The sequence below is a fragment of the Phascolarctos cinereus genome, unplaced genomic scaffold, assembly GCF_003287225.1.
Source record: "Phascolarctos cinereus isolate Bilbo 61053 unplaced genomic scaffold, phaCin_HiC Scaffold_2;HRSCAF=192, whole genome shotgun sequence".
NCBI lineage: Eukaryota > Metazoa > Chordata > Mammalia > Diprotodontia > Phascolarctidae > Phascolarctos > Phascolarctos cinereus.
Window position 1 is genome coordinate 69,025,984 of NW_027555625.1, and position 144,179 is coordinate 69,170,162.

Here is a 144,179-nt window from a genome sequence, read left to right on the forward strand (position 1 = left end):
GATAGATAGATAGATAGATAGATAGATAGATAGATAGACAGACAGACACATACAAGCATACATATATAAACATATACAATAAATACATATAGACATATAGGCATAAATACATACATATGAACAAATACTGATATGTATACATATGCATTATGTGTAAGCAAATGTATATATGTGTATATGTTTATGGATATACAGTGTATAAAACAATGGTTCTGCAGTCAAGCAGACCTGAGTTCAAATCCAGCCTCAGATACATACTAGCTATTGGACTTTGCATAAGTTACTTAATTTCTGTTTGCTTCACTTTCCTCAAATGTAAAATGGTGACAATAACATCACCTACCTTACAGGGTTACTGTGAGTATCTGTCTGTCTACCCATTGATCTACTGTTTTACTACTTAAATTACATTATAAATGTCACCTATTATTATCAGCATACCCACCCACCTACCCAAGACTTCTCTTTTCCAGGCTAAATACCCTCAATTTGAATCTATGCTAGAGGTTCCCAAACTTATTTGGTATACCACCCCCTTAAAAATTGTTCAGTGCCCCCCTGGAAATCTACTTTCTTTAACCTTTAACCTTTTTTTTTCTAATTTGCATTATTTCAAAAACAAATAAAATATTTTAAATGATACATGTTAAATTTAATAATTATCATAAATTTGTGTTTTTTCATAAAATTAAATTTTAACAATATAATATCACATCATGTAACCATATAGGATCATATTATAAACAAGACATTACACGTGTGTATTCCTGCTGATGCATGCTGGACTTCTCTACAGTGTCCAATGTGCTCCCTGCTAACACTTGCTTCTTAATGCCTGTTGGTGGACTTGACCACTTATAACTTCATTTTGTGTGTTTATTTGGAAAATAATGTAACTACTATGACTTTAACTTTGTTAAAACTATTTATGAATTGCTTCTCAAAATTTTCTTATCTTCTTTTCTTTCCTTATGCTTCTACTGCTCCTTTATTTTTATTCAGCCCTCATCCCTAGTGGCACCTGAGGCTACTACCAATCCCCTAGATGATTCCAGCACCCCACAGGAGGCAGTATTACCCACTCCTCTGTTCCAGTTCTTTTACCACTCTGGTGGCCCTTCTCTGTACTTGCATCTGTTTGTTATTGTCTTTTGCAAAATAAAATGCCCAGAATTATTCAGACCTTATCTAAAAAGCTTACCTGAATGATACATTTTAAAACTAGAAAGGGCCTTAGATATCATGTGTATAAATGCTTATTTTCCAAAGGAGGAAATAGGTTCAATGGCACTGAGTTACTTTGGGTCACATGATATCTAATTAGTCAACATATTGGAACTATACTTGAGGACCATAGGATCTCTAGACTTAAAATCAGCATTCTTATCTTATAGGTTTCTCAATGAGTAGTATAGTAGAAATATCATTAGATTTGGAATAAGAAGCCCTGGGTTTGAACTCCAGCTATGCCATGCTGTCCATGTGACTCTTGAGCAAGTTACTTAACTTGTCTAGGTCTCAGTTTTCTCTCTTAAAAAGATAGTGTTGGGTAAGGTGACCTCTCTGTTTCCCACAGGATTTAAATTTATGATCATATTATATCCCAAAGCCCTGCTTTTCTTCACCCCTGCTTGGGAAGTAGTATTAAAATATTCATAGTGATATTCAGCAGAGAAAAATGAAGATTTCAAGAATTAGGAGGAAGGAATTATCAGGGACTTCAAACATTTAAGAGCTGCTCCACAGAAGTTGGAGAATTACCCTGTGAATAAAAATATTTTCTGATCATTATATTTGTCTGTCCATGACACTTGTCTTCTCTCTGATGCAGTGAGTACCCCATCAGTTGAACTATCTATAGGAACTAGAGAGGACTTTAGAGGTCATATAGTCTGAAAATTTTCACTATAAAGATGAGAGAACTAAGGAACCGAGAAGTAAAATGACAAGTCACATATGTAGTAAGGAGTAGACAGCAGATATAAATCCAAATAATACAACATTAAACTTTTTATTCTACCACATTAAATCAAACCTTTAACCCTCTTAATAAATATTACAAAGAAGTTTCATTCATTATATTGGAAAATTAGAATAGCTTAATTCAGTCATTTGCAGTATTCAAGAAATTTTTCTTAATTGCCTACTGTGCTTGGTGCTGATTGAAATAAACTAGATAAGGTGCAATGCTTTTCTGCCTACAGCTCATAGTCTAATAGGTAGTGTGTAGCTATGTGATAAATGATAATTCTAGGCTAAAGATATAGATTTGTTAGTCACAGGGAGAAGTGAATGTGGAAGTCATAGGAGCAGATGGTTATCCCTGATGCCATCCTTTAGGATCAGTTCTTGGTACAAAGATATTTATAGTTTGACTTCACCTGTATTTACCTATGTGTGCGTCTTGACTCGCTATATTCCTAGGAAGAAAATGTTCTTATTTCCTATCATCTATTCAAGACCTTGAGGTCCCTGAATAGAACACTTAAAATTCAGTGGGCAAGATATACCTTGACAGTTTTTTTTTATACTGTTAACAGTGCTCTGCTATCTGAGTTTCCTCTAGAAATTGGCTCAGCTAATGTGTTAAGTGTGATCCCTTCAAAGCCCTGGTAGATCCCAGTGCTGTTAAGACCTTTATTAGAATTTCCTTGGCAGTCATGACCTTTGTTGTAATACAGAAATTCAGCATCCTTATTCTTGTCAAGTTATGTATTTAGTAGAGAAGGAACAACATAATCAGATAATTGAGATGTTCCTGCTTAGAACATCCCTCAAATTTTAGAATGAATTAAACTTCCCAGAATTCATCACCAAAAGAGAAAGGATATTTAAAAAAAATGCTGTTTTGTACTTACATAGCCATTGGTGGGCTTACAATGTTACTTGCATAGTGAATGGGATTATATGTTTTGCCTATGGTCACAGCCAATAGATTTCACAGGAAGGACTTAAACTGAGATTTTTCTGAAGTTGAAGTTTGCTCTCTACCCATTATTCCATAGTCCCTCTGAGATCATGGGTCACATAGGGCTCACAAAATGTTTAGAAGTTGAAGTAACTTTAGAATACAGAATGTTAGCAGAACTTTCAATGGGGGAGAGTGAACTGTGTTTGTTCCAAGTGCCATGCTACTTCTTCTTTGGCCTGACAGCCACATCCATCCTTGTTATATTTGAGCATGACACACCTTTAGGATTCTGCCCCTCTTTTGAAGCCCATTAGTCAACAAGTTCCTCAGACCTACATTGTCCTCCTCTATCCCTACTATCCCCGGAACCTGTCTGAAAGTTACTATCTGAGACTGTATCTGACCAAAGTGATCTGACTTTTATGCCTCACCCTATCTTCCTCCTGGGAATTTCCTGAAGTTCCTGCAGGGGTAGGGAGGAATCTCATTGAACACATGTAAGTGGGGAAAAACAGGATTGGTCATGTATCAGAAATGAGAAATAATGAATAGTCTCCCAGAATCATGCCTAGATATCACTTAGAAATTAAAAGCATGACTCTCTTTCCAATTCAGCCATTTAGAATCCTCTGAGTCTTACATTATCTACTATTGAAGACCCAGCAAATCCCTTTTGTCTCCAAGGAGGGCTGGGGACAAATTGGATTCTCTGGCTTCACAAGGGGAACTATTTTACTGATGCTGGAACTCAATGGAAATCATGATGACATCAGTATTAAGCACCCTCTGGTCCCAGATTTCTTCCTGTTCTTTCTTCAGAATGCCTTGTTTATAAGGGGCTGAATACTAATGAACACCAAAACAAGCCTTAATTTGGTCTTTTCTTCTTGCTGAGGTCTATGTATGGAGTTAATTTTTATCTCAAAAAAAAAAAACACCTTATCACACTATGAGAGGCCAAAGGAATGTTGTTCCTACACCTCTTCATACTGTACATTTTAGTAAATTATTTTGATTATGTATATATGTATATATATATATATATGCAGCTATCTATCTCTATTTATCTATCTACTGTCAGATGTGGCTACACATATCTGTAATTGCAGTGACTGAGGATGGCTAAGGCTGGGAGAGCTCTTACGCTCCTGAATTCAGAGCTGTAGTGAGAAAGTTAAATGAGATGTCCAGAATCCCAGCATGTATATCAAGGGGTAACGGGAGAGTGGCCCCAGGCTGTCTGAAGAGGTGTGAAGCATCTCAGAAATAGATCAGGTAAATCAAATCTCCTGAGATAATCAGGAGTGGGCCTCTGTACTTTCATCCTGAAAAAGAGAGAATCAATCTGAAAATAAATAAATAAATAAATAGAAAATCTGTCATGGTATTATGAAATTATTGATGAAATCTCTAGACAGACCTAATAACTAAATTTTATCCTTTATACACATTTTTGGCATTTTCCAAAAATGAGCTTATTATTTGCCTTATTAGCAGCTAGGTAGCATGATGGATAGAGCTCTGGGCCAGGAGTCAGGAAGACCTGAGTTCAGATAATGATTCAGACACTTACTAGCTATGTGACCCTGGGCAAGTCCCTTAACCTCTATTTGCTTGTTTTCTCATCTGTAAAATGGGGATAATAATAGCACCTACCTCCCAGGGTTTTTGTGAGATCAACTGAAAAAGGATTTGTAAAGTGCTTAACAATGAATATTAAATATTATTATTAATATTTTCATTATTATCAGCTCATGTTAATATTTTCCTCCAATTCTGCTTATTTCACCTTTAATTCAAGGGTAAAATCCTTTTTTTACTTGTTTTAGATTATGTAATTTTCAAACTTCATCAATTCTCTCTTTTGCTCTTTTGTGAATATAATGCTTGTAGTGACAGCCTCCTGCTGGGCAGCAGGTATTCATTTTCTCCTTTGCTTGTTCTACATCTTCATTAGGAAAAACAACAACAACAACAACAACAACAGAAATGGGGAGATGTATAGCCAAAGGCTCAAACATCTTAAGCACAACTGTCCTGGTTGAAATAGGTCATAGGTCCAGTGGGAATTTTACAATACTTATTCAGAGATTTGTTTTTCTCTACATATATATATATATATATACATGTATATATATATACATGTATATATATATACACACACACACATACACACATATATATATGTGTATATATGTATATATATAATACACATACATATATACATATACATACATATACATATATACATATATACATACATATATACATACATATATATACACATACATATATATATGTGTATATATATATATATACATATATATATATTTATATATATGTATATATATATATATATACATATATATATGTCTTTCTTTTTGTCACTGTGTCTGTTGAACTGTCCAGCTCTTCTCAAGTTTAAGCTTATACCATTCACACAAGGTAGTCAGGGTTTGTCTTTGACTGACTGGGATGCCAGGACAAAGATTATGACAGCATTGTCACCTGAGCACCCTGGGACTAGTCTATGATTCTATCAAACATTTGATTTGTCACCTGTGACTCCAAGAACCTACACCATGTGAAGCAATTACACTGTATAAAACTATCTTAGCAAATGCTTCAACCAAGCTGAGGGTAACAAATAGATCTCAAATCTGTCAGTGTGTTAGGAGGATGTCAATGCCAAGTATGTGAAGATTTCCTCCAGTGGAATGGATGGAAGAGAACAATTTGTTCTAATGGCCATGAAGGTGACTGAGGTAGGCTCTGTGGAGTGCTTACAGGTTAGTCAAACATCAAAGATGCCAAAGTCATCCACTGCATTCTGGCCCATCATCAGTCATCTTGACTCTTACCTTAAGCTACAGGACTTTGATGACTTTGGAAGAGAACGTGAGGCTGATAACTTCGTGTAACTATGCTTCTCTTCAATTCATGGGCGAGTCAAGACATCACCATGTGATGTCATTGGTACTCTTTGAGACTACAGGATGAACAATAACAACGGAGGATGTTACATGAGAATTGCTATAGGAAATCTGAGAAATCAGAAGCACTGATAGTGACTTAGTCTCCCTTTGATTGTTTGATCCTGAAACCAATCAATGATTAGGAAAAATAAGAAAGGACAGGGGGTTGGATAAATATAACAGATTAAAAGCAGAATGGGAAATGACCATTTATATGTAAGTGTGTATGTATTTATTAATATATATGAATATTAATATGAAGGCAATGTTATTGTACCCAATAAATAAATGCAACTCTGAAAGACTACAAATTGCAAAGCAAGTGCTATTTTACATTGGTAGAGGGAGCTTTCTCCTTAGGAGTTAGCTATATCAGTGAAATCCTGTGCCCAATCCTTCTGAAGGAATAAATACGAGGTAACAAATATGGTAAGGTTTCAATGATCTGATATAGTTTAAGCAAAATCAGGAAAACAAGATGCACAATTACAGTTAAATTAAGGAAAAGTACAATAATAAGAAGCTGAATTCTATCTATATAAGTGTAATGAACTATCTTGAACCCATAGATGAAGAAAATCATGTAACTTCTTTCATTTGACAAATGGAACACGATTGGTATGGAATGATGTATACAATGTCAGAAGGAGTTAGTTGGACATTTGCTTTTTGTAAACATTTTTTCTACTTTTGTTACATGGGAAGACTAATGAAGGTAGGTAGAGAACCATGCTAATCACTTTGCAAATATCACTTTATTTGACCCTCAAAACAACCAACCATCTCAATTTTACAGATGAGGAAAGTCAAGCAAACAGAAGTTAAATGTCTTATCTAGGGTCACACAGCTAAAAAGTATCTGAGGCCAGATTTGAATTCCTAACTCCAGGCCCAATGCTCTATTCACACTGCAATACTTATCTCCCCTATGGGAAGGAATATATTTGAAATTAACAATGGAATGAAAACTGTTTATTAAGATCTTTGTCAGGCACTGTGCTAAGTGCTGGGGAATCATATTTAAAAAGAAAAAAAGAAGTCCTTGTCCTCAAGAAGTTCACAATCTAATAGCAAAGGACAATACACAAAAGGAAGATAAAAATGGCTGGGGAAAAGCTGAAGGGTACTTAGTAATGTGGTATTGGTGACATGATATTTGTGAAGTCAATGCTAAGCAGAGTAGCTGGTGGAAAATTTAGAGCTCAATGGAAAATTCTTAGTCCTTTGTAAAGAAATACTTTGGAAGGAAGTTTTTGCTCTTTCTTCCAGCTCTGCTATCATAGCTACTAAGAAGGTATTGATGGAAAAGTAAAGGATGTATGTGCTCTCAAAGAACTTATATCCTAATAGACTCTAAAGGAAGGCAGAAAAGCAATAAGTATTTATAGAAATGATTCCTTAAGAGAATAAAATATGCTTTTTAACTTCATATTGATATGGATTTATACTTTAAGAGGTCAGGTCTTACTTCAGTGAAACATTGCAGTGGAAAAATCAGGACATGAATGAACCATTGGTAGAGTTGAGAACTCGTCCAACCATTCTAGAGAACAATTTTGAACTATGCCAAGAAGACTATGAGTCTGTACATATTTATTGACCCAAAAATATCACTGCTATGTCTGTATCAAAGAACTCAAAGAAAATGGAACAGTATCTGTATTACAAAAATATTTGTGGTCACTCTTTTAGTGGTGGCAAAGAATTGAAATTAAGGGGATGTCCATCACTTAGGGAATCACTGAACACGTTGTAATATATGATTGTGACGGAATACTCTTGTGTTATAAGAAATGATGAACAGGTTGGGTTTAGAAAAACCTTGGAAGACATGTAAATTGATGCAAAGTGAAGTGAGCAGAATCAGGAAAACATTGCATACAATAATGGCAATATTATAATGATGATCCGCTGTGAAACAGTTAGCTCCTTGGCTCAATACAATGATCCCAGCTAATTCCAAGTACTTATGAACTCTAGTTGCAGATTGAAGCATACATTTTTCACTTTATATTTCTTGGGGGGGGTTGCAATGTGGTTAATATGGAAATATGTTTTACATGACTCCAAATGTATAATTGATATACTTCTTGCCTTCTCAATGGGTGAGGAAGAATTTGGAACTCAAAATGTTGGGGGTATTTTAAATGAATGTTAAAAATAAAAAAAAAGAAAACAAAAATAAATAGGCAACTATGGACAATGTTAAAGTAGTTACTGATTTCTTTTTACTCTCCCATATAACAACTGAGAAAATAATACCAGAGAGGTTAAGCACATGATCTACGGTAACAGAGTAAATATGTAGTGATAGTAAAATCTGGATCCATGCTTTCTCTCTCTGGTATAGAACTTTTATCCATCATCTCTGCTTCCATGTGGAAATGCAGCAAAGCATATACATAGACAGATAGCGAGATAAACACATACATAGGTAGAAATTGATACGTATAAAGCAGGTCAAGTTCTGGAAATATCTCTTGTGTTCCTCTTTCCTGAGGAGGAAACAATCTTAATTTCATAGATTTTAGAGGTGGGTAGAACTTCAGAGGTCATAATATCCAAATCTCTCAATTAAGAAACAAAGTGACCTTTATTCCTCTCCTGGCTCTGCTTCTGATTTTCTGGATTTGGCTACTATGTTTTAGTTGCCATCTTAGTCCTCCGTGCCTGAGATCTCCTCTCTGTGGAAAAAAACAAAACAAAACATAAATCCTATTCACATTCAGGGATATTCTTTGGCCATTATGATTACCTTATCCTATTGGTAAATTTCTCTTGTGTCATTCATGTTGTAGAATCGTCCACCCTGGTCAACCTTTATTCTCCTTCTGGCTTCTAACAGTCTGATTTTCCAAATATTTGCATATGTCCTCTGCTGAGTAGTCCCTACCTGCATCTCACTCTCACATAAATACACACTTTTCATCTTGTGTGTGTGTGTGTGTGTGTGTGTGTGTGTGTGTTGCCTTTCCTTCCCCATTGGATTTTAATCTTGATAGCAGACTTTTTTTTTTTCATTTGTACCACCGGTGCTTAGCATAGTGCTTAACATATTATTTGTTGTTCAGTCATTTTCAGTTTTGTCTGACTCTCAGCGAGCCCCTTTGGGGCTTTCTTGGCAAAGGCATTGGAGTGGGTTTCCATTTCCTTCTCCAGATCATTTTACAGATGAGGAAACTGAGACAAACAGTATTAGATGACTTGCCCAGAGTCACACAGCTAATAAGTGTCTGAGACCAGACTTGTACTCAGGGACATGAGTCTTCTTAATTACAGGTCCAGTGCTCTATCCACTCTACCACCTAGATGTCTGGAGCATGCAGTAAAGATTAACTAAGGCTTGATTATTATTATGTTCTTCTATTAACATTTAGGTTTCTTTAGGTAATGAATCCTTTTTTTGTTTGTTTGTTTTATCTATATCCTTAGTCCTTGGAAAGTGTCTGGTATTTAGTAAGTGCTTAATAAATGCTTACTACCTTGCCAATTTGCTTTCATATGAAGTAAGTGAGGTCCATAGGCATGAACAGACTTATGAAAAGTCACATAGACTGAACATAAAAGGATCATAATTAAAATCCATTTCTTCTGACTCTAAATCTTGAGGTATTTCTATTCACAGATCACAAAATGAATAGCAACCACTTTCAATGATTCTGTTTCCTTGCAGGTAAATATATAAAGAATTGGACCACAGGACTTTTTGGACTCTTCCAAATCTATATTCTAGTATCTTATCAAAGATTATACACATGATGAAGGCACATTTCAGTGTAAGACAGCTTCCTCCCCCTCATCACATTTTTCATATCTCTCTTTTAAATTGAACTCAATTAGCGCAGGTCCCTTCTTGTCTGTCATCCAGGAAGATACCCAAGAACATCAAATTCTTAAATGTGATCTAAGAATTAATATGCATATGTTGTCACCTTCAGTTACCAATATTGATTGGAAAAAAGAGATTAATCTGGGTATCACTACTATCAATGTTGGATACCAATTGGAAGCTTTCATTTAAGACTCAGCTTCAGCTATCTATTTTCATTCTAATGGCATAGTATTCCTATGCTGCTTGCCTAAGAATTTGCTTCTATTCTTGAAATAGCCCAGTAAATTATAACATTCAGTTACCCTGTGAACTTCAGTAGAGTTAAAAGAAGAAATCAAGGGGATGGAAGTAGGGAGGAAAGGGAATAAGCGGGGCTTCAGGCAAAACCCCTGGTGAAATGTTCATAGGTGGATGGCAGGCAGAGGTTAAAAGGTGCCTTGCATGTAACCCATAAGGCGAAAGAATGATTGACAAGGTCAGGGAATATGGAGCAATGTCATTTGAACATTAGTTTGACTGAAGTTTGAAGAGGCTGGATAAGTCAAAAGATTATGGGGATAGAGAAGGAGTAAACATATCCCAAAGTAACTTTTTTATTTCCTGACAGGGATCATGTGAACAAAAATAGACTTTCACTTGGCTAAGTAGGAAGACTCACATGAATGGGAGGAAAGGAAAAAAAAACTGACTCTTATTCCAATAGACAGGCCACAGTCCCTTAGATTATTTATTTCTTTTCTTTTTTTTTTTTTGGATTTGGTGAGATACTTACTTGCTTTTACCCTTAATGTTTTTCTTCACAAAACTATTCAGATACCAGGAATCACTAATGAAGATCAATAAATAAGCAAACCATCACACCAAAAGCAATAGTGTCAGCCTAGGTGATGTTCAATTACATAATTATTGACTGTAAAATCTTCCACCAAAGATCTGAAGGTACCTTACACTGGCCTATCAAGAGCTATGTCTATGGAATGCAAGCTCTGATAAATCTTATAAAGACAAAAGGGCACAGAGATGAATTGTATGTTTCTTGTCTGAGAATCTATCTACAAAAGGCTCATCTCTGGGAGGTTAGTTTGGAGGAGAGAGGATGAATGAGACATTCTAAGAAGGACTGAAAGGCTGAAATCTTTATCAGTAAAGGCAGGGTTTACACTAATGAAATCATGGATTCATTTAATAAGCAAGCATTTTAAAAGCTATATGTATGAGGCACTCAGATGGGGGTTTGGAATGACAACAACAAACATGAAACAGTGCTTCTCCTCAATATACTTGAATTTTACTAGAGAAAAATGACATAGACACAGATAAGTAACTGTAAAACATACACAAAATAAACATAACTCCTTACATGTACTTATAAATAAACTTCTGGAGCCTGCTCTTTTAAGCAGTGGGTGCCTGATGGGAATATTTATTTCTTGTTTGTCCACAGACATATTCACTTCACTCTCAGCTCAACCCATTCTGCATTGATATACTTGCTCACCCACAGTTGCATTCTCTTCCTCTCTTTCTTCCCCCTCTGCATTTTAGGTGTCTTTTAGATATTTTTTCTTATCTTATTAGAATGGAGATCCTTGAGAGGATGGACTATTTTGTGTTGTGTATTTGTATCCTCAGGATATACATAGTGTGAGGTACATAGTAAGTACTTAATAAATATTCTATCTATCTGTATATCTGTGAGTTATTTTTCATCTACCTACCATATCTTTTAATGTATTTAGTATTCTGGGAGGAAACAGGGTTCAGACTAAGTTTCATATAGGAGATGGTACTGAGATAGGTAGAGATAAGGAGAAAATGAATTGTAGTCATGAGGACAGCACTGACAAAAATGTGTAGAGAAAGGAGAGGGGAACAACAAATGAAACAGTTTGGCTGCAGCAAAGAAGGAGTGAAGGAGAATAATCTGTAACATGAATGGAGATGTTCACTTAAATTGTGAAGTGTTTATGACAAAGAGATTTGTAATTTATCATAAAGGTAATAGAGAGCAACTGAAACTTCTTGAATAGAGAAAGTCAAATGGTCAAGAAAGTGATTTATGGGGCAGCTGGGTGGTGCAGTGGATAGAGCACAGGCCCTGGATTCAGGAGGACCTGAGTTAAAATCTGACCTCAGACACATAACACTTACTAGCAGTGTGACCCTCAGCAAGTGACTTAATCCCATCGCCTAGCCCACCCCCCAAAAAAGGAATGTACTTTATTAAAAATAATAATAATAAAAATTTAAAGCTATATAAAGAATGAAATGGAGAAGAAAGATAATCAAGGCAAGTGAGTAATTATTGCAATAGGACAGAAAAAATGATAAGGGGTCTAACTCAGTTACTGGTTGTATGAGTGGATAATAATATATAGCTTTGAAATAGGAAGTTAAATAATAAGAGAATTCTAGTATTTTGAAAGACTTCAGTCCCATCTCTCTTCCTGACTGATGTATCTCTCCCACCCCTATAGCATCAACAAATAATCAATATGACTTGGTTACATTTTTTTCTCATGAAACAACCAACTCCTCTGTGTCCCAACCCCAATGTTTAAGAAGCACATTCTCATATCAAACCTTAGATATATCACTGGAAATTTTCTGATTATTTTCCAAGTCTTCCATTCCATGAGCAAAGCAAAAAAGGTTAATCCTTCTTCCAAATAATAATCTTCCAAAAACTTGTACCAGAGAAACCATGTTCCTCTTAACAAATACTGATTTTTTTTTACCTATTCCTCATGAGATGATTGTGAATTAACTCACTTTCCTAGTTCTTCTTCTTTGAACACACTCTAATTGGTCATTGACACATAGAAAATGATGAATGCTAACCAGAATTCATGTTTACCATGACACAGTCACCAAAGATCTAATACCTGACAAAATGTAAGAGGGTGAAATAGGAATAGGTATATTAAGGATCTGAAATTCTATGCATTATTTTTTTTTTTTTGCTTAGGCAATAGGGTTAAGTGATTTGCCCAGGGTCATACAGCTAGTAAGTGTTATGTGTCTGAGGCTAGGTTTGAACTCAGGTCCTCCTGAATCCAGAGCCAGTGCTCTATCCACTGCACCACTTAGCTGCTCCTATTAAATTTCACTTACAATTAGAATACTGACTTTTTCTAGGTTCCTTTAACCTACATCATTCTATATTCTGTGATTATTTTCCAAAAACAATTAACAGCTTCACAAAGTATTCTATTTATTTCAACTCAAGGATGTAAATATAATAGCAACAGATAGTTAAATAGTATTTATGCATAGTTTTGCATAATGAGAGACACTATCATATATGGTTTTTAATATTTTTTATTTATTTGGCTAAATATTCCCCAATTATAGATAAAATTAACTATCTTTTGTGTCCAAATGCTTTCTCTCCATTCCAATTTATCACTTCTTTGGGAAGACAAACACTTTGATTTCAGTTGTACATGTGAGGTCATGCAAAACATATTTCCATGTTAGCTTTCTTGCAAAAGAAAACACAATCAAAGTAAAATAATAAAAAGTAAAAGAAAAAGAGCATGCTTCAATCTGTATTTTGAGTTCATCAGTTCTCTCTTGACTTGGATAGCATTTTTCATCATAGGTCCTTTGGAGTTGTATTGGATCATTATCTGGATTAGAGTGGCTAAGTCTTTCACAGTTGATCATACTTATAATATTTCTGTTACTGTGTATACTGTTATTCTGATTATGTTTATTTCACTTTGCATAAGTTCCCATAAGTCTTCCCAGGTTTTTCTGAGAGCATCCTGCTCATCTTTTTCTTATACTACAACAGAATTCATCAAACTATATACCACTACTTCATTAATCATTTCCCAATTTATGGACATCCCATGGATTTTTAATCCTTTGCCACCACAAAAAGCTCATTAAAAATATGTTAGGACAAAAAGATCCTTTTCCCATTTCTTCCATCCTTTTGGGATAGAAAACAAGTAGTGGGTGAAAGGGTATGCACAGTTTTGGAATTCCTTGGATGAAGTTCCAAATATGTCTCAAGAATGCCTGGGCTAGTTCAGAACTCCATCAATAGTATCTTAGCATCCCAGCATTTCCACATCCTGTATATGCCATTTTCCTTTTGTCATGTTAGCCAATCTGATAGGTTTGAGGTGGTTATTTTAATTTTCATTTCTCTAATCAGTGGAGATTTAGAGAAATTTTTTTTTAAATGAGAATATATACAGCTTTGATTTCTCCTTCTGAAAACTACCTGCTCATATCCTCATATCAACTGGTGAGTGCCTTCCTTTTTATAAATTTGGCTCAGTTCCTTATGTATTTTGAAAAATGAGGTGTTTATCAGAGAAATTTGTAAAATATTTTTCTCAGTTTTTTTGTTCTAATTTTGACTGCATAGTTTTGTTTGTGCAAAAGCTTCATAATTTTACATAATCAAATTTATCCATTTTACTTCCTGTGATCCTCTCTTTTTCTTGTTTGGAGATAAACTCGTCTTTTATGCATAAATTTAACAGGTACATTTTTTGATGCTCCGTTCACTTATGATATGACCCTGTATGTCAAAACCACTTATTTATTTTAATTTTATATTGTTATATAATGTGAGATGTTGATGCATGTCTAGTTTCTATCAAGCCGATATTGTTTCCCAGGAATTTTTGTCAAAAGATAAGTTCTTACCACATAAGTTTGGATCTTGGGTTTATCAAATGTTAGAGAAATGTGTTCATTCATTACCATGTGTTGTGTACCTAATCTATTCCACTGATATACAACTCAGTTGCTTAGCCACTACCAGATTGTTTTGATAATTACCACTTGGTTATATAGTTGGAAATCTGGAACTACTAGTCCACCTCCTTCAACTTTTTTGTTCATTTAACCCCTTCATATGCTTAATAGTTTGTTCTTCCAGGAGAATTTTGTTATTTTTTAGCTCCATAAAATAATTCATTGATAGTTTGATTGGTATGAACATGAATGAGTAAATTAATTTAAGTAGAGTTGTCATTTTTATGATATTGGCTCAATCTGCTCATCAGCATTTACTATTTCTCTAATTGTTTCTACCTCTCCTTATTTTTGTCAAAACTGTTTTGTAATTGTTTTTATATAGCCCTCTTTTTTTTGTTTTTTGATAAGTAGACTCCCAAGTATTTTATATGATCTGCATTTATTTTAAATGGAATTTTTCTTTCTAACTATTCCAGCTGGATTTTGTAGGTAGTATATAGAAATGCCAATGATTTATGTAGGTTCATTTTGTACCCTTCAACTTTGCTAAAATGTTTATTGTTTCAATTTTTTATTCGTTCTGTAATGTTTTCTAAGTATACTATCGTATCTGCACAGAGTGATAGTTTTGTTTCCTCACTGTCCATTTTTCTTCCTTCAACTTATTCTTACTGTTTTATTGCTATTGCTCATAGTTTTAGTACAATATGGAATAATAGTGATGATGATAACCATTGATGCTTCATTTCTGATATTATTGGAAAGACTTCAAGTTTATCCCCATTACAGATAATGCCTGCTCTTGGTTTTAAATAGATACTACTTCTCATTTAAAAAAAAGTCCACAAATTCTTATGCTTCACAATGTTTTAGTATGAATTGGTGTTATATTTTATCTTTTTTTCATCTACTGATAAAATTATATGATTTTTCATGCTTTTGTTATTGAGATAACCAATTATATTGATAATTTTCCAAATGTTATTCTTGCTGAAATAAATCATAGATGATGAAGTAACATCAGTATTCAACATATATGCACCAAATGGCATAAGAAATAAATTATTGAAGTAATAATTAAGTGAATTACAGAAATAGTTTGTAAAACTATTTCCACTTTCACGGTATAAATCCTACTGATCAAAATTTGCTATCTTACTGATATATTGCTGAAATCTCTTTGCTAGCATTTTATTTAAAAATTTTGAAACAATATTCTTTAAGGAAATTGATCTATAGTTTTCTTTCTCTCTTTTTGCTCTTCCTGATTTAGCTATTCAAACCATGTTTATTTCATAAAAGGAATTTTGAAGGACTTCTTTACTTTTTTTTTTTTTTAAAGATTTTATATGCTATTGGAATTAACTGTTTCTTAAATGCTTGGTAGAATTTACTTGTGAACCCAGCTATTTGGGGGTATATTTTTAAGACATCCCATGCATGGTTTTTTAAAATTTATTTTTCTAAGACAGGATGATTAAAATTTTCTATTTCTTCTTCTGGTAATCTGGGTAGTTAACAATTTGGTAGATATTGATCTATTTCACTTAGAATAACAGTTTTCTACTCATATAATAGGGAAAAATAACTCCTAATAATTGCTTTAACTTCATTTTTATTGGTGGTGCACTCATCCTTTTTAATTTTTGATGTTAGTTTGATTTTCTTCTTTCTTTTGTTAAAATTAAATAAATGAATGATTTATCAATTTTATTTTTTAAATACAAACAGCTCCTTGTTTTACTTATTAGTTCAATAGTTTCTTGTTTTGTTTTGTTTTGTTTTGTTTTACCTTTATTTTTATTTACTTTCCTTTGATTTTCAAGACTTCCATTTGGGGGACTTTTGATTTATTATTTTTAAAGTTTTTGTAGTTTCATGCCCAAATCATTGATTTGTTCTTTCTCTCTTTTATTGATGTGTGTTTTGAGGCATAAATACCTCCTTAAGTACTGCTTTGGCTGTATCCCACACATTGTGGAATGTTGTTTCATGGCTTCCATTTAGTTTAATGAAATTATTGATTGTTTCTATGATTTGTTCTTTGACCTACTCACTTTTTAGATTAGATTATTTAATTTCCAATTAGTTTTTAATATATTCTTCCATAGTGCTTTACTAAATGTAATTTATATTGTATTATTGGATGAAAGGGGTGCATTGAATATATTTCTGCATTTCTTTCTAAAAAAAATGCTTTAATACATAGCTAATTTTTGTGAAGGTGTCATGTACAGCTGAGAAAAGGTATACTGTATCCTATTCAATTCAGTCCCCATCCCCCCCAGAGGTCTATCATATTTTAAATTTTCTAAAATTCTATTAATTAATTTTCTTGACTTTTTTCCTCCTTTTTTATTCTTTTTTTTAAAGTTTTTTCTAGTTCTGGGAGGGGAAAGTTGAGGTACTCCACTACTATAGTTTTACTATCTATTTCTTCCTGTAACTCATTTAATTGTTCCTTTAAGAATTTATTTATAATGCCAGATAGTGCATGTATGTTTAATATTGAGGTTACTTTATTATCTATGATTTCTCTCAGCAATATATAGTTTCCCTGAACTATTTACATTCCTGCATGGAAAGATGATATTTATAACTCATGACACCTTTGCCAGTATTAGGGTAGCGGGAGCAGAAAAATTATATGGATAGATAGATAGATAGATAGATAGATAGATAGATAGATAGATAGATAGATAGAGGGAACAGGGTGAGTTGAAGATGAAGGGGTGATATCTGGAGAATAAAATTAAGTGGTGAGAGAGGATTATACTAGGAGAAGGAGAAAGGGAGAAGTAGAATGGGGTACATTATCTCGCACAAAACAGACAAGAAAATGTTCTTACAGTGGAGGGGAAACAGGGGAAGGTGAGAGGAAATGAGGGGATCTTATTCTCACAGGATTTGGCTTAAGGAGGGAATAACATACATACTCAATTGGATATGGAAATCTGTCTTACCCTACAGGAAAAGAGGAGAGGAAAGGGACAAGAGAGCAGGGGGGAAGATAAAGAGAAGGGCAGATTGGGAAAGGGGTAATCAGAAGGAAGTACTTCTGAGGAGGGACAGGGTCAAAAGAAAGAATAGAATAAATGGGGGGGCAGGATAGGATTAAGGGAAATAGAGTTAGTTTTTCACAACATGTCTACTATGGAAGTATTTTGCATAACTGCATGTGCGTGGCCTGTATTGACTTGCTTGCCTTTTCAATGAGGGTGGTTGGGGTGGGAGGAATGGAGAAAATTTGGAACCCAACGCTTTAAAAACACATGTTTAAAAAAATGTTTCCACATGCAACTGGGAAATAAGAAATAAAGTAAATGAGGTACAGAAATCTATCCTGCCCTCCAGGAAAATAGAAGGGGAAGGGGATAAGAGAAGGGGGGGAGAGATAGAAGGGAGGACAGACAAGGGGAAGGGTGTTCAGAATGCATGCTATCTTGGGGTAAGGGAGGGGCAAGATGGGGTGAAAATTTGGAATTCAAAATTTTGTGGAAATAAATGTTGAAAACTAAAAATAAATAAATTTATATTAAAAAAAAAGAAAACTGTATTCCAAGCCCTTTGATCCTTCAATGTGGTAACTGCTGAATCTTTTGTGAACCCAGTTGTTTCTCCAAGGTATTTGAATGATTTGTTTCCTGCTATTTTCTCTTTAACCTGAAAGCTCTGCAATTTGGCTATAATAATTTTGAGGGTTTTCATTTTGGGTCTTTTTCAGGTGGCAATAAGTGGATTATTTCAATTTCTATTTTACTCTCTGGTTCTCAAATATTTGGGCAGTTTTCCACAATTTCTTGAAAATACTGATTATGCTCTTTCTTTGATCATGGGTTGCAGATAATATATTAATTATTAAATTATCTCTTTTCAGTCTATTTTCCATGTTAGTTGTTTTTCTTATGTGATATTTTATATATTCTTTTGTTTGTCTTACAACTTTGTTTTATTGTTTCTTGATGTCTCATGAAGTCATTAGCTTCCACCTGCTTGATCTAATTTTTAAGGAATTATTAATTTCAAGTTTCTTTTATTCTTTTTTTTCAATTTGTCCAATTCTGCTTTTTAAGGAGTTCTTTTCCTCAGTGAATTTTTGTACTTATTTTTAACTAACTGTTCATTTTCTTTTCACAATTTTACTTCTTTGTTTTTATTTTTAACCCATTTTTCCTCTACTACCCTTATTTGATTTGAAAATCATTTTAGCCCTTCCAGGAATTCACATTGGTTTATGTCCAATTCATGCTGTATTTTTTTTTCTTTTTAGATTTTGCTTTTAGCTGTTTTGACTTCATTGTCTTCTCCTGAGTTTGAATCTTGATCTTTACTGTCACCATCATAGGTTGGTGTCATCCGTTTCTTTTTTTGTTATTTGTTACTATTTCCACCCTATTTCTTAATTTGAAACTTTATGTAATTGTTCTACTCTGATTTTTACATGAGGGATGAGGGTCTCTTTCTTTAGCTTCAGGCTTTTTGTCACTGCTTTTTTTAGAGCTAGTACTGGGGGTTTGCAAATTTTCAATGCTTCCAAGGGAATGTGATCTGGGCACAGGTATAGTCACTGCTCTCTTGCTCTACATTTTGACCCATACCCAGGAAGGGCCCCTGATCCCTTAGTATTGCTATCAATCCTGCTCCTCAGCCCTCCCCCCCAACTTTTGGGACTGGAAATGATTGTTTCTCATGGTCCCTGATTCCTTGGGTCCTGCAAGTTATATTGCTTCTCAGAGTTTCCATTCTGTCTATCAAATATGGTCCTCTCACTCTTGAACTGTGACCCAGTAGTGAGTACAGGCAATGGAGTTTCCAAACCATTGCCCCTCTGGGTCCTTGCTCTTTCTTAACTTAAAGTGTTCCTCTCTGTCCCAGAAATGGATATAGGCAGTGGAGTTGCCAAACAACACCCATCCTTTGGTCAGTGCTAGCAAAGAGATACTCCTCAATCTCTTTCTGACCAGATGCCAGGTCACCTGCCATCTTTGACTTGGGAGAACCAGAAGTTGCTACTGCTTCTGTCTCCATCACCAACTTCCAACACTGGCATTTCTCCTTTGGGACACCAGGCCAAATTCCTCCCCCATTTCACAGATCTCTTTTTCGGACTTCCTGTGTTATCTTGGGCCCTGACACTCCTGAATTTGATTTCAGGTGTCACTTAATAGATTTTTGAAGGGAATATTTGCAAAATATCATCTGAGTGCTTCTCTATGTTGAGATCCTGCCTTCATCTCCACTAAAAATTTTAGCATCATTTACTGTTAAGAGATCCAGGAACACTTAGGTTCAATTCTAGCCTTTTATACTTACTAGCCAAATTTTACTAGGCAAGTTAGTTAGTCTTTTAATTCTCTAGACAAATCTGTAAGAAGAGATGACAAAGCTATTTGTAGTTTAGATTAGAAACAATAAGGAACAAGTATAAAATGGAAGTCGTAAGAGTCTGAAGGTCAAAACTATGTTTTATTTAAAAAATCAAAATTGAAGCTATGTGGACAAGAGAATGAGAAAAGAAAGAATTGATGAAAGTTGGTGGTGGTCATAACAATCCAGGGAAAAAGGTGATGAAGTTATTGAGTTAATAGTTGCATTAATGGAGAATTAGGCATAGTTTTTAAGTATGAGAAGTTTAGATATTTGTGGAATTATATTATTTTGAAAGACTTCAGATCTATCTCATAGCCTGATTAATGAATCTTGCCTATCTCTGCAACATCAACAACCACTGGTCAATCTGCGTTAGTTAGAACACTTTTTCTTAAACCTCATGATTCTCAAGAAGTTTCAGAAGCAAAGCTTTGGCTTATAATAGTAGAGGGATATTCATCATCTAAGATATCCCTACACATGTGCAATTACTGGGCCAATCCCTATCATTTTATATTGTCTAATTTTACCCTCACAACATCATAGTAAGAGAGGCACTACAAATACTATTTTTTAAAATAAATAACTAAGGCACAGAGAGCTTAGTGACATTCCTATCATCACATAACTATCAATATCAAAGTTCAATTCTATTCCAATTCTCTCCTGATTCTTCATCTATCTATCTTTAAATATCAAACATATTTGTGTGATGGTCTCACCTTATAAAAACTGAAAAGGAGAGAACATTCTTTGATCACTAACATTAGCATGACAAACAGGGTAACCAAGAAGGGTTATTATATATATTTTTTCTGTGTATACTTAAAGAAACTCTTGATTGAACTTTGTCCCCTAATAGGAAATATATGACACATAATTTTATTATGAGGCACAGAGAATATTATGACTATTAATCCAAGGAAAGTATAAGAAATTAAATATAGTTTCTTTCAAATAGGAACAGAATTGGAGTTAATGCATTGTTTTCATTTTCTTCCTTGCTTTAGATAATAGTCTAATCTTGTGCTATATGTCCTCTATCTAAGCATCTTAGTAATTCTAGTTGTTGGTTAATCATTCTTTTCACTTCTGTATCACAAGGTCTGTCTAATACTGTTATACACGGTCCTGACTTTAGCACACTCTCTCAAAATTTCAAAGTGAAGTCCCATGAATCTTCATTCTAACAGATCCTCCATGCTTGGATCATTCCAGAAGTATGCACATAGAATGCTTTTAGATTCAGATATGGTAGTGTACACTGATAATCCTTGCTGCCAGGGAGGCTGAGTCTGATAGATCTTTTAATCTAAGGAATCTTTTTTCCCCCAATATATAGTTTTATTGCACACAATGCAATTAAAAAATAGTAATCAATACAGGAGAATACAAATAAACAAGACAAAACTAAATGAAGACTTAATTATATAATCCTGAATAATTTAGTAGATAAAATAATAAATCATAGAAATAATTACTATCAATAAACAAAAATGATTAGCAAACATAGCAAAATTTCAAGAATGAAATTAAAGTACTCAAAGGAAAAAAAGGTGCCTAAAAACCTGCATACATTAACAAAATTTTTTTTTAAATAGGCTTAATGAACTGAATGTACAATTTTTTTAAAATTAGCCAACAAATATATCCAATTAAAAATGAAAGAATATATTGCAATATATAAACTGCAATATAAATATAAAAGAAGAAATTGCAAGCCAGAAAAAAGTATAAAACGTATAAAATTAAAGCTGGTTCAACATTTAGCCAATTTAAGGAGAAAAATCAAATTAATACAATGAATAAATAAGGTGAAATCAAAATTACAAGAAAAAAATCCTATAATCTATTATACAGCTATATTACAACACAAATGATAATTCAAAAGAAATTGAATATCTACCACAAAATGAGCCAATTTAACAGTACACACACACACTCACACATTATGTGTGTGTGTGTCTGTGTGTGTGCATGTGTGTGTGAGTGTGTGTGTGTGTGTGTGTGTGTGTGTGTATTCCAGTTGCAGAAAAGAACATTCAACTACTCAGGAACTACTGGAGGGAGAAGAAAACAACCACCTTCTGAATGAGTTTTTAGGAGAATTTTATCAAACTTAAAGAACAGTCACTACCTATACAATGCAAATAATTATCAAAAAAAATGAGAAGGAAACATTGTATATTTTATAAGACAAATACACTCCTAACTTAAGGAAGCATAAAGCAAAGAAAGATCAATATCCTCCACTCTTGAAATTCTTGTTCTCTTGCTACATCACTACTCATCCCTTGCCAAACTTCAGCCCTGGATTACTCTCACTTACCTCCACTTTCTTATACATATAGGCTGCTAAACAGAGTTTGATGAAGTCTCATGTGCTGAATTGGGTACTTCATAAATTCATGTTATCCAACTGCAACTAGTCCATCACTACAGCAAAACCATCCTCCTCCCCTGCCCCCTTGATCCCTTACTTAACTGGTTTCTTTTTCTTTCTTTTTTTTTTTTTTTGTCAGTTGGGGTTAGGTGATTTTCCCAGGTTCACACAGCTAATAAGTGTCAAGTTTTTGGTCTGAGGCCAGATTTGAACTCAGGTTCTCCTGACTTCAGGGCCAGTGTTCTATCCATTGCACCACCTAGCTCCCCTACTTAACTGGTTTCTTACAAATGCTATTTCAAATCTCCTCTATGAGAAAATGTGAAGCATTTGACTGTAAGATCTCCTTTCTCTATCTCAAAACCCATTAACATCATTTCTCACTCTTCCTTTCCAAGACTGCCTAAAGGTGAAGAATCCTTTCTCATTGCCAAGGCCAACCACTCCTTATGTGTCCTTAGTTTGAACCCCTAACAGAAGATTTCAAGCTTAATCAACCCCCATTTCCTATAAAATTTGCAATATGTCCCTATTATTAGTTCCTTTGCTACTGTTTTTAATTTACTCAAATCTACCTCCAATATTATTAAACAATTTTTTGGTATTTCCTGCCACTATCATATCTATCTTCCATCTCTCAGTTAAACTTCTCCAGAAAGCTATATCCTCTACGATAAAGTCTAGGAGTTTAGATTTTAAAGTCCCAAGCTATCATTGCTTGTATCAATTTATTGTTCCAAACACATTGTATGTTATGCTCCCTCATTCACTCTACCCTCTAGCCAAACTGTTCTTCTCAAATATACCTCATCTTCTGTCTGTGTCTTTTTTTAATTAATTTATTTATTTTTAGCTTTCAACATTCAATTCCACAAGATTTTGAGTTCCAAATGTTCTCCCCATCTTGTCCTTCCCCCCACCACAACACAGCACGAATTCTGATTACACCTTCTCCTAATCTGCCCTGCCTTCTATCTCTCCACCCTTCTCTTATCTTCTTCCCCTTCAATTTTCCTGTACAACAGGATAGATTTCTATACCCCTTTCCTGTATATCTTATTTCCCAGTTGCATGTGAAAACAATTTTTTTTAACTTTTGTTTTTAAAATTTTGGGTTCCAAATTTTCTCCCCTCCTCTCTCCCCACCCACCCTCATTGAGAAGACAAGCAAGTCAATACTGGTTATACATGTGTAGTCATGTAAAACACTTCCATAGTAGTCATGTTGGGAAAATCTAAGTATATTTCCTTTCATCCTATCCCACCCCCCATTTATTCTATTCTCTGTTTTGGCCTTGTAACTCCTTAGAAGTGTTTCCTTCTGATTAACCCCTCTCCCAATCAGCCCACCCCTCTATCATCCTCCTGATTTCTTGTACCCTTCCCTTCCTATTTTCCTGTAGGATGAGATAGTTTCCTCACCAAATTGAGTGTGTGTGTTATTCTCTCCATAAGCCAAATCTGCTGAGAATAAGATTCACTCATTCCCTCTCAACTTCCCCCATTTCCCCTCCATTGTAAAAACTTTTCTTGTTTCTTTTATGCGAGAAAATACCCCATTCTACCTCTCCCTTTCTCCTCCTCCCAGTATAATCTTCTCTAATCCCTTAATTTTATTCTCCAGATATTAGCCCTCCATCTTCAACTCACCTTGTGTCATCTATCTAGCTATCTAGCTAGCTAGCTAGCTAGCTAGCTAGCTATCTAGCTATCTATCTAGCTATCTATCTGTCTGTCTGTCTGTCTGTCTATCTATCTATCTATCTATCTATCTATCTATCTGTCTGTCTGTCTGTCTGCCTGCCTGCCTGTCTGTCTGTCTGTCTATCTATCTATACACATGTACGTATAATTTTTCCCTCCAACTACTCTAAGACTAACAAAAGACTTGTGAGTTGCAAATACCATCTTTCCATGCAGAATATAAACAGTTCAACCTTAATAAGTCTCTTATGATTTCTCTTTCCTGTTTGCCTCTTCCATGCTTCACTTGAGTCTTGTATTTGAAAGGCAAATTTTCTATTCAGCTCTGGTCTTTTCATCAAGAATGCTTGAAAGTCCTCTATTTCACTGAATGACTATTTTTTTTCCCCTGAAGAATCGATTGTACTCAGTTTTGCTGGGTAGTTGATTCTTGCTTGTAATCCTATCTCCTTTGCCCTCCAGAATATTATGTTGCAAGTCCTGCTGTCCCTTAATGTAGAAGCTGCTAAATCTTCTGTTATCCTGATTATGTTTCCACAATACTTGAATTGTTTCTTTCTGGCTGCTTGCAATATTATCTCCTCGACCTGGGATCTCTGGAATTTGGCTATGATAGGATTCCTAAGAGTTTTCCTTTGGGGATTTCTTTCAGGATGAGATTAGTGGATTCTTTCAATTTCTATTTTGCCCTCTGGTTCTAAAATATCAGGGCAGTTTTCCTTGATAATTTCTTGAAAGATGATGTCTAGGCTCTTTTTTTTGATCATGGCTTTCAGATAGTTTCTCATAAAGTCACTAGCTTCCAATTCCTCCATTTTAATTTTTAAGGAAGTTTTTCTTCAGTAAGCTTTTGGACTTCCTCTTCCATTCGACCAATTTTGCTTTTTAAGGCATTCTTGTCCTCATTGGCTTTTTGGACCTCTTTTGCCATTTTAGGCTTTTTTTTTTATGTGAAAACAATTGTTTTTAAATTTTTGTTTTTAAAACATTGGGTTCCAAATTTTCTCCCTTCCTCCCTCCCTACCCACCCTCATTGAGAAGGCAAACAACTCGATACAGGTTATATATGTGTAGTCATGCAATACACTCCCATAGTAGTCATGTTATGAAAAACTAAGTATATTTCCCTTCATCCTTCCCTGCCCCCCATTTATTGTATTCTCTATTTTGACTCTGTCTCTCCTTAGAAGTATTTGCTTCTGATTATCCCCCTGCCCCAATCTGCCCTCCCCTTTATCATCCTCCTGCTCTCTTGACCCCTCCTCCCCCCCATTTTGCTGTAGGGTAAGGTAGATTTCCATACCCAATTGAGTGTGTATGTTATTCTCTCCTTATGCCAAATCTGATGAGAATAACATTCACTCATTTCCTCTCACCTGCCTCCATTTCCCCTCCACTGTAAAAGCCTTTTCTTGTCTGTTTTATGTGAAATAATTTACCCCATTCTACCTCTCCCTTTCTCCTCTCCATATAATCCTCTCTCATCCTTTAATTTTATTCTCTAGATATCATCCCTTCATCTTCTTCTTCAACTCACCCTGGGCCCTCTATTTATCTATCTATATTAAGCTATTTTTAAGGTGTCATTTTCTTCAGTATAATTCTTTCAGTATTGAGTATTCAGCTCAAGCAAGTCACTGCTTTCACTCCGCCATCTTGGCTCCGCCCCCCAAATTTCAGCACTTTCTCTGTTACTTATAATTTCTTTTTCTTTCCAACACCTCCCCAATTTGCCCTCCCTTCTATCAGCCTCTCCCTTACTCTTCTATCACCCTTCTCTACTACTTCCTTGTAGGATAAAAGAGTTTTCTATGCCTAATTGAGTGTGGATATTATTCCCTCTTTCAAGTAGTTCCAATGAGAGTAAGGTTCAAGCAATACCCACCACCCACCCTTATCTTTCACCCCTCCATAAAAAGTTAATTCTTACTCATTTATGTAAGACAATTTACCCATTTTATCTCTCTCTTCTTCCTTCTCCTACTACATCCGTTTCTCTCATCCCTTAATTTTGTTTTTTTTTATATCCCACCTATCTGAATAAAATTTCCTTTGAGCATTTGTAAGTTCATTTATTTGAATCAAATAATGAATTTAAATCAAATTCAGATCATATCCATTCTATATCTCAACATTTGTGGTTTTCATGAGCTTCAGTGGCCAAATAACCTCACTTTCTGATGTCCTGGTTTTAAATGATTACCTTTTCTTCCTTTATAGAGGATAGTCTTCAGGAAAAAAGTCCTTAGTACATCTTTGCATCTATACTTTCTTTCCAGCTTCATATATGCTGTCAGAATTTAGGTCCAGTTTCAAAAGACTAGTTTATATTGCCTTACAATACCTTGAAGTAGTTTTATATCAAGTACTAAATCTGGTCTCTAGTATATCATTGACTTAGGTGTTCAACAAGAATGCAGTGAGAATTTGAAGCATTTCTATTCTATAGAAATTCATGAAACTATACTTATATGACCTTCAAATGAGGGACAATTATGGGCAAGGATCTGTGATTATCATCATCATTATAATCATCATCACCACCATCATCTTCATCATTGTAATGAGAACTGCCTTCAACTCTGCACCAAGGAATTCATCTGTAAATTTATGAATTGGTCTCAATGGTCATTGTAGTCTCACATTTTGAATGATTGGGCAATGATCTCAAAGCTAGTAAGAAGGAGAGAATGAAATTGTTACTGGGTCTTTCAGACTCCAAGGAAAGCACATTATTCAGTATACCACTTTTTCTCTATACAGTTTGGAAATATTACTTACACTGTCTTGGGGACATTGATCTCTGGAATTGAAAAGTATAATATTTATGCTCAATTATCTTGGCTGTGATCTGAGTGCTATCAAGCTACACAAATCTCTAGTTTTTACAGGGTTCTGAATTATAACTGTGTCCATGAAACACCTTGTGTTTAATTCATCTATCCTTAAAATGTAGACAATCTGAATTAATATTAAAATATCTTGATTAATTTCATGTGGTTTCATTTGTTTCCAATCAAGACCAAAGTGGGAACAGTGAATAATTGTCAGGACCATTTTATGATACTATTTATTAAACATTTAAATCATTCTAACAACCTCAGTGAACTTAGGTACTTCCCTTAATTTCCAGTAAGCCAATTGGCAGAATTAGATGATCTCTAAGGGTTTATCCAGCAATATCATTCAATGTCCTAAGGCTCTCTAATATTCTGTATGTCAAAATTTCTGCTGGATTTGATATTTTCTGTTCCCTATGCTTACATTCTGTGCTCCAAATTTCCCTCAAGCCTTCAAATGCTGATTTCACAGGGATATTGAGTTGGGGTTCACATGTGATAAGTGTTCAAAATGCAAAGTTTGCCATGGGAAATTTTATTCTCCACAGCAAGGTAAAACTTAAAAGATAATGCTGGAAGGGATGTGGAAGAAGGAGTGGAGTGTGAGAGAGAATAAAAATGGTTCTATATTTTCCTTCATAAGAGGGAAGAAGGGAAAAGAAACTTCTAGGAGAGGGGTTTGCGAGGCAGAAAGTGGAATTCAGTATGTGAACTGAAAACTCATTGATTTCAAACCATGACTTGGACACTTGTTATTTCATTATCCAACAGGAAGCCGAACTATATAGAGAAATGTTTTCTAAGATAGCCCCAGGCTTGTGGCTGTGTAATAGAAAGAACTCTTCATTTATCTTTAAGACAATGTTAACAAAAAGAAATTCAGCACATTCCTTTTGTAATCAGATAAAAATATGAAGCTCTGAATTTATGTTCTAACTTTACATGATTTTTATGGTTTTTGTTTCCTTGATGTCTGATATATTCATATGCCTCTAGATGGTGCTGCTAGTCAAGAGAATGACAAAGTTTAAAACACAAAGTCCTCGAAAACATGCAGAGGGTATGTTACACTTGAATAAATGACTACTAACCATTTTGAAAATGACTTCTTTGAATACTGATTCCTTTGGACAATTGTGAGCACATTCCTTCTACCTTTTTATTTATGTGTTTATATAATCATTACATAACCACAGAATTTTGAAGACTGGTAATACCACAGAAATCACTTAGTCCAATTCCATTTTACAAATGAGGAAACAGAGGTCCAGAGAGGTTTTGATTTATGTAGATAGTGGTAAAGCCATAATTAGAATCCAGACTTCTGATCCCAAGTCTAGGTGATTACCAACAAACAACAGAGACCAATGCAATAGTCAATAGAAGAGATTGAAAATTGCCTGTTGACTTGTAGCAATAACTAAGAAAATGATAATAATAATATATATTAGTAATAATAGTAGAATTAATCATAACCATTGCATTATATGTTCCTTTCAAGTTGGCAAAATTCATTATGTACATTATTTCAGCTGTGCCTTATAACAACCATGTGATACAGGTATTATAGGTATAAGTATCCTTAATTTTTACAGAAGAGAAAATTTACACTGAGGGTGGTTCAGTGATTTGCCCATAGTCACACAGCTAAGTATTAGAAGAGAATGCAAATTAGAAGAAGATATGAAGGGCTTCCTTACCATAGACCCAGCATTCTATCCACCACCATATGCTTACTTTCTTTATTGCTGTGCTATGATTTGTTGTGCTGTTCTGTGGATGTGATTGGCACAAGTGATCAGTTCTAATAGTGGAGAGTTATGCAGTCCTAAAGTCTTGGTGATAATGGCTTAAGCCCTGTGGTTGGTAGACAGATATGTGGTCAGGCTGCTCCAGACAGTAAGGGGAAAAAAAGGCTCATGCTCTTTAATCTAATGGCAAAGTTAGTGCTTTCATAGTCCACAATGCATCAACAAAGATGGGAGCGAACTAATGCAGTCTGTAGCTGCAGCAATCATGAATGATTCATGACAATAATTGCTCCCACAACTAAAGGGTCTGGTCCCTTAGATCCCTTCAGTCTTGTCTTGCTCAGTTTTACTCTGCTTGACCATTCTTTCTGACTGTAAAGGACATGTCTCTTCTCTGATCAGCGTGTTTCATTTCCTAACATAATGCCTACATCTTAGTCCTTAATAAATCTTTCTTTGATTGAATTCTCCAGACCAATAGAGACATTCCATACGACATGTCCTGCTAGGAGAAATGTTACCTGTCCCAGTCCAACTTGATTACTCCAATTCACTTGGATTTATACATACTCTGAACTCAGAGATTAATTCAACCACAAACATTTTTAACCACTTGGCATTTACAAGGTCTTGAGCCGTGTGTCTGGCACTTTTATTTAACAAATACTTCAAATTGCTTTAATGATAATTCCCCCAACAATACTTGTGGGTAGACAAGGGATTACAAAGCATCTCCAAAGGAAAATATTTTTAATTGATAGATATCATTCACTACATTAAATCAGTCATTTGGAGAAGACACTAAATGTTTTAATTGGGAAAACTAGTTAACCTCTCAGGTTAGAACAGATAGATAATAAATAGAATCTCTTCAATTGCAGACATTCTGTGATTTTTTTCTTATTATTATGAAGTTCCTTTCAACTCAAGCACTCTTTATTCCATATGGTAACAGTTTGTGTTCTAATGTCCTTTCCAGCTCTAATGTACTACAATTATTATATACTATAATTTCCAGTTTCATTAATTCTCTGACTAAAGAAAGTGGTATGGCAAATCCCATTGTCTCTGGTAACCAATAGTGGGGGAAACTTGGCATTCATTCAGACATTTGAGAAACTCAGTGTTCAGTTATCTCATGAAATTATTATTATTATTATTATTATTATTATTATTATTATTATTATTATTACTACACTTGGTAGCAAAGGGATTGTCTCAGCTCAAAGGAAGGAATGAAATAGAGGCAGAGTCATAGCTGTGTAGGGCTAATGATGTCAGGACTGACAGTTTTCTTGGACTAACTACTTCTACAGTGTTAATGCTGTTTATGACTATTGTAATTAACATTGTCATATTATCTTTTCTTTTTTTCTTTTTTTAAGAAAGATAAAGTTACTTACAGAAATGCAAAGCAATGGTTAACTGAAAAGAGGGTAAAGTCTCTGGCCTGAGAGTGATGAGACCCCACTTTCAGTCCTTCTCTTGTCCCTAACTTAGTGTGTAATATGGAAAAACCATTTCCCCTCCCCAGCCCATTTTCCTAATGTGTAAAATGAAGGTGATGATAAGATCATCTTTAAGGGACCTTCTAGCTCTACAGTTCTGACCCTGTGATTTTGTAAAGCAAATGGGGAAGAGGAAAAATATTGTAATCTATTGTTGTTCAGTCATTTTTGGTCATGTCTGACTCTGTGTGACCCCTTTTGGGGTTTTCTTGTCAAAGATACTGGAGTGGTTTGCCATTTCCTTCTCCAGCTCATATTATAGATGAGACAGCTAAGGCAAAGCAGATGCCCAGGGTCTGACAGCTAATAAGTGTCTGAGGCTAGATTTGAACTCCAGAAGATGAGTCAGTCCAGTACCCTATACATTGGTCCACCTAATTTGTTATTAACTTGAAGACATTATATTGTTTATGGACATTAGCATTTGTATTAATAATTTATCAAGAGCTTGAAGAAACTACAGAAGCATTTAGTCCAACCTTATACAGTTTTCAATAATCATCTCTAAACTATCCTTTCTATTTGTCTATATAGCCTCTACTTCACCACTTCCAAAAATAGACACCTCACTCTAATCAGTCAATCCATTCTAAATATATACAGGAAATCTCTACTCATATTTATATTAAATATGATATCTACAACTTTTTCTTAGCATTCTTACTCTATCATTTGAGTTTAATAATTCTAATTACTTAGACATTTGTATTAAGTAAAATAAAGACCATGTTTACAATAAATCATAAATCATTTAATTTTCCTTTATGAGAGATATTTTGCTAATATTCATGGATTCAAATATGTTTCTCCCTGACTATTATCATTCTCTAGTCTTAGCTTGGGACAGCTAGGTGACACAGCAAATAGACTACCAGGTCTGGAATCAGGGAGACTCATTTCCCTGACTTCTAACTTGGCCTCAGACACTTACTAGCTATGTGAACCTGCACAAGAGTGTTTTAACCCTGCTTGTCTTAGTTTACTCATCTGTGAAAATGAGCTGGAGAAGGAAATGGGAAATCATTGTATCATTTTTTCCAAGAAATCACCAAATGGAGTCACAAAGAGTTCAACATGAACAAAAAAATGATTCAACAGCAAGTGTTAGTTTAAGCTTAAGTATCATAGAATCTTTAAAGGAACATTGAATGAATGAATGAATGAATGAATACATTAGTGAATAAAAGAATGAATGAATAAAAAAAGCTTTAAAAATGCTTAGTATATGCCAGGAACTGTTCTAAGTTCTGGAGATACAAATGGAAGCAAGCAAGGATCTCTGACTTAAAAGAGCTATTTTATTGATGGAGAAAGATGATATAAGGCAGGGCACCAAAGAATAGATGGGGCTGTGAATCATTATTGGTAATGGTGTATACATGGAGAATGGCCAGAGTGCGATATGGTATCCTCCTTCTGTGTAACATAATATAAAATTACTAAATTTATAAAATTTTTTATCATAAAACAGTAAATTTATAAAACAGTAAAATTATTTTAAAAATTTGATAGATAACAAAGTATTAAGGTAAATATACAATTTCTTCTGGAGGAAAGATGAGTTGTATAGATATAGAGGACAACCAATACAACCCCTTTCATTTTAAAGATGAGGAAACTGAGGATTAAGAAAGATTAGTGATGGTCAAGATGGAAAGGTATTTTAGTACCAACACTGGGATTGGGAATCAGTTCTTCTGAGTGTAAGCCTACAAATATTTCCACTGACCCGAGCTGCTACCAAAACAAAAATAGGTCTTCTGAAGCCATCAAACATCACTTGCAGATGTTGCCTACACTTGAGGTTGAAGTATATCTGTGCTTTGGAGATTATCTTCAGTGATATGAGGCTTTCTTTTCTATCTGACCAGATCCCAGACCCCTGGAGAATCATTATAAGATGAGAGTCAGAGGACTCAAAAGGATTTCGGCTCAAATCCTTTCTTTGAAACTCATTATCTGTGTGACCTTTGATGAATCACCTAAACTGTCTGAGCTTCAGTTTCTTTATATGTAAAAAGAGCATTTTGAGATAAATGGCCTCTTAGCTCCCTTCCTGCTCTAAATCTGTGAAAGACTGTTTGATCTAAGTTTCAAGTAGTCTAGAAGCCTAGTTCATTGAGAAGTTGTGTTCTAGAATACCAATGAGTGTCTCTGAATTTCATAAAAAATATTACAATATTCGATAAATATTTACTAAGCATCTAATATGTGCCTCGCACTGTGCTAACTTGCTAAGTGACAGAGATATAAATACAAAACTAGAAAGACTTTCTCTGCTGTCAAAAAGCTTAAAATCTAATGAGGAAGGAAAGCTCATAAAAGTAAGCTAAAAAGTAGGGCCTGGGTAATTGGGCCAGGGAGTGGGGGAGTGACAGTTGAGGAGAAGGTACCTGACACTGGAGAATGGTGGAAATCAATCAGAGAAGTCCAAAAATAATGAAGCCAGGTGGGAAATAAGGAAATATGGAGCTTAGATGTTTCCTTAAGTTGAGTTGTGTAGTTCATAGCCTCTACCCTGCAATTAGAGGGGCAGAAGATAGTGACAAAAATGGAGTACCAAAGTTGATGTGAAAAATATAAAATGACACTTACATGACAAATGTGTAAAATTCCTAAAATCAGAATCAGAAAACCAAAGTGGGAATTCCCTCCATCCTTCTCCTACTTTTGCTTGATTCTTTCAAAAATTAACTTCAATCTCACCTTTTAAAGGAGTCTTTTCTGAGCTCCTCCATCCTCCAACCAACTTTTCTTGCCTTCTCATATGAAAGTAACTTTCATTGGTTTTGTATTTACACCAAAGATATAAATAATACAGGGCGAGAGAGAGAGAGAGAGAGAGAGAGAGAGAGAGAGAGAGAGAGAGAGAGAGAGAATGGATGGATGATGGATGGATGGATGGATGGATGGATGGATGGATGAATGGTAGAGATATAAATAGATCAAGAGATAGATACATATATATATGTACATATACATGCATAACAACACACACATATATACATACATAAACATAGATATGTATGACAGTATATACTCTCAAGGAGAGGAGAATACAACAAATAAAAGGGAGGTGGATAGAAGAAGATACATTCATAGGGGCCAGGCAGCTAGTGTGGAGAGTAAACTGGGAGGCAAGTGAGAAGTATAAGACAAAGGACTCATCACTTACTTACTATTCATTAAGATAGTCATCCTGTTTGTAACTGTACTTATTCATTAGCATATTCTTTTTATTAGAATTTGATTTTCTTGAAAAAAGGAATAGTTTTTCTTTGCTTTCTTTGTATTGCTGACACTTAGCATAGTGCCTAACATATAGTAAAATGCTTTTTGAATGAGTAGGTGATAATGGGAAAATCACTTAATCACTTTTCCATACTTTCCTTATATGCAAAATGGGAATGATAATACTCAACCACCTTCACTAGACTGCTGTAACGAAAGAATTTTGTAAAACACTAAAATAAATCTGACTTACTATTTATTTAATTTTCTAAATGTCCTTTAAGTAGCATGATACTCAATTTGGGCATTTGTAGTGCAATTTTAGTGAAGGCATGTCATTTATATTATAAACCATGGGGAAAAATCTCCAATTGGGAGACTAGTGTTTGAGAAGTTGTCAGTGTATTTTCTATACATTTCTCTACTATACCTCCACAAATACCATTCTTTGGAACCTTGTAACTTAGAGGGACTTGGGGTTCTCAAAAACTATGCTAATGGCCAGTAAACTCTATCAACTCATGTCTGACAAATTAAGAACACTTCAAAAATATATTGGCAGATTATCATTTATCCAAATACTAATATAGATAAATTCAAGAGAGCTCATCATCTGAGAGAAGGTTGACAACTAGAAAATATTTTTGTTTTTGTAAGATGGATTTACAAAAATTCATAAAGGCCAACTACACAAGCTGGAAAGGCATGTAAACTCTTCTAATACAAAGATAGTCTCACCATTAAAACTATGGACTTTTGATACCTTGAAGTATTATGCATTATAAACTTGGATATGGTTCTCCTGTGAACATCCATAACTGATTATGCAAAATGCAGTCAACTGGGAACTGAAAGTAGCATTAAAGTAAACATATTCAGGCACCCCATAATTACAATACAACATTTCTTCATGGTTAGACACTATGTTAGAATCCACAAAAAAAAAAAAGGTGTAAAAAATGCCCTGCTCTACTCATCACTGATGCATCATGATCCCAGTTCTTATCACATCACAGACTGAAAATTCAAGTCTCAGAAATGGCAATATCTTTCATGCTTCTGTACTTTGGTTCAGAAAAATGTGACTTGTTTTCTTCCTAATGATATTGATAATTCACATATTAAACCCTGTCTGATTATTTTCTCTGAGGGTATTGATAGAAGCATACAGTAGGATTATAAAAATTGAGGCAGATTAGTAGATTTCAAAGAGTTCTGATGGATTTCCTCTAGCCTTGGTTTGATTTTGAGTGCTGTATTCCTCATATGACAACTTTGAAAGTTTAAGCAATACATTTAACATTTCTGAGACTGAACATATTCACTTCTCTGTCTAAAATGTTTCAGAAGTCCATATTACCTCCTCAATAAAGTATCAACTCTTTGCCTTCCATTATTCAATAGAATGGCTTCAATTTACCTTTGCTGTCTTCTCTCAAAATACTCTTCATTTTCTATATGTCAGAGAGAAATTGAACTACATACTTGCACTAACTCTGGGGTCAGAGAACCTGGCCTCCAATACTACCTCTGATATTTACTACCTATAGGATCTTGAGTAAAATATTTTTTTTCCATGCACCACATTTTCCTCATCAATGATCTATTGATCAGCCTAGGCAATTATCTTATCTCAATTTTTTAAAGTGCCTAGATGTAATGTCCTGTTAACTGAATCAATTGAGAATGCATCTCAGTTATTTAATAGGTGTGTACAAAGCCTGGGCACCTTCATTTGAATCAATTTGTCACAAAAACATGGGATTTAGATTGCGTGAAAAACCTTTGATCTATTTAGATGTCACTGAAAAGTCACTGAATTAACTACAATTATGTGATCAGGAAGTGTTTTATTATTGGTTGCGGGCCTTGATTATGATTTGTTACGCTTGCATTAAATCATCAAACTATTAGGGATTTGAATGCCTAAAGGGATGGAGAAGACATAAAAGCTTCTACAAAGGAATCCTTTGAGGATGAGGAGAGAAGTTTCCAAATAGGTCCTCTTGCTCCTAGCCCAGTTGGTCATAGAAGGACATTTTGAGATTAAGCAAATTTCCCAAAGTGACATGGACCAATTGAGTTGCAGAAATGGGGTCTGGATGAGGTTCAATGAACTTCAAACATGGTGCATTTTAGCTATTATATTTCAATTAATCCTGTAGTATCTTCAAATTTCATTTTAAGTTCTATCTCCTCTTAAAGCTTTCTCTGTTTCTCTCAAATACATATGATTCCTCCCTCATACTTCATATTTCACTTTGTTTGGATCACCTTTTTTCATGTACCCTACTGTGCCCTGTGACACAATTATTGGCATATATTTCTTAAATCCTCTATGATATGTGATATCTTAAGCTACTTATGAATCATGGGTATATTTTATTTAGCCTAGCCCCTCCATTCCCACTGAATTCAGTGCCTTGAATATTGATCTTCAATTAATAAACATTTATTTAGTTCCTAATATGTGCTAGGCACTATGTTAAGTGCTGGGGATAGAAAATGAGGTAAAAGACAGCCCTTGCTTTCAAGGAGCTTAAAATCTAATGAGGGAGACAGCAAATTTATATAAACTTTCCATATAGGATAAATATAAAATGATTTAAGGAGGGAAGGCACTAGAATTACAAGGTGTTGGGGGGGGAAACTTCCTATAGAAGATGACACTTTAGTTTGTAGTTAAAAGAAGTCAGTACATAGAAATGAGGAGGAAGAACATTCCAGGCACAGGTGACAGCCAGAGAAAATTCCCAGAACTAAAAGATAGAGTGTCTTGTTCATGGAATAGCAAGAAGGATAGTGTTAAAATATGTGTGGCAGGGAGTAAGGTATAAAAGGACTGGAAAGATAGGAAAGGGCCAGCTTACAAAGGTCTTTTAATGCCAAAGGATTTTGTACTTGATATTGGCAGCAATAGGGAGCCACTGGAGTTCACCCAGTAAGGGAGTGACCTGATTAGGTATATGCTTTAGGAAATCACTTTAAAGGCTGCCTGGAGGATGGATTTGAATGGACAGAGACTAGAAGCAGGCAGATATACTACCACAACATTGGAATAGTTTGTGTGTTAGGTGATGAGGCCCTATAACAGTGTTATAGTAATGTCAGTGAAGAGAAAGAGTTGTATTTGAGAGACATTGCAAAAGTGAAATCAAAAGGCTTTGGGAACAGATCAGATATGAGTAGGGCATGGGAACAGGGAGTAAAGGATGACTTCTAGGTTTTTATCCTGAGGGACAGGGAAAATGGTGTTGCTATCTATAGCAATAGGGAAATAAGGAAGAGTTTAGAGGAAAAGATGAGTTCCATTAAGAGCATGTTTGCTTTAAGAAGTATACTGGATATCTGCTTTAAGATCTGAAATGCAGTTAGAGATGCAAGATTGGAAGTCAACAGAGGGTTGTCAGGCTAGGTAGATTTGAGAATCATTAGCATAGAGATAGTAGTTAAATCCATGGGAGCTGATGTGATCACCAAAGGAAGTAATCTAGAAGGAGAAGAGAAGAGGACACAAGCAAACAATTCTGTAAGACACCTATAGTTAGATTGTGTAATTTGAATGAGGATTCATCAAAGGATACTGAGGAGTAGTCACATAGGTAGGAGGAGAAACAGGAGAGAGAGGTGTCCACAAAATATAAAGAGAAAAGAGTATCAAAAAGGGTCAAATGTTGCTAAAAAGCTTCAGGAGAATGAACACTGTGAAAAGGTTACTGGATTTGGCACTTAAGATCATTCATACCTTTAGAGAGTTCCAGTGGAATAAGGTTGGAAGCCAAATTGTAAAGATTTTTTAAAAAGAGTGAAAGGGGGAAAAGTGGAAACAACTATTTAATCTTTTATTTCATTTTTTTATTTTACTCTTTTCTCAATTTTCTGTAAAATTTTTGGCATTCATTTTTTTCAAATTTTGAGTTCCCAATTCTCTCCCTGCCTCTTTTCTTATTTCTATCCTTGAGGAAAAAAGCAATCTGACATAGATTATACATGTGAATTCATTTAACACATGTCCATATTTGTCAAGTTGCAAAAGAACACAGAAATAGAGTTCCAGCCTTGGATTCAGGAGGACCTGAGTTCAAATCCGGCTTCAGACACATAACACCTATTAGCTGTGTGACCCTGGGAAAGTCACTTAACCACTGCCTAGTCCAAAACAAAAACAAAACAAAACAAAACAAAAGAAAAAGTAAAAAGAAAACTATATTTCAATTTGTATTCATAGTCCATCATTTCTTTCACTGGAGGTGGATAGGATTTTTCAACATGAGTCCTTTGAAACTGTCTTAAATCATTGTATTGCTGAGAATACCTAAGTCATACAAAGTTGATCATCCTACGGTAATACTGTGCAGTGTTCTTCTGGTTCTTCTCACTTCACTTTGAATCAATTCATGTAAGTCTTCCCAGGTTTTACTGAAAACATCCTGCTTGTCATTCCTTTGATGACACAGCAGTATTCCATCACAATCATATACTACATCTTGTTCAGCTATTCCATAATTGAAGGGTATACCCTCAATTTCCAGTTCATTCCCAAGGCAAAAAGAACTGCTATAAATATTTTTGTGCATATAGACCCTTTTACTTTTTCTTTGATCTCTTGAGGTACAGAACTATGCAGTTTTGTCACTTTTTGGAAATAGTCCCTAATTGTTCTCCAGAATGTTTAGATCAGTTCACAAACCCAACAGTGCATTAGTGTCCCCATTTTTCCACATTCCCTTCAATATTTGTCATTTTCTTTTTCTGTTATGTTTATCAATTTGATAGGTGTAAAGTGATACCTCAAAGTTGTTTTAATTTCCCTTTCTCTAATAAATAGCTATTTAGAATATTTTTATATCACTCTAAATTCAACTTCTTCTGAAAATCACTGTTCATATCCTTTGATGACTTACCAATTAGGGAATGATTTATTTTAATAAATTTGAGTTAGCTTCCTATATATTTGATAAATGAGGCCTTAATCAGAGAAACTTGTAATTTTCCCCATTTTCCTGCTTTCCTTCAAATCCTGGTTGCATTAGTTTTGTTTGTGCAAAACTCTTTTTTTTTAATTAATGTAATCAAAATTATCCATTTTGCATCCTGCAATGCTTTCTATCTCTTTTTCTGATATCCATAGTTTTGACAGGTAAAAATTTTCATGGCCGCTAATTTGCTTATGATATCACTCTTTATGCCTAAATCAAGAAACCATTTTGATTGTATTTCAGTATATTTTATGAGATGTTTGTTTATATCTAGTTTCTCCCAAATTGCTTTCCAGTTTTCCCAGAAATTTTTGTCAGCTAGTGGGTTCTTGTGCCAAAAGTTTGATTCTTGGGTTTGTCAAACACTAAATTACTAAAGTGATTTACTGCTGTCTGTTGTGTAACTGATCTATTCCACTGAGATGGAAAGAAGAGGGGAAGATGGAAATCATGGTGAACAGTCTCATTTTCCTTCTATAAAATATGAAGCAAGTTTCTAAGTTAAGAATGGTGTGGAGAAAGATAGAAAGACAGAGAGAGAAAGATAGAGATAGAAATAGACAGACAGAGACAGAGAAAGAGACACAAAGAGAAAGCGAGGAAAAATCCAAGGTGGATTTGAAGAAGGATGACAGAATTTGAAAGAGCTGCTCAGAGAGTAAGATAGTAAGTTGATAAAGCAGTTATAGAAGGATTGTCTAGCAGCGTAAGTGCCCCAATTGAAGTTGTGTAACAGAAATATGTACTGGGCACAATCAGAATAGTTGTTTGATTTTCTCCACCTTTGTTAAACATGTATAAAGGATTGAATGCTATGAATGTTGGGAGTGTTCCAAGGCTTCAGACTTGGCAGGGCATAATCGGCAAAAAAAGAGGACCAGTGATTCACATAGAATGTAAATAATATATATGTGTGATACTGAATTAATAATTCAAAATAGTGATAAGACCAATCCTTCCCCAAATCACAGGGCTCTTGTGAGAATGCTACCAAATAAATACTGCATATGAAAACGGATCATTTGGTGGTACCTCTCCAGATCAGTAAAAATCCAGGGATTACCAGAACTCATAACTTTTCCAAAAGTTTCCTGAGAAGAAACCTGAGGTTTTTGTTGGCATGATTAAGAGTTTTATTTAACACAATTGAAACAAAGGAAACATTTCCCATCAAAGATGAGTTCCTACCAAAGTTTCTTTTGACAGATCACATTATGACAACTTTTTTAAGCCCCAGACCCATTCAGAAGTTGTTCAGCAAAATCTATGTATTTCAAAGAATTCAGAAAATGTAATCAACATTGGAAAAAATGAAGCACATGCAAAATGAATATTGGCTAGAGTAAGAGAATGAGGTAGATGTGTAAACTGTTGCTTTCCTCATTAGTGAATATATCTTTAATAGGATTTGAATGAGAGGAATGAGGTGGTACACAACAGAATGGAAGGCAATATACCTGAATTTCATTGCTTTCAATGATCCCATACAGTTTTCTGATTCAAAAATCCATCTCTTCAACGTGAATTTCTTGTAGTCTTTTCTTTGTTGGCAATGGTACATATTAGTCAATCATGGAGCACAAAATCTCAGAAGACTCCAAATGCAAATTAAGTAAGGGGCAATGGGAAGAGATATGGTGGTGTTGAGGCTATAGAACATAAGTGCCAGTGGCTTGTATACGAAGAGAAGCAAACAAGAAATCATTATTTAAAGGAGAATTACATCTTATCATGAAAACACCGGTTTAAGAGTCATAAGACCTCATTTTGCAACTTGACTTTACTATGATCTCTCATGTGACAGTTCTCAAGCCAACTAAACCTCGTTTGCCCTCCATTTCCTCTGTAAATATCAGTGGACTATGAAGTCTTTTCTTTCTCTAAATGCCCTAGATTTGTATTTGAGATTAAAAGAAATGAGTAAGTCACATACAGAGACAATATATGGGCTGGCCAAACATTTCTTTAGTATTCCAAAGATGTTAAAGTAGCCAAATGAAGATCTGCAACTTATTGGATGCATCCTTTGCAGAGAAATGTATGGGAATTCATGAGTAAGAGACAAATTATAGAGTTGTAAAGGATGAAGAATAATGGTGAAGTTCTAATATTGACTTGTTGAAGGTAGGCCAACACCAATAAGAATATAACTACTCATGTAATTATGCCAGGAGGATTCTATGGCCTTTTACATAGTCGTTCCTCAGTACAAATAAGAATCCCTACGTGTAGCCAGAAGCAAAACCTCAGATCTTTTCTGTCCCTCAAAAGTCTCAACACAGGAAATTAGTATGCCTTCTGGGAGGGATGAGCCAGGGTATGATGGAAAGACATTGTCAAAAATCAAGAAGCATTTACTAATGCCCTATTATGTGTCAGGAACTGTGCTAAGCACGGTGGTTACAAAGAGAGAGAAAAGTAGTCCACACCTTCAAGGAGCTCATGATATAATGGGGCAGAGGACATGCAAATAATTATATAGAAACAATAAATATACTAGATAAATTGAAAAAAATATTATAAGGAAGGCATTAGCATTAAGACAGGCTGGGAAAGTCATGTGGAAGGTACCATTTTTAAAATCTGTGTTATGATATGAAGCCAGTAAATGGAGATGAAGAGAGATTATGGTGTGACCTAACCTCATTTACTTACAACTTTTCAAGTCAAAAGCCAAATTAGTAATTAAATCAAACTGTTGCAGGTAGTCAATGCTTTTTTTTTAGGGAGTTTTGGCTTTTTTTTAATCTTTTTTTTTCATGATTAAAGATTGAAGGTGCAAGTTGTACAATACTAGTTGAAATGTGGTCCAGGGGCCTAAAATACTTCCCTTGCAATGATTTCCTGAGCTTATTGATAAGTATAAAATTTTCATTTGGACCTTCTGGGTGGATCAGGTTGCTAACTTTAATCTTTTAATTAATCCAACTTTCACATTTTCTTGTGTGTGAGCAGAATGTTAATCATATTATTTCTCAGCATCTTTGAGTGCCTTGGAAATTATACAACCTACTCTAGTATTCTTTGGTCATTAACAAGAAATACTGGGAATTGAGGAATAATAAGTAATGGTTACCTGCCTTTTCCTATTTAAGAACAATGATGATGCTTATTCATCCTGAACAAGGCCCTTAATTAATCATTGTAGTTATGTAAGGTGAAGTCCCAATATTGCCATCATCAGAGCATAACCAAAATATCAACTCCTGCTTAAGTGCTTTTGTTCAGTGAAACAAATCTTTGCATTACAACCATTTCTAATCATTTACTATTAATGTAATGTGTGGCCATTATCACACTTAATTGCAATACTTTCCAGATGTTTATTCCTTTTATCCATTTGTACCAGTTAGCAAGACCAGATTGAATTTTTAGTGTACTCATTTATGTATGGATGAGAACTCAGAAAAATAGCTACCCTGCTATGAATGTTCCTTTTCAAAAGATGTCTATATTGAGATATAGATAGATACAGATATATATATATATATATATATATATATATAGAGAGAGAGAGAGAGAGAGATGTAAATGCATACATAATCTGTATATCTATACAAATGGATGAGCATATTTATTTTTACACATGCATATGTATAATCAAATGTTAGTAAACATGTATATACACATATATACTCATACATGCATATATATACTTACATATGTGTATATATATATATATATATATATATATATAGAGAGAGAGAGAGAGAGAGAGAGAGAAAGAGAGAGAGAGAGAGTAATACATGTCAAGAGACATAACATGATAAACCCACTGAATTGTGTTTTGCAAGAGATTAGCTACATAGCATTAAACTGGATTGAATTTGATTTGGTGCCAGTAGGGAGACATGGACACCTGGCCTCAAAGCAAGTCTCCAGTAGCATGATACCGTCTTATAATTGTAAGAAAAAGAAAAACTCTGATACAGTTCCTCAATATAGAAGAATCTTACAAACTACATTTTGCACAACTTCATATGATCAGATATAAAAACGTAAGGGACCTTAATGCTTATCTAATCTATCTCCTCATTTGACAGATAAGGAAATTGATTCTCACAGAGTTTCAGTGATTTGCTCATAGTCCCACAGCTAAATAAGTGCCTGAAGTAAGAAATGAATCCTGATTTTCTGATTCCAACCTCACTGCTATGGAAATTAGGGTTACAATACTTCCTCTCTTCAAATTATCAACCAATTTTCATTGAACTCAGGGATCCTTAATGTGTGTGTGTGTGTGTGTGTGTGTGTGTGTGTGTGTGTGCGTGCATGCATGTGTTTTGCTAGACTTTGAGAGACTTGTGAAGCTGTGAATCCCTAATTGGAATAATATTTTTAAATGTATAAAATGTATAGAATTACAATAGAAATAGGTAACATCAAAACAAAAATATCTATCAATCTGTCTATATTTAAATTAATGCAGATCACTTTAAGAACTCCTATAGGCAAACAATGTCTAATGATTGAGAAACAAATATCTCTGAGTACTCCCATTCTATTTTTGGACAGGCTTCATCATCGTCATCTTCTTCAACATCATCGTTGTCATTACTAATATTATTATTTTCTTTCTCCCCTCATATCGATCCTACACTTATCTCTTTGCAGTTTTAATGCATTTTGTCCATGTTGTAACTCCCCAAAATGCATAGAACCAAATAGTACTAGTATAAGCCCTCTTCCTCATGACATCTATTGACAATGGAGAGCTGTTTGAAAAGAGCATTTGAATGCTCTATTTTAATAGAATTTGAATAAAGATTCTTTTTTAATCTCTGTGGTTTAGTTTCCTCAGATGTTTCATTACAACATTACTTGTACTACTTAACTCATAAGTTTACCATGAGAAAGATGCCTTATAAATCTTACAGCACTATGTGTAAAACAAATCTTGGAAATATGGAACAAATCTCAAAAAAATGCAAAATATCAAAACATCCTTATTATCTCAAATGAATAGAATGTTCTATTGACTGCAATTGAATCATAATTTTTAATTTGGAAGCTAGAGTAATAACCTCATTCTCCTAAATGATGACTAGTAAATAGTAATTAGTACCTTTGTAAAATCACTTCCTTTGTAAAATCATTCATTCATGTATAATGGACATATCTATCACTCACAGACATCAACTGATGTGTCATTTTCAAAGTTTTTCTTTTAACACATAAATGAAAATATAGTACTTGATGAAGAAGCCATGCTTGCATGCCCATTCTGCCAATTTCTTATGATAGGCAAGTCACTCTTCTCTTTGCGTCAGAGTTTGCTCATTTGTTGAAATAATATAATGAAACATTATCTGCTTCAAAGTGCTAATGTAAGGATCAAATAATATAAGCTGCATAATGTGCTTTACAAACATTTCAAAGGCCAGCAGAACGTAAGTTTGTTTAATAAAAAGTTAATGATAACTTGTGGGGGGTGAAGCCAAGATAGTCAAATAATGGAAACATTCCAACTTTCCCAACATTCTCCTCACAACAACTTTAAAATAACACTTCAGATGAATTTCTGAAATAGAAGAACTAGCAAAAGGTCAGGTTGAGAATTTTTTTCAGCATAAGACAACTTAGGAAGGCAGAAAAAGAAATCTGTCACATGGCAGGGGTAAAATGTACCCAGAGCTATATGGAGTGGAAAACAAGAGCAAGCATTATCTATAATGGAGACAAACTTGGGGTCTCTCCAACAAGATCAAGAGTGAAGCAAGGATGTCTGTTATCACCAATTTTTTTTCAATATTGTACTAGTAATTTTAGTTATCTCAATGAGACAAGAAAAAAGAAGTCAAAGTAACAAAACCAGGCAATGAAGAAAAAAAAACTAACTTTTTGCAAATAATACTTAGCAAAACCTGGAGAATCTATTAAAACACTGATCCAAATGCTTAACAATTATAGCAAATTTATAGGATACAAAGGAAACACACATACATCATTAACATTTCTATGTATTATCAACAAAATCCAGTAGCAAGAGATAGAAACTCTGGACAATATGAGATACTCGGGAGCCTATCTGCAAGAAAGACCCAGGAGCTAATGGACACAACTACAAAACATTTTAATACAGATAAACTCATATCTAAACAATTGAAAAAATATCAGTTACTCAATGGTAGGCCAAGCCAATATAATAAAAATGACACTCTTACCTACATTAATTTACTTATTTAGAGTCATACCAATGGATCTACCAAATAATTATTTCATAGAACTAGAAAAATATAATAAAATTCATCTAGAAGTAGAAAAAATCAAGGATATCAAGGGAATAAATGAAAAAAGAATGTGAAGGAATGTGTCATAGCTGTACCAGATTTAAAAGTATATTATACAATAATAATCCTCAAAATAATCTGGTAGTGGCTAAGAAATAGAGTGGTAGATCATTGGAATAGATTAGTTACACAATACACAGTAGTAAATTACTTTAGTAATCTAGTGTTTGATAAACCTAAAAACCCAAGTTTTAGGGGCAAGAAATCATCAATTGACAAAATTGCTGGGAAAACTGGAAAGTAGTTTGGCAAAACTAGGCTGTTAGGTGGTGCAGTGGGGCAGCTAGGTGGCTCAGTTGCTAGAGCGCTGGGCCTGAGTTCTGGACTGCTTAATTACCTAAGTTGAAATAAAGCCTCAGGTTTGTGATCCTAGGCAAGTCACTTAACCCTGTTTGCCTCCGTTTTTCATCTGTAAAATGAACTCTGGAGAAGGAAATGGCAAGCCATTCCAGTATCTTTGCCAAGAAAACCCCAAATGGGGTCATGAAGAGTCACACATGACTAAAAACTGAATAACAACAGACATATACCAACATCTCAGATTATAGATCTAGATATGGTCAAAATGGAAAAACAAATATTTCAACATAAACAATATCATAATCAACTTAGGCAAGCACTGATTTTTTTTTCCTTTCAGATCAACATACAATGGTAGAATTTATTGCCACATAAGAGATAAATAGGATCACGAGAAGCAAAATGAATAATTTTGTTTACATGATTTGTTTTCAGAAACAAAACCATTTCATACAAAATTAAAAGTCAACTAGAAAATGGGCAGGGGGGGCAGGATTGTTATAGTAAGTTTCTCTGATGGGAATTGAGTAAAATTTATTAAAAATTTATTTAAAAAGTGTTCTTAAAATGCTTTAAATCACCATTGATTAGAGAAATACAAATTTAAAAAATTTTTAAATATAACCTTACACTTATAGAATTGGCCAGCATGACAGAAAAGGAAAATAAATGCTGAAGATGATATGGGAAAATAGAGACACTAATGCACTGTTCATGGAGTTGTGAATTGGCCCAAACATCTGGGAGAATAATTTGGAACTATGCTCAAAAGGCATAACTGGATAACCTTTGACTCATCAATACTCCTACTAGTTGTATTCCAAAGAATTAAAAGAAAATGGAAAAAGGACTATCACACAAAAAAATATTTAAAGCAACTCTTTTCATGGTGGCAAAGAATTAGAAATTGTGAGGATGTACATCAGTTGGGGAATAGGTGGACAAAATGGAGTATATGATATAATGAAATACCATTTTGGTATTGAAAATTGCGATAAAGATGGCTTCAGAAAAAAAAATTAGTAAGTCTTACATGAATTGATGCAAAGGGTAATGAGCAGAACTAAGAGAACATGGTGCACAGTGAAAGCATTTTTGTTATGATGATCTTTGTGAAGGACCTAGCTACTGTGATCAACACAATGATCCAAGACAATTCCAAATTACCCATGAAAAATGCTGTTTGCCTTACAGAGCAAAAAAAAAAAAATGACTTCTCAGGGGAGCTTGAAGCTTATTTTTTTACTTTCATTTTCTGGGGGGGGTGTGCATTTTCTTTTACATCATGGCTAATATGGAAATATGTTTTTCATTACTTCATATGTATAATTGACATCATATTGTTTGCTTTCTCTTGGGTGGTGGAGAGGTGAAAGGGACGAAGATAATTTGAAACTCAAAATTTTTTAAAAATAAATTATTTTAATGTAATCAGGAATTATTTAACAAAATATTGTTCAGTCATTTCAATTGTGTCTGACTCCTTGTGATCTCATTTGGCAAATCGATCTTGGCAAAGATACTGGAATGGTTTGGCATTTCTTTCTCCAGTTCATTTTATACATGAAGAAACTGAGGCAAACAATATTAAGTGATTTGCCCAGGATCACACAGCTGGTAAGTGTTCGACACCACACACCACATTTGAACTCATATTTTCTTAACTCCAAGTCTAGCACTTCATCCACTGAGCCATCTAGTTGCCCTTTTGCACACCACACACACACACATACACACACACAAATATACACATGTATACACACATATGTAATAAAAATATACATATTTACATTTATATATCAGCAATGCTACAGTTAGAATGTACTGAGTTTGGAATTACAGAATGATGACAGAATCACAGAGTGCAAGGTATGACAGAAATCATCATGTCTAATGAAAACTTTTATAATGTTCGTCTCCACAACATACCAGACAATTGGCCACTAAATTTTTGCCAACAATCTCTCTAGCCCATTATACTATTGAATATTTCTAAACTTTATACATTTAAGAGGTTCTTAACTTTTTGGGCCATCCTAGACTCCTTTGGCAATTTCAGGAAGCCTATGAACCTTTTCTCAGAATAATTTTTAGTCATATAATATAAATTGCAGAAGATTTCACAGGAAATCACTTATACTTAAGTGAAGTCAACATTTTTTAAAGGTCATCGCCTCCAGGTAATAAAGCCCGATCTGGGATAACCGTTTAATCTTCCTGTCTATTTACCTTGTCCAAAAATAAATAAAGAAATAAAGAAATAAATGAGCTTAGGCTGTCATAGTATCTTTGGACTGAGGTTATTTTTTTCTTGTTCTTTGTGATTACAACTTCCCTGTCCTTTTCCAGATGTTCATTATGTATAACTTTGGCAACAATGCCAAGAATTTTTTCAAGGTATCAGTCAACTTCATTGGCCTATTGGTATCAGATACTACATTCTTCCATACTTGTCCTGTTTTTACTTTTGTACAAATTGCGAATTTGCTTTCCGCTGCTGTGTTATTCATCCTATTTTGAAAGGAAAGGGAACAAAATTGACTTAAGAGACCTGAATTTCCATCCCCATTATGTTGCTGATTAGTTATTGGACAAATAATTTACTTTCGGAGGCTCAGTTTTCTCAGTTGTGAAACAGAGACAGTAATAACTGAACCAATTACTGCATATGATTTTTGTACATGATGATGTCATCCCTGTGAGATATCTATCTGTCTATATCTATCTCTCTATCTATCTATCTATCTATCTATCTATTTATCTATCCATCTACCTATCTAGTAATTTATATCTATATTCATACCTCACACATATATGTATATGTATATGTATATGTATATGTATATGTATATGTATATGTATATGTATATGTATATGTATATGTATATGTATATGTATATGTATATGTATATGTATATGTATACACACACATCTAGTAGGGTTACTGCATAAGGTACTATTATCTCTCTAGATGTAACTATTAATATCTATAGAGAGATAGATAGAGAGATAAGTAAACATAAACATTTAGATTCAAATGATGTAGATATTGATTATGTAGATGTAGATAATATTTATAGCTAATAAAGATGTAGATGGTACAAATGTTATAGATCATATAACTACAGATTGTACAGATTTTGGTGATATTAATTACATAGATCCATACTTCTTAAACTGTGGTTGGGGTCATGAAATATTTGGTGACAGAAAAAGTTTTCTGAATGTGGAATGACCAAAAATTAATTTAAAATCCAACATGTAATGTATCTGAGGTGTTTATGGCAGTACTTGTGCATGTTGTGCCATGCAATTTCACTGCAGCCTTGATTTTGAACACAAAGCATGTGCATGTTGCACTGCACATGCCGTCAGGCCACACAACACCAGTAAGCACTGCTGAAACCCCAAAAGGGGTCCCCAGTGGAGAAGGTTTAAAAAGCCCTGTAGATGATGTATAAATAACACAGTTGTAGTTTTAGAGATAGAATAAATAAGTATAATTTATGGGTAGAGATAGATATACATGATACAAGCTTATTCTCTCCTCCTTTGGCACCCTATCAAGTGTCATCCCTCACGCCTGAAATTCATATCTTCCATATTGTATCCTGTCCAAATAGTTCCTTCTAGATCTAGTTTAAATGTCTCATACTCCATGAAATTTTCTTTGGTTACTATTTAGCACAGTACAAAATCTCTTTCCTTTCTCAAATTGTCCTAGAGGACTTAGTCTGACAGGTTTCTCTTTATCTAGCATATTCTGCCTTGTATCATGCTTATTTAGCTTGTTGTAAGTCCCATATTTGAATGTGGAAGTGGTCCAAGGGTCATCTAGGTCATACTACTCATTTTGCATTTGAGAAAACTCAGGATAAAAGAAGAAAAATGACTTATTCAAAGTCATACGGATAAATAGGAGAAGCTGAGTTTAAGGTGATATATATTGCCTGAATGGTGAAAGATCTGGCCATTCCATTGCTAAGACATTCATTAACTTCACTATAACTAAGTGGTTTAGTGAATAGAGCACCAGGCCTGGAATCAGGAAGGTCTCAGTTCAAATCCAACCTCAGATGTTTACTAGATACGTGATCCCGGAAAAGTCACTTAACCTCCTGTTTTCCTTAATGCATTGGAGAAGAAAATAGTAAACCACTCTAATATCTTTGCCAAGAATTCCTCATGGGTAGGATGGTCCAGGGTGTCACAAATAGTAGTACATAAATGATGAGACTAAACAACAGCAACAAATTTGTTTACATATATTACGTGATTACCTATAGATTAGATGGATCATTTCAGTGCCCAACATAATACCTTATACAGAATAGGGACATGATAAATGTTTATTATTGTGGATTAATCATTTCAGCTAATACAACATTACATTATAGATCAGACCTCACTATAAGGATGCAAGAACAATTTTCTTGGATTTCTGATAAGCTGGGTTATAAGGCTTCTCCAAACGGAACTCTCTGATAGTTTCATCACCAGTAATGGTTTAGATCTGCCCAAGAAAACTATTTTAAAAGGGACAGTACTCATTTGGTCATATGAATTCTGATTTGTTTATGAAAGAACCAGTCTTTTTACCTGTGAGTTATACTCTATAATATATGCTTATGTAGAGTTTTTCAAAAGTCCACTGAACCATAGAAAAAGAGAACTCATTTTCTCAGCATCATTAGCACCCTGTTCTGTTACTGTAGCCAGTAATAAATGTTATGCTACCCACTTGGAAAATGTCATCTTCGTGGGCTGTGAAAGAAAGTTATTCAGAACACCATAGGTAGGTCTAATGAGGCAAACATTCACAATGCTATATTATTGATGCTATAATCACTGAAGAATCACAATTAGGGATGACCCAAAGGTGAGGCAAAGATATATGGTGGGCAGAAGCAAGTTACAGAATATTATAGTGATGACTTGGTCGTAAGTAGAGAAAATGCTGTTGGCAACAAAATGTATAAATAGAAAATGAGAGGGCTGGGACTGTCTAACCCTATATCAATTTGTCTATCTTTCTATTATGTATCCATCAGGATAATGTCTACTTATCTTACTAAATCTATCATGGAATATATGTGTGTACGTATATACACATATATACACACCCATATACATACACGTGTATACACACAATACACATATTAAAACACATGCACAAATACTTGTCTATATGATTTTGGACAAGTCATTTTATTGTTCTTGTCCTGAGTTTCTTCATCCTTTAAATACAGTGGTTGGACTAGATCACGTATATATATATGCATGTGCAATTCTACATATTCTCATGAGAGACATTATATGGGCATGGATGTTGAAAGATTAAGTGACTTATTCCTGGTCATAATTAAAATGTGTCAGTGGAAATATTTGCACCCAGGTATAGCTATATATGGGTATATGTATATGTCTTCATAATGTAAATACATATTATTTAATTATATCTGCATACTAATAAGCATATCTATATGTGTACATACATACAAATATATACATATGTGTGTATAAATACATATATGTGTGTGTGTGTGTGTGTGTGTGTGGCCACATTGGATAGAAAAACAGTTACCAAGTCATGAAAATCTGTAGTAAAATCCTGCTTTTGGCCCACCCTGGCTCTCAGTTTCCACACAGCCCTATGCAATTCTCTAAGACTGCAAGTCACAGAAATTTACTGACTTATAGTAGTAGAAGTTTTCTCAGCTAAGGATTCTTTCTTCCAATGAAATAACAGGATCAGTGGCCATTTTTTTTATGTATACAAGGATACATACCTTTTTACATATGCATATACATGTATATGGTGTATTTGGATAAAATGTGGATATATATATATATATATACGAGTTTTCACACTGATAAAATAGGAGATCATTATTATATATAACACATCATCTATCTATGCAAATTTTCCATATTAATATATATGTGCATTTGTATATACGAATATTATTTCATGAAGTTAACTAAATAGCCTATATTTTAATTTTTTATTCAGTTGCTATGTCAAAATCTTCATTGACAACATATAGTCATAAAGCCATGTTACAACTGTTCTTGAGCCATTTGCAATATATCAAAAGATTTTTATAAGTAAATAATAGTCTATATATTTCCCAAAACCTCTATATGAATTGGATAGCAGCATTATTCCAGTTACAAACATAAAGGAAACTAAGGTTCAATAAAGATAAGGAAATGATTTATTTAAATAATCAAACCTCACAATTTGTGCTAGATCAGGTCTCTTATTTCTTGTCTACTGTTCTTTTCTCTATACATCATCACTTTATTGATGACCAGCTCCTTGCAATTGTGTGTGTGTGTGTGTGTGTGTGTGTATGTGTGAGTGTGTTTGTGTGTGTTTATAGAGAAGGAGTCACATGTGTATTGGACAATTCCTTTCCATAAAGGAAAAAAAAACATAATTGAAATGTATGTAGAAATATTTCTACAGTTTAGGTACTCATCTATCTGTCTGTCTGTCTGTCTGTCTGTCTCTCTGTTTTGATTTCTCTATCTCTATATCAATCTATTGATACCTATCATCCTATTGCTGTATCTGCAACTTTTATCCAACTTTCTATCTCTATATCTACTCTTATATTTATCTGTCATCTCCATCTATATTTATATGTCTGTCTGTCTAGCTACCTAGTTAACTAGCTGTTCCTTTCAGAAAGCTCTTGTACTCATTGCTATAAACACATCCAAGATGACTAGCAGTCACAATTGATGAAGGGAACTACCCACCACCAGATTAATTTTGAACAACTAAGTTTTTTTTCAATTTTTAATTATACTTTTGTCTCTGATAAGACCAGGGGCTTTCATCCATGGGATTCAGACATAACTGTCTTATGGAAAACTATAGAACTGTCTCCTTTTCAAATTCACATCCTTTCTCTTAAATCATATGAATATCAATTACATGAACAAAAGGAAAGGACTAGTAAGCACCCACTCAACTTATTAACAGTGTTTGACTTTTGCCAAAAACAAAGAAAAGTTCAAAAGCTTTAGGACAAGTACAAATGATTTCTCACCTCTCCTTCATTCTCACCAATCACGGCCATAATAATGTATACTGATACAAATTCACATCTTATAGAATGGAATGGCATACAGGTAAAGGAAAATATTTCTATTAAGAAAATTCTATATCACACAATGTCACAGAGCTAGAAGGGACTTTAGACACAGTTTATTACATGTGAAGCATGTCTGAGAATTTAGAATTATAGAAACACAAAATATTCAATATTAGACCTAGAAGGAAACTTATATAATCATTATGATAGTTATCACCGTCATCATCATCATCATCATCATCATCATCATCATCATCATCATCATCATTCACATTTCTGAAGTGTTTTAAGGTTAAACACTTCTTAAACTGAAGTAACATACAACCAAAGAATCCTCAAAACCCAGCTTGTGAAAGTAAGTTATGCAAGCATCATCCCAATTGTGAAAATAAGGAAATTGAGATGGAATCAATTAACTACAAATATTTGTGTTTATGGCTATGTAGTAGGGTCAGAATTGTAATTAGTGAAATATCCTTTGCATCACAAGGAGATTACATTTTAGTAAATATAAGTGATTTCATCTAGGGTCACAGAGTTATTTGGTGTTAGAGATAGATGTCTGACTGTTTTCTGATTTCAAGATTGATGTTTCTTCTACTAGTATCAAAAGTAGAATGTTTGGATGAGAAGGTACTTTAGATGATAAAATATACTGGAAGGGAACTTCAGAAAATATCTACTTCAACTCCTAATCATGTCTTAGAGAGGAAAAAAACTTGAGGACTGGTGATTTTCTCAAGGTCACATAGCTTTCTCTTGGCAGAGACAACCCTACAATGCCAGTCTTCTGTCTTCTTGTCCAATATTATTTTCATTACACTTCCCTGCCTCTGAGAAACAAAATAATAGCACCCACTTCACAACAATCACAACAATAATAACAATAGTCCATTGCACATGTCACTTTTCTTTCGGAGATCAGCTAAAGAACCTCAACACTGTGCCAGAACTGTGTTTAAACTTTGTACATAGGGAATACATTTCATAATGAATAATCCAGGCCAGTTGAATCCTCACCCTTTGTGCAAGATGTTTGTGGTTTCTATTACAAGATCCATTTTGCAAATAAAACTGTATTTGTCCTCCTAATTAGCATGGCTTTTCACGGTCCTTTTCTAAAGCACTCATATTACATCCCCACGGCATTACCTTTCAGAGAGAAAGACACAAAGTGAATCAGATATGCTGAACAGGTGAATATCAAAGAATGATTTCCCCCTGTTGCTATTAACCACATGAAAGCATTTGGAATGTATTCCCTTGCTCATTTTAGTGGTTTGTATAATGAGATCAGAAGTGAATGCCAGTAACTCCATTCCATTTGTAGCTGCTACGAGCAACAGGGTCTCCATAGTATAGCAATGGTTTTATTTGAAAACACAAAGATATAAAATGGTTGGCTTGCAAGTGAGGCAATGTGAAAAGGAGAGACAGAGACAAACAGACACACAGAGAGAAATAGAGAGGAGAGACAGATGAGAGTTTGAGAGAGAAGAGAAATCAGAGAGGTAAATGAGATTGAGAGAGATGGAGAGAACAGGAGAGCTGGAATTGGAAGTCAGAAATCTGTTTCTATATTTTGTTTTGATTAATATTAGGATCTCTCTTACTTTGGATAAATCTAAATCACCTCAATCCTTTGAGCCTCAGATTCCTCATTTATTGAATATGTGCAGATATTGCTGCTATGCACATTTCACAAGGTTATTGTCAATATCAAAGAAAATAATGCATTTGAAGCATTATCAACATGATCTCTTGTTATAGTTAACTGAATACTAAAATTGACATTAACATTAGTGATAAATGTGATGAGTAGATGTGTTAATTTTATTCTATTTTGACTTCATGTGCAAATTCCAACATTTACTAATTCTATGACAAAGGTCATATCATTATTTTATTTTTCTAGGATTCAGTTCCCTCATCTGAATTAAAAAATAGATAATGCCATCCAAATAAATTTAATATATATTTATAAATGCTTAACCTGTACAAGGATTAAGGCCTTGCTCATAATCTCTAAAATCCCAACTTTTTTCTAAATCTTTTTACCCTATTACCATATGAACCTGCTGGGTAGCTTTAAAGAGATTTTTATAATTGACTTTATTTTCTCAGGTTTCATTTTAGATCTATAAATATAAACCATTCTTCCCTGAAATCTCAACTGTAGTTCACAACTCATCAATATCTTTAGAGAGAAAAATACTGTATTATTTTTAAGGTTACCTTTTTTTCTAAAGCTGCAGGAAAAAGCAAGAAGTGGAGAGAGAGGATATCCACTATTCTGCCTTTTTTCATGAAACAGATGGGTCCACCTGATGTTTTGACCTTTCCAAAAGAAATGGTCAGATTTTGTTTGGGCAGTATGGGACACAAAAACCATGAGAAACAGAATTAGCAGAGATGTTTTTGTACCCCAACTTAGTTATGTACCTGCATAACTGTGTACAAATACTTTCCCTACTTCAGTTTCCTTTTTTGTCTCTGTAAAATGAAGGAATTCAAATAAAAAATCTTTAAGAGCTATTCCTAATGAAAGTTCTCACATGCTATAAAGTGGTTGCAGAAGAGGTCTTAAGGAAATTTCTCATCTTATGAACCAGCTCCCTTTGAATTCGCTTGGGCTGTGGAAAATTGGAGAATGGAAACCAAAGCCTATGACTTTCTTTCAACATAGATGCCTCTTTTTCTCTTACCTTAACTCAAAACATCATCTCTATTTCCATTATTTTCGTACCTATGTTGTCATTCTTCTCAATTCCTATGTACCTTTAACCTTTAATGTTTTATTTCTTTTTATATAATATTTTTCTTTTCCACAGTTGTATAAAAATGCTAACATTTTTAAAAAAACTTTAAGTTCTAAATTCTCCCCTTTTCTTCTCTCCCACCCCCTCATTGAGAAAACAAGCAATTCAATATAGGTTACACTTGTGTAGTCATGCAAAACATATCCATAATAGTCATATTCTGGAAGAAAATATAGACAAAAAATTCAAGAAAAAATAAAGAAAGTAAAAAAACTATGTTTCAATTTGTATTCAGACACCATCAGTTCTTTCTCTGGGGAATGATAGAATTTTTTATCATAAGTCCTTCAGAGTTATCTTGAATCATTGTATGACAGAGAATAGCTAAGTCATTCATAGCTGATCATCTTACAAATATTGCTGTTACATTGTACACAGTACATTTCATTTTGCATCAGCCCACTAAAGTCTTTCGTGGTTTTTCTGAGAGCATCCTGCTCATCATTTCTTAGAGTACAATAGTATTCCATCATAATCACATACCACAACTTGTTCAGCTATTCCACAATTGATGGGCATCTCATCAATTTCTAATTCTTTGCCCCCAGAAAAGAGAGCTATAGATATTTTTGTACATATAGATTCTTTTCCTTTTCCTTTTTTTTTCTTTCTGTTTGTTTTTTTATCTTTTTTGTAGGGATGCAGACCTAATAGTGGTATTACTTGGTCAAAGGGTATACCTGGTTTTATAGCCATCAGGGCATAGTTCCAAATTGCTCTACAGGATAGTTGAATCACAACTCCACTAAGAGTGTATTAATATCTCATTTCCCCCCACATCTCCTCCAACATTTGTCATTTATATTTTCTCTCCTATTAGACTATCCAATAGGTTTGAGGTAGCATCTCAGAATTGTTTTAATTTGTATTTCTCCATTCAGTAGTGAGTTAGAATATTTTTTTTAATATGCCTATAAATAACTTTGATTAATTTATCTGAAAACTGCTTATATTTGATCATTTATTAATTAGGGAATGGTTCTTATTTTTTATAAATTTCATTCAGTTCTCTATATTTTTTAGAAACAAGGCCTTTATCAGAGAAACTTAGTTCAGAATCTTTTTTCACAGTTGCTATTGCTAACTGTATTTCCCTCCTTCCTGTTCCCCCATTCCCATTTATTCTATTCTCTCTCTCCTTTCACCCAGCTCCTCCTCAAAAGTGTTTTGCTTTTCACTATCCACTCCCCAAATCTTCCTTTCCTTCTATCACTCCCATTCTCTTCTCCCCTTTCACTTCAACTTCCCTATGTTATGCCCAATTAGACGTATGTGTTATTCTCTCTTTGAATCAGTTCTGAGGAGAGTAAAGTTTAACCACTTCCCTTTACCTCCCCCTTCTTCCCTTCTACTGTAAAAGCTTTTTCTTGACTCTTTTATGTGAGATAATTTACATCATTCTATCTCTCCCTCTCTGTTTCTCCCAGTGCATTCCCCTTTCACCCCTTAATTTTATTTTTAGATATAATTTCTTCATATCCAACTCACACCTGTACCCTCTGTTTATATATGCTCCTTCTAACTATCCTAATGAGAAAGGTCTTATAAGTTACAAATATCATCTTCTCATGTACAAATGTAGACAGTTTAACCTTATTAAGACTGTTAAGATTTCCCTTTCCTGTTTACCTTTTTATGCTTCTCTTCGGTATTGTATCTGAGAGTCAAATTTTCTATTCAGCTTTGGTATTTTCTCAGGAACTTCTTGCAAGGTGATGTGATCTAAGGAGAGGTGTTTACTACTCTCCTGGCTTTTGCTCTGGTCTGTGAGTGACCACAAGCACTCTTTTCTGCCCTGGAACTGGAGGAAGGTTCCTCCTCCACTGCGATCTTAATCTCTGGTGCGCTAGCGCTCCTCCTCGCCTTGATATTGCCACCCTGGACCCAGATCCAAGTATGGGCAAAGCAACAGAGTCCTGCCTCAGTGATAGAAAAAAGACCCTTGCAATCTCCTTATGACCAGCCCCCTTAATATCTGTGGGCTGAAAGCACAGGAAGCAGCTGCTGCCACTGCTGATTCAGTCACTCCCAAGTTCTGCTCTTGATATGCTATGGCTGAACTTTACTGGCACGGTCTATGCTGGAGTGCATTTCACTCTCACCTAGGTGAGACCTACATTTTTTTAGCCAAACTTCTGAGTTGTTTTTGGTATCTGTCGGCTAAGAGGTCTGGAAATAACCACTGCTGCCACTGATTCAGTTGTCCCAAGTTCTGGTTTGGGTTTCCTGGGGCTGGATCTATGCCAGGGTGACCTGAGCCAGACTACACTCCTCTCTCACCCTGGTGCAACAGATCTTTCCTGCGGATCTTCCAAGTTGTCTTGGGCTGGAAATTTGGTTCGCTCCATCTTTTTGTGGGTCCTGCTGCTATGGAATTTGTTTAGAGTCATTTTTAAAGGTATTTGGAGGGTTTTGGCCAGTAGCTCAGGACAGTCCCTGCATTTACTCCAGCACCTTGTATCTGCCCATCTATTAATTTTTCTTTGTAAAATGTTTATTAGCTTTTGGACTAATTATGGTACATAGTAGTTTATAGAGGGTACTTATGATCTTCTGACTCTCTTCTTTTGAATTGATTCCCCCCTGACCCATGCCTTCAATCCTCTACTACAGCATATCTATCACTTTTATACTTTTTTACTTTCCTCAAAACTCAGGTAGGATTTTAATGACTTAAAGAGAAATTCCCAGGTTCTAAGCCCTATTCCCAAGTTGCCTTCACTCAGAGCTTACCTTCTATCTATTCGATGTATGTATATATTTATGTATTATGCATATGTAGGTGTGTGCCTAATATTGTATGCACCTAACATGTTTTCTTCCACATTACTCTACTCTGTGAACTCCTCAAGCACAGGAACTCATTTTGCCTTTCTTTGTATCTGCAGCACCTAGTACATAATTGACACTTCATAAGTACTTGTCAAATGACTTCTAGTCTTCCCTAAAATTGTACTCTGGCAGCCTATTGTGAAGAATGCAGTGCTGCAAATCTTATTTGGGATTTTAATTCAATTCAATAAACATTTAGGAAGCACCTACTATGTGCCAGGCACCATGCTAACTGATGAGGATACAAAAATAAAAGGCAAGACAGTTCTTCCCCCCCCAAGAAGTTTATCATCTACTGGGGGAGACAACATGCAAATACATATATGCAAATCAAGCTATATACAGGATATATAGGAAATAATTGATGGAGGGAAGGTACTGGAATTGGAAATGTTTGGGAACATTTCCTGCAGAAATGGTGGGATTTTAATTGGGACTTAAAGGAAGCCAGGGTAGTTAGTATTAAAAAGCAGAGGAGGAAGAGCATTCCAGGAATGAAGGACAGTCAGTGAAAATATCTCAAAACTTAACTAGATTGATAGGCAAATATGACATGAATTTCTCTGTGTCTTCAACTGCAAGATAAGGATGATAGTGCCTATTCTATCGAAGTCATAATGTATTTATGAAAAAAATGCTATTATGTGCTTTAATGTGTTATAGACATTGGAGTTATGTGTATGTATTATCTTGAGAAAAGGTAGGCTACTGGTGCAGTACATAGAGTATTGGACCAGGATTTAGAAATACTTGATTTCAAATTCAACCTTGGATACTAAATGACTCTGTGAAATTGAGGAAGTGATTAATGATTATCTACCTCAACTTCCTCAACTGTAAAGTGGGAATTATAATAGCACTAACTTCCTAGGTTTGTTCTGAAGATAAGAGGAATTAATATTTGGAACTGTAATAGTAGTAGCATTAGTAGTAGTAACAGTACTGGTGGCATTAGTGATAGTGGTAGTTGTAGTAAAGTAGGAGTAGGAGTAGGAGTAGTAATAGTAGGAGTAGGAGTAGGAGTAGGAGTAGGAGTAGAGTAGTAGTAGTAGTAGTAGTAGTAGTAGTAGTATTTTTAAAGATAGGAAATAATCTTGGTAATGACAGCCAGTACAAGACTAGATTAACTGAAATAAACTATTGAATAATGAAACTACTAAAAGTAAACAGGAAAATAATTGAAGAATCTGAGATAATCAAAAACTTTCTTTTACTGAAAACTCCAAAAATCACATCCTATAATGAAATAGAATAAAAGAGGGAAATACTTAGATAGGAAATTCAGAAAGTCCTCTTTTTGCTTGAATTAATTTGACAAGCAGATTAATAAAATTGAAATGGATTAATGTATGAAAAGTTGATGTTTACTATTACCATGAGGGAAGAAGGCAATAACAAATTTTGACAGAACATTTAAAAACATTCTAGGAGTTGAACACAGGGTAACTGCCAACATAAGAATGAAAGGGAGAAAAGTAGAGCTATTTTGGAATATTTTTTAAAAAATCTAAAGATCAAGGATCACTACGGCAGAAGTGACTTGAGAAAGTTATCAGAAACATGTGAAAATGCACACACACACACATACATATATACATATAAACAAACATATGTATGTATGTATGTATGCATTGTGATATAAGTGTATATACTACCTGCATCTGAAATAAAATACTATAAAATATACATGATAACCTAAAGTGATGAAAGAAGTCAAAGAAGAACAATTTTTAAAAATCACAATCCAACTGAAATATGAAAGTCCAATACTAAGGCTTGAGGAGTAAAGTGATCAGAGGAAACAGAGAATCCCTGAGGAATCAAGATGTATAAGTTAATAATCAATATGTGGTTAAGAATCCCAGGAAAATGTAAATTTAATTTGGATAAATTAAATAGAACCGCTGTGTCATTTATAATTATAATAAAATATGTCAAATGAAATAAATAAAAATAAATTAAAACTAATTTAGCTGGAAAATTGCAAAGTGTTTAAAATGATATGTATTATCCAACCTGTTTTTCAATGTTCTCCTCTGAGGTAAGCTTGATCCCACCTAGAACACTGAAGTGTTTGATGATCTCATAGAAAACTCTTCTCTATTTAAAACATATCAACACAATAACATCAAGGACAACTGACAGAAGCATAACTTTTTTTTCAAAAAGGATGTTTAAGATCATTGTGGTTTTGCTTATCATTCATCCATTATCAGCTCACAATGTATCTGATATTTCTGCATTACAATATTATTTCCAAATTAAAGGAGTTGGACAAAAATAGTAATTTATTGATATACAAGGGTGGTATCACATTTGATGTCTCTACTGAAAAAGACCAAAACAGATCTATCACATAATTTTTCTCTAATGTTATCAATATATTATGTGGTCTCCATAAGGATAAAATTCATATTGCATACCAAGGTAAGAGAGAAGTAGGAGTTGTTTGAAATTGAATTCAGAAGTCAAATTGAACCAAAGGAGTAGGTAACACTTTACCTTGATGTTCTCTGGGCAGGTCTCACACAGTATAAAACTATCAAAGGGAAAGCTGTGGCTGAATATGTTAAAATAATAACAACAACAAAATTTCAAAACAAACCTGAAACCAGAGGCCAAGGGGAAGAATATGCTTAAAGTTAGTAACCTCTTTGCAATTACAACCTTAATGTATGTTTTCAGAAATGCAAAATGAACCTTAACATATTTTGACATCCTAAGAAAAATTAATTGAATATGAAATAGACACAAGGCTCATCCCTTCATCAAGTCAACTATTGAAATATCAATATTTCCTCATCAAAAAAAGAAAAAAATATATTGTCTGATAGTGCATAATTATTCAACCATCAAGTAAAATATTTGGAACATGTAGACATTGCTACTTTGAACTGATTAAAAAAAAGCATACTCTTGGATTTGTCAAATATAATAAAAAGTGGTATATCTTCAGATGGTGCCAAAAAAATAGTAACAAAAAAATGTGCTTCCTATGGGTGATAGAGTGAATAGATTTATTTATTGAAATGGGGGGATTTATTATTAAATTAAAGTTCAATATCATTGAGACCAGGGACTAATGTCTGCCTTTGTATCTCTAGCACATAGTGCAGTGCCTAGTACATAGTAGGCTTCTATTAAAAAATATTTAATGACAGCTGAAATTGCTGAAATTGTAAGAAAAAAGAGAAGAATTGTAATTAAGGAACTCCCGTGTCAGATGCAAAAGGAAACAACAGAAACTATATGTAACTCATGTGATTATATTTATTTTTTTTTAATTTTTGATATTGAGTTTCTTTATGTCACCCAGCCTGAAAGTTTGGTGGCCACTCACAGCTCCAATTCCATTACTGAATAAATGAAATGGGAATCTTGACCAGCTCCATTTTTTTCTGCTCTGGATATTTTATCACCTTTAAGCATCCACTTGGCCTGCCACTCTAGGCATCTCATCATTTTTTCTATGAAACTTAGTGTGTATACTCTGTTGAATTTAACCCTAATGCAGCTTAGATTTTCAGATCTTACCTGCTCATGTCTATACTTCTGACCCTGATCATTTGAACAAACATATAAAACTTTGTCTCTCTTAAATGTGATGTTGCTATATTTAACAAAGAATTTTGAATAAATTGTGTAGATTTATTTTTGCTTCTTGTCATCTAATCTGATAGCTATCTCTCAATATATCTTGTTGTCCGAAAACTGGCTAATGATTCCAGATATGACATTTTCTAAGACATTGATAAACATGATCCTTAGCATAGAGTATGAAGACTGTTAAAAACCCCAAATCTTGTAATCCTTCATCTTTTGCCTTCCAGAATGTCATATTTTATGCCATTCTCTCCTTTAATATGGTAACTGCTAAATCTTGTGTGAGCTTGAATATGACTTTATGGTATCTGAATTTTTCTTTCATCTGGGGACTTTGGATTTTGGCTATAACATTTCTGGGAATTTTAATTGGGATATCTTTCAGAGGGTGATCAGTGGAATTTCAATTTTATCCTCTGGTTCTGGGATATCAAGACAGTTTTCTTTGATGACTTCTTGAAATATGATGCCTAAGCTCTTTCAAATATCTCAATAATTGTTAAATTATCACTTCTAATTTTCAAGGCAGTTTTTTTCAAACACATTTTTCACAGTTTCTTCTATTCATTCCTTTGATTTTATTTTATTGTTTCTTCATGTCTCATGGATTCATTAGCTTATCCTTGCCCAATTCTAATTTTTAAATAATTATTTTCTTCCTTGATCTTTTGTACCTCTTTTCTACTTTGCCAGTTTTGCTTTTTAAGGAATTCTTTTCATTAGTGATATCTCCTACTTCTTTTCTTTTTATTTCATCAATTTTGTAGCATTATTTCTCTTTAATATTTTTAAGCCCACTTTTCCAAACTGCTAATTATCTTCTCATGAATTTTTCCCTAGATCTGTTCTCGTCATCCAATTTTCCTCCACTACTCTTATCTGCTTTTATTTTTTCTTAGCTCTTCTAGGAATTCTTGTTGGGCTTCTGTTCAATTCACATTTTTTTTCTTTTGAGTCTTTGATTTTATCTGCTTTAACATCATTGTCTTCTTTGAGTTCCCATGTTCACCTTCCTGTGACTATAGTAGCTTTTTAGAGTCAAGTTTTGTTTGTTTTTTTTGGGGGGGTTGTTTCTTTTCTTCATTTTTTTTCAGTTTGTTTCTTGACTTTAAACTTATGTTCAGGCCTCTGCTCCTGGCATTGGGGTTGGAAAGGAAGACACTATCTCAAGCTTCAGGGTTATTTTTGCACTAGTTTTTCCATACCTTGTTCTGTTTGTTTGGAAGTTTGTTTTTTTTTGTTTTGTTTTGTTTTGTTTTTTGTTTTTTTGGGGTTTTCTCGCTTTTTTTATGCTCCTAAGGTAGTGTCATCTAAGGAGAGGTGTGGTCACTGCTCTCCAGGTCTAACACCTGGCCCTTAACCAGGGAGAGCCCCTGATCCATCTAACTTCAAGTGATACTGTTTCTCAGGTCCTTTGGTCTTCAGGGCCTCTGCTTCCTTATGACCAAAAGATCTCCTTTCCACCTTTGAACTTGAAAATAGGTATAGGTAATGGAGTTTTCAGAACGCATTTGGTCCACTCCCAGTGCTAGCACAATTGTGCTCTGTAATATCTTTCTGATTAGTTGTCAGTTCCCCTTATCATCTCTATCTTGAATCTGAAATTGTTGCTTCTGTTGCCACCACCAAGGCCTACCATATGTGTTGCTTCTATGTGGGTTCAAGGACAAATTGCACCCCACCATCACAGGTATTTTTATTTGGCCTATTAAGCTGTCTTGTTCTAGAAGAATGTCTCACACTAACATTTGTTGGATTTGTACCTGTTGAAATCAATTTGAGGTGTTATTCTAAAGTTGTTTGGAATGTACAGCTTGGCTATCGTACATCCTATATTCTGTCATCTTGATGCTTCACTTAAAACCTGATTTGTTGGTTTTCTTAAGGATTATTTTTAAAATAAAGTTACTTGCCTTTCTATTTTTTAAATTTCATCTCAATTTCAGCTTTATGATTTGATTTGCAATATTCAGAACCTCGAAAAAGAAAGAGTTCTAGCCTATGAATTAGAACTGGTGTCTGTATAGAATTTTGTTGTTAGTTATGTGACCTTGACTCATTCAGCAAACCACTTTCTGACTCATTTTTCCTGATATTAAAATAAAGGGGAGGTGTACTCATTCCTATCCAATAACCATTCAACTTTGAACTTGTCTGATTACATATTCTCTGCATCTAAAAATCAAAATAAATATGTTGTAGAAAAGGACCTGATGTTATTCTATGAATCTGGTTGAGTCAGAGATGTTCCTGGCTAAAATAATCATCCTGTCTTTTTGTAAACTGTGCTATCTCTTCTGCTAGATAAAAATACCTGCACTTAACAACCATTTGCATATTACATAGACATATCCCTTGATAGTTTTAATCTTTGACACCACATATCATTTATGAGACTAACAGTCTAACTCTGTCAAAAATGATACATTACATCCCTTGAGTTTATCACTCATAGAACAATTTCAATCCATCATCACATGAATTATTACAAAATTGTTGGATATGTGCACTAAAAAGGGAAACGTAGTCAATTCTCTTACTTTTAAAATACAATAGCATTAAGGTTGAACTCAAGGCTGTCAATTAAAATGTCTTATTTTCACTGTCTCCAATCACCCACCATGACTTCAATTACCCCCATAACTCCACCATCATTTTCTTTTCTACTCTTCAAAGATGACATTTCCATAACTATACATACATAATTGTTAAAGTATATTAGTTACATAGATAAAGCTTTTCTTAAGTGTTTACTATGTGTATATCTGCATTTCTTTGAATCCTGCCCATAGATACCTCACTTAACAACTATTTAATGATATTACCCTGGTCAGTTCATGAGATTATAGATTTAGAACTGGAAGGGTCATTAACAATCATCTAGTCTGAATCATTTTATAAATAAGGAAAGAGAGACTGATAAAATATCTAAGCCATTGAACTTTGCGGAGTGAAGTAAGGATGTGACTTAACATGAGGTCACACAAATATAGCTAGCATATTTGATAGCTAAGCCTCTTACTTTAAATCTGGATTTACTAATACTTTACTAATAAACACACACATACTCACTGTCGCAATTTTAGAAATATAATTCTAACCATGGTCACCTATATCTAAGCCCAAGATTCATTCCATTGAACCCATATATGTTTTTGTCCTATATAAGGCTGTTTTCCTGAACCAAACTGTAAGATTACATGTATGCTATTCTTTTTCTCTTGTGAGAAATAGTCTGGTTTTCTAGAAATATTTTAGTATGCATAGATACCACATCAGTCCACAAATTCAATAACCCCCATTGTGTATCTAAGAACATGATAAGCATGTCATTTTTGGCTTCATTTTAAACTTTCATAAACTTTTGATGAACACAGTAATGTAATGCAATGCTTAATAAGAGATGCTATTCAGCTTGGATACCATAAAAACTGTCAATTCCATATCTCATTCGGATAGACAAAATGGAGTAAATAATTCCTTTATTGGTTCTTCACAAAGGCCCTATTAGAGAGATATAAAATATATTGTTATGCCCATGCTACAGATGAAGAAAATGAAGCTCCAAAAAGAAAAACAATAGGTCGCTTGCCTGAGGTCATATGCTGACTCTATTTGTTAATTGAAGTGCTTTCAAACACAAGTCTCCTGACTTTCAGTCCACAACTCTTTACATTACACTACCCTACCTCTCCCATTCTGTGTGATACAATTAGCTTCTTGAACTCAAGTGAGGACTTAATTTTATGTCACATAAATTTTATCTTACTAAATGTTGTCCATTTTCCCAGTATGATGAAATCTTTTTAGAAAGTATGTTGATTGACATTTTTTTATTCCCCTACATTTTGTTGTCTGAAAAAATGATAAACATAACCTCAATGTTTTTATCCCAATCAGTGAAAACATGTTGAACATAGCAGTAAAATGTGACACATCATTAAAATGCAAATATAACCTTATATCAACCCAATAATCTCTCTCTCTCTCTCTCTCTCTCTCTCTCTCTCTCTCTCTCTCTCTCTCTCTCCTCTAGATATAATTGTATAATTGTCTCACTTGAAAAGGCTATAAGCCAAGACCAAAGTGATGGGAGAGTTGGTGCAATGATTTTTTGTTTGCATATGATTATGCACTCAATGCTGCCTCTGAAGATGAGATACAATAAAGTATCAATTGATTCTCTACCAATAGTGCTAATTTTGGCCTAATAATTAACACTAAGAATCCACAGGCTCTCCACCAGCCAGAAGAATGCCATGCATACATGGAACCATCAGTTACAGTAAATGGACAAATTTTGAATATGGTGGATAAGTTCTCTCACCATGGCAGTGCAGTCTCCAGGCACATACACGTTGATAATGAGGTTGATGAATGCATTGCTGGAGTTATCTGTGCTTGGGAGGATAGAAAGGGAAGTATGGAGAGAAGAGGTATTATAACTGCCTACCAAACTGAAGGTCTACAGATCTGCTATGCTGACTTCATTGTTGTATGACTATGAAACCTGGACAATAGACTGTACCCATGTCAGGAAACAGAATCACTTCATTTGAATTGTCTTAGCATGACTTGGAAGATCACCTGGCAAGATAAAGGTACCTGACACTGAGGTCCTTTCTTGAGCCAAACTGCCAAGCATCCAAACTCTGCTGCAGAGAGCATAATTCTGATGGGTAGGCCACATTGTTCAAATGCCAAATATATGTTTGCCTAAAAGACTATTTCACTTAGAACTCATGCAAGTCTGGTAGTCACGTGGTGTTCATAATAACTGGTACAAGACACTCTCAAGGTCTCTCTGAAAAACTTCAGAATCAATTGTGTAATTGTGTAATATTGGAGTTGCTGGCAAAGGACAATTCAACGCGGTGTGCCCACATCAAAGAAGGCACTGTGCTATATGAGTGAAGCAAAATTTGGTAGCTCAAAAGAAACATGAGATGTAGAAATTTAGAGACATCTCCACTCCAAATGTCCATGTGACCTATTTATGCCAACCTGTGGTAGAACTTTTAGGGCTTCTATTGATCCGAGCCTGAGCTATTGAGTCTGAATGGCCAGTCAGACACACTGTACCTTGACTCCAACATAGTGATGTCATTTTGGTTCTCTTAAGAATGAAGGATAACAATAAACAAAGAAATATACACACACACATATACTTATAAATATGCAAATACATACATATATGTGTATATATATATATTATATACATATATATGCATATATATATATATATATGTATGTATTCATACCTAAAAGTAAATGCATGATGCATACAGAGTACATAAAGTATAACCTTACAGCAGAATTCACAAACAGGTAATAGTCATGGACTTTAAAAGTAGCTCACAATTCTAGGAAGCAGAGGTGAGGAGAAAAAGCATTATGTACATTGAGCAGCAGCATATGCAGAGACATAGAGATAGGTTATAATACACCATGTTTAAGTCAGCTTTCAGTACTAGTTTAACCTTGTCAGGCATTACAGCTGCTAGTTAATGTATGAGAACAGATTTGAGCTCAGGTCTTCCTGGATCCAGGCCCATCTCTACGTCTACTGCTCCAAATACAGCATAGAAATGTAAATTTTGATCTCTGAAACCTTGAAATATATCTTGGGGTTCACAGGCTAGATTTTTTTTCTTAAAGACCGTGCCTTAAACCCGAATCCATCTTGTTCTCATTGACTGGCCAGCAATAGGTCCCTGGCCAAGACCAGTTCGGCCCTTTTTTGGCTCAAAATGAATATAAATAACAATTTGTTTTGGGTTTTTTTTTATTTTTTGTTGTTGTTTTAGCCAGAAACCCTAAGGACCTTCTCCTCTCAGAAAATATTTTTTTGGATTAGGTAAAAGAAGCCATTCTCTGCTACATTTTTGGGCAATTTATATTTTTTGTGAATATTCATCCATTTCACTAAGATTATCAAATTTATAGGTGTACAGTTGGGCAAAATAGTTCCTAATTATTGTTTTGATTTCATCTTCATTGGTGGTGACTTCACCCTTTTCATTTTTGATGCTGAATTTTTTTTCCTTTTTTGAATCAAATTTTAATCAAATTAACCAATTTATTTTTTGTAAATATTCATCCATTTCACTAAGATTATAAAATTTATTGTTTTGATCTCCTCTTCATTGGTGGTGACTTCACCTTTTTCATTTTTGATGCTAAATATTTTTTTCCTTTTTTTAATCAAATTAACCAAAGGTTTATCTATTTCATTGTTTTTTTCAATAGTTTTCTTTGTTTCAATTTTATAATATCTCCTTTGGTTTTCAGAATTTCTAATTTGATAGTTAATAGGGGTTTTTTTATTTGTTCTTTTTCTAGCTTTTTTAGTTGCATGTCCATTTCATTGATCTCTTCTTTCTCTATTTTATTCATAAAAGCACTTAGAAATATAAAACATCCCCTAAGAACTGCTTTCACAGTATCCCATAGGTTTTGGTATACGTCTAATTATTGTCATTATCCTGCATGAAGCTATTGATTGTTTGTATGATTTAGTGCTTGACCTACTCATTCTTTAGAATTAGATTATATAGTTTCCAATTAATTTTTAGTCTATCTTTCCATGATCCTTTATTACATGTAATTATTATTGCATCATGATCTGAAAAGGAATCATTTAACATTTCTACCTTTCTGCATTGGATTGTGAGGTTTTTATTCCCTAGTACGTGGTCAATTTTTGTGTAGGTGCCATGTACCACTGAGTAAAAAGTATATTCACTTTCAGTTTTCCCCAGACATAAACCATATTTCAGTTTTCTAAAATTCTCTCCATCTCCTTAATTTCTTTCTTATTTTGTGTTTTTATCTAGTTCTGAGAGGTGGAGGTTGAGATCCCCCCCAGTAAAGTTTTGCTGTCTATTTCTTCCTGTATCTCCCTTAACTTCTCCTTTAAGAATTTGCATGTTATATATGTTTATTAATAATATTACTTCACTTTCTATGGTAACTTTTAGCAGGCTGTAGTTTCCTTCCTTATCTCTTTTAATTAGATATGTTTTTGCTTTTGATTTGTCTGACATCAGGATTGTTATCCTTGCTTTTTTTTTCTTCAACTGAATCATAATATATTCTGCTCCAGTCTTTTACCCTTACTCTGTGCATATCCCTCTGCTTCAGATGTGTTTCTTGTAAACAACATATTGTAGGATTATGGTTCTTAATCCACTCTGCTATCTGCTTCCCTTTTATTGGAGAGTTCATCCCATTCACATTCACAGTTATGATTACTATCTAAGTCTTCCTCTCCATCCTATCCTCCCCTGCCGGGTTTATGCTTTTCTCTTTCCTTTCTCCCTTTCCCTCCTCAGTAGAGTTTTGCTTTGGACCACTGCCTCCCTCACTCTTTCCTCCCTTCAATTAACTTCCTCCCTTTTCTTCCCCTTTACCCTTTGTACTTCTTCCTCCCTTCTATTCATTCCCTTCCTTTTCTTTTCCCTTTCCTCTCCTACTTCCTATAGGTAACTTAGATTTCTACACCTAACTAATTATGTCATTCCCTCTTTGAACCAAATCTGATGAGAATAAGGTTCAAACAATGCTCATCTCCCTCCCTTCTTTCTCTTTATTGTATTTTGGTTTTGTGCCTTTTCATGTGATGTAATGCATCCTTGTCTACCTTCTCCTTTCTCCTTCTCCCAGTACAATCCCTTTTCTCCACTTAATTAGACTTTTTTTACCATCCCATCAAAATCATCCTATATCCACACCCTCTAAGTATATAGCCTTTCAAATGTCATAGTAACATTACAATTCTCAAGAGTTACAAATGTCATCTTCCCTTTCAGGGATGTAAACAGTTAGCCCTTATTAATAACATGTTCTTTTTTTTATTATTACTGTTTCCCTTTTCATGCCTCTCTTGAGACTTGTATTTGAAGCTCAAATTTTCTGTTGAGCTTGGTCTGGAACTCCTCTATTTTATTAAATGTCCGTCTCCTCCCCTGAAAGATTATGCTCAGTTTCACTGGGTTGATCCTTGGTTGTAATCTCAACTCCTTTGACTTATGGAATATTATATTTCATAACTTCAAATTTTTTATTGTAGAAGCTGCAAGGTCCTGTGTAATTCTGACTGTGGTTCTATGATATTTAAATTGTTTCTTTCTGATTGCTTGCAGTATTACCTCCTTGATCTGGTAATTTTGGAATTTGGATGCAACATTCCTTGGCATTTTCAATTTGAGATCTCCTTCAGGAGATGATCAGTGGATTCTTTCAATGACTATTTTACCCTTTGCTTCTATAACCTCAGTTTTCTTTGATGATTTCCAGAAGGATGTTGTCCAGGCTCCTTTTTTTTCATCTTGGTTTTCAGATAGAACAATAATTTTTGAAATGTCTCTCTTGGATCTATTTTCCAGGTCAGTTGTTCTACCAATGAGTATTTTACATTTTCTTCTATTTTTTCATTATTTTGTCTCTGTTTGACTGATTCTTGCTCCCTTATAGAGTCATTAGTTTCTACTTGTCCCACTCTAATTTATAACAAGTTCTTTTCTTCTATTAGATTTTGTACCTCCGTTTCCATTTAGCTCATTTTACTTTTTTAAGGAGTTCTCTTCAGAGTTTTTCTGCCTTCTTTTCCATATGGCCAATTCTATTTTTAAGGACTTGTTTTCTACAGTTAATTTTTGTCCTTCCTTATCCAAGCTATTAACTCTTTCCTGCATACCTCTCATTTATTTTCCTGATTTTTCTTTACCTCTCTTATTTGACTTTTAATATTTTTCAAGAAGACTTTTTGGGCTTGAGACCAGGTCACATACCCCTTTGGGGATTTGGATATGGGTGTATTGACAAGGTTTTGAAAGTTAAATATTTTGGAAGCAGAGCCAAATGGCAGAGAAACCAGGAAGTTGTCTGAGCTCTCCCCAGTTTTCTTCAGAAACTACATTAAATCAAACCTCTAATCATATTGTATAGTGACAAAACTCAAAAAAAGACAGAGTTAAACAATTTTCCAACTTAAAATAACTTAGAAGGACTTTAGCAAAGGTCTGTCTCACTTGAGTAAAAGGGGAGCACAGCCCAGCACAGATGTTGTCTGGACAAGCCAACAAGAAACTCTTAGCCACAGCTCAGATCAGCACCTGAGGTCCTTTTGTCCTGGTCAGAAGGCTAGGGGCACAGAAGGTCAGCTGAGAGGACACTAGCCCCATAACAGAAAGGAAATTGCCAGCTTCAAAACCCCAGCATGATAGGCATGCCTAGGCCAGGCTCCCCCAATTCAGTGGGCAGGCCACAAGCATGTGAAGTCCCCAGGGCAGAAATCTAGTAAGCAGGACCCTCACTCCTAGCAGAAGAAGTTTGGGACAGTGCCCACCATTCTCCAGGAGCAGCATTCACCTTTTTAAAAAGAGCAAAAAGCAAAAAGAGTCCTTAACATAGAAAGCTACTATGGTGACACAGAAGATCAAAACACAAACTAAGAAGAGAAAAATAATCTCAGAATGCCTATATATGAAGCCTCAAAGTGGAACATAAATTGGCATCAGCTCAGAAAACCTTGGAAGAGCTCAAAAAGGATTTTTTAAAAAGCAAGAAAGAGAGGTAGAAGAAAAAATTGTAAAAGAAATGAGAGTAATGCAGGACAGTTATGAAAAATGAGTCAACAGCTTGGAAAAGGAAACACAAATATTGACTGAAGAAAACTATTATTTAAAAAATATAATTGGCCAAATTAGAAAAAAAAAAGTCCACTGAAGAAAGCAATTCCTTTAAAAGTAGAATTGGCCAAATGGAAAAGGAGGTATAAAAGCTAACTGAAGAAAATATTTCCTTAAAAATTATAATTGGCACGTGGAAGCTACTGATCTTATGAGACATCAAAAATCAGTCAAAAAGAAAAGCAAAAAAGATAAATTAGAAGAAAATGTAAAATATCTCATTGGATAAACAATGACCTGGAAAATAGATCCAGGAGAGACAACTTAAGAATTATTGGGCTACCTGAGTCCATGATCAAAAAAAGCTGGGGAGTGGTGAATGGGACCTGGACAGCATCTTTTGAATAAAACATCAAAGAAAACTGTCCCAATAGCCTAGAACTAGAGTATAAAATAGTCATTGAAATAATGCAGTAATCAACTCCTGAAAGAGATCTCAAAATAAAAACTCCAAGGATTTTGTAACCAAGTACCAAAATCATTGGGTCAAGGAGAAAATACTACAAGCAGCCAGAAAGAACAATTAAAATATCAAAGAGCTGTAGTCAGTATTGCACAGCACTTAGGAGCTTGTATATCAACATATTTGAGGGCTTGAGATATGATATTCCAGAAGGCAAAGGAGTTTGGATTAAAATTAAGAATCAGATACCTAGCAAAATTGACCATACTCTTTCAGGGGGAAAAAATGTACATTCAATGAAATAGTGGATTGTCAATCATTCCTGATGAAAAAGACTAGAGCTGAACAGAAAATTTGATCTTCAAATACAAGACTCAAGAGAAATATAGAAAGAAATGATAAGCAGGAGGATTTTCAGGAAAAGAATGAAAAAAAAATCCTGGAAAGACTTACATGAACTGACCCTGAAGGAAGTGAGCAGGACCAGGAGAACATTACACAGTAAAAGTAACATTCTGTAATGATTAACCATGTTAGACTTAGCTCTTCTTCCAAAAATCTCATAATGGAAAATTCTATCCACATCCAGAGAAAGAACTATGGAGTCTGAGTGCAGATTGAAGTACACTATTTGCTCTTTTTTAAGTTTGTTTTGTTTTTCTTTCCTATGTTTTTTCTTTTGTTCTTACTCTTCTTTCACAACATGCCTAATGTGGAAATATGTTTAACATGATCATACATATATAACTTACATGAGATTGCTTGCTGTCTTGGTGAGGGCGGAAGGAAGGAAAGGAGGGAGAAACATTTGGAACTCAAAAATTAATGTTGAAAATTATCTTTACATGTAATTGGAAAAATATAATTCTATTAAGTGTAAAAAAAAGACTCTTATAGGAATTTCAGCATGGTTTCTTTTTTTAATTACTTTTTTTTCAATTAGCAAGCATTTATTTTCTAACACTCTTTTTTTCAAAAGGACCCAAAGTCTATCACTTACCATTAAAACATTTACAATCCATTTTGCCTAAACAAGAGAGGAAAATCAAAGTGTGCTGTGTAAATGAAAGAGGGCAAATGATTAAAGCTGGATCCTAGAGATTCCAAAACACAATGTATCCTATCGCCCACACTTCAAGGAACTAGAGATTTATTGTCCTTTTTTCTTCACATTTCAGAAGAATAAATGTAGCTAATAATTTTATGATACTTTCTATTTCTTTGTAAATATATTATTATAAGACCTAGTTCTTATAACTGAATTTTTAAAGACTACATACCATTTCTTCATAATATTCAATAAATGAAGTGCAGAACATGCAATTTGAGTTTCAAGGAAGTTGAAACTTAGCTTGAAAAACTGACTGAAGAGTATTCTATCAGGGAGATATGACTTCAGATTGGGGCTTGCTTATGTCACATCAACAGACAAAATCATATTAGATGGGGAAACTTTATATTTCTGTCTTGAATGCTTGTATTCTGTATCTATGATTTTGAGTTGCTTAATTATTATCAACAGTTTGAAAAAAATGTTTTTGAACCAGAAAAAAATATAGGTTCCTTTTATATAAGAATCTCTAGCAGAGAGAAGAAAAGGAAAATTAAATTGTGTATTTTTTATTAAAAAGGCACTTACTGAAAAATAACCATGATAACATGATTAAAAAGTTTATAAAATATTATAATGTTTATATTCATTATAATTTACATCCCATATATTAAGATACAGGTAAATCAACAAGCATTTCTAAAGTGCCAACTGTGTTCTAATTACTATGTGCACCGGAGATAAAAATACAATAAATGGAATGATGCTTTCTTATGAAAAAAAAATCCAGAATTATCAGGACAAGGAGAAAATGTTGCAAACAGACAGAAAGAAACTATTCTTATATCAAGGAGCTACAGTAAGGATTACACAGGACTTAGCCACTTCTACGTTAAAGGATCAGAGGGCTTTGAATACAATATTCTTGAAGGCAAAGGAGCTTGCATTACAATCAAGAATAAACTACCCAGAAAAACTGAACACAATTTTTCAGGGGAAAAATGAACATTCAATGAAAACTCCTTAAAAATAGAATTGGACAAATTAGAAAAAAAAAAATATACTGAAGAAAACAACTCTTTTAAAAGTAGAATTGGCCAAATGGAAAGGAAGTATAAAAGCTCACTAAAGATAATAATCACTCAAATATTAGAGTTAAGCAAATAGAAGCTAAGGACTTTATGAGAAATCAAGAAACCATAAAAAAATGAAAAAAAATAGAAGAAAATGTGAAATATCTCATTGGAAAAACCACTGAGCTGGAAAATAGATGCAGGAGAGATAATTTAAAAATTATTGTACTGCCTGAAAGCCATAATAATTTACAAAAGAGAATAGATATCATCTTTCAAGACATTATCAAGGAAAACTCTCCTGACATTCTAGAGCCAGAGGGTAAAAAAGAAATTGGAAGAATTCACCAATAACATTGTGAAAGGGATCCTAAAATGAAAAATGTCAGGAATACTATAACCAAATTCCATATGTACTAGGTAAAGGGGAAAGTATTACAAGCAACCAGGAAAAATTAAAAAAAAAAAACATTTCAGGTATCATGAAGCCGCAGTCAGGCTAACACAATATTTAGCAGCTTCTACATTAAAAGCAGCTAGGATTAAAACGAAAAATCACCTACCCAGCAAAAGTGCATTTAATTATTCAAGGGAAAAACTGTATACTCCATGAAATAGACAACTTTCAAGCATTCTTGATGAAAAGACCAGAGATGAATAGAAAATTTGATTTTCAAATACAAGACCCAAGAGAAGCATAAAAAGGGAAAGCAGGAAAGAGACTTAATAAGGGACTTAATAAGATTAAACTATTTACATTCTACATGGGAAGATGATACTTGTAACTCATAAGAACTTTCTCATTATTAGGGCAAATAGAAGGAGCATACATAGATAGAGGTCTTAGGTATGAATTAAATATGAAGGGATAATATCTAATAAAAGTAAAATTAAGTGTGAGAGAGGAATGCACTGGGAGAAAGAGAAAAGGAGAGGTAGAAAGTGGTAACATACCTCAACTAAAAGAGGTAAGAAAAACCTTTTTACTGTGAAGGGGAAGAGAGATTTGAGGAGGAGTGAGTTAACTTTACTGTCATCAGAACTGACTCAAAGAGGGAATAAAACACACTCAACTGAGTAAAGAAATATATCTTACACTACAAGAAAGTAGGACGGCAAAGGGATATGTGAATGGAGGTGATAGAAAAGAAGGTAAATTGTGGGAGGGTTATTTAAAATCAAAACACTATTGAGGAGGAAAATGGTGAAAGGAGAGAGAGAATATAATAAATGAGGTGGAATAGGATGGAGGTAAATACAGTTAACAATAGTAACTGTGAAACCAATTGAAGCAAGTTTCTCTGATAAAATGCTCATATCTCAAACATATAAAGAACTGAGTCAAATTTACAAAAGTAAGAGCAATTCCACTATTAATAAATGGTTAAAATATACGAACAGTTTTCAGATGAAGTAACCAAAGCTATCTGTAGGCATATAAAATGCTCTAACTCACAAAAGCAAATTAAAACAATTCTGAAGCACTACTTCATACTTATTAGACTAGCTAACAGAACAGAAAAGGAAAATGACAAATGGTGCAAGGGATGTGGAAATAAGGGGGCATTAAATACACTGTTGGAGGAGTTTTGAACTGATTCAATCATTGTATAGAGCAATTTGGAACTATGCCCAAAGGGCTATAAAACCTTTTGGCCTAGAAATACCCATACTAGGTCTGCATCCAAAGGAGATAGAAAAAAAAAACACAGAAAAGGACCTATATGTACAAAATTATTTATAACAATTCTTTCCAGGGGGCAAAAAAATGGGAAATTGAAGGGATAACCATCAATTGGGGAATGATTGAATATGATTGTAATGGAATACTGTTATTCTATGGGAAATGATGAGTGGGATGCTCTTGGAAAAATCCAGATACTTGCATGAGCTAATGCAAAGTAAAATGTACTGTGTATAAAGTAAGAGTAATATTGTAAGATGATCAGCCATGAATGACTTTGTTATTCTCAACAATATAATGATCCAAGATTACTATGAAGGACTAATGATGAAAAATGTTATTTATCCCCAGAGAAAGAACTAAAGACAGATTGAAACATATTTTTTTGTTTCACTTTATTTTTCTGGAGGTTTTTGTTTGCTTTTCATCTGTTTTCTTTCACAATATGTCTATTACAAAAACATTTTGCTTGATAAACGTGTAGAACCTATATCAAGTTACTTGCCTTATCAATGGGGATAATTGGAGGATGGAAGTGAGAGAATTTGGAGCTCAAAGTTTTAAAAAAACAAATGTTAAAAATTGTTTTTACATGTAACTTGGGAAAATAAAATACTAAATATTTTTAAAAGAAAAAAATTAATGGAAATTTTACTTTATTGCTTAAGTAAAAGCAAAAAAAAAATAGATAACTAGGGGCAGCTAAGTGGCTCAGTGGATAAAGCAGGGGCCCTGAAGTCAGGAGGACCTGAGTTCAAATCTGGACTCAGACCAAACACTTAACACTGTGTGACCCTGGGCAAGTCACTTAACCCCAATTGCCTAAAAGCAAAATAAACAAACAAATAAATAAATAAATAAAAAAGTAAATAAATAAATAAGTGAGTAAGTAAATAAGTAAATGAATGAATGAATGAATGAATATATAAATAAATAAAAAAGTAACGATAAGTACAGGAAACCCCCCCAAAATAGGGGAAAATATGAGAAATGGGAGAGAGTAGGGAGAAGTTGAGAATGAAGAAGGGAAAAGAGCTGGTTTGTATGGCAGTGTCTTAAAGCAGATTAAGCTAAAATAACTGAAGAGACAGAAGAAGAAAAAAATATTAATTGAGAAAAAGAAAAACAATTTGAAGAGAAAATTCACAAAAATAAAAACTGCTCTCATGACTTATTTGTGAATACCTTGTGAATGAATGAAATCCAATAAATAGAAAAAGAAAAGAGTGACAGGTTGTATAAGAAAATAAAATTCTGCAATCAGTGTCTTACAAGAAACACATCTAAAAAGCAAAAACTTACACAGCATACAAATGAGGCCATGGAATAAAACATGCTTTTCATCAGGTGAATTCCCCAAAAAGCAACAGTATCATTTTATTTCAAATTTTTTTAATGAAATTTTACAGCCTAAAAACATAAATAATGAAAGTACTGTATGTTCAAAGGAACATTAGATATTAAAGCAATATCAATATTAAGCTTATATGTTCCAAATGCCTTTACATCTAAATTCATAGAAGAAAAACTTACAGATTTAGAAGAAGGGGGAAAAAAAGACTTTCAGAGAATACTGAGTAAGATGAACTACTGCAATTAGAACTGAGCAGATCTGGGGTGTAGCCAACATGGCAGAGTGAAGGCAGGGAATTGCCTGAGCTTTACCCTAAACCCCTTCAAATACCTTTAAAAAGTGACTCTGAGGGGTCGAGCCAAGACAGTGGAGTAAAAGCAGTGACTTGCTTGACCCCTCCCCCAAATCCCTCCAAATACCTGTAAAAATAACTCTAAACACATTCTAGAGCAGCAGAACCTACAAAAAGATGAATTGAAACAAATTTCCAGCCCAAGACAACCGGAATGTTTGATGGGAAAAGTCTGTTGCACCAGGCAGGGAGAGGAGCGCACCTCACCGTGGGCCAGACAGACAAAGACAGAGGCAGAGCAAACCTGGTGTAGGCATCAGGAACTGAATCACAGGCAGCTGTGGAGATTCCCAGACTTCTCAACCCACAAACCCCAAACACAACTTAGAAGGTCAGTATGAAAGGTGTATAGACCTGGGTGAGAGAAGAGAACCCTGGCACAGCCTCCAGGCCGCATCTACAGTGGCTACTTCTGGAGCGCTATGTGTAAAGATGTTAGGGGGAATTGAGCAGCTGATCAGAGGGGAATTGCAGGGATCTCTTTGCTGGTGCTGAGGTAGGATTCTCTTGCTTTGCCCATGCTTGGATATGGATTGTAAGCCTGGGTGGTAATCCTGGAGCAAGGAGGAGTGTTGACATGGTGGTGGAGGAGAGGGAATCCTTACAGTTCCATAGCAATATGTAAAAATAATTATTTTTTAAAGAAAACAAAACAATAATCATGAAAACAATCTTGCCCCAGTTAAGAAATAGAATGGTGGAACACTTTATTATATTAAGTAAACAATACACAATAGTAAATTACACACTACCCTAATGTTTCATTATCCTAAAGATACAAACTTATGGGATACGAACTCACTTTTTGACAAAAATTACTGGGAAAATCAGAAAACAGTTTGGCAGAAACTAGGCACAGTGCATAGTGCATAGTAAGATAAGGCAAAAAATGAATAAATGATCTTGACATAAAGATTGAATATATATACAAACACACACACACACACACACACACATGCACACACAATGCACACATATATTTATACCATTCTCCAATTGATGAATAGCCAAAGGATATGAACAGTTTTCAGAAAAAGGAATTAAAGCTTTTCATAGTAACATGAAAAAATGTTCTAAATTACTATCAATTATAAAGATTCAAATTAAGTCAACTCTGAGATACCAGCTCACACCTATCAGATTGGCTGTCATGACAGAAAAGGAAAAATGGCAATTGCTGGAGGGAAATGTGGAAAACAATGGGATACTAATGTTCTGTTGGTGGAGTTATGAACTGGTCCATCCATTCTGCAAAACAGTTTGGAGTTATTCCCAAAGGTCTATAAAACTGTGCATATCCTTTGACCCAGCAATATCACCACTATGTCTGTATAACAAAGAGATAAAAGAAAACACAAAATTATCTATGTGTACAAAAATTTTTAGAGTAACTTTTTGTGGTGGAATTAATTAGGAATTGGTGGGATGGCTATCAGTTGGAAAACTGATGAAAAATTTATGGCATATGATTGTTATTGAATACCATCCTATCATAAGAAATGACAAGGAGGATTGTATCAGAAAAACGTGGCAAGAATGACCTATATGAACTGATGCAAAGTGAAGTGAACAAAATCAGGACACTATCATACACAGTAACAACAATATTTTAAGGATAATCAACTGCAAAAGACCTAGATACTTTGATGAAGATAAAGATTGAAGACAATTCCAAAGGATTCATGAAAAATACTATCGATGTCCAGAGATACAACTGATATATTCTAAGTATAACTGGAAGAATTTTTTTTTATTTAAAAAAATTATTGCTTTTTATCTGTGTTTGCTTTTGCAACATGGCTAGTATGGAAATATGTTTAGTATGACTTCAAATGTAGAATAGATATATTGCTTGCCTTCTCAAGGGATAGAAGAGGTATGAAAGTGACAGAGAATTTAGAACTTAAATTATTTAAAAAATAATAATTTTTCATATAATTGGGACATATTTTATGGAATAATTAATAAATATATTTTTAAAAAATAAATGAATTTTACTATCAAATATTTATATTGTAAGCATTTATTATCTTTACTTCCCCTGATCTTCAACTGTGAATATGATTTAAAAATCCAATCATCGTAATCAATATGCATATTCTGCTAAAAACAAGTTCTTATGTTGGTTATGTCTAAAATAGACATTTCTTCATTTTAAGGTCTCTCTTTCAAGAGATAGGTTGTGTGTTTGCTCTGAACTCTTCATTTATCATTTCAATTAATTAGAATTATAAAGTCTTAAAGTTTTTTTTTTCCCTAGGCAATATTATTTTCATTGCATAAATTGGTCTCTTAATGCTGTTTAATTCGATCTGCATTATTGCAAAGCAATCTATCTAACTTCCGCTTAAACCATCCATTTTTTTCTTTACTTATAATGCTACAAGAGTATATTATATTCAAGAGACCAAATTTATCTAGCCATTACCCAACAATAGTGTACTGCCTCAATTTTGATTATTGGTTACTACAAAATCTAACTTTTATGAATATGTGTTTTATGTATAGATCCATTTCCTCTTTTTAAAGTCTCTGGAAAAGGGGTCTAGTAGTAGTATTGTGTGGTCAAGTGGTACACACAGTACAATTTGGATACATTGCAGATGAACTCACAGGTCCCTCAATATGGCAATATTATTCTTTCTTCAAACCCTTTACAGCTGCTTCTTGAGGAGGTAGAAGTGTCACTGAAGAAAAAGAAATACAATCAGCTATCCCACATGTATGAATACTGGAAATGTACATTAGAATTAACCCATTTTTAGTTGTGGAGCCAAGATGGCTGAGTACAAGCAGTGACTTGCTTGAGCATTCCCCAAACTGCTCCAAATACCTGGAAAAAATGGCTTTAAACAAAGTCTAAAGCAGCAGAACCCGCAAAAAGAAATTTCCAGCCCAAGAGAACCTGGATGGTTGATCAGACAGATATATTGCATGAGGCTGGGAGAGGAACACAGTTCAGTGTGGGAGCTCAGGTCTCAGTGAACTGGGATCAGGCCTTAGAGGATTGAATCACAGACAGCTGTGGTGGTTTCCAGACTTCTCAACCCATGAACTCCAAAGACAATTTAGAAGGTTAGTAGGAAGTGTGTCTGTGTGAGAGAGAAGCTAAGGGTCTATGAGCACAGCCCTGGGTTGGCTGCTGCTCCTGAGCTTCTGGCCCACAGACAGGGTACAATTGGGAATCAAATGGCTGATCAGAGAGGATTGCAGGGATCTCTCTGCTGGTGCAGGATTCTCTTGCTTTGCCCCTGCTTGGATCTGGGTCACAGTTCTGGGTAGTGGTCCTGGGGAAAAGAGGAGTGCTACCATGGTGGATTTTGTAGTGGATGTGAAAAGCAAACCCTCTTCACAATTCCAAGGCAGAAAAGATTTCTTGTGGTCACTCATAGACCAGAGCACAGCCTAGGAAAGGAGTAACACCTCGCCCTTGATCATAGCACCTTGGAAGAACTGAAAATTTACAGGTCCAGAAGTATCTCTGAAAACAGCTACACAAAACCCCCAAAGCTTAGGACAGTACATTCTCCACACTGGAAGCAGTCTCCTACCTTAACAAGGAGTTTATAACTCAAGTACTTGGCTAGGATCATGAGCAAACAGCACAAAAAGAGTCACACCATAGAATCTTACTTTAGAGACAAAGAAGATCAAAACATACAACCAGAAGAAGATAACAAAGTCAAAGCTACTACATCCAAAGCCTCAAAGAAAACTATGAATTGGTCCCAGGCCATGGAAGAGCTCAAAAAGGATTTTGGGAGGCAAGTGAGAGAAGTAGAGGAAACACCGGGAAGAGAAATGAGAGTGACGCAAGAAAATCATGAAAAACAAGTCAACAGCTTGCTAAAGGAGACCCCAAAAAAATACTGAAGAAAATAACACCTTTAAAAATAGCCTAACCCAAATGTCAAAAGAGGTCCAAAAAGCCAATAAAGAGAAGAATGCCTTAAAAAGCTAAATTGGCCAAATGGAAAAGGAAGTCCAAAAGCTTACTGAAGAAAATACTTCCTTAAAAATTAGAATAGAGTAATTGACAGCTAGTGACTTTATGAGAAATCAAGACACTGTAATACAAATCCAAAAGAATGAAAAAATAGAAAACAATGTGAACTATATTGTTGGAAAAACAACTGACCTAGAAAATAGATCCCAGGGAGAGAATTTAAAAATTATTGGACTATCTAGAAACCATGATCAAAAAAAGAGCTTAGACATCATCTTTCAAGAAATTATCAAGGAAAACTGCCCTGATATTTTAGAACCAGAGGGCAAAATAGAAATGGAAAGAATCCACCCGTCACCTCCTGAAAGAGATCCCCAAAGGAAAACTCCTAGGAATATTGTAGGCAAACTCCAGAGTTCCCAAGTCAAGGAGAAAATATTGCAAGCAGCCAGAAAGAAACCGTTCATGTATTGTGGAGACACAATCAGGATAACACAAGATTTAGCAGCTTCTACATTAAGGGACAACAGGGCTTGAAATATAATATTCCAGAGGGCAAAGGAAATGCAATTACAACTAAGAATCACCTACCCAGAAAACCTGAGTGTAATCCTGGGGAAAATGGGTATTCAGTGAAATAGAGGACTTTCAAGCATTCTTGATGAAAAGAACAGAGCTGAATAGAAAATTTGACTTTCAAATACAAAACTCAACAGAAGCATGAAAGGTAAACAGGAAAGAGAAATCATAAGGAACTTATTAAAGTGAAACTGTTCACATTCCTACATGGAAATAAAATATTTTTAACTTATGAGACCTTTATTAGGGTAATTGGAGGAAAGATAGATGGATAGATAGATAGATAGCTATAGTTATAGACGGAGAGCACATAGTGAGTTGAATATGAAGGGGTGATATCTAACAAATAAAATGAAGGGGTAAGAGAGGCTTGCACTCAAAGAAGAAGAAAATGAGAGGTAGAATGGGGTAAATTATCTTACATAAAAGTGGCAAGAAAATGCTTTTACACTGGAGGGGAAGAGGGAGAAGGTGAGAGGGAATGAGAGAATCTTACTATCATCAGATTTGAGTTAAGGAGGGAATAACATACACAATCAATTGGCTATGGAAACTTATCTTATCCTCTAGGAAAATAGTGGGTAAGGGAATAAGAGAGAGGGGATAATAGAAGAAGGGCAGATTGGGGGAGGGGGTAATCAGAAGCAAACACATTTGAGGAGGGACAGGGTCAAAGAAGAAAAGGGTGTAGAATAGTATGGAAGAAAATATAGTTAGTCTTTCATAATGTGACTATTATGAAGTTCTTTCCATGTTTACACACATATAACCTATATTGAATTGCTTCCCTTCTCAATGAGAGTGGGTGGGGAGGGAGGAAGGGAGAGAATTTGGAATTCAAAGTTTTAAAAATAAATGTTAAAAATTGTTTTTACATGCAACTGGGAAATAAGATAACTAGGCAATGGGGTATAGAAATCTATCCTGCCCTACAGGAAAATAGAAGGGAAGGGAAAGGGGATAAGTGAAGGGGGGCGACAGAAAGGAGGGCCAATTAGAGGAAAGGGCATTCAGAATGCATGTTGTCTTGGGGTGTGGGAGGGGGTAGATGGGGAGAAAATTTGGAATTCAAAATCTTATGAAGTGAATGTTGAAAACTAAAAGTAAATTAGTTAATTAAATAAAAATATATAGCTTTTCTTCCAAGGTGGAGGGCACCCTGTCCCAAGCTTTAGGGGTTTTATGCAGCTCTTTTCAGAGATACTTCTAGAGACCCATAAGTTTTCTCCAAGGTGGTATGAACTAAGGAAAGGTGTTTACTCCTCTCTTGGCCTGTGTTCTTGTCTGTGAGTGACCATAAAAATTCTTTTCTTCTTTTCAACTGTGAGGAAGGTCCCCACTCCACTGCGGCCAAAACCTCTGATGTCCTAATGTTCCTTCTCACCTGGTACTGGCACCCAGGACTAGGATTCTGATCCAAGTATGGGCAAAGCAACAAAGTAGTGGCTCAGTGCTAGCAAAGAATCTCCTGCAATCTACTTCTGACCTGATGTTTGACCCCCTTACTCTCTGTGGGCTAAGAGCCCCAGAATCTGCTGATGATGGTGATTCAGTGGTTCCTAAGACCTGCTTCTGGTTTGCTAGGACCTGGGACAAGCTGATATGGCTTATGCTGGTCTTCTTCTCTTACCTTGCATCAACAGATTTTTCCTGCTGATCATCTAAATTCTCTTGGGCTACAAAATTATTTCACTCCATCCTTTTGTGGGTTCTAACACTCTAGAATTTTTTTAGTGTCATCATCCAAAGGTATTTGGAAGGGCCTGGGGGAGATCTCAGGTGAGTTCCTGCCTTTACTCCACTATCTTGGTCCTTGGTAGGACTTAAAACAATATTTTATCAATGGAGTTTCTTGAGCAAATTCATGACCAGACTCAAGTCTATCACCTCTACCATCAATTTTCCACTCAGATGTCAAATTGGAATTCCTTAAGCTCAGTTATGATTATGTTAATCCCTCCCTCTTTCAATAAATTCTAGTGATCAGATATACCAACTTCTATTTGGTTTTTAAGACTCTCCATACCTTGACTCTTCCTAACTTTTCAATCTTCTTAAACCTTACTATTTCCCTACCCAGGTACTCTGTAATTCATTGACATTGACATCATTATTGGGTTTCCCAAAAGACACTCTATCTCCCAAATCGTCCACTGTAACTAACTCTCCTATAACTTGGACAACCAGTCTTATTTATGCCTTATGGTTCCCCTGATTTCCTTAAAGTCTCAGCTAAAGTTTCACACTATACATGATGCTTTTCACAGCCCTCCTTTAATCTTAATGTCTTCCTGCTGAGATTATTTGCGGTTAGTTCTGTATATGTATGTATGTATACACATATGAAAATATGCATATATGCGTGCATGTTTTTATATGTGTTTGCATATGTGTGTATGTGTATATGTGTGCGTATATATATACATATATGGTTTGTACATAGTTATTATCATTTGGATATTATTTCTCCAAGTAACTGAGCTTCTTGAAAACACAGACTGTTATTTGTTGTTGTTTGCTTCTTTTGTGTTATTATTCTCAGGGCTTACTTAGCTTCATGCCTGACAGTTTGTACATATTTAATAAATGCCTAATCACTGAACTTGCAGAAAATTTCATTTCTTTCACATTTGGGTGGCATAGACATACACTTTGGCCATTCTTGGAGAATGTGTTTCACCAATGGAAAATAAACTGGTTGTCTCAGCTAAAAATTGCACCATCAAATGATAAACAACCAATTTTTTGGTATATAAAAGAAAGCAAAAAGGCAATTTTGTTCCTTTTATATTTTCTTTTCTTTATAATTGTGCCTTTCAGTGGAACCACATTCTGATCAATAGCTTGGTTTTATTGTGTGTATATTTGTGTGTGTGTGTGTGTGTGTGTGTGTGTGTGTGTGTGTGTGTTCGGGGGGGGGAGAAAGGATATTTCCACATGAAACAGTAACAAATGGCCTTCTTGGGGCAAGGTACATGGGATCTAGACCTGCTTAATGATATAAAAGTTGGGTAGATAGGAACCATTTGTCCCCATGCCTCATTGACACCTGATTCTCATACCAAGAGATTATAGAAGGGCAATGCTTTCATCTATCCCCATAGAGGCAGTATAAAAGACACAAATTCAATCAGACACATGACAGTTATTAAGGATATTATACATTATACAAGTGACAAAAAATCCATAATACCTGGTGCAATACTGGGAGCACATCTTCAGGGGTTGCCTCTCTTTCAATAACAACTGCAGGAATACAGAAATCTGGCCTTTGGGAATATGAACTGGTCTGAAACTGCCAGAGCCCTACAGCCTCCAATTGGCAACATAAGAGGCCCCAGCACACAAAGCCAGTGACCAACACCTAGGTTCCCAACACAAGAAGCTTGGTTCAGTGTCCTCTGTTCCCCAGCAGGAGAGCTCAATCTCTTTAAAGGCCAGGAAATAAAGAAACCATGATTAAAAAGAAATGTACCATAGATTCATATTATGAGAAGAGTGAAGATCAAGGCAGAAATTCTGAAGAGGACAACATTGTCAACAAACCCACATCTGCAACATCAAAAGGGAATATGAACTGGTCTGAAGCCCAAAAAGCATTCTTAGAAGAGATCAAGAAAGATTATAAAAGTCGAGTGAGAGAGGTAGAAAAGTCCTTAAAAAATACAGTTGGTCAATTGGAAAAAAGTACACTGAAGAAAACAAATCCCTTAAAAACACAATTAGCCAATTAGAGGAGAAAATTAAAAAAACTAGCAGGAGAAAACAATGTGTTAAAAACTAGATTTGGACAAATGGAAAATAATGACTCTATGAGAGAGCCAGAATCAGTCAAACAGAAACAACAAAAAAAATTAAAATATAGATGAAAACATAAAATACCTCATCAGTAAAACAACCAACCTGGAAAATTAATCCAGGATAGACAGACAATTTAAAAATTATTGGGCCACCTGAAATAATGATGAAGAAAAACAGTCTGGACAGTATCTTTCAAGAAATCATAAAGGAAAACTGCCCTGAAGTCCTAGAACCAGAAGGTAAAATAACCATAGAAAGAATACACTGCTCACCACCTGAAAGAGATCCCAAATTGAAAATGCCAAGGAATATAATAGCAAAATTCCAGAATTACCAGATGAAAAAGAAGGTGCAGCAAGCAGCCAGGAAGAAACAATTTAAATATCATGGAACCACAGTCAGGACTGCAGAGGACCTTGCAGCTTCTACATTAAAAGCCTGCAGGGGGTGGAACATGATATTCCATAAGGCAAAGGAGCTTGGATTGCAGTCAAGGATCAACTACCCAGCAAGAATGAGCATGATTTTTCAAAGGAGGAGATGGATCTTCAATGAAATAGGGAACCTTCAGACATTCCTGATAAAAAGACCGGAGCTCAAGGAAAAATTTGATCTTCAAGTACAAGATTCAAGAAAGACATAAAAAGGTAAATGGGACGGAAAGATACAATATATTGTTAATAAGGGTGAGGTTTTTACATCCCTACAAGGGAAGATGACACTTGGAACACTTGAGAACTGTATTACACCAGGTTAAAGGAGTATACATAAAGGGGGTGGACATTAGTTGACTTTGATGTAATGATAAAAAAAAAAATCTAATCAAGTGGGTTAAATGGATCCAAGTAAGTGGATTTGTCTGATCTTAGAAAATGTAGTGGGAAAGGAGGAGGCAGACAAGGGTAAATTATATTACAGGAAAAGACACAAAATCCTATTACAGCAGAGGTAAAGAAGGGAGGGGGTGAGCATTGTTTGAACCTTACTCTCATTAGATTTGGCCCAAGTTAGGTATAGAAATCTAATTCCCTATAGGCAGTAGGAGAGAAAAGGGGAAAGAAAAGGGAGTGGGGATAGAAGGGAGGGAAGAAACAGTAAGGGTAAAGGGAAAGAAAAGGGAAAGGGATAATAGAAGGGAGGAGAGACTGAAGGAGGTGGTGGTCAAAAGCAAAACACTAGTGAGGGGGGGAAAGGAGAAAGAAGAAAGAAAAGCATAAACGGGGGGAAGGATGGAGAAAAAGACACAGATAGTAATCATAACTGTGAATGTGAATGGGATGAACTGTCCCATAAAATGGAAGAGGATAACTGAATGTATTATGGAAAATGTTATCCACATCCAAAGAAAGAACTATGGAAGTTGAATCGCTATCTTTTTTTTTCTCTTCTGTTGAGTTTTGTTTCCTCTTTCTGATGGTTCCTCATATTGGTTTTAACTTTTATTTACAACTTCAGTAATGTGAAAATATGTTTAATAGGAATGTAAATGTATAGCCTATATCAGATTGTGTGCAGTCTTGGGGAGGGTGGTGGGGAATAAGGGGAGAAAATTTTTAAACTCAAAAGCTATGGAAGTGATTGTTGATAAATCAAAATAAATTAATAAAATAAATTCTAAAAAATTTTTTTAAAAATTAAAAATTTCTAAAAAAGAATATTACCTGAGATCACAGAGCTAGGAGGAACCTAAGTTTGGATTTGAACTCAGGTCACACTGACTCTAGCTCTAGCTCTTGGTTAATTGTGCCACCTAATTGCCTCAGAGGTAGGGTGTATATACAGTGAATGTGAGGGGATCATAGTATGAGGGAGTACTGTGAAGAGCACAAGTACTCAAAAGATCATGAGTGAGGCTATTTTTATTATTCATATGCATGTAAATATGTACCTTCTTCTCCCTGCAGTCCCTTGGGTACAGAATGATTATGATAGCTCAGGAATATTGCAAGATATACAACCTGGAAGTCAGAGACAAGATGGCTGAGTAAAGTCAGGGACTCACCTGAGTTCTCTTCCAAAACCCCCTAAGTACTATCAAAATGACTCTAAACAAATTCTAGAGCAGCAGAACCCACAAAAAGAGTGAAACAAATTTCCAGCCCAAGACAACCTGAAAGGTCAATAAGAAAAGTCTATTGCACCAGTCTGGGAGAGGACTGTAGTACAGCACAAACCACACCAGCTTAGACTGTGCCACAGTGAACCTGGAGCAGGCCTCAGGGGACTGAAATAGAGATAGCTGTGGCAGTTTCCATACTTCTCAACCCACAAACATCAAAGACAATTTAGGACAGTAAAAAAGGTCTGCTGAACCTGGGTGAGAAAGAATCTATCCTGCCTCAGCCCCAGCACAGCCTTGGGGTGGTAGCAGTGATAGCAGCAGCAGTAGCTGTTTCCAGAGCTCTCAGCCCTCAGATGGTAAGGGGATCAAACAACTCATCAGAAGGAAATTGCAGGGGTCTCTTTGCTGGTACTGAGGCAGGATTCTGTTACTTTGCTCATACATGGATTTGAGTCACAATCCTGGGTGACAATCCTGGAGTGAGGAGGAGCACTGGCATATCAGAGCTTGTGACAGCAGTGGAGAGGGAACTTTCCTCAAAGTGTCAGGGCAGAAAAAGAGTGCTCATGGTCACTCATAGACCAGAGAACAGGCCAGGAAAGGACTAAAGACCCCTCCCTAGCTCAAACCACCTTGGAAGAAGAGAAAATTTACAGGTCCCTAGAAGTGTCTCTGAAAACAGTTGCACAAAACCCCTGAAACTTGGAACAGGCACCCTCCACACTAGAAGTAGATCCCTACCTTAACAAATAGTTAAAATGTCAAATGTTGGCTGGGGAAATGAACAATCAATGGGGGAAAAAACTCAGACTACAGAAACTTACTTTGACAACAAAGATGAAAACATACAAAAAGAAGACAATAAAGTCAAAGATACTATCCAAAGCCTCCAAGAAAAATATGAATTGGTCTCAGACCATGGAAGAGCTCAAAAAGGATTTTGAAAAGGAAGCAAGAGAAGGAGAGGAAAAATTGGGAAGAGAAATGAGAATGATGTAAGAAAATCATGAAAAAATGAGTCAACAGCTTGCTCAAGGAGATCTAAAAATACTGAAGAAAGTGACACTTTATAAAACAGACTAGGCCAAATATCAAAAGGGGTCTAAAAAGCCATTGATGAGTAGAATGCCTTAAAAAAGCAGAACTAGACAAATGGAAAATGAGATTCAAATGTTCACTGAAGAAAACAATTCCTTAAAAATTAGAATGAGGAACAGGGTGAAAGGAGATAAAGAATAGAAAAAAATGGGTATGGGAAATAGGACTGAGGGAAATATAGTTAATAATAGCAATTGTGAAAAAGAATTTGAAACAAATGTTTCTGAAAAAGATCTTATTTCTCAAAGATATAGAGAAATGAGTCAAATTTATAAAAATAAGATCCAATCACCAATTGATAAATGTTCAAAAGATATAATCAGTGTTCAGATGAAGTAATCAAAGCTATATATAGACACATGAAAAATATCTAACTCACTATTGGTTGGAGAGATGCAGATTGAAACAATTCTGAGGTACTAAATACCTATTAGATTGGCTAATAAGACAAAAAGTAAACGACAAATGTCGTAAGGATATGGTAAAAATGAGACATTAATGACTGGTTGGAAGAGTTGTGAATTTCTGTAGGGCAATTTGGAACTATGCCCAAAGGGATGTAAAATTATGCATACCCTTTGACCTAGCAGTACCACTACTAAATCTATATCCCAAAAAAGATTTTAAAAAAGGAAAAAGAACTGTAGGTACAAAATATTTATAGCAGCTCTCCTGGGGATAAATAATTACAAATTAGGGAGATGTCTATCAATTGGGAATAGCTGAATAAGTTTTGATATGTGATTATGATAAAATACCATTGCACTGTAAAAAATGATGCACAGGATGCTCTCAGAAAAACCTGGAAAGACTTGCATGGGCTGATGCAAAGTGAAATGTAATTGTGTACAAAGTAACAGCTATATTGTAAGATGATAAGCTGTGAATGGCTTAACTATTATTGCAATAAAATAATCTAAGGCAACTCCAAAGGACTTATGATGAAAAATGTTATTCATTTCCAGAGAAATAACTGATGGTGTCTGAATATAGATTAAAGCATATTTTATGTTACTTTATTTATCTTGTGTTTTTGTTTTGCTCTATGTTTTCCTTTCTCAACATGACTATTACATATATGTTTTGCATGACTACACATGTATAACCTATATCAAATTACTTGCCTTCTAAATGAGAGGGGGTGGGAGGGAGAAGGAAGAGAATTTGGAACTCAAAAGCTTTTAAATCAAATATTAAATATTGTTTTTACATGTAACTGGGGAAAATAAAATGTTAAATACATTTTTAAAAAGATATGTAATCTGAAAGCCCACATTTCCCGAATTTCTGCCCTTAATAATGGATTGTTGTTGTTGTTGTTGTTCAGTGGTCTCAATTGTATCCAATCTTTTATGATCCCATTTGGGGTTGTCTTGTGAGAGGAGGGGAGAGATGTATGGGAGATCTTGTGAGAGATGCTGGAGTGGCTTACCATTTCCTTTTCTGCTAATTTTAGAGATGGTGTATCTGAGGCAAATAGATTAAGTTACTCCACCAGGGTCACATAGCTAGTAAATATCTGAGACCAGATTTCAGTTTAGGAAGATGAGTCTTCCTGACTCCACGTGCAATACCCTATCTACTTTATGCCACCTACCAATGGATTGTTTCTACTGGATGAATTTATAAGGAATGAATAGGGGCACCTTAAGATTAGTCAATCAACAGATGGTCTGTACTGTGACACCCTTATCAAACACTAGGATGCTGTGATTACCTGGATTAGATGAACCATGTTAAACTCAGTTTGTTAATATTGCATTCCTAACCCTAAATGTAGTGACAAAGCCAGTTCTTGGCTCTTTTAGAGGGAGGTCAATCAGTGGTTAAATGTGGATGTTATTCTTTCAATTAGGGCCTAGCAAGAGGCCAGTCATCACCATGGCAAAAAGAATCCCCTCCAGATGAATTATAGGGCATATAGTTTGGAGTTTAGTATTGTCTATACCTAATATAACATTCCCTCTGAAGCAGATATTGTAACACATATGTCATGCCTTGGAGAGTAAAAAAGTGTTGTGAATTTGGGAAAGGTAGTTATAAGCCTGGAGTGAGAGAGGATGCCCTAATTTAATAGCTATAATAATATTTAGCATTTTTTTAATCCTCCAAGTTTGCATATTCCTATTTAATGCTCATGGCAATCCTGTGAGGTATATCATATTAAAGTCTTAATTTTGGAAATTGATAAACTGAGGCTGAGTTTAAATTACTTACCTAGACTTTATTCACATAGCTAGGAAGGATGATGCAAGAATGAAAGTCAGATCTTCCTGACTCCCAAGTTCATCACTATACTCTATCACATCATTACCTCTACATTATAGTAAGCTGGGAAGAATACTCAGATGAAGTTGAAAGCAGGAATGCACAGCATGAAGGATGTTTATAAGAGGAAGTGGCAGTAGTGACTTGATTAAAAATGTGGTCAGTCTATATGAGAGATGTTCAAGATCAAAGGAGGTATAATATGCAAACTGCATAACAAGAGAAGGATGAAGGACAAGAGACATTAATTTGCTTTTCTTAGTTATTAGTTGAAACATTTATGTGTCAATTATGTTCTGAATCGTTATCACAAGAGGGGATATATCATTACTGTTGCCTAAATGTTTTGTGGATGGAAAGTTCTTTGTGTTTTGTTTCAGTCAATACTGAGGCTAGTGGTGGGGCAGAGGGAAGGAGAGCAGGAGCCAAGACGGTAGAGAAAAGGCAGGGACTTAATTGAGCTCTCCCAAATAATGCTTCCAAACAGCTTAAAACAACACCTCAAAATAAATTCTAGAGTGTTAGAGATAGGACAGGGTGAAACAATTTTCCAAGCTAAGACAACTTAGAAGAACAGAAGGAAAGGACTGTCTCACTGAAATGAGAGTGGAAGGAAGTCCAGAAAAGGCAGCATCCTTGCAAGCCAGTAGCAGATTTTAAGGGTGACTGAATAAGTATCTGTAGCAGCAGAATCCAGAGGTCTCAGTGTACAGAGTTTAAGGGGGTCAGAAAAGAGGTCCAGAGATTACAGGGGAATCTTTACTTAGATTTATAGCAGGACTCTGCTGTCTTGCCCATACCTAGTTCCAGGTCACCATCCCAGGACAAAGAGGAGAACTTGCAGAAGTAGGGATACTGGTCACCATTCCAGGTTGCAAAAGATTGCTTATGGTCACTCAGAGACCTGAGCACAGGGCATGAGAGCAGTGACCACACCTCTTCTTAGATCACACAATCTTAGAAGAACTAAAACATATAGACACCCAGAGCTAGCTTTGAAAAGAGCAGAACCAAAAACCTGAAGCTTAGGACCACATTTCCTTAACCCTGGGAGCAGACCACAACGTTAATATCAAGTTAAAAGTCAAGAAATAGGCTGGAAAAATAAGCAATCATCAACAACAACAACAACAACAACAAAAGAACCTTACCATAGAAAGTTACTATCATGACAGGGAAGATTAAAATACAAACTCAGAAGACCAAAAAAAAAAAAAGAAATCAAAACTGCTATGTGAAAAGTCTCAAAGAAAAATGTGGTTAGTCTTAGACCCAAAAATAATTCATGGAGGCACTCAAAAAGGGTTTTAAAAATCAAATTACAGAGGTAGAGGAAAATTGTGCAAAGAAATGAGTGACGCAAGAAAATATTTTTTTTGAAATATCAATAGCTTGCTAAAAGAGGCATTAAAAAATGAAGAAAATAACCCCTTAATAAAACAGAATAGGCCAAATAGCAAAAGAGACACAAAAATCCAATGAAGAAAATAACTCCTTAAGATAAAGAATAGTTTATATATGTATATATATATATATGATAGATAGATAGATAGATAGATATAGATATAGATATAGATGTAGATGTAGATATAGATATAGATATAGATATAGATATAGATATAGATATAGATATAGATATAGATATAGATATAGATATAGATATAGATATAGATATAGATATATAGATGTACAAAAATTCACTGAAGAAAATAATTCCTTAAAAATTAGAATTGAGTAAATGGAAAAAGAGGTACAGAAGATCACTAAGGAAAACTATTCCTTAAATAATATAATTGGGCAAGTGAAAGCTAATGACATCATGAGACACTAGGAAACAATAAAACAAGATCAAAAGAATGAAAAAAGAGTCAGAAGAAAATGTGAAATATCTCATTGCGAATACAACCTCCTGGAAAATAGATCAAGGAGAGATCATTTAAGTATTGGACTATCTAAAATCCATGACCAAAAAAAGAATATGGACACCACCTTTCAAGAAATTATCAAGCAAAATTGCCCTCATATTCTAGAACCAGAAAGTAAAAGAAAAATCAAAAAATCAAAAGAATTCACCACTCACCTCCTAAAAGAGATCCCGAATAAAAACTCCTAGGAATATTGTATCCAAATTTCCACAATCCTAGGTCAAAGAGGAAAATATTGCAAGCAGCCAAAAAGACACAATTCAAATATTGTGAAACCATGGTTAGGAAAACACAAGATTAACAGTTTCTACATTAAGTAATTGGAATGTGATATTCTGGAAGGCCAGAGAGCTAGGATTACAACCAAGAATCATCTATCCAGAAAAACTGAGTATAATTCTTCAGGGAAAAATGGACATTCAAGGAAATAGGGAACTTTCAAGCATTCCTGATGGAAAAAAAATCAGAACTGAATAGAAAATCTGCCTTTCAAATATAAGACTCAAGAGAAGCCTAAAAAGGTAAAGAAGAAAGAGAAATCACAAAGGATTCAGTAAGGTCAAACTCTGTACATTTTCTACTTGTGAAAATGATACGTGTAATTCAAAATAACTTTCTTTTTATTAGTACAGTTAGAAGAAATGTACAGAGACAGAGGGCATGGACATGAGTTGAATATACTAGAATGACTATCCAAAAAATAAAATTAAGGGCTGAAAAAGAGTAATGCACTGAGAAAAGGAAAAAGGGGGAAGTAGAATTGGATAAATATTCTCATACAAAAAAGGATGAAAAGGCTTTTATATTGGAGGGGAAAATGGGGGATTTGGAAGGCAGAGAAAGTTACTTACTCTCATAAGAATTGGCTGAAAGAGGGTATAATATACACACTCAGTTGCATATAGAAATCTATCTTAACGTATAGAAAAGTAGGAAGGAAAGGGGATAAGAGAAGGAGGCAGTAACATAAGGGAGTGCAGATTGTGGGAAGTGATAGAAGCAAATACTTTTGAGGATGGAAAGGGTGAAAGGAGAGAGAGTAGGATAAATGGGGGAGAACTAGAATAAAAGGTAATACACACTAATCATAATGGTGAAAAGATCATAGCAAGTTTATCAGATAAAGGTCTCATTTCTCAAATACATGGACAACTGACTCAAATTTATAAAAGAAATAAACCAAAAGCATTTCCCCTATTGATAAATGATCAAAGGATGTGAACAGGCAGTTTTCAGAAGAAGAAATCAAGACTATCTATCATCATATCTATCATCAAACCACTATTGATCAGAGAAATGCAAATAAAAACAACTCTGAGCTACCACCTCACACCTGTCAGATTGCCAGATATGGCAGGAAAGGAAAATGACAAATGCTGGAGGAGATGTTGGAAAATTGAAACACTAGTGCACTGTTGGTGAAGTTGGGAGCTGATCCACCCATTCTGGAGACCATTCCAGAATTGTGCTCAAAGGATTATAAAACAATGTGTACCCTTTGACTCAGTAATATCACTACTAAGTCTGTGTACCAAAGAGATAAAACAAAAGATAAATAACCCAAACATATAAAAATATTTATAACAGCTCTTTTCATGGTGGCAATTGATCTGTCCATCAATTGGGCAATGGCTGAAGAAGTTTTGGTATATGATTGTGATGGAATGATATTTTGCCATAAGAAATGGTGAGCAGACTGCTCTCAGAAAAATCTGGAGAGACTCACATGAACTGATGCAAGGTGAAATGAGTAGAACCAGAAGAACATTGGATACAGTAATAGCAGTGTGGTATAATGATCAACTGTGAATGCCTCAGTTATTTTCAGTAATAAAATGATTCAAGATAATTCAGAAGTACCGATGATGAAAAAAATTTATCCACCTCCAAAGTGGGGAAATGGAGATGCAGGAAAATAATTTAGTCTGAATGCAGATTGAAGCATAATTTTTTTTACTTTTTAAATTTTTACTCTGTTTTCTTTAACAATGTGACTGATACGGAAATATGTTCTGCATGACTGAATATGTACAAGCTATAACAAGTTGTTTGCCTTCTTAATGAGGAAGGGCAGGGTGTGAGGGAGAGTGTTCATAACTCAATTTTTTTAATGTCGATTTTTTTACATATAATTGGGGTGAAATAAAATGTTAAAAGAAATAAATCTCATAAAATTGCTTCAAAATATATAATAAATATACAAACACATTCCCATATTTCTATAATCTCCCATACCCCTTTTATGCCATGCCAATCTTGGGAAAGGGGAGAGGATTGGCTCTTAACTCAATTCCTATATAGTACTGTCCCGAATTCCAAGTTTAAAGTCTCTTTGGTCTTGAGTCTCAGATACCCTGTCATCCCCAAGCTTCCCTACTTGACTAGATGGCTACAGCATCCCACAAGTAACTGCCATTGCTTGAAATCATAATTTCAGTGAGGATCACAGTAAGTACTCAAAACTGTGTGAGATAGACTATTCCAGTCTGATCAGTGTTAAAGATTTAGTTTTTCCAGCTATGCAGCCAGTTAAAGAAGGTTACACTTACCCGCATGGTAGGAGACACAGAACAATTACAAGTGGGGCAACCTGAGCATGCTCCAAAGGCTCCTCAGGATCCCTCCATTTTAGGACATCTAGTCATGCCCAGAGAAACCTGCAGATATATTGTTATTGTTGTTGTTTTATTTGATTTTAACACAGTCTTCTTCTCAAAAGTCAGTTATCTGAGGTCTCAGGAAGAATTAACATATACTTTCACATACTTCCCCAGTGCCATACAAGTAAACTCTCAAGACAGCCAATTTTACCAGTTGCAAACCTACATGGACAGGTAAAATCACAATTATCCCCCCCAAATAAAAGTTTTGCAGATTCAATGAACTAAAAAGTATTTTATAAAGCTTAACAAATATTTCTGATTGCTTAGCTTGAGTTTTTAGGACCTTTCTCAATCCATAAATGAAAGAAGAAAGACAAAGAAAATTCCATCCCTCTTGAACAGAAATGTGTTCCACACTGAGCTACCTAAACTATATGGAGCTCGCCCAACAGGGATATGGGATATGGAGTTGACTACGCATCACCCCTCTCTCAAATAAGAAAACTGTCCTGGGTGGAAATACTTTTAATCATTTCTTCAGTGCATAAGGCCAAACAACTTGGGTCTGCACAAAAAGTGTCCCTTTGTACAAAAGGAGCATCAAAATTCTCCAGGTGTCTGTTTCTAGCATAATCAAAACCCATAGAGGTCCATGCAATTTCCTCTGGGTTCCTTATATCAAAGGGGGCCTGATATTCTCCTATGGATCCTTGCTTCTGTCAAAGTAAATTAAATGAAATTGTAAATACCCATCAGGACAAGAAAAGAAGTAGGCTTAGTTAAAGAAGCAGAAAAGAAAGTCAGCTACTTATATATTTTAGGCACAGACACATCACCTGAAAAGTTGTAGGACATTTTGCTTTCACAAAAGGTAAATGGTATAGATCCACTAAAATGTAGATAAATATGAACATTTCATTTAGACACTAGTAATCTAGTGATTCTAGATTTGTCACTCTCTGTAGAATTTCAGTACTTATATAGGACTCAGTGATAACTGACATGAGCATATCATTATCAGATATCACTAATCAATCAAATAATCAACAGATGAAAAGATTACAAATCTTACCAATGGAACTGACTGTTGAGACAACATATGCTGAAAAGTGTTTTAGACATTTACAATCTAAAATAATTCCAAATTTCCTTAGGATCTTGCAGTCTACGGTATCTCAAAAGCTCCAGGAAGAGAATATTTCCAGGGGTTCCCACAAAATTGAAAAGCCCAATTTAATCTCATGCAGAGACCTACATGTAACATATCTACCCTGGTCCTCATAGCCTGAAGGCCATATAGGTTACATTTCACCCTTCCCCCAGATTTCTATAATACCCTTCAGAAGGTCTAAGATATCTAGACTCTTTGATAATTGTTCTAGCCTTCGCAAAGTATTCCCACGGATGGTAGTGATGTGGGTCCCCTACACTCCAGTTCTACTTAACCACTTTGAGTGGGAGCATGATGATGATGATGATGATTTAACAAATGGATATTGACTTCAAAAGGTATAATAACAAATATAAAAACATACTCTTACAATACATGGGAGAGGCAGCCCCTCACCACCAACCCCACCCACCTTTTAACATCTCAGTTTCTGGAGAGGGAAGGGGATTAAGTTTATTGCTTAGCTAAATTAGGATAGAGCACAGTCCTAGTTTCAAATTCAAATTCCTCCTCTGGCTCTAGTTGTCCAAGAGAACCAGAATAGAGACTAATACATCCAGGCCACTTTCTCTGAGCTAGGTTAACAGAGAATGTGAGCAGAGGATGGAATTAGTTTCCCTTTCACTGATTTTGCTCATGGCACTTGCACTGCTCCTGAACTGAGATCTTCACCCTTTAGATGCAACAGGAAAGGATGTTTATGAAAGAGAGATACTACTCCTGTTTGCCCAGTTTTAAAGGTGCAGCCTTTCTAGCTACGTAGTCAATCAAAGGAGGCTAAATTGAACCAGTGTGGTAGGGGACATAGAGTGCTTTCATTTAAAAGATCTAGACGTGCCAAGATAAGCCTGGTTACACATTAAAGATATATATATATACAGAATGTAAATATGGAACCAGTGGAAAAGCATATGCATAAATTATATAGATTAGACACTAATGAATAAAATACAAATAAGAAATAAAATGCTTCGTCCTAGCAGTAGTTTTTCCATGGATGCACTATCATTTGAGCTGAATATCATTGATGTAAAAGTAAAGCCAAATAACATCCAAGCAGCATGCTCAAGTGCAAAAGGCTATGTCTCTTGTAATCTCAGAGTAGTCTTAATGAGCCTCATCTGTCTGTAGGACTCCCTGTGATTAGAATAATCTATTCTGGGATAGAGGCAAGCCACAGTCTCAATCCCCATGGTTAGGAAGAGAAGCCTGCTAGGCCTCTCAAGGGGATCGAGTCTGTCTCTGGCAGTGTTGGGGATATTTGCTACTGCTTTTGAAAACTCTCTGTTAACGCAGCTTAATGAAATTGAGGTGGCTACACCTGTCAGATGCTGTCGAATAGGATTTTATTAATACGTGTCATGACAGGCAAATCAGTCACTTTGTTCTCTAAGTCAGACCTGGAATGGTGAAGGTGATTTGCTAGCAGGGAAACTGTCAAAATTTGATTGCCTGCATCCACTCTGCCTACTGCTGTGTTGTTCCTGAAACCAACAAAAGCCATGGTGATTACCTTTCTTGGCCAGGTACAACAATAAGACTTGAAGGAGATAGAAGCAGACATTTCCTTGATCACTAGTTTAAATTATTCAAGAAAGAGAAAAGCTTAATCCCCACCCACAACCTATTTCATAATAGCTAATACTTTATAAGTTTAAGGGTATCCAAAGCACTTTCAGTTTTACTTCCTTCTTATTTGTCTCTGTCCAGATGATTTAGCTTCCTTTAGTTCTTCTCTCAGATATTATGAAACTTCATCCCTTTCCTACCTGTCTCTTACTTTTATGCAGTTCTAAGTACTATGGAGAATATAGTATAGCCTGACATATAAAGGAAAAGATTGGATTGGGGGTCAGGAGACCTGGACTATTGCAATTTTACTCTAATTAATCTGTGTTCTTGTCTCCTTTGCAATCAACCCTCCACACAGTTGCCAAACTGTCCTTAAAGCACAAGCCTGATTATGCTCAAGAAGCCTCAGCAATTCCCCCTTTCCTCTATGATAAACTATTAACTTCTGTGCTAGATGTTTAAAAGCCTTCATAGCCTTGCTCTAATCCTTTCTTTCCCAACTGTTCTACATTACTCTCTCTTTCACACCATACCTTATAACTAAATTGATATACTAGATGCTTGTTGTATCTGACATCTTATCTTCCAGCTGATATGCTTTATGATAGGATTTCTCACATGCTAAAATACTTTCCTTCTTCATCTCTGCCTCAGATGGAGATTCCCTCTCTAGCTTCCTTCAGCTTGTCATCTCCTGAAGGAAACTTTTCCTTAAGACCTCAATTATCAGTGCTCAGTCCCAAATACACATACATGCACACACTTTTGTATGCACACACTCACACAGATGTTTGTGTAGAGGTCCAATGTACGTTTATGTGTGTAATCATATATATGTCTATGTGTATATGTGTGTGTATTGGGGACTGCTAATAAATGTTCATCTAAAAGTTTATAAACAAGATCTTTGGGAAAAACAGGATGTACAACATACTTTTAATTTAAGTAATTATACTTTTTCCAACATTTTCATAAATCTAGAAAGCAGTAAAATAATAAACCATGTCCTCACTTACAGTTTTGCTGATATCTGGAGTGTAAATTCTCACACCGAAAATTTAAAAATCAGAAGCTGGTTAGAACTTGCTGTAGAACACTCCCATAATATATATAATATATATATGCTAAATGCTAGATTAAACACTTATCTTTGTATATGTTGCCACCACCCTTCTCTCCTCTCCCCCCCCAGGGTAAGCCCTTTCATGGAAATAACTATTTCATTTTGGTCCTTTGTTAGGTCTCTCTCTCTCTCTCTCTCTCTCTCTCTCTCTCTCTCTCTCTCTCTCTCTCTCTCTTTCTCTCTTCAGTTCAGGTTAAGTGACTCACACAGGGTCACACAGCTAGTAAGTAGCAAGGAGATGAGGCTGGATTTGAACTCAGGTCCTGCTAACTCCAAGGCCAGTTCTCTATCCAGCACACCACTTAGCTGCCCTATGGAACTGTCTCTTGCATATATTTGGAAACCAATAAATGCTTAAAGAGATTTGAATCGAATTGGATATCATCACATTGAACTACAGTGTGATATCTCTTTCATTACAACCATCTTACCTGGTGCTAGTTGCTTCTTCTCTGTTCTCTACTCCCTCAGCTGTAAAATGTTGTCCTGGAGGCTCTCAAAAAGTCCTTGTAACTCTAACATTCTGAGGACATTTGCAGCACAATGGTTCTGGTTCTTAATCATCATTCTAGTTCTGACAAAACAGCTTTATGTTCTTTGTTTTCAGGTCCATTCTAGCTATAACATATGATGTTCAGTGTACTAATATTCAATTAAATGTCCTAACATTCCTTCTATCACTAACATTTTTTACAACTTTTTACAAACTTTACAACTTTTTGCAACAATGTTTTTATACATACAAGTGTGTGTGTATACACCCACATACATATGTGTGTATGTACATGTGTGTTGGTGCATATGTGTGTATGTGTACATATATACATATAACTTTATTGACTGAGGATGACACTATGCTCTATTTCCTAAACATTCATTTCTAAGTAAAAATACTGAGAAAAAATTATTCTTTTCACATTGCATAAGTATATAACCAGTATCTGTCAATCGGCCAGTCAGTCAACAATTCAATCAATCCACCAGACCACTTCCATTTCCTGAGCATTGTTTTATCCATGAGGCTCCCTACTTGGGGGTTGATTGCAGTGATTGCTTTCGTGGGTAGCAGCCCTTTAATTTTTTGCCCTACTTAATAGTATTTTATTTTTTCCAATTCTATGTAAAGATAGTTTTCAACATTCACTAAGATTTTGATTTCCAAATTTTTCTCCCTCCCTCCATCATTACCCACCTCCTCAAGACAGTGAGCAACCATAGGTTATACATGTATAATCACATTAAATATATTTCCACATTTGTTATGTTATCAAATAAGAACCAGAACAAAAGGGAAAAGTCATGAGATAAAAAATACAAAGCACATGAAAATAGTATGCTTAGATCTGCATTCAGACTCCCTAGTTCTTTCGCTGGGTATGGACACCATTTTCCATCATGAGTCTTAAGGAATTTTCTTGGATCATTGTACTGTTGAGAAGAGCTAAGTCTATCATAGTTGATCATCTCACAATATTGTTCTGTATACAAAGTTCTCCTGATTCTGCTCATTTCACTCAGCATCGGTTCATGTAAGTCTTTCCAGTTCTTTTTTTTCTGAAACCTGCCTAATCATCATTTCTTATAGCACAGCAGTACTCCATTATATTCATATACCACAAATTGTTCCACCATTCCCTAACTGATGGGCATTTCCTCAATTTCCAATTTTTTTTTGTTATCATAAAAAAAAGGTATAAATGTTTTTTCACTTGTAGGTCTTATTCCCTTTTTAATGACCTCTTTGGGATAAAGACTTAATAATGGTACTGCTGGATCAGAGGGTATGCACAGCTTTATACCCCTTTGGACATAGTTCCAAATTGTTTTGAAGCCTCCAGAATGGTTGCATCAGTTCACAATTCCACCAACAATGCATTAGTGTACCAATTTTCCCACATCTTCTCCAGCATTTATCATTTTCCTGTTTTGTCATGTTAGCCAATCAGACAGATGTGATGTAGCACCTCAAAGTTGTTTTAATTTGCATTTCTCTAATCAATAGTAATTTAGAACATTTTTTTCATATGACTATAGACAGCTTTGATTTCTTCATCTGAAAACTGCCTATTCATATCCTTTGACCATTTTGTTGATAGCCCTTTAGCTTAACTTTCATATTCTAGAACACCAAGCCATTAGGCTCATTTGCAATTTAGTTCATTAATTGCAAATTAATAGTAATACATACTGTAATACATTGATATTTTTGAAAACAGAACAATACTGAGTTGAAAATCATCCTTGAACTTAAAAAAAGCATTAGTTAAAATAACTTCAAGTGCAGAGCCTGGAAAAGAGAATGAAAGGAAGACAAAATGGCTTCTTTAAACATAAATAAAATCATAGAATTAGACTTCGAGCCATATTCAGTGGTCTTTTATTTCAACCTCTACTTGAATTGGATGTAAGTGTATTGGGAGGAGCAAATGAAATGATGGATATAGAGCACTGTGTTAACCTTTAAAGTTATAAAAACATCAGTATTATTGTTATCATCATCATCATCATCATCATCATCATCATCATTATCATCATCTCGATATCTGGCCTGAAGTCTGGTGATGACTTTATTCTCTGGACAATCTACTTAACTCCTTCCAAGTAAAAGAAATGTTTATCCAGCAAGATACAAGTATGCTGGTAAATATTTAACAATCTGGCTCTTGGTAGGAGGAGCAATTATGCACACATACTTTTAACTATAGTCTGCATTAACACTTTCTAAAGGCAAGAAAACCAGTAAAATAATAAATCAAACCCTGATTTGTAGAATTGCCCATTTCTGAGGTGTAAATACTCACAGTGAAGATTTAGCAATGGGTTCTCAACAAGTCAGTTATAATTAGTTTCAGTACACCACTGATGACATACCTTTTAAATAATGCCCTCGAACTGTTCATCTCATTTTAGCTCAATGATTTTCTATAAGGGAGAACATCTTTCTTCTTAAAAAAGCTCTTTAGGATAATTGATTGTTAGGAAATTTCTTCTTACCTGCTTCTTTGAAAGATCCAAAAAGTAAAAAAAGAAAAAAAAGAAATATCCACCCATCTCTCCTACTTCCTCACTCTATGGCCAAATACAACAAACATTTTCCCTCTCCTAGGTCCATGTTCAAAATGTTAAAAGAGACTTATTCTACTGGTTTCCACAGGTTAAACTGATGACCAAGAGATCAAAATTATAAACAGGATAATTTTAGCTGAGTCTGACAATAAAGGTTAACTAAAAATGGGGTGGACACACAAGTAATGTTCTCTATAACAAGTGTGTTTAAACAGAGACTGATAAAAATGTGTATCTACATACATACATATACATACATGTGTATGTATATATGGGCTATGTGTGCATATATATGTGTATATATGTATATACATATATATATATATATATATATATTCAGAATAAAATGATCTCTAGATTCACTTCTAATCCAATCAATTTATAAGCAATAAAAATCAATCTCTGTGCTTATTCAAATCCTACCTGTTCTTAATACCTAGTGGCTTTCTGAAGTCTTTTTTTGGGAAATTACTATTACTGTCACTCATGTGAAATAATTTGCAATTGGGAAGACTAGATGCAGTGATCCTTAATTTTTTTTTCTGACAGTTCTAACAGTCTATGATTCTGTTCCAGCCTTACTTCCCATCTGACTCAAAATCCTAAAAAAAAAAACAAAAAAACTCATGTCATAATGAACCTCTAAGGTCATTTATTCTAACTCATACATGATCAAGAAGATTCTATATCATGTACTTCATAAGTTGTCCTACAGGCTTTTCTTGAAAACCTTGAATATAGAAGTAAACAGCCTGTTTCATTTGGAACAGCTAGAGTTATTTATTGCTGTTTTGTTTCATTTTGTTTTTCTGGTACATCAAGCTAAGTACAGAAGGAAGAATCCTGGACTTGGAGTCAAGACAAGTTGAGTTCAAAACCTTCCTTCAGCACTTATTATCTATGATACTCTGGGTAAGACATTTAATCTCTCTCAGCCTATATGCAATTTCTTCTGATATATTATAAGCTTCTAGAGGGCAAAGATTATTTCCTTCATTTCCCTTTGCAACTCTAGTACCTAGAAGAGTACCTGGCATATAGTATTTATGAGAACAATATCTGGAACAGTGATTTCATTGGTATGGGGAAATCACAACATATACTAAGTTTATCTCTCATCTAGGGGAGGGGGTCCATGTCATCATCATCTCCTCCACCTCCTCTTCCTCCTCCTCCTCTTCCTCCCCCTTCTTTTTGTCTTCCTCCTCCTCCTCCTCCTTCTCCTCCTCCTTCTCCTTCTTCTTCTTCTTCTTCTTCTTCTTCTTCTTCTTCTTCTTCTTCTTCTTCTTCTTCTTCTTCTTCTTCTATAGCCCTACTACTTCTTAGTGGTGAGCCCCCAGTTATACCCTTGAAGATACCATTCATTTTCATCTACTACCTAGATGAAGATAAAGAAATGTTTTTATTTACATTCAAGTCATTAGAAATAATTTCTTATATTTCAAAAACCATGTGTTTTTGAATGAAAACATGGCTGTACCCAACAGAAATCGCATCTCATCCTAATTACATACAACTCCATTACCATACTAAATAGTAATGTTTTATTGAGAACTTCTTTTAAAAATTAATATGTATTGTCTCTATGGTCTTATATATTTATTTTTGTCATGTTTCTGTTACCCAGAAAACTTGAAGTAACTTAGGAGTAAATTATTTCTTTAAAAATAGCTTACATTTACACTAGGAGTTTATAATCATATCAATTTTTCATTGTCTAATATGTTCCTGCAACAACTCATTCACACATTCAGAATACATATTATTATGCTCATTTTGCAGTTAAGGAAATGGGATGAATGGGACTAGGAAACATGTTACACAACAATGAGGTGAAGAAACTAGTGATGTTTAGCCTGGGGGAAAGAAGACCTGATGAAAGGGCTGGGGATACTCACTTTAAAGCATTTTAAGGACTACCATGTAGAATGGGAATTGAAATGTTTTTGCTTGGAAGGAAATTATGACTAGGAACTAGGAAATTAACACTGTAAAGATACATTTCAGCTAATTATAAAGGATTAAAAACACTGATGCCATTAGAGTTATCTAAAAGTATCTGCTTTGAATTAGGTAGTAGACAGCCTACCACAACTACTATTTAAATAGAGGATAGATGAACATTTTGGGAAAAATTTTATAAGAAATCAATGTACAAATATTCCTCAATTAGTTGCCCTCTAGGGTCCCTTTCAAGCCTGACATTCTATGACTTTATGACATTTCCAAGGGCATATCTCTATTAAAAGAAAGAATCATATTTCAAACCCAGGTTCTCTGATTCTGATCCTTGTGTCCTTACATCTATGCTTAACTACCTGCTGTTGAAGCTAACATATATAACCAACTAATGATTTATAGAAAATCCTAACTTCCTTTTTTCTCTATTTATTCTAACCGAATTTTTCTCTTTAGCTACATTAAATCTGTCCATGTGAAAACATCAAATACCCAGGCACTAATTCCCACTAAAATAATAAATTAAGTCTATGAATCACCATTAGCATTCTTTCCAGTGCTAAGAAACAACCATTATTTTTGTTTACAGTATTGAGTCATAAATTACATTGAAATATCATTCAGTTATAGTCATTCTCCAAGATTGTAAAGAGATGGATGGTCTCTTGGGTAGGGTTGTCATAAAAAGGAAAATCAAACCAGCTGAATAATACAATAAGTCTATGTATCAAGCTAACTCAACCAAGCAGCAGTAAGAACCGTGGCAGCCTGTAAGGAGCTTGCTGACAGATTTCATTTGTCTAAGTTCAGCTCTTACCCCAATGTCACATGTCATATTTTCCCACCATCCCTTTAGTGTTTTACAGGCACCCCCACAAGATGCTGTCAAGGGATTATGAGGAGACTGCTAGTGAGAGGGCATGAATGGTTAAGTCAAGTGTACAAGAGAATCCATTTCTTCCTCTTCCCCTGTGCTGTACATGTCTTAAGTTTTATCTGGTTGACTCAATAATTATTTGGAAAGACAGTAGAAACAGAATATAGATTGTCTGTTTTGGCATCAGCAATTGCTTTTTTAAGATACAATGATTATATGTCCAATATGGGCTGACATTGTTAAATACTGGGCAAAAGACAAAATTTTAAGAAAACTCCATCTTTTCTTCATCAAAACTAGAATAAGTAGAGGTCAAAGACATAAAAACAGATTACTATAATGTACACTATTATAATATGATTTTGATAAAGAAAAGTAAAAATAAAAAGCAGAGTGGAAGTCCAGTTGAGAAAATGTTATAACTAACAATATGGAACTAAGAGGAGCACTTTCAGATGCTACCATTTGATGAGATCCTTAAAAGATCATTAGAAATTCAAACAGGCAACAAGTAGGGGATGGGCTTCCAGATAAAGAGCACAGTATGGGCAAAGAGATTAAGGCATGATAGTATGTGTCATGCAAGAGGTAGCTTGGTGGCTCATTGGATGGAGTGCTGGGTCTGGAGCCAGGAAAACCTTAGTTTTAATTGGTGCCCATATATTCCCTAGTTGTGTGACTTAGGAAAAGTCATTCAACCTCTTTGTGCCTCTGTTTCCTCAAATATAAAATGGGCAGTATAATAACACCTATAATAAGGCCATTGTGAGAATCAAATGAGATAATAGTGCTTAGAATTGTCCCTGGAATATATTAGGCACTAAATTAATGGGTTTTTCTTCCTTCCCTCATATTTGGGGCAAAGAGAAGAGTCCAGTTTTACTAAAGAATAAGTACTGCATCAAAAAGTGGCACAAGATAAGACTGGAAAACATGGGGGCATATATTGTGGAGTTCTACTGATGTCAGGCCAAGGAACATCATATCTACTGGATAGATATAGGAAGTCATTCCTGAGTTTGGGGCAGGATAGTGATATTGATTCATTTATCATTTATTCAACAGTGATGACGCAGGATCAAACATTCCTTGGAATCCAAACTTATTGCCCGGAATCCTGTAATGTTAGAGCTGGAAGAGAACTTGGAGGTAGTCTAGGCCAAACGATTCATTTTATAAAATAGAAAACTGAGTCCTAGAGGGGGAAGTAAATGAGTTTGTTAATGAAAGACTTGCTACCTCAAGATGTGTTTCCTAATTCTTAGTCATCTTTCAAATATGCCACCTTTTATGGAAGCCCACTTTCTTTAGAAATTCCATGTTCTATCAGGGCAGCTAGGTGGTGCAGTCAATAGAGTGCTGGCCCTGGATTCAGGAGGACCTGAGTTCAAATTCAGCCTCAGACACAGAATACTTACTATCTGTATGACCCTGGGCAAATCACAACCCCATCTAGCCAAAAAAAAGAAAAATGCTCTGAATATCAACTACTGATCCTAGTTTGGGGCAGCTAGGTGGCACAATGGATGGAGCACTGGCCCTGAAGTAAGGAAGACCTGCATTCAAATCTGACCTCACACCAAACATTTAACACTTACTAGCTGTGTGACCCTGGGCAAGTCACTTAACCCTAATTGTCTAAAAAAAAAAAAATTCCATGTTCTCTTTATATACTACTTCATTGATTCTCAGTAGTCTTCTATGAACAGTACTATACAGGTAAGAAATCCAACATTAATGATCCACAATAATAGCACCCTAACTTGTCTACACGTTAAATCCATTCCCAAACCAATACAAATTGCACCCTAACACTGAAAAATCCTTCCTTTAAAAAAACGCAGTTTTCATCATGACACTTTGCTCATCCAAAAATTTCAATGGTTCCCTATCACCAGTAGGATAAAGGTGAAACTACCTAGAATGGAACCAGCATTTAAAGATATTAAGAGCATGACCCCAACCTATCTTTCACACTATATTACCATATAACACACTACTTCTATTCAAAATATTTATTCCAGATAAATTCATGTCAATATCTCTTAAAGTATATCATCCACTCAATTCTCCATGTGTTTGATGACATTATTAATCTTATCTGGAATGCCCATGCAGCCAATTCTACCTTTCCAAATCCTGCCTCTAAAACCACTAAGATCAAGGTTCACCGCTCCCCAAAAGAATGTCTTATTAACTACAATGTGCAGTATTCTTTCCATCCTTTGAATTCACAGTCCTGTCTCTTCTCTCTCTCTGCTAAAATCTCTTTAAAATCAAAATTTTGGATAAAAAAATTAAAGGTGCATAACATCTGATGCAACAAATGGATCTTCATGATAAAGAATTAAAGAATATGTTACAAAATCTTCTGAACCTAATCCCAGGTAGAAAAAGTGATCACAGTAAAAGGAAGAAATAAGTCATATTTCATGCATTTTGTTAATACACAAAATATAAATGTTTATTATAGGAGTGAATGTATTTAGTTATTTTACTTAAATCGGTTAATGTGCACATCAAGATAATTCATAGACACTCAACTTGGAATAAACTTCAATATAGCTGTTTAATTCTAAGGTCTTCAAATTGTCTAATTCCCCACCAGTCACATCATTTCTCTCTCTCATCCAATGACTACTTGTCATCATTCAGCAACTACTTATACATCATTAACTAATCCACATGCTTGTCTAACTTTTTATGTCACTCTGCCTCTCTTCCATCTCTTTCTTTTTCCATCACCTCTACTCTTAATTCATAAGATGGCTTGACATTAGACAAAAAAAAGAAGCAAAGAGATCCCACTTGGGAAATTCCAAGTACATAAAAAGGAAAAGCTATAGGAATAGAGAGAAAGTAATAGCAATAATAATTTTATTGTCATTAAAAATTATTTTTATTTCTTTGAAACCTAAGACATCACTTACGTCATGAGAACAGAAAGAGGAAAGTTAAAATAAGAACAGACCAGCCAGAATAACAAAAAAATAGGGACTTTGCACATCATTTGCCTGCTTTAGTAGATGAGAAAGCCAGGTAGAAAAACCTGAAATTCTGGCCAGTTTTATTCTTCTAATGTCATTGATAAGATTGGCATTCTGGCCAGGGTGCTAAAAATTCCACAAAGATCAAAGACAGAGATGTGACAACATTCATTTGCAGGCCAGCCTCATTTGATCATACTGCAAAAAGGAAGAGGGGCAGGAAATGTTCTTCCTTCATGTACTGGTATCACAATAAGGCAAGAGAGCCCAGAATAAATATGAAATATCAATACTTTACCTGCCAGAGATTCATTTAAACAGATGGAAAAGACCATTAAAGCAGACAAAACATGAATGCCCATGAAATAGACTAGATATGTGAAGACTTCCATTATTTGATAATTTTATAAGAAAGAAAATTGAAATAAACATCATAAATTATATGAAATTATGTTTTCAATCTTAACTTCTGCCCCATGTGACAATAAAACATGTTATTACTGACAGGTTCAGGGCAATCATCAGAGTAACTTCAACCTTCAGCCTAGATTTTATCAAAATGAGAGATGAAATCAAGAATCCAATCTGGAGAGAATTTTTTTAGAGCTTGAAATCATTGAAAATATTCACTAAATCAGAAAATGCAAAAATTATACTCAAAAATGAAATTCCTACTAAAATACTGGTCTCCAGCTATGGAAAGAAAAGATAAACAAACATAGACTTGAAAACTGAAAGGGACTTTTAGAGTTTGATTGCATGATTTAACTAGATTTGTTTGTGGAAATGGAAGAGATTGTGATGCCAATTCTACATCAGGTAAGTCATAAACACAATGAATAAATAAATAAATGAATAAATAAACAAACAACAAACAAACAAACAAATATATAAATAAATTTGGATTGTCCTTAAGTAGCCCAAGCTTAACTCCATATAGATTATGGAAGGAAATCTATAAACTATATAACATATCACCAAAGGTAATTATATTTATGCATCTACTAAATACCTAATAAGATAAGACTTAATCACAAGAATCATACTTCAGAAATTTACTATTTTCATAGTTTAGCAGAAAATAAATCCATGTACAACAAAAAAAAACTTTAAATATAGACTTCAAATTATCCTCGAAAACTCAGCCAATAAATTTAATTGCAGCTAGACCATTATCAAAGATCAAAGTATTGCTTACAATTGCTCAGACATATCATCAGACATTGATCCAAAACAACTTAAGAACAACCTTTTTTCAAAAAAACATAAATGAAGTCATATAAAATGTTTAGAATCTCCAAAATACATAGGCCAAAACACATAAAATATGGGGGTCTATCAGAAGAAATTCAAATCAAGTAGAAATGGGATAAAGTACAAACTGTTACCATAAATCTATTGCAAATGGAGATATACTAAAGATGCTTTCAGTTATCCTACAGAAGATTAGTTCATAAAATAATATTTGTAATTCAAGTGCAAAAGCAATTATTTTATCTATGTGTGGGTTTTCAGAAAAATAAATAGAAAAGAATAATAGTAGAATAACAGGAGAGCTACCTGTCCCAAGACCATTTTTATCTGATCACCATTGAATAAGTTAAGAGAAATTTTTTTCTCTATGACAATAACTCAAATCTGAAGTATGTTAAAATTTGCACAGATCTTTATGTATATCATGTTATCTAAATATAATTTGTCATATGTGTAAATTCACACATACATGAATATATATATATATATATATATATATATATATATATATACATACACACATACCATACATGTGTGTGTTTAAGAAAAAAACAGAGAAAGAGAGAGATTATATCTCCATATAATCATTTGGGTATCTTCGATGAGAGTGACTGGAGAGTTGGAATGACCAAGAGTTCGCTTTACTTCGCAAGTGTAAACAAACCCCAAATGTAAAATCATATTCTTTTATTTCCACAATCACCATGACCCTACTTGCCAATTTTAAGAAAATGATCTAGTAGTATATGAGCTTAAAATGGGTTTCCTTCAATTGACTGTCATAAAGCTCCTTTTGAGAAAAGGCAGAGTAATTTTCCATTTCAGACCTTTCAGGAAGTCTCTGGTGGGATCATTCTCACTATCAGAGAATGTTTTGCATGCAGAGAAGGAGAGCACATTAAATCACCTGCTCCATCCTGCTGCTCCTGTCCCTATAATGTCAATAAATCCATTCAGTAAAGGAATTAATCTTATCAGTACCATCCACACAGATTCTCTTCAACCAGCAATTTTCTTTTCTTTTTTTTAATGGTTCTTTAATGCTGCTGAAATTTTTTGACCACAAAGCAGAATTGGAGAGATTTGTAATCATTCCAATAGTGTGGAAGAAAGTAATAATTAACAACAAAAAAAAGGGTTCCTCAGCATTGGGAAAAATATCTCTCCTAAAGCCAAAATTATTTCAGGAGGTATAGCTAGGCACTAATATATACCATTAAGAACCAGGGTCTTGGGGCAGCTAGGTGGTGCAGTGAATAGAACTTCAGCCTTGGAGTTAGGAGGACCAGAGTTCAAATCTGGCCGCAGACACTTGGTGCTTACTAGCTGTGTGACCCTGGGCAAGTCACTTAACCCCAACTGCCTAACAACAATAACAACAACAAAAAGAACCAGGGCCTTTAGAGGATTGTTCAATGTGAATCAAAGGTGTGCTATAGCCTCTACAAATGATTGTGTCTAGAGTAATTAAGAGCAACACACATATCTAAAACAAAGAACATTATAGTATCAGAGTCATAACTACCATGGGGTAGCACATGGGTCTCAGAATTTTTCAGATACTGTTAATCTTTAAAATTTATTCCTTTACCATCATGCCTATGGGTAGCAAGAATGAAAACAGAAAGGAATCAGATATAAGCTTGGGTAAGGACCTCTGCAGCCCTCTACCCCCTTTACTCTTCTACCTACTCCTAGTAGTCTCATTAGTGGCATGGTGGATAGATAGAATGCCATCCCTGGAATCAGAGAACCCTAAGTTCAAATTCAGCTTCAGACACCAGCTGTGTTACCCTGCTCAAGTTATTTAACCCTTTTATGGCTCATTTTCTCATTTGTAAAATTAGCTGGAGAAGAAAATAACAAACTACTCCAGTGTCTTTGCCCAGAAAACCCCAAATAGGGTGACAGAGAGTCAGACACTATTAAAATGACTCAACAACAATAGTGTCTCAGATGTCAGTCAATAAGTACACATTTATTAGGTACCTACTATATGCCAACTATTATGCTATGCACTGAGGATTCAAACAAAGGCAAACATCTCTGCTGTCAGGGACCTTGTGTATCTAATGGATTGTGAATTGAGGTGCATACACTCCCTAAACTTTTCATACCACTTTTTAATACATGGTTTGCGGTGCTTATATGAACCCCAAACAATCCCAAATTTTAAATTTGGTTATTCTTGTATTGATATCCATATCTATATCTATATCTATATCTATATCTATATCTATATCTATATCTATATCTATATCTATATCTATATCTATATCTATCTCTATCTCTATCTATCTCTATCTCTATCTCTATCTATCTATATCTATATCTATATCTATATCTATATCTATATCTATATCTATATCTATATCTATATCTATACCTATATCTATATCTATATCTATATCTATATCTATATCTATATCTATATCTATATCCATATCTATATCTATATAGAATAAAGATATAGAATATAGATATAGAATATCTATAGTATATAATTTAGGTTGCCCCATTATAGGAGGAACACTGATCACAGTATTTTGCCTCTGAGATCTCAAATAGCACTTTCTTTACATTCCTTTTTCTGAATCTAAAGAGTCCTAGGTTGTTTGATGATTAACTTTTTATTCGTAGTATTTACATATATGTCCATCTTAGACCATAAACTCTTGTGAAGGCAAAAACATGTTGACTCATCTCCAACATTTCAAAAAGTGCTCTAGAAGCATAAAGCCTTAAAAATACTGGTTGAATTGAAGTGATGGCTGGACCTAAAGAATAGAAGGTTACAAAGGATGAAAAGGGGACTCAAAATCATGAGGTATTAATATTAACAGTGGTAGGAAAATTAAGCTTAAAAATGTGTGTATGTGGGAAGGGGGAATTGGGGAGGATCATCACAGGTTTTAGATGATCATGAATGTCAAAGCCAGCATGAATGATAGCTCTGAGGAGGTAGATTTTACATTTTTATATAAATTGTAAGTAAGGACTTTCACATGATTAGAGCAGTTCAAAGGTAAAATGCATTGCTTTGGAAGATGCTATGTCACTGGAAATCCTAAAAAAGAGGTTAGATGACCCCTTTGTTGGGGATTATGGCTTGAAACATACCTTGATCTAAAAGGCTTCTAAGGTTTTTTTTGTTTTGTTTTTTGCAACTCAGATGTTCAGTAATTTAATGCTTTAATATGTCCACTAGGGAATTGCTGGAGGTACAGGGGAAATTTGAAAAAATTTCACATATGTATAGGGATAATGACTGGATATATGATTCCTTTGGCATAAAGAACTTCAGATTAGGTGACTTCTACTACCACTGTAACTTTGGAACCTTCTCCATACTTTAAAATCTCAGCGACATTCAAGGAAAGATTGTGATTAAATGTGTCAGAAGTAGGACTTGAATCCAGGTCTTTTTTCACTCCAAGCCCATCTGTCATTCAACTATGCTGCACTATGCATAACTGAAATAACATCTAGGCCAATAAAATTACTTCATTCACTTGCCTGAGCACATGGATCACATTTTTACATAGCTATCCTAACTGATTACCACACAATGTGTTGTGATATAATGGGGAAAATTATAAACAAGTTTTCTATACTGCAGTCAATTTATTCATGCACTACAGTCACTAGTTAATTTTAAATTATAAAATCCAATGGCTTAAAGACTTCACAAAATTCAGATAAGCATGGAATCAAAGTGGTAGCAAAGCCATTTTTCTCCAAAATGATACTGACTGATATTCTCTTCCATATCTAGCAACTGTTATTTAACAAAAGGCATATTGAGGTAATGTTTTGAATGATATATCCTTTATTATTAAGGGCATGCAACCAGTTAGAAAGAGGGTCTTTTACTTTCTATTTATGCCAAAAGATTCATAGGGAGGGCCTTTTAGACATAGGTGTGTCTTCCTTCTCATTGGTACATCATTTGAACCTCCCCCTGGCAACTCTGATTGGTAGACATTTTAAGGAGAAGGTGGGCTAAGAGTTCTTGGTTCTTCCCTGTTACGTAGTCATGGGAGGAAAGGAAGCAAGGATATCCCCTGGGGAGGATCTTAGCTCAAACTGGCTTCTGTTGGTCCAGTTGTTCAAATGTAAAACATAAATTTGCCTGAAAGACTATTTTATGAAGAACCCCCACAAGGCAAGCACTCACACAGAGGTCAGAAGTGGTATGAGAACGCTCTTAAGTTCTCTCTGAAGAACTTTGATATAGATTGTGAGACATGAGAGACACTGCCACAGGATATCCCAGCATGCATGATCACATCAAAGAAGGTATTGTGCTCTATGAGTAAAGTAAAATTGCAGTAGCTCAAAAAAATATGAGATGAACAAATTTAGAGATATTTCTATTCCAAATATCCATGTGGACTATTTGTGTCCAACTTGTGGTAAAGTCTTCTGAGGTCAAATTGATCTGATCAACCACAATTGGATACACTGTACTTTGACCCCAACACCTTGATGCCATATTGGTCCTCTGCAAGCACAAAGGAAAAGAATCAAACCAAGGCTAGGGACCTCACCCAAGCTAGTTAAGAAACAGAGGCCTTGACAGCTGAGAGTAATTACCTTATTCTCCTATGCCCTTCAGAAAAGCTGCCTGAGATACAGAGGTTGGGAAAGGACAGATTCATAGAGAAAGGAAAAGGATAGATTCATATAGTATGGTTAAAGGGAAAGGAAAACCTGCTATTTGGTGAGGCAATCCATTCAACTTTTAAATGGCTCAAAATTGGGGAATATTTTTTTTGGCTTGGTTGTTCGTTTTTTCCTCCTCCTTTCAAATCAAATCCTAAGTTAATTTTCTACTACTTCTATTCATGGCTCCTAATATTGTCCCTTGCCAATGAGCAGAGGAAAGATCTTTGCTCTTACACACTAGAAGCCTTCAAGCACTAATAATAGAGCTATAACATTCCTATGTAGTTATTCCCAGGATAAATATTGCTAGTTCTTTCACCCAGGCCTTCTATGACTTGATGCCCCTTTCTTATTGGTTTCCCACTTCTGGTTGCACTCCAGGTTGTCTCTGTGCCATCTATTTACCAATTATGTTGTCTACCATAATAGAATATAAGTTTCTTGAAGCCATATTTTATTATTTCCATTGTTTGGTATAGTGCATGGCACACAGTAAAAATGCATGTTAATTGACTGATGGATGAATCCACTCCAAGAAGTTCCTTCTGGTCAGTAATGACCCTTGTTCCTTCCACACATGGCTCTAACTTCTCATATACAATTATCATATATTATTTTGCAGTATATCCATTTGAGCAAATGTCACATCTGCCTGCTATTCTGTGAGCTCTATGAGGACAAAGGACCATGTTTTATTTAAACTGCACATCTCTCTCAGGGCCAAGTAGAATGTGTTACAGTAACTATTATTTGACAAATCTTGAATATTGAAGTACAGATTGATTGTGAATATATTTTATTCGTTTTCAGACAATTTAAGACTTCACTGGATTGTATAAAAGTAATTACATATATATATATATATACAAATTGTGTGTATATATATGTATATACATAAGTATATGTATAAATGTGTGTAAACATTTGCTTTCATGCATATACACATATGCATGTGTGTGTGTTTTGTGTGTTACAATGCATGCTATATTTAACAATTACAGACAATTACTGGGTCTGGAGGATCTAGGGAGATGAACCCATAAAAATTACATAATAAGTACAAAACAATTATTACACTGGAATAAGGAGGTTAGTAAGAGCCAAGAGTATCAAGAGAGTTCTAATGTAGAGAAAGCCATCTTTGAAAGTTGAGCTTTGAAAGAAGCTTGAGTTTCTCAGATCCACATAAGAGGGTAGAGTGCATACTAGACATGGGAGATTGTGAAAAGCACAGAGAAGAGTACTGATACAATCAGACTTATGATTTAGGAATATAACTTTGGTGAATATGTGGAAGACAGAAAGGAAAAGGAAAGAAATTGGAGGCAAGGAGATTAATTAGCAAGTTATTTCAAAATTACAAACAATAGATGATGAAAGGATGAATGAGGGAGAAAAGGAGACATGTAAGAGATGGTTAAGAGCTAGAATTCATAAACTTTACAAATTATTTGATTTGGAATAGATAAGTGATTCAGAATCTAGAATAATTCCAAACTTAATTGACTCAGAAAATCCTGGTGCTGTAAAACAAGACAAGCAATCTCTTGAGGGAATTTAGATTGCTCTATTCCCCACTCCCTACAAAAGGGGAAGCAGCCCAGAGAAAGCAAATAGCAGTTCTCAAAATTTGAATCCCCCCTTTCCCTAAAAGGAAGAAAACCATAACAAAATTATGCCTATGAAATAAAAGAAAGGTGGGTTTTTTTTAATTAATCAGGGAGGGGGGCAGAGCCAAGATGGTGGAGTAGAAGCAGTGACTTGCTTGAGTTCTCCCCAAACCCCACCAAATACCTGCAAAAAATGGCTCTAAGCAAATTATAAAGCAGCAGAACCCACAAAAAGACAGAGTGAAACAAATTCCCAGCTCAAGAAAATCTGGATGGTTGATTGGAAAGATCTATCACACCAGGCTGGGAGAGGAATGCAGTTCAGTGTGGGCATGCCAGCGAAACAGGCATCCATGTACCTGGAGCAGGCCTCAGAGGATGAATCACAGGCAGCGGTGGTGGTTTCCAGACTTCTCAACCCACAAACATCAAGGAGAACTTAGAAGGTCAGTAGGAAAAGTCTGTGACCTTGGTGAGAAAGAAGTTTGGTCCCTGGCCCAGTCCTGGCCCAGTCCCAGGGTGGCAGGTGTTTCCTGAGCTTCCAGCCCACAAACTGAGGGGGAATTGAGTGACTGATCAGACAGAGATTGCAGGGATCTGTTTGGTGCTGAAGCAAGATTCTATTGCTTTGCCAGTACTTGGATCTGGGTCACAGTTTTGGTTTTGGTCCCAGGGCAAGGAAGAGCACTGCTGTGGCGAAGCTTGTAATGACGGTTGAGAGGGAATCCTCCTCACAGTTCCAAGGCAGAAAAGAGCACTTGTGGTCACTCATAGATAAGATGAAGGGAAATATAGTTAGTTTTTCACATGGCTACTATGGAAGTGTTTTCCATGACTACACATATATAACTTGTATTGAGTTGCTTGCCTTCTCAATGAGGGTGGATGGGGAGGGAGGAAGGAGAAAACTTGGAACCCAAAGTTTTAAAACCAAATGTTAAAATTTGTTTTCACATGCAACTGGGAAATAATGGGGTATAGAAATCTATCCTGCCTTCTAGGAAAATAGAAGGGGATAAGAGAAGCAGGGGAAGGGAATAGAGGGGAAAGGGTATCCAGAAGGTACACCATCTTAGGGCGGGAGGAGTGACTAGATGGGGAGAAAATTTGGAACTCAAAATCTTGTGCAAGTAAATGTTGAAAACTAGAAACAAATAAACAAATGAATAATAAATTAAGCAGGGAAGTAAAATATACATATGTGGACTGACAGCCTATGTTGATAGCCTGCCAAATAATGGGTAAGGAGAGTGTGTGTGTGTGTATATATATATATATATATATATATATATATATATATATATATGTAATTTTTTAAAATTTTTATTCTCAATAACAAATACCAAGTAGAATGGGATATTATATCTACAGAGAACATGTTTGGATCTTCTTTGTGATCAAAGAAAGTTTCTAGGTCTGACTTGTTTTGCACAGTTTGCTCATAATCCCAGCCAAGTACTTGAGTTATAAACTCTTTGTTAAGGTAGGGGGTCTGCTTGCAGGGTAGAGAATGCACTGTCTCAAGCTTTGGGGGGTTTGTGCAGCTGTTTTCAGAGATACCTCTAGGGACCTGTAAATTTTCATTTCTTCCAAGGTGGTATGATCAAGGTCGAGGTGTTTACTCCTTTCCTGGCCTGCTCTGGTGTATGAGTGACCACAAGTGCACTTTTCTGCCTTGGAATTGTGAGGAGGATTCTCTCTTCACCATCATTGCAAGCGTCACCACACCAGTGCTCCTCCTTGCCACAGGACCGCCACTCAGAATATGACCCAGATTCAAGTACTGGCAAAGCAATAGAATCCTGCTTCAGCACCAGCAAAGACATCCCTGCAATCGTCTTCTGATCAGTTACTCGATTCCCCCTCAGTCTGCGGGCTGGAATCTCAGGAAACACCTGCCACCCTGGGACTGGGCCAGGACTGGGGTTGGGACCAAGCTTCTCTTTCACCAAGGTCACAGACTTTTCCTACTGACCTTCTAAGTTCTCTTTGATGTTTGTGGGTTGAGAAGTCTGGAAACCACCACCGCTGCCTGTGATTCAGTCCTCTGAGGCCTGCTCAAGGTTCACTGATGCCTGTTTTGCCTATGTGCCCACAATGAACTGCATTCCTTTCCCAGCCTGATATGACAGACCTTTCCAATTAACCATCCAGATTTCCTTGAGCTAAAAATTTGTTTCACTCTGTCTTTTTGTGGGTTCTGCTGTTTTACAATTTGTTTAGAGCCATTTTTTGCAGGTATTTGGAGCGATCTGGGGGAAAGCTCAAATAAGTCACTGCTTTTACTCCACCTTCTTGGCTCTGCCCCTCTATATCTTTTAAACAAAAGAAGGTAAGGAATTTGGGAGAAAGTTACACTTATAAAGGAATGAGTCAGTGAGCCACATCCTCAAAGGGAGGGAGAGTGACGAATTTCAGGTATCAAGGCTGAGGCCTTTTGATGTAACAAATCAGAAGGCATCTTTGGTGATAAGTAGTCCATAGTTCAAGGCTTCATAAGTAGATGTCTCCAAAAATAGGAAAATTCTAAGAGCCCCATAACAAAAGTTAGGGGAGTCTCTGTAGATAAGGTCATCTCCAAAACCAAACCAAAACAAACAAACCAAAAAAAAGGAAGCATAATGCAGGATATACTCACAGTCTCATAACCTGCAGTAAGGAAATTCTTTGAAGATAGGGATGTGTCTTCAAGGTCCATAAATCACCAAATGGCTCAATGTCTGCTTCAAAGCTTAATTGGCTTCAGAGTTGCTGATGTTCTATATTTCTTCCTAGGTTTATTCTCGGTTACTGCAAAGGATTGCTGATATGTCAAGCCAATACAGCTAGTCTTCATACAGTTCCTCTAGTTACCTGGATAATTTGTGTTGAGTGAGGGTGGGGCAAGCTCAATCAAATCAAGGTATCCATTTTCACATTATACTTAACAGAAATAGGGAAGTTAAGAATTGGGAAAGAAGAGAAGGTTTGGAGTGGAAGGATCTGGAGGTTTTCTTGCCCTAGAAATGGAACTTCATTTCTAGGTGCCTCATAATGGATTTTATTTGGGAGAAACTGGAACCTTCCCTTTCCTAAGAAAAAATAATGATTCTCTGGCTTGAACTTCACACAAGGAAAGGTGGTATATGAGCCCTGTGGATTTCCTGAAAGGCAGAAAGAGAGACATAGAATCAAAGCCACAATATGCTGGGTCCTTACTTAGGTTAAGAGGTGATAAAGGCTAAATGGGCATCATGACTTGCAATGCAGAATAATTTCAACCATACCTCTTCTCCTTTCTGAATCGTGATTTCTAGGCTATGATTCAAGAAAGGTTCTGATCGCCCTCTCCTAAATAAAATGACAGAAAACAATCTCTAAATTAAATAAAATTGAAACAGTGTTCTTACAAGAACTGTGTAAAACAGATTTTTTTATATGTAAGGAAACCAAGTTTCAGAGTGTTTAAAGAGCAGATACTTTTCAAGTAATCCAATATTTTATGATGAAAATAATTGTATCACATAACAGTTTAGTGAAGTTCAGAAGGATTAGCCATCATTGCCTAGGGATTTTTAAACATTCTTATTCCTGATGCATACATGATTTAATTGGTTTGCTCGTGTTAATTATGAGATATTTAAAAGCCTCTAAAGTCTTCCTGTTTCCCAAATTTAAAGTTTTGTATAGTTCATAATCTAGTTATAAAGACTTTCTCATTCTATTCAATGCTTTTCCATGTCATTCAACGAATCCTTCATTGATGTTTCACTTAATTTACTGGAGGGGTGGCTCTTTTTTTTTGCTATTTTTATGATACAAATAAAGCACTCAGACTACATAAACAGCATCATCTACTGTCAAAACAAGCATCCCAACTTATTTTCTCATCAAATATTTTCTGGATGCTGTCCTTACTGTCCCTTCTTGTTGCTGGTGCTATTTGTCCTTTGTTCTCGAACAATACCATTACATCAGGGAGGTGATGCCATAACATGCAAATGGATTGGATTTAAGTGAGGGATGGCTGCGCAAAGTCACCAGCCTCACTTTCTCCTCCAAAGCCATCAAGGTGCAGTGGCCAGATATAGATCTGGACAACTGGAGATAACCCAGAATTCAGTGGGGAACCTTGGCCTTTTCAAGCTTAGTCCTTTAGCATGTCTCAGTTTCACTGAGGCAATGTCCATTCAGTGATTAAAGATTAGTAATATGAGGCAAAGAAAAAGCTCTTGAAAAAAAAGATAGATCTGGGAGGGGAAGACCTTTCAAGTTTCTGGACAATACAGAAACAATTGTTATTTGCATTCATTCTGAGCCAACAGGGCCCAAACAGCAGCAAGCAGAGCTTGGGCTGTGACAGAGTAATTTGGGCTTGTCTGCTCTGTAAGAGGAAAAACCAAAACAAAACAAAACAAAAAAGTTTCTGAGATTAATATTCACATTCTCTTTGGGCAGAGTATCAGCAGGTAAGGATGTGATAACTTATGTGGAGAGAGAAGAAAGAAGAGAGAGAGAGAGAGAGAGAGAGAGAGAGAGAGAGAGAGAGAGAGAGAGGAGAAGGAAGGAAGGAAGGAAGGAAGGAAGGAAGGAAGGAAGGAAGGAAGGAAGGAAGGAAGGAAGGAAGGAGGGAGGAAGGAGGGAGGGAGGATAGGAGGGAGGAAGGAGGGAGGGAGGATAGGAGGAAGGAAGGGAGGAAGGAGGGAGGGAGGATAGGAGGAAGGAAGGGAGGGAGGAAGGAAGGAAGGAAGGAAGGAAGGAAGGAGGGAAAGAGGGAAGGAAGGAAGGAAGGGAGGAAGGAAGGAAGGAAGGAAGGAAGGAAGGAAGGAAGGAAGGAAGGAGGGAAGGAGGGAAGGAGGAAGGAAGGAAGAAGGAAGGAAGGAAGGAAGGAAGGAAGGAAGGAAGGAAGGAAGGAAGGAAGGAAGGAGGGAAGGAAGGAGGGAAGGAAGGAGGAAGGAAGGAAGGAAGGAAGGAAAAGAAAGAAGCTGCATTGTTCAACTGGAAGTTCTCTACTCACAGAGGCTTTTGTTTGTCCTTCATCGTTGAAGAGGACCATGATATCAGGGAGGTGATACCATGACATTCTGAGAAGAGATAAGTCTATCAGAGTTTATCATTAAGCAGTGTTGCTGTTACTGTGTGCAATGTCCTCCTGCTTCTACTCACTTCACTCATTATCAATTCATGTGAGGTTTTTTGCAGTTTTTTTTCTTGAAAATCCAGCTGCTTATCATTTTTTATATCACAGTAATATTCTATTATATTCATAAACAATAACTTGTTTAGTCATTCCCCAATTGATGGACCTCCCCTCAATTTCCGGTTATATTCCCGAACAAAAAGAGAAATTATATTTGTTGAAGTGAGTCATTTTCCCTTTTTCATGATATCTTTGTGATACAGATCTAGTAGTGATACTGCTGGATCAAAGGATAGGCACAGTTTTATGGCCCATTGAGTAGAAGTTACAGCTAAGAAGATTTCAGCTGAATAAGAGAGGACTTTTTTAATGAGTTTTTAAAGAATGGACTGTGTTGCTTTTGTTATTCCTTTAAGAACTGATTACCATCTATCGGAGATGCTGTATTAATGATACATCTATCAGAAAGAAGGTAAGACTACATGGCATCTGAGAACCCTTACAGTAGTATAAATCTATCTTTCAATAATATATGCTCTCATTTTCTTTATATGTCCTTCTTTGTAAATTGTGAATAAAATATCTTGATACTGAATGTAGCAGACAGCAATACTAAAGATAAAAGTTTAAGTAATAGAAACATTCCAAATAACATTTTGAGATGTGTCCATATATATTATTTATTGTATTTCATATCCCAGGTGACTTGTTAATAGTTTGGTGGGTGAAAGATGAAATGATTGAGGAAACAGCTAAATGGCACAGTGGTGAGATTCCTGAACCTGGAGTCAGGGAGTCTCAGCTACCTAAGAGCTGTGTAACCTCTGGCACATCACTTAACCTCCTCTCAGCTTCCATTTCCCCATCAAACTCACAGGATTGTGGTGTCAAATGATATAAAATATGTACAGTGTTTTGCAAGACTTAAAAGTATCATGCAAATGCAAGCTATTATTATTATCATTATTTTTAATGATCTGGAAATTTAATTCTATTTAGCATGTAAGCTATATCTTAAAGTATGTATTATATAGTGGTGTATAAGTATATCTCCTCAAAAAAGTGGTAGCATCATCTAGTATTTTATTTATCACACCAAATATCAATGACACATTCTGTTACAAACCAATAAAATTTCTATGAATTTTTGGCTGCCAGTTTAATATTTAAAGGCATACTTTAAAAATATATGTTTAATTTTGAACTTTAAGATGGGATTGAGATAAAAACAAATTGGGTTGTATGTTTTCATAAACATATGAACATACATATGTAACTATACAACACATATATATACATATATGCATGTATGTATATGCATGCATGTAAGCAATTTAACCCTGTTTGCCTCAGTTTCCTCATCGTAAAGTAAGCTGGAGAAGGACTATTTCAGTGTCTTTTCCAAGAAATCCCCATGTGGGCTCACTAAGAGTTAGACACAACTGAGCAACAATATTTGAATATGTATGTATAAAACTAATTATGTCAACCCAAATAAAAATTTATTTGAAAAACACATATATTATAATAAGATTGCTTTTCCATTCCCCCTGACAAACCTTGTTGAAGACAGACTCAAACAAAGCTCCCTTTTAATTTCTTCCGTATTATTGAATGATACTCACTGAGAGGGTAGTTGTCTTCTTACCTATAAGTCTTCTCTTAAAGGTCAGTAACAGAGAAATCTCATCATGATACTCTTGGGCAGAAGCCTTGGGATATATACGGGATTAGGCCTCATTTTGCATCTTCCCTTCTAGTACTCTTATGAACTTAGGTCATTTTTCTGATAAATCTTTGAAATCCAGTAATCAGCACAGACTAGAAGAGATCTTATCCAGCAACCCCTGCTCACACAAGAACATGAGGATAGGATGCATGCAAAAGCACTTACCCAGAGAGTCAACTTTGGCCCTTTATGTCAACTCACACAAAAAGCCTCCAAAGGAGGCGATTTCATTCACACTAAGGACAGAATTCACCAGAGCACATCCATCCCTTCTTGTTTAACCATCCTGCATGTGGAATTACTTAGATTTACTGCTCTGCAACAGCATCCTTTCATAAGAGTGAGGAAACCGATCAATCAGATTACAAACACGAGAGGAATTTCAGGTGTTCTAGTAGGTTGCATGTTTCTAACATGGGTGGTGGCTGAAGAGAACTTGGCTTTAGTTGTGTGGCCTACTCATTCGCCACCTTGTGTCTGAGCCTTGTCTCTCTCAAAATCTCTCCTGTGATAGCAGATTTTCTTGGGATGGTCCATGTGGTGAGTACAGTTTTGCTAGCTTTGGGAGTTTGTTAACTTGCTGGCATTCAGGAGCCTCAGGGCATTTCCCTCTTGTCAGCCTCTATGAACTCAAGCTGCTGACACTTAGTGACTTTATCAGGAAAATCAACATCAACAAGAGATGCCCTGCAATATATTGATGATCCTAATTTCTTCACCACTGAAACAAACAAAAAACAACATTTCTTTAATACCCTCTTTTCCTTGATGAGGATAATAATAATAGCTAACATTTATATAGTGGTTACTATGTGTCAGTAACCATGCTAAGTATTTTACAAATGTTATTTCATTTGATACTCACAACTCTGGGAGGTAAGTGCTATTATTGCCCCCATCTTACAGATGTATTTGAGGTAAATAGAGATTAAGTGACTTGCCTAGAATCACACAGCTAGGAAGTCTATGAGCCAGATTTGAGCACAAATTTCTTGTCTCTAGGCCTGATATTCTGTCCATTATGCAACCTAGCTGCTCTAATGATGAATAGTTCAAATTATTTTTTTTTCTATTTTATCATGCTGTTTGTTTTTTGAGATTATAATCACGCCCTGAAACCCTACTCCAACCTCGGATTTCAGCTAACACATAAAAAATTTAAGCAAATCACAGCCATATGTAACCATATCTTACAATCAGTCAGTCAATAAGCATTTATTATTCAGCTACTATGTACCAGGAATCATCCTAATCGCTGGGGGTACAAAAAAAAAGGAAAAGACAACTCATGCCATCTTGCAGCATATTCAACATGCTGAACTTTTATTCCACACTTTACTACCAAGAAGAAGTGGAGGGGTTTTGTTTCTTTTTGTCTAGTGCTGAGATTGATCATTGATTTTAATTTGAATGAAGTTACTTTTAAATATCATTTTCCTTTAGGTTATTACAACTGCTGAGTAAATTATTTTCTTGTTTCTTTTTTGTTCATTCTGCATCTGTTGAAGAATTCAAATTATAAATAAACCATTGGAAAAGAGCATTGAAAGATTTCTTTTGTTAGTATTTAAATATCTGGAATTAGTCTTTATTTTGTAAAGTTTTGTTTGTTTTGTAGGTAGAATAAATACACAGTGAACACAGTGAGCCATAGTAATGTTGAATTTAGATGAAATGTGTGGTAAAATAATTATTTTTAAGATGATCAATGGAAGAGATTTTCCAGCCATACAAAAATAATGAAAGACTAAATTAACCATATAGAGTGTTTCACTAGACCCTTGGAATAATAAAGATGAGGAAGAAAGGAAGGAAGGAAGAAAAAAGGAAGCAAGCCAGCAAGGAATAGTGGGAAGGAAAGAGAAAAGGAAGGAAAGAGTAAGGGAGGGGAAGAATGCATGAAAGGAGGAAGAAGAAAGAGAAACACAAAGAAAGTAAGGAAAATAATCTTATATATCATCCATAGCTTCTCTATAGGCTTTACAAACAAAAATGGGCATGAATCACAGAATGGAGGAGTAGAAATCTGTATATTTTAAGGGAGTAACTATCCTAGAAAATCATGGATTGCTCAAAATAGCAGTGTGACATAATTTTTATAGTTATGCATATGAAGTCATATGCAGGAACACCTGCACTCATGTTCCGCCTATGATACTATGTTAGCATAGAAAAGTCACTAAATCTCTTTGAGCCTGACTTTCCTCATGCATAAAATGAACAGAATCACTCCTGACATTCCTACCTAAAGGGACTGTCTTAAGGTCCAAATGTAGAAATGTATATAAAATGCTTTCTAAACATTAAAGTGTACATCCCAGTGATTATTAATGACATTTTAATAGATTACCAGGTTAAGGAGTTTTTACACATTTCAGATAACCTTTGTACAAAGGCAGACTCCAGTAAATGGCATTGGAAGGAGCACCTTTGATGGATATTAAATACCTAAAATTGTTCTTTATTCTTTTGAAGGAGGTTGTTTATTTTTGTTATAGAATATTAAATTTTAATTCTCTGCCTTAATCATGGTTTCCTATCAAATAATCAATCAATCAACAAGCATTTAAAGGAACATCTACTATATGTTAGGATTGGGGAATTCAAAGAAAAAAAATAGTCTCTACCTTCAAAGAGATTAGATTCACATCACCCAACAGCCTATCTAGAAATGAGGTTTTTCAAAGTTTATTCGCCTGGTCCTTGGACAACATACATAAGACAGTGCTAGCAGTCCAAAGATCTTAAGGGCCCTGGCTTTCCTCTATTCACAATAAATATTTGGAATTTTAAGGGAGGATTCAATCTCTTGTAATGGAATTTGGAGTATCATAAAATGTCTCAGTCATTTTGTTTGTTTTGCTAGGAAGGAAACACTCATGAAATCATTCTATGGAGGGATACATAAATTACATTTTTGCATAATGATAACCCTGACTATATTTCTTCAACTCCCATAAATTAGGAGAAACAAGAAAGATACAAACACTATGAAGAATTGAAATATAGCATATTTGTCTTTATATTCTCATTGTCTAATCCAATATTATATATAGAATAAGTACATAATAAATATTAATTGAACTTAAGATGCCATGCAAACTGATAGACCTCCTGATAGAGGAACAGTGGAAGATCTGGAAACCTTTAGAAGGAATGTGCTAAAAGGACAATAGTGGGCAGATGCACTGACTCTGGGTCAGCAAATTTCTTCCTGGCTCATTACCACCTGCAGACCCAGAAGGGCAGAGCTGGGTTGAATATTTATAATGTATGTCTATGGCTCTAAAGTTATGAGTTAAATGGGGGTTGATTTAAGGAATTTATGAAGAGCTTCCTATTTGCAACTTTTCATGCTATACAGAAAAGTTTTTACCTTTTCATAGTGTATGTTCCCTATTCCAATAGTCTTTTTTTTTAAGTGAGGCAATTGGGATTAAGTGACTTGCTCAGAGTCACACAGCTAGGATGTATTATGTGTCTGAGGCCAGATTTGAACTCAGGTCTTCCTGACTCCAGGGCCGGTGCTTTATTCACTGCACCACCTAGCTGCCCCCCATTCCAATATTCTAAGGTCGGTTTTTCCTTTAATATCTTGTGTCCTAAGACAGGGGTTTTTGACCATTTTTATGTCATAAACCCCTTTGAAAGTGTGCTGAAACCTATACACCTTTTTCATAATAATCTTTAATGCATAAAATATTATAGGATTATAAGAAATCAATGATATTACAAGTTTATATGTATATATAACATATACATGTATACATATGTGTATATTGTGTATGTGTGTGCATTTTACAGAAGTCAGGTTAAATTGTCTTATTTGAAGATTTCTTAGACTGTTAGCATTCTATACCTAATATTCTAAAATTTTATTATTCTGTTGTCTTATGCCAATATTGTCAAATTGATGTGGATATATTAGAAAATCTTCCTTTCTCATCTAAATAACAAGAACACATTTGAAAGTATTTTTTTTTGCCACATCTTGTCATTTCCCAATATGGAATTATAATCAGAAGAAGGTCCATTTCTATTTTTTAAAAATAAAAGATTTATAACTGGGCAGACATACCAACTGTTCTCCCATTAGTTTGTACTCTGTAATAATTAAGAGTCTAATTTCTTCTGTCGTTGGCCATAGATCACTGGTCCATACAATTACTCTGGGCAGATTCAGCTCCTGGCTAGGGCACAGGTGAATTGTAAAAGAGAAAGGTCCTTCAGAAGCTGTGAATGCTTCTTTCTGAAGTGGTATGCTGATCTCAATTTCTTCTGTGTTTTCTTGTTTCAATAAATGGGAGGAAATGCATGAAAATTCAAAATGTAGACTCCCAAGGTAGGACTATCGCAGACAGTTAATTAGAATCGTTTGCGTATGTACAGTATACTACACTTTATAAAGTGATGTCATGTATATTTTCCTTTTTGAATTTCATACAAATCTTGTGCCATCCCTAGGGAAAGAAGCTATTATCCCTACTTTCCATACGAAGAAACTAAGACTCAGAAAAGTAAGTCATTTATATTGATAATTTATCCTTCTGGTGTGAGGGTTTACTAAGCCCTTTTCAGAGTTGCTCATTCTGCCTTTGGTTTCCACCTTTCACCCAGTTCCCTTCTGTGTCTCCAAGAACCTGTAGCCTGCTCAGTGGTCACACCCTAGTAAAACTATCTTGGCAAATGGGTTAAACAAGGTTGAGGGTAACAGACCTCAAACCTATTTGAGACTTAAGGGCATGTCTAAACCAAGCATGTGAAGACTTTCCCAGTGGAATGGGCAGATGAGAACTATTTGTTCCAATGGCCATGAAAGTGGCTAAAGTAGGTGCTATAGAGCACTTAACAGTTTGGTCAGACATCAAAAAGGTGAAGGTCATCCACTGCATCCTGGGCTATCACTAGCTGTCTTTATTTTTGTCCTGCCTCTGGACTTCGATGACTCTGGAAGAGAGAGTGAGGCTGATGACTTTGTGCAACTCTGCCTCACTTAAATCTAATTCATGCATAAATCAAGACATTATGCATAATTTCATTGTTTCTATTGGAAAACAAATAATGAACACCACCTACTATGAACAAGACTCCATTTATACCTTACCCATAGCTGTTTTGTTTTGAGCCACCCTGAAATTCACCTTTCCCTCAAGATTGTTTCCATGTATAATAGGAAAATATAAATAGAACTGAAGGGAAACTCAGAGGCCATTTACTGTAATGCCTCTCTCATGTTATAGATAGGAAAGTCAAGCTGAGAGAGTTTAAGTGACTTTCACAATTCCATTGAGGTGGTAAGTACCAGAGATGGAATTTGAATCCATGACTTCTCAATTTTTAGCTAATATTCTTTCCTTTAGTTCTACTCCAAGCAAGAATGAGAACATAAAAATTATACAAGATCTAGGCCTTGTTTTCTAGAATCTTATAATCTAGTAGGAGAGATAATATAGAGACTAATATACAATCATACCCCACATATATTTACCCTGATGACCATCATTTATACCACACACACTTCTTTGTAAGAGCCTTTTGTCTCATATTCTACTGTTCAACTACGTGACCAGTTAAGGAGGTTAAGTGAGATATGCCTGCAAGTATCACTCAAATTAAAATATGGTAAATGTAAAGGACAGGAACAATTGAAATTCTGGAGTCTTTTGAGCAAATGTTTGTTGACTGACTACATGGTAATGAATAAAGGATTCCTAAAGGCAATTGTTTCTATCCTGGATGAAAAATAAAAGGAAATATTTCAGTAGGCAGAGCTGCTGATAGCAGTGTCTAATGAGGGTTGGGTGGGTGTGAAGAAGGCAATGAGGATTTGTATAGCATATCCATGCTAAGTTACCTCTCTCCTGCCAAAAAACAATTTGTATTTTCACTATGTTCTTGTGAGCTAGGTTCTGGCATTACTCCCATATTACACTTGAGGAAAGTGAGGTAAATAGAGGGTAACTGACTTGTCTAGGGTCCAACAACTAGAAAGTATACAAGGCAATATTTGATTTCAGATCATCCTCACTCTAGGCCCAGCACTCTATCTACTATACCATCAGCTGTATCTGATTAGATAACAGGCAAGTAAATACACAGAGGTAGAAAAAAGTAGGCCAAGATCAGGGAATACATTACATAATGAGGTGCCTCTAAACCCATGTCTTCACACTCTCCACCAAGTATATTTTCTATTATATAATAGCAAATTCTTAACCCATTTGCCATGAGTGACTAGGGCTTTGATACAGGTGCTGAAATTTAGAAGGCTCTGACAGCACTTGCAACCCCTCAGCACTGCAAATGAATTTATTAATTAGTTAAGAAGAATAATTATTTAAAATAGGACACTACCAAAGGTTTTCTTCTCCCCTGGCAGCCGCATTCACTTAAGGTTCCTCCTTCCTGCCCCTGAGCCTCCTGGATCACTGAATATTTTGTAAAAATTGCTACAGGTTAAAAAAATGCTTTTTGAAGCTCAATGCTCCGTGTTTCCAACTCTCAAGATAATTAATTCAAATGAATTATTATCACCACCATATCTCTTATTGTCTCCAAAATGCAAGTTGTCTTAGATTTGTTCTGTAGTATTTTAGAGGCAAAACACAAGTTTTTAGTCAAATTCATAGACTTCATATGAGACAGCCATATCTCTAGAATTTAATCTTTCAGGAGACACTTCAGTAGGATACTCCTCCACCCCCATCCAATGTGTTTTACACCTTTAATCTCTCTTGAGAACATTCATTCATTGCTGACACCATTCACAATTGTGCAAATGACATTGTCAGCTTGTCAAGCAAATTGAAGCAATTACCAAGTGAGTCTTAAATAATGCACACATTGACATATATTGCTTTTTAATAACAAGGGAGTGATCTGTCAGCTGAAAGGGGGTTTGATCATTGAAAACCTTCAGAAATATGTGTTCTTTTAGCTAGGAGTGACAGGCCAGCAATATCTGTATCTATATCTTTTTTCTTTCTTGTTTTTTAATCTAAGGTGGGCTTTAAGATTAGAGAGCTGGGTAAGGATTGTCAGCCGTGCATTTATTAGCATACGAAAGCACTCAGTATTGTGTCTCCTGAGAGAAGCCCATAATTAATCATAGACAAACAAATTGTAATACTTATTATGCATAATAGTAAGGTAATAATATTTGTGCTCAGTGCATGCTAGAACAAAACAGAGGGTGAGGAAGCCTACTGCACAGTTGGGAACTCTATAAGAGTCTCTGAACATAAAGATCACTGTGCAGCATATTTCTAGGGCAGATAATTTAGAGCACAACAATTCAGGGACAATAAATAATGATAATAATTAATAATATAAATAAGATTCTGTTTCGCTACTGACAACAATGTGCCTGTACAGAAACCAATTAATAGGTATTTTAAAATGGATTTTGCCTTAGCTATGTGGCATATTGACTACATTCAAATCTAATTCAGGTCAGTGGCTAGGTGGAACATGAGCAACTCATGGCATGCATGTACAAGCTGATTTACAGGTTAGTTTCAGGCCTGAAATTGACCTGCAAATCACCTTTCACAAGCATGTCTTCACCACCTTCTTGATCCATTTCTCAAAACTTTTGCAGTAGACTTTCCAGGCCATCCCACCAACATTGGCAAGGGTCTATACCCCATTTAACAAATGGTTCTGCACACTCACTGGAATCACAGCTGTCTAGTCTAAGCCATACTCCAAAGTTATTCTATACTTTAATATATAGAGACATGGTTATTCACCTTCTGAATACAAAGTCATTGTCTGTGGAAAGGCAGCCTATTAAAGTTTTGGCTCACTTTATTAGGAAAGTCTTCTTCCCCTTGCCCCCATACACATCAAACATAAATTTCTCTCTTTATAATTTCCACCTATTATTACTGTTTCTATATTTTTTTTTGGTCAATCAATCAGTACATATATCTTTAGCACCTCCTATATGCCATGCACTATGTTAGGCAGTCAAAATTCAGAGCTAAATATCATTCAGTTTCTTCCCTCAAGGAGCTTAGATTTAGGAACAGACAACATGAATATCAGTATGGGAAAAAAAAAACAGATTAAAATAGATAAATGGTAAACAAAGGAAGAAAGACAGTAGTAGCTGAGACTAGGAAAAATTTCATGTAAGTGCTGATCTTGTTCTAAATCTTGAAGGAAGACAGGAATTCCAAGAGATAGTGAGGAGATTGTGTATTCCAGGATGGTACCGGGAGAGGAGCACTTAGTGCAAAGATACAAGACAGGAGATGGAGTATCATGTTAGAAACATCAAGAAGTCTAGTTCAACTGTGTTGTAGTATATACATAGGAGTAATAAATAGTAACTTTGGAAATGTAGATAGGAGCCTGGCTGTGAAAAGCTTGAAGTGCCAAATAATCTAGCTTATGGTTTCAGGATCATGGATTCAGTAGGGAACTACTGGAGATTATTGAGGAGGACAATCACATGCTCAGACCAATGTTTCAAATACTTCAGTTCAGTAAATATTTATTAAGCACCTACTGTATTCCAAGCATCGTAATAAGTCCTGAGGGATACAAATAAGAAAAAGAAAGACAGTCCTTTGCCCTTAAGGATTTTACTACCTAATGGAGAAAGACAACATCCAAAAGGGATATAAAGGGAAGGGCAATGCCAGAGGGTATCCAGCATAGTGATTTCTTTTTCTGTGGAGTTTAATCCAAACAGAGGCACAGATAGAAAGTAGAATGAATCAGAAGTCCAAGTTCTACCCTGTATAAAGGAAAGCTTTTGGTGGAGTTTAGTGTTTGACCCTCCCAACCCTCCAATCAGAGGGGACAGGCAGCTGACAGAGACTGTAAAACACTTGAATATGGTTATCATGCCTCCTTGTCTGCTCTTGTCTGGGCTAAAATCCTTTTACTCAGATGACATGGAGACAAGCTCCTTCTCCATTCTCCTGGTGGCAGATAGCTAGATGTCATAGTGGATGAAGTGTTGGGCTTGGATTGAGAAAGACTTAAGCTCAAATCCAGACTCAGATATTTACTTGGTCTGGGACTCTCGGCAGGTCACTTAACCTTGATTTATTTCAATTTCTCAACTGCAAAATAGAGATCATAATAGCACATGATATTAGGGGTTGTTGGGAGGATCAAAAGAGTTCTCTACAATATGTTTGGTACAGTGTCTAGAATGTAATAGGTGCTTAATAAATCCTTCCTTCTTCCCCACTCTTTTCCTTTTTTCCTCCCTTCCTCCCTTCTTTCCTTTCATCCTTCTTCCCTTTATCTGCTCCTCCTTTTCTCCCTCTTCCCCTCCCATATTTTCTTATTCCTTCCCTTCCTCTCTCCCTCCTTTTCTACCTCCTTTCCCTCCTTCCCTGCTCCCTCTTTCCAGTTGTCCTCCTCTATGCATATCACAGCTTATCTTTTGCTAAGTTGATCCTTCTTTAACTGTGTCCTCCATAATTGAGCACTATACTACAGATGGAATTTGAAGAAAAGTGCAGAAGCACTCATCTCCTTATTTCTATTAGTAATGCATCTCTTGATCTAAACCAAGATTGCATTAGCTGGACCTTGATCATTAGATTAGACAACAGAGTTTTTGTTGTTGTTCTTTCCATTAACATTGTTCTCTTTGTGTATATTATTTTCCTTATTCTGCTTCATTCATTTTTCATCAGTTCATGTCTTCCTATACTTGTTATGATTCTTCCCATTCATTGATTCTAATAGCCTACTAATGTTCCTTTACATAATACCACAGTTAGGGCAGCAAGGTGCAGCAGTGAATAAAATGATAGGCCCAGAGTCAGGAATACTCATCTTCCTGAGTTCAAATATGGTCTCAGACACTTCCTAACTGTTGCCAATCTAGGCAAATCACTTAACCTTCTTTGCCTCAGGGTTTCCTCATCTGTAAAATGAACTGAAGAAGGAAATGGCAAACCATTCTAGACTCAAATGGGATCACAAAGAGTCATCAATTGGGGAATGACTGAACGAGTTATGGTGTATGATTGTGATAAAATACTACTGTGCTATAAGAAATTATGAGCTCAATGATATTAGAAAAAAACGTGGATAGACTTGCACAAAATAATGAAGAGTGAAATGAGTAGAACCAATAAACATTGTATAAAGTAATAGCAATATTTTTAATAACAACTTTGAGCGATCGTCATTTTGACTATTTTAATGCCCAAATTAATTACAAATGACATATGAAGGAATACATTATCTACATCCAGAGAAAGAACTGATGAATAGAAGTATGTACAATATGGATTTACATATATGTATGCATGCATGTATGTATGTACACACATACTTACACATGCATGCATGTGTGTATGTGTACTGTATGCATTATTTATTTAATATACATATATTCATATATTAGACAAATTTACATATTGGTGTATAATATATACAAATTTATATATTGATATACAATATAAATATATGGAAATATATTTTTATATATTTAAAAGAAATAGCAAATTGTACATAATAAATTTGCACTTTCATGTACAATCACCTTTTTCTTCTACTAAGTTATGGAAATGCTTATTTTATTTCTTAAGTTCAGAATAAAATAAATAAAATTTAAACAAAGCAAAACAAAACCAAAAAAATGTATTAGCTGCTCATGACTGCACTCTTTAACACGGAAAATTAATTCCACCAAAAACCCTGGAATTTTTGCAAAGCAAACTCTGCACAGCCATACTTCTAAATTCCAGAAATTTTGAGGTTAATTTTTTTTACCAAAGTATAAGATTGATTACATTTATGATTATTGAATTTCAGGCAGTCAGTCAATAAATATTTATTAAATACCTACTACGAGACAGGCATCGTGCTAAGTACTGAAGATATTATATGAAAAAAAAAGACTTTGATATCCAGGAGCTTCTAATATAATGAGAAGATGACACACAAAAGGAAGCTGACTGAGGGGTTTGGAGGATACCCAGGCACAGGAGCATGATGGAGTCCAAAGAAATCTGCTGGGTAAGAAATGAAGAGATGATGAGGTAGGAGCCCTCTTGAAATGGAAGCCTTAAAAGGACCTCTGTTCTACCATTCAGCCCTCCACTCAGAGAGGTGAACAATATGGAGGATACTGATGAAGTATGAGTACCAACACTGATGCAGTCTCTAAGGATGATTAATTTGCTAGGTGAGATTTCTGGGGCCATGACAGAATCCAAAGCAGTGCAGCCAGGTGGGAAAAGAATACCTTAGAAAAAATTTTATAGTCTAGCCTTTGAAGACCTTTGTGATACTTTACTGTCATGTTAGCTACCCCTCCCATTTTTGTCATGTGAAATTTGCTAAATTTGCCACTTATGCCTTTATGCAAGTCAAAGATTAAAAAAAAAAAATGTGACCTAAAATAGGGTCAAGCAGTTACCTGGGACCTTACACTTTAAACCTCCTACCAAACTGACATTGAATTATAAATGCCTATTATTTGATTCCAATCATTGAAGCAGTTAAAAATCTGTATGATTGAATTATGATTTGGTCCACATCTGTTGATTTTTTTAAAGAAAACAGCATGAAATATTTTCTAAAAAATAGCTACATAAACTATAGCTGCAGCATTCCCTTTATCTGACACTTTTGTAACCCCATCCAGAAAAAAAAATAAAAGATAATAAAGGCTTTTTAAAGTTAGTCTGGTTACTACTATGACCTGTTCTTGAAGTCATTCAGGCTTTTAGGCTCACTGCTTCCTTTTGTAGAAATTCACCAAAGATTTAATTCTCAAATTTTCCTAGGAATTAAAAGTTGAACTGTATATTATCTTTCCCCAACACCACTTCCATGAAAATTGAACCATTTTCTCTACTTTGCTCCAGGTTATACCTCTTTCCTATCTTAATATTTCAGATATGAATGTCCAAGGGTCAGAAATCACATTTTCCAGTGCCTTCAGTAGCTGAAGGCAAAGTTTTAATTCAACAGCATCATACTTATGACCAGGAATATGCCCTTTAACATATTTACTCCTTATCATTTGACATTAACAAACAAACAAGCAAACATCAGTGAACATTTCAATACAAAAAGAGAAATGAAAAGTAGGCTTGTATATGAAACTGTGAAATTTTATAACATGTCTTTTTTTTAAAAATTATATTGGATTTAGGAAGCTAGTATGAAAATTACAAGGGCTGTGTCCATTTGTGAATGGTCCTGAAATCTCTTTTGCCTATTAAACTAATATTTCAGTGAAGATTCTTGATTTTCTCCTTTTTATTCCTTTAGGAATAATATCACTATTACTAACCCATTTCTCATTGAAATTATTCTACCCTTCCAAAAAGTTCTCTATTGAAAGAAATATATAAAGCAAAAGAAATCCATATATTACTCATGTCTGAAGCTGTATGAGTCCTTCTTCACCTCCAGTCTATCACATTTCTAATAATAGGTGAGAGACATTCTTCATTATCAATCTTTTTAAATCATGATTGGCCATTGCAATGATCCATATTCTTAAGCCTTTCAAAGTTATTTTCCTTACATTATTATAGTCATTATATGTATTTTTTTCTCTTATGCTAACTCCATTGTTTCAGGTTACACAAATATTCCAAGATATTTCTATTTGAACATTTCTGATGGAGAAATAAAGTTTAATTACTCATGAATCATAATTTCTTCAGCCAAACCTCAGTTCTGGGTACTTCCTTTGTCTCCAATTCTTTGCTGCCAAATAAAGAGAAAAAGAAGGGGGAAAAGAAGAAAGGAGGTAGGGAAGAGGGAAGAAAGAAAAAAGAAAGAGAAAAAAGGAAAGAAAGGAAGGAAGGGTGAGAGGGAGAAAGAAGGAAAGAAAGAAAGAATGAAAGAAAAAGACAGAAGTGATGTTATAAATAGATGTTGCATACATCAATGCTTTCCCTGTCTTTTTAAACTCTGTAATATATGCCCAGCAAAGGTACTTCTGGGTCAATGAGAATATACCAATTAGTGATCTTTTCGATACAGTTCATGTTAGCAATAGGGATAAGGATAGACTTTAGACTTGTGATTTCATTGACATAGGGAACACTCAGACAAAGAAACCCATCTATTAATGCAGGTCAGTACTTTCTCTAGAGCTTAAATTCTTAGTTGCCAAGAGCACTAAGAGCCTGAAGTGCCATGGGTAAAATGACCAATATATGAAGCAAATATTTATAGTGACCTGACATGATCTATATCCACTACAGAATGCTTCCTCTCAAAAAATTCCAAATTCCATTCTGAAATGGTGGGGCCCATATACTTCTCCACTAACAGGGGGATCTGTTCTCTGCTAGTACCTACAGAATTTGTTCTTTTCCTCTGTCCCTCGAATCTGACAGGTAAGTTATAGAACTTAGGAGATACTATCATTGGCATTTATTTTTATTAGTGATTTGGGGCAATTTTTCATATGTTGATAGTTCATAGTTATTATTTTGAAAACTGCCTGTTCATATCCTTGACATTTTATCTATTGAAGAATATCTTCTGTTCTTATCTATTTATATCATTTCTCTACAAATCTTGAATATCAGCCTTTATCAGAAAAATTGGCTTAAAAGATTCTTCCCAGTTAACTTTTTCCCCATCTAATTCCAACCATATTGATTTTGCTTATACAAAACATTTTCAATTTTATAAAATGGACAATTTCAATTATACAAAATTGAAAAGCTTTTGCACAAGCAAAATCAATTCAGTTAGAATTACAATGGAAACAGTTAACTGGATAAATTGTTGCCACATTTTTTTTAAAAGATATCGCATATGAAATAAACAGAAAATTGGTATAAATATATAAGAATGGAAACATAGGTATTCCCTTCCAAAAGGCAGTAATTGCCAACTCATTAAGAATTGTCCAATAATGAAATGAAGCACTCAGTGATAGTAGGAATATCACAGAAAGAAGTTTTATTACTAGACCTTATTACTATAGATACATCCAATATGACCCCACTTGCCCACGTCAGAATTCGTATTCATATATATTTTATTTTACCATGGAGAGGTAGCATGATTTAGAGGGGTGGGAAGGAGGGGAAAGTTCATCTGACTTGGAATTGAAAATCTAATTTGAAATTCTTGTTCTATTGTTATTGGTAGCCTGTAATTTTAAGCAAATCTCCTTTTCTATGTGAGATTTAGTTTCTTTATGTGAACAATATGTGGATAATCTCTAGTGTTGCTTCCTGGTAGTCTATGTTCTAAGGTTCCTGTCAGCTTAACATTAATTATTCCCAAATGAACAGAAATTGCTCAATATACTACATTACACTACACTACAATATATACAAAACAATACAATGCAGTACAATTCAGCACACACTTATTAAGTACCTATGATGTGCCAGGCAAAATGTGAAGCACAGAGAATATAAACAGGAAAGAAAAGAAGATGGCACCTACCTTCAAAGAGCTCACAATATAATGGGGACAGATAATGTACAAAAAGGAAGTTGAAAAGTGGGAAGAGGAAAGAAAGTATGGAGTGAGGGGACATGATAATAGTTGAGTCAAATCCCAGCAGTCCAGCTAGTAGGAAACTAAGAGTTGTCTTGCCTCATTAGCCATTCTTAAATGGTATATTAAGGTAGAGTTTATTTTATTTTATTTTTTCCTCTATTTTCCAGACTTCCAATCAGGCACTAGGACAACTGAGGGTATTGATGAGGTGTGGATAAACTGATGCAGTCTCCATGATGATGAGTTTCCTGGTGATGCTCTCTTCCTGGATCAGCAGAAAGGCAATATCATCACAGAGTCAGATTAAAGCAGTGCAGCTGGTATGGAATGAGTTAAGGAATGGGATTATCTATCTATCCATCTATCTATCTATCTGTCTATCTATCTATCTATCTATCTATCTATCTATCTATCTATCTATCTATCTATCTATCTTCTTTCTGTCTCCCTCTGTCACTGTCTCTGTGTTGTCTCTGTCTCTCTGTCTTTATATGGCTCTGCCTCTCTTTCCATCTCTGTCTCCCTTTCTGTCTCTGTCTCTCTTTCTCTGTCTCTCTCTGTCTGTCTCTCTCAACTTTCCATAGAAGCAATCAATAAAAATTCCTTAAACTGAACAAAAACAAGTTATCTTGCAGTCCTGGCATTATTTTCTTTTAAAATATGTTGAAAAATTACATTTATCACTGAATCAATAATACTTTTTGCCTCTTCCAAGAGAGCCATTATTTATAGTAAAAAATTAAGAAAACAGAGTAAAAGTAACCATCATATTTTAAAATATGCTATTATTTGTAGTCTACCACACTGAGAGTCTCTTCTTCCTTTGCAAAGATGTTTTCTTAAATGTGATTTTGGGTGGAAGCTGGGTCATTATAATTTCCTAGCCTAGGTTTTCAATTCTCATCTATTACTATTGTTCTGTACATGTACAGAATATATAAACATACAGACACATACATACATATGAAGTAAGCAAAACCAGGGAGATATATATGTGTATGTAAATGTGTATATTTATATTTACTTACATTTTATATACAGTGTTTTATTAGTATAATTAAATGTGACAAATACATATGGAAATATAATTAATATATTTACATATATGTATGTGTATGTGAGGAGAGAGACAGAGAAAGAGAGACATTGAGACAGAGATAGAGACAGAGAGAAAGACAGCGAGAGACTCTCTTCTTTTGCTTACTTCATTCAGAATGGGTTCAGGTTACCATTCAATTCCTAAGACTCCATCTTTAACATAATATACAATATGTTTAAACATTCTCTACTTGGGGCCCTAAAATTCTCTGACAGTATTCCTTTTAACTTTTGTTTGATAGTAATAATTTTTGTGGTCCCTTTAGTGGCAAAAATTACCAATATTTTAAGAATCAATTCTCCTCTTATCTATAGGTAGCCTAGGTTCTCTGATTGATATACAACCACATGGGAGGCCTACCTTTTTCTAATGAAGTCAGAAGGATAAAGGGGCATTGTGACTTCTGTGTGGGAGTATATATTATGACACAATGCCCTTTCCAGAGAATTAGACTACTGCCCTTTATTTAACATTTTGTTCTTGTTTTTCAGTTGTTTTAGTCATTTCAGTCATGTCCTACACTTCATGTCCTCTTTTTTTTTTTTTGCAAATATACTAGAATGGCTTGTCATTTTTCTTCTCCAGCTCATTTTACAAATGAAGAAGCTGAGGCAAACAGGGTTAAGTGATTTCCCCAGGGTCACTCAGTTGGTAAGTGTCTGAAGCCAGATTTGAACTAAGGAGGCTGAGTCTTCCTGCCTCAGGACTGACACTCTATCCAATACTCCACGTAACTTCATAATTTCATATAGGCCTAGTGTTTACTTACCTGATCCTTTAACTGAATGGGTTAAAGCACATAAAGATTATGATGATGATCTAATAATAATGAGGATAATTATAATAATAATAATTCAAATTTATATAATATTTTAGTCTTTTATGAATAAGCTTAGTGAAGTTCATAATATTAGTATTATTATTTCCATTTTACAAATGGAAAAAAAATAACTGAGGCTCAAGCGGATTGTCAAAGTTCTGTACATAAGTTAAGTTTAGAACCAGTACTCAAACTCAGATCTTTTGATGATAAGTCAAATAATAATTTCACCACAGCAAGCTGTGTAAAGGTATCATAGAGTATTCTTCCTATGCCTTTTATAGAAGCTCCTTACCATATCCAAAAAAGAAAAGAAAAAGAAGGAAGATTATTCTGAGTGGAAAACAAGTAACAGAAATATCAATAAAATGAGGTTCAATACAACTTTTATTATATTCCTTATTTTAAGAACATTTAAGACAGGTGCTAATCTAATATTCAAGAGTCATTCACTTAATACGGAGCAAAAAGCCAATCATCATTTGGTAGAAATTAAAGTCACTGAAGAAATCATTATTTCCCTCTGCTGTTGTGAGCCTGGTATATGTGAAAGTGCCCTAGGATATTTTTCCTACCTTTCTTTCATACGGCAGCTCTCACCATATCCATAAATAAGGAAAAGTACTTTAAATAGAAAGGAAATAATAGAAATATCAATAAAACAAGGTACAATATAATTTTTATTATATTCCTTATGACTTTTTCTGTGCTAAGCTAAAACTAGCAGAAAATACTTTATCTAGCCATTAGTTCAGTGTTCCATGGGATAAAATATTTCTAGAGTCATAAAGCTTGTAGGTAGCACTTGATTTGAAAGAACTGGGGGGAAAAAGTGACATATCATAGACAGGTCAAATTTTTGTTTTCATTTGACTCTGTGGCTTAGATAGTTAAAGCTATATAATTAAATGACATTAGATTATTTGTTTATGTTAATGTAATGTATCACTGCATAGAGCTTAGAATCAGTTGACATTCTGGATCTATAATGTTCAAAGCTGTGTAAACTTGGAAGACATATAATTTCTATGAAATTCATTTTTTAAATTTGGGAAATAGAGATACAAATATTTAATTTTTTTAATTCGTAAGATTGCTTTGTGATTCAAGTGAAATAGTTTATGCAATGTGCTTTATAAATAATAAGGATACATTTATATAGACCAATATATGTATATATGTACACACATTACATACACCACACACACACATATATTACATACATATGTCTCTGTGTATATATAATATGTACATGTTTGTATATGCATAAATTTTCCTAATTACCATACTGTTGAATTTATAAATCTTTGTTGGCAATTACACAAAAAAAATTATTACATATTCATATACTTTAAAGGTAGAAGGGTTTCAAAAGTCATGTGTAATTGACACATGAAATCTGTTTCAACGTCACCAAGAAGGACCCTTCCAGCTTTAAAAATACATATTCTGTGTTCTAGTATTCTATTCTCTAAGCCTTCTTTAAACTAACATGGTTTGACAGTCTCTAAACATGGATAATGTAACATCTTCTATAGTCTCACCTTCTAATTTTGAATAGCTCTATTTGATAGGGAGTCTTTCCTTCCATTAAAAGCATTCAGTCAAATAAATTCCAATTGCAAGCAGGTCTCCCTAGGATAAAATGTGTACAGATTTAATAATCTAATCCAATAGTTTATATTTTCCATCAATATCTGAGACATTTCAAATGAAGGGTCCTTGCTATGGAAAAGAAAAATAAGAGGTCTATCACTCAAGAGAGTTTGTAGCGATGAAGATCAATGATCTGGAGCATATGGGTTTTCATATGAGTGACATCTAAGTATCTTAGAGCTTCAGTTTACAGTCTGGAGTTCTCTGACACTTTCTCAGGTTACTCCTCCATGTTCCAATCTGAGAAGGAATGAAGAGATTACTTTAAAGTCAAGACAGAGTCTCTATGTGACCTGTGACAAGTCACTTCTCTCTCTGAGGTACAGTTTCTTCTGTGAAATGAAGAGTTTAGAATAGATAGACTCTATAGAATAGACTATAAGGTCCTTCTTAGATCTAACATTTTAAGTAACTACAAACTGTGAATTCCACTTCCAATTTTGAATAATTATAGAACATAGAGAACTCAATTGAAAATAGATGAATTGGTGAGACTAATGGACCTATGATTTCATCAGTGTATTTCCTTCATCAATTCAATGCAAGACCTGATCTAGGGCTTCTTGTCCTGTGTCATTCTCCCCTCCCCCCATCTTTTCATAAATCCTTTATAGAGGATAACAATAACAATTCAAGCTGAGTCATTACTAATTTTAATTAATAATTTGTATTAATCAGATGAGATTATTTATTAATATCTATATAACATTATTGATATTTTACCATTTTTTCATGGTTTCATGCATAGCTCTCATGGTTTCATTTATAAAAGAATTATATTTGTTACAGTGATGTTAGCAGAAAAATAGTAGAAGTAGAAGGGGAAGGGGGGGATAACAAAAAAAGCAACAACAATAAAAGTTACAGTGACTTTACTAAAAAGTAGATTCCCTGAATCAAATGTATTAGATAATTAAAACTATTTGACCATATGTAAATGAGACAAAGTTGTCCCAAATGACACTCTGAACTTCGTGGTTTTAGTAGACAACTGCTAATCATTCACCTTTATTTTTTATTATTATTGACCGTGCCTGGGAAATTTTACTCATTATCTTCTGCTCCAACCATGTGTTTCTTAGCTATATTTCTCTCATACTAGTGTCCTCATCTAATGTACTGCAATTCTAGCCAAATGCAGCTGAAGCAAATGGGACTGAACTGAGTGCAGAGCCCAGAGGGAAGAGTGCATAAGATGAAGCCAATTATTTCTCCTTCCAATTTCTGCTGGCCAAGGGCCTTGGACCTGCCTCATTTCCTCACATCTATTCACTAACATTGAAATAAAGGGACAGCCAGTAGCAAAATGCTATGTTATTACTTTGGCTTTTTCTTCAATTGAATGATAACATTGCTTTGTTCTTATATTGTGCCACCAATAAGAAAACATTTTAATGTTGATCTTGAATCTTTTTGGTGGCTGGTGGAAAATAGCACATTATACTAGGCCAACTTGGGAGGCTCTGGACTTTGGGAGACTCTAGAAATTAGACAACTAAGTAAAGTTAGTAATGCAAGTTAAATTATATAAGTGTAGCAAAGAAGTCTAGAAGTAGTTAGGTGGTATAGTGGATACAGTGTTGGGCCTGGAGTCAGGAAACTCTGAGTTCAAATCTCACCTCAGACAATTACTAGCTATGTATTCTCATTCAACTTCACAACTAGTATAGTGAGAGGTAATACAATTCTTATTATTTTCATTCATTTTATAAAACCACTGAAACACAAAGAAGTTGTCATGTCTAAGGCCCTAAGTAGTACATAATAGAAACTTGACTAGAACTAGAATGTTTTGCTGCCAAATCCACTGTATCTGCTATAACACCTAACTACTTCTAGACTTCTTTGCCATAGCTTTATATGCCAAGGCATATAAAGCCTTTGAAAGAGGTGAAAATAACCAGCAGAGAAACATGACTAGTGTCTGGAATGGTGTAGGGGATGGAATATTGAACTTAGGGTCATGAAAAACTGGGATCAGATTATTTTTAGACACTATGTGACCCTGGGGAAATTATTTAATGTCTCTGTCTCAATTTTCTTCATCTCTAAAATGGGGATCTTATCACCACCTACCTTTCACATCAAACTCAATGAAATAATATATGCAAATGAGTGAATGTTTTCACAAAACACTGAGAAAATATGTAAGTATCACTTATTATTGTAGCTGTTATCTTTCTTGTCTCTTAATGGCTTTCTTCCCTGTGTTCCTTTGTAAAATTCTGCAAGGTGGCCTAGGTATCTGGCAAAGAGAAGATGGAAGGATTTAATGCTGATGAAAAGTGGGTCAGAAGTTCTGGATGTACTTTGGTTATACCTTCTTCTCTCTTCTCCCAAGTGTTCCTAGGCTCAAGGTCCATGAATCCTGACAGCTTTGTATTGTGATAATGCCATGATCTTTTAAGCACTGGGCAATCATTAACCATCCACTCACACTGATGCCTTCATATGTCTTTTAATTAGTAATGTCGTGAATCAATGTAAATATTTGTCACCAGAAAAATGTCTCAGGTATTATCTACACTTACACAATACTGAATAAGCCTTACAATTTCTCAGTTGGAGTTGATACACAGCCATAGAATTGTAAATCAATTCCTGACAAAAACTTCCTGTCGGCCTTTTGCACAGGGAAAGGTCAGGCTTCTGAAAAGCTCTGTTAGTGATCTACTAATATGTTAAATATTTATTGACACAATCCAAGGAATGTCATGTGTTCAAAATGAATCAAAATTAGGAGGGGTTCACAGTTGTGTTGAAGAGATAAACAAGAACGCTAGTTTCATGGAGCACAGCATCTGACAGTAGGGAGCAAGAGAGGTTACGCTCATCATCATCTCCCTTTATTCTCCAAAAGTCATGAAAGATTTCTTTTTCCCGGATAATGCCAGTTATGGCAGATACAGATTTCATCAATTTGATTTCTGATGACCCTGTGAAGAGGGTGAAGAGTAATCTAAATACACTTTATATGACATCTGTGTTCCCATTTCACCTTTTGCTGTCTGTAGCCAAGAGTTTTCTGGACACGATGGAAAACATGTTTTTGCAGCTGAAATAGTTTCAGTAACCTAGTCCATAACCCTGCATTGTTGTTTATGCATTAGGCAGATACAAATATAATAACAACTCTCATCTATAAAATCTTTAAGGTTATTGAGTGTTTTGCTCACCATAACCCATGTAAATTAGTTTGGGTAAGTAATGTTTTTGAGGATCAGATAGATTGAAGGACTTGCCCAGAACTACACAAATGAGATAATGTATGTAATTGAGATACCATTCAAAGTGTTCCTTTATAGAGGGAAAGACCTGGACTTTTTAGCTCTGCTTTCCAAATGCATCTCTGCTTGGACAGAACTTTTTAGAACAAGATACCCCTCTCCCACCTCCAGTTCTCATTTGTGTGTTGTCTTCCTCCATTAGATCGTAAACTCCTTGAGAGCAGGGATTGTCTTTCTTTCCCTTATTTGTATCCCAAGTTTTTAACTCAATGCCTGACACATAGTAGGCATTTAGTAAATGTTCATTGACTTGAGTTATTGAATTTATTAAATAAGGTATTTTAATAAGTCAATATATTTGTAAACCTTAACTCACTATGCAAATGTGTAAATATCAACTGTTGCTATCCTTGTTGCTATCTTTGTTAGAGCCCCGTTTCAAACCCAGATCTTCTCATTCCAAGGCCAAAATCTTGCCATTGCACCACACTGATCAGACTAAATCACTGATATTTACTTATTCTGTAGTCCTAGACTTCAATCTTTAATGAAACTATGATTTCTTTAATATAGTTATGCCTTTTATGGGACAAATTTCAAACCTTATGTAACTTAGCAGGATATTTCATGAGTTATTGTGGCTGAAATCTGATTGATGAAGACTAGCATTTATATACAGCTTCAAAGTTTCCGAAAGGCTTTATATACATGTGTGTATGTATGTATGTA

At 35.0% G+C, this 144,179-nt stretch overlaps 1 long non-coding RNA gene across 1 annotated transcript; it reads right to left on the reverse strand.

Moving 5' to 3' along the window:
• Positions 1 to 8,125: 8,125 nt before the first annotated feature.
• On the reverse strand, positions 8,126 to 98,841 carry LOC110192148 (uncharacterized). Its single transcript, XR_002320097.1, has 3 exons — positions 98,807 to 98,841; positions 94,994 to 95,101; positions 8,126 to 8,570 (listed from the first exon to the last, which is right to left on the reverse strand). It is a non-coding gene; the product is annotated as an uncharacterized LOC110192148 (long non-coding RNA).
• Positions 98,842 to 144,179: the final 45,338 nt, after the last annotated feature.